Genomic DNA, 127,835 nt, shown 5'->3' with positions numbered 1-127,835 from the left:
CCGACCAGGGAGGGTTAGGGTTAGCCACCACCGGGGGAAGGTTAGGGTTAGGTACCACTCCGGGAGGGTTAGGGCAGTGGTCTCCAACCTGTAGCTTGCGAGCTACCGGTAGCTTGCGGTCTTAATTTTGGTAGCTCACCTAGCTGCAGTACTGCTGAGTCAACTAGGAGGAAGTGACCTCTGACATGTGCTCCCCCATGGCATCGACACCATGGGTGGAGCCACAGGGAAGCACATCAGGTGATTTCCGCAGCCTCTACAGCAATCACCTGACATGCTTCCCCGTGATTCCACCCACGGTGTCTACGCTATGGCGGAGCGAGTGACTCCCGCCCAGCCCTGTCGCACAACAGCCCTGCCTATATCTTTTGCTCCTCTACTGCACATACCTCCTTGGAGCCGGTAATTAACAGTGAAATGTGCATGTGTATAAAATTGTATTTACAAACTACAACAATATCACTGTAATAATTAAATGCATTTTTATTTATTTATTTATTTTTATTAAATTACCTTCAATTGTTCAGTTATTAGCCAGATTTTTTTTCTACAATTTTAGTAGCTCTTCAGGCGGTTTCATTTTTCTAAAGTAGCTCACACCTCAATTAACGTTGGAGACCACTGGTTTAGGATGTGGGAAGTGGGGGTTAGGGTTAGGCACCACCGGGGGAAGGTTAGGGTTAGGAGCCACCTCGGGAGGGTTAGGGGGGGGAGAGGGGGAGGGTTAGTGTACTTACTGGCCCCTCTCGGGATTTTGCACATCGGGATGCCGCTGTCTGTCTTCTGACCGCCGGCATCCCGTCCGCCGGGCATCCATACCGATTCCATGTGACCTCCTTAGCAGCTACTGTCTGGTAATCACTAGATAATAAATAACAGTACACATAAAATACATTTTGACACTGATCTTGTGTAAGAAAAAGTGATCCCTCATTTAATGCGGTAGGATGGTAGGTTGTCTAATTTTTAAAATTATAGGCTTTGAAAGGCTACCATATTCCTCCTATGAAGCTTTTAAATAAGGACAGCGACATTTGGAGATATACAATCATTTTCAATTAAAGTGCAGATTTTTTTTTGTCAAAACCCTCCCAGAGAATACTGCTTTTTACTATTTTGGAGAGGTGGATTATTGTGAAACAAAGTATTTCTTTGTTGTGATTAGAAGACGAGAAAAAAAATCACATTTGCTTTTGGTTGCCTTTCTCAAAATTACATCAAAATACACTTTTTTGGCCACTTGGCTTAAAACATTTTTGAAGTGTTAGAATGAGTAATAAGACATATGGTATTTTCTGAAAATACAAAGTTTTCCGAAAAAAAAGGTATAATTTGTGAGGGGTGCTGCATAATAGTGATATTGATGTTGGATTGCAGGGCTGCAATCAAAAATGTTGGGGCCCGGTACTGACAAAATAGGCAGGGCCCCCCGGGGTATAGGGCAGACTTGATTGGAGTTATGGATAATGTGGGTGGAGATACTTCGGGGGTGGTGCATCAATTGGTGTGTAAATCAGGGATGGCTAGACATGATGGAGGGGGGCACAGGGTTGAGAAGGCTGGTTATTAATGGGGGGCATAGGGCAGGGAAGGCTAAAAACGCAGAGACACTTGGCTGGGAAGAGTGGATTTGGTGTGGCAAAGGGCAGGGAAGGCTGGTTTGGTCTGGGGGGGGGCATAGGGCAAGGAAGGCCGGCTGGACTAGGGGAGAGGCAGGCAGAGAAGGCAGGCTGGCAAGACATAGGGGTTTTATAGGGAAGACTGGCTGGACTAGGACAGGGAAGACAGGCTGGTTGTCTGGACTAGAAGGGGGAGAGAGTGCAGGGAAGGCTGGCTGAACTGGGGGATAGGCAAGGGAGGATGGCTTGCTGGACTGAGGGGGTGGGCAGAGAAGGAATGCTGACTGGACTGGGGTGAGCAGGGAAGGAAGGCTGACTGCACTGGGGGGGGGGGGCAGGGAAGGAAGGCTGCCTGCACTGGGGGGTGGGGTGGGAAGGAAGGCTGGCTGGACTGGGAGGGGGGGTGGTGGGCAGGGAAGGAAGGATGGCTGGGAAGAAGAGGGCTTAGGGAAGGCTGGCTGGACTGGGGCATGGCTGTCTAAACTGGGGGGGGAGGGCAGGCAGTGAAGGCAGGCTGGCTGGCTGGACTGGCGGAGCAGTACGTTTTTGATGTGTGGGAAGAAGCCAGAGCACCTGGAAGATGAGAACATACAAACTCCACATGGATCATCAATTCAACTTATGACCTCAAGGCTATGTGCTCTAATACAATATTACTAACCACTAAGCCAACCATGCTGCCCATTTATTTTACTTTTAAATAGGTATGTAAAAGTTTCTTTAAAAGTTAGGGCCCCCTTTAATATTTAAATTATTACCAGTGCCATATTTCGTTTAGTATCGCAGTGCTACTATTGAACATGCAACTGGAATCCATCATTACTAGCCTCTCCAGCGAGGTCTGGCCAGTTCCAGCAACGATCCCCCTACTGTCTTCAGCTCTGTTGCTGGAAGATTAACGATGGGTTTCTGTGTCATGTGCATGACAATTTCACCTGCCGGGGACCTGGCAGTGCCTGGAATGCTTCGCTGAAGCCAGAAAGGCTGCTGCAGGGTCCCCATTGCAGGCAATGGGGACCGTATTGCTTTCGCCATCTAAAGATAGCGTAAGTGATACAAGGCCTGATTCAGCAGTGTGCGCATGTGCTGAACGGGATCTGCGATCATGCATGAAGTTTGGCAGCAGACTGTCAGTGATTGACCGTCTGCAGCCGTTTCTGGGTGGGGAGGAGGCAGCAACGGCCTCCGTTTCTCAAAATGGAGGCGTGTTGCCGTTGTTTGCGGAGGGAGTGGAGAGGCCAGGATCTCCGTCTGGCCTCTTTTGAGGATCTGCTGCAGCCGGCTTGTGTGACCCCATGGTCACTCAGCCATCCGATGTGATCACAGATGATCCGATGCTGCGTCCATGAACACAGTTCGGATCAGTAATGCATGCAAGAGGCGTGACACCTCCTGCTGCATTACCATATTATAGCTATCACAGCTACTACCATGTTAGCAGCTGTGATAGCTCTTACATCTCTACTAAATCTCCCCCACAGTGACAAACAGCGGTAATCTTAAGGGAATGTATCTTAAATCCTGGCTCTCGGGATGCCAGTGCACAGAATTTCGGCGCCGGAATCCCAACACCAGTCAGAAATCTGGCACCAGCATCCTGACAGTAAGTAGTGGGGGGGTAGGTTTAGACTGCAGGGGGGGAGGGTTAGGTTTAGGATAGTTACCGACAGGTGTCAGTATCATAACCCTGTCAGGATGCTGGCATTTGAATTCTGAACGACTTGTTCCTGGGCGCCGGTGTCCCGTATATACGGGCAGAGGAGTAGCATGTAGCCAGGGTGCCCGGAGCAAATGTGTGCTATGGCACCCCTACCCCCCTCAAGTGTTCCAGGGAGAAGGCGGGTCTATATGGGATTCATGTAACTTCAAAATAAAGATATGGGGCAGCCCCCTGTAGTGGTGCCCATATGCAGTGCCCCCTGTGCCCCAGGAGAGGACTCCTTTATGCAGGCCTCCAGTAGTGCCCCCAGTAGTGATCCTCCTATGCAGTGCCCCTTATACAGTGCCCCCAGTAGTGATCCCCCCTGTGCAGTACCCTCAGTAGTGGTACCCCCGATGCAGTACCCCCAGTGATAGTCCCCTCCCCCCATGCAGTGACCCCAGTAGTAGTCCCCTCCCCATGTAGTGCCCCGAGCAGTAGTCCCCCCCCCTTTTAGTGCCCCTAGTAGTAGTCCCCTCCCCATGTAGTGCCCCGAGCAGTAGTCCCCCCCTTTGTAGTGCCCCTAGTAGTAGTCCCCTCCCCTTGTAGTGCCCCTAGTAGTAGTCCCTTCCCCTTGTAGTGCCCCTAGTAGTAGTCCCCTCTTGTAGTGCCCCCAGTAGTAGACCCCCCTTGTAGTTCCCCCAGTAGTAGTCCCCAGTAGTGGTCCCCCCCTTGTCGTGCCCCTAGTAGTAGTCCCCCACCTTGTAGGGCTCCCAGTAGTGGTTTCCCCCCATGTAGGGCCCCCAGTAGTGGTCTCCCCCTTGTAGTGCCACCAGTAGTGCCCCCCCCCAGTAGACACACGTAATAAAAAATAAAAACCATTTACCTGAATCCCCGCTCCCGCCGCCGTCATCCGCTCCTACTTCTGTCCTCCCGAGTCGGCACCTCTCTGCATTATGGGAAAGACGTCATGACGTCTCTCCCATTACCCACAGCAGGAGTCAGAAGATGGAGCGGCTCCGGCAGTGGGCGCAGCAGCAGTCAATGAGAGTCTGACAGACTCTCATTGGTTTCTAATTAAAACAAAAACACTGCTGCCGACGCCGGCGGCAGTGTGTTTGTCAGTCACTGTGTAGTGCTGACCGAACTCTGTCTGGTCAGCACTACACGCACGGTGCAGCTGTGTCACAGAGACACAGACTGCCCGCAGCCCACATGGCACCCTGCCCCCCTCTGCCCGGCAGGCTGTCAGCTTAGACAGCTGCCAGGTACACAGCGGGCGGCGCCTCCTGGCACCTTCGGCGCCTGGAGCTTGCGCTCCACTGGAACCGCCCTCCCTGCGCCCCTGCATACAGGCATGCAGGGAGCATTTCTGAGTACCCAGAAACCCCCCTGCCCGCCCATCAGTAAGTGTAGTGCACTACACAGTAACAAGCACACCGCCACTGGGTAGTACACTCGTACTACCCAGCGGCGGTGTGTTTGTTTCAGCAGCCAATGAGAGTCAGATAGACTCTCATTGGCTGCTGCACCCAGTGCCTGTTCTGGCCTGGTGCTCACTCATGAGCTCCACCAGTGGGTAATGGGAGAGACAGCATGACATCTCTCCCATAGTGCAGAGCGGGCCGGGAGGACGGAGGAGCAGACAGCGGCAGGCGTGGGGATTCAGGTCATTTTTTTTTCTTTTGTGTCTTTGTCCTATACATGTAAGGGGCACTGTATAAGGGTGGGGGCACTGCATAGGGAGGACTACTACTGAGGGCACTGTATAAGGGGCACTACTGGGGGCACTTTATATAGAGGGCCACTACTGGGGGCACTGTATAAGGGGCACTACTGAGGGCACTGTATAAGAGGACCATTACTGGGGGGCACTGTATAAGATGCACTACTGGGGATACTGCAGAGTTGGTGCACTGCATAGGGGGAGCACCACTGAGGGCACTGCTTAAGGGGCACTACTGGGGAGCACTGCATTGGGGGGGCACTGCATAGGGAAACCACTACTGGAGGCAGGGGGGTCTTTAATAAATTATGCTAGCTGTATTTATTTGCCTGCTGCATTCATATTTTTTAGTGATAGAGGTGTGTCTGTGTCAGTCAGTGTGCGTGTACCCCATCATAGGCTGAGCGGTATATTTTACTGTAGTAGTCCTAAATCCTGTGTAAGCTGCTTCTATCTATCTATGTATTCTCATATATATATATATATATATATATTTTTTTTTTTTTTGTGGCTAGATGTCATAGGTTCGGTGACCAAGCATTTGGAAACCCCCCTTTCAAAATCCTGCGTTTGCCACTGCCGTAGCCAACACCATTAAAGATAGGAATCCAAGACTCATGAGAACTACCCTGCAACAGGGTTTTATGTGGCAGAGTGACAGACTGCACCATGTATGGAAGGGGTTCATCTCCTGGGATTCGGGTAATGACTCCACCCCTCCTTCACACCTGGTTAATTCAATGCCCAGTTAGGGCCTGGTAGCTGAATTGTGTTTGCTCTGTGATGGACGAAGGACCGGTACCAGTGAACCTCTATATGGTATGCTGCATAAAAATTGCTTTGCTATTTCTATGCTGCAATACTGCTAAGCTGATGCAGAAACACTGCCTTGTTACTGCTGAAACAATACTGTGCTGCTGTGACCAGGGCCGCCATCAGGGGGGGACTGACGGGTCTGGAGTCCCGGGCCCGTGCAGAGAGGGGGGCCCGCGCAGGGACGGACCTACCAGTCATGCAGCAGGTGCCCCTTGGGAGTAATGGCTTGCAGGTATCACGGCGCGTAGCAGATCCTTATCACTGAGGATCCGCACTGCAGTGTCGGGCACCTGTCAGTGACAGAGATGAATGATCATAGCTTCCTTTCTTTACTTCCTGGTGGCTGGCCCCTCCCCCAGACCAGCCACCTGACATTGAGCACAGAGCAGCTCAGCATATGCCTGACTGAGCAGTGTGAGTAGCACACACCAGTCTGCCCACTCAGACTGCAGTACTCTCAGACAGTTGACTCCTCCCCCTTGTTACAGACAGCAGTGAGGGCCTCTCTGGGCACTGACAGAGGTAAGTTAATTGGGGAGGGGAGGTGGGGGCACCACTGAGAGACATGGAATATCTGATATAGAGGGGAATGTATGGGGGGGGCACTGATACAGAGGGGAATGTCTGGGGGGGGGCACTGATGCAGAGGGGAATATCTGGGGGCACTGATACAAAGGGGAATGTCTCTGGGGGCACTGATACAGAGGGGATGTCTGGGGTAGAGCACTGACAGAGGGGAATGTCTGGGGGGCACTGATACAGAGGGGAATGTCTGGGGGGGCACTGATACAGAGGGGAATGGCTGGGGGGGCTAATACAGAGGGTAATGTCTGGGGTAGAGCACTGACAGACATAGGGGAATGTCAGTGTGTGTGTGGGGGGGGCACTGACAGAGAGAGGGGAATGTGTGTGGGGGGAAGTCACTGACAGAAGGGAATGTGTGTGTGTGGGGAGGCACTGACAGACAGGGGAATGTGTGTGTGTGTGTGTGGGGGGGGAACTGACAGACAGAGGGGAATGTATGTGTGTGGGTCGCTGAGACAGAGGAATGTAGGGGGGATCGCTGGGAGAGAGGGGAGAATGTTGATGGGATCCTTGAGAGAGAGGGAGAGAGGGGAAAGTAGGGGGGTGTCTTTGAGACAGGGGGGAATGCGGGGGGATCTCTGGCAGAGGGAATGGGGGGATCGCTGAGAGAGAGTGAAATGTGGGGGGATTGCATTTGTCAGGTATAATAAAGTTTGTTTTTTTTTTTTTTTTTTTTTTTTTTTTATTGAGGCAAGGCACGCATGACGCCATTAAATCATGCAAGCTGCACAACTGACAGAGGATCCGGCTGCAGCTCGAAGAGGAACAGCCAGAAGATACAGGAGAAGGTAAATGTCTGTGGGCTGTAGGGGGCAGACTAGGGACAGAGGGTTGATGGCTAGGCAGACACTGCGGGGCTGGAGTTGCAGAAACACGGGGAGGGGGGGGGGCCTGCCTATTTTGTGAGTCCTGGGTCCCACTGCTTCTGGTAGCAGCCCTGGCTGTGACTACTTAATAAAGTGTATTTATTTACAACTGTGTCAAGACTCTGCTAGAAACTCCTTCAATACAGCAAAAGATTTTAAGTTCAATAATGAGCACTATGCAATATACAGAGATATGTTCACCTGACATGTTTCATAATTAATAAGGACTCCATGAACTTTGTGGACATTATACAGCTAGTACTTCAGCTGGATCATTGGCAGGGACGTATCTTCCTATTGGCCTGGACGCCCCAGGCCGGGGGGGGGGGGGGGGGTGCTGTTTCAGCCCAACATCACTAGCACATGATCTTCCTATTGGCCTGGACGCCCCAGGCCGGGGGGGGGGGGGTGCTGTTTCAGCCCAACATCACTAGCACATGATCTCCAGCAGTGTCTCGCAGTCAGCGACAGCAAAGATCCCTGTTCTCCTTCTGTCTCCTCTGCTCTTACCAGTGTTCTCCATTGATTGTTACTATGTATTAGCCTTCTTATATGTCCCTTTATATCAGAAACATTTAAAATTAGGGAGAGTACATTTTTTTAATTTTTATCCCTAATATATTTCTTCCCCCACAATACCCAACACATACCAATCACCACTCACTAATTCCGATATGTCAACTGTGCAGGAAAAGAGTGCAAGCACCACATCAATCACAAGGCTCTATTCGCAAGGCTCTATTATCTTGCCCACAATGCATCTTGTTTGTTATTGATGCCCGCTTTTCCTGTGTTGTTGACATATAGAAATTAATAAACAGTGCTTTGCATGTAGTAAGTGTTATAACTGAAAAAAATAAAATAAATAAATTATATATATATATATATATATATATATATATATTGTCTCCCTATTTCTACAGGCATGTAAATTGAACTACCCCCAGTGTAAGTGTAATAATTTTATGTTTTCCTCATTTTGGGGGTCTGGCTATGATCTTTTTAGGTGGTGGCTAACCCCGTGGTGGGAATAAGACATGCTCCATATGGACTGTCTTCATTCTTATGTGGGAAAATATAGAAGATCTATCATCCCAGTAAATTAAAGGTGGAGTGTAGGTATCAGTTGTTAAAAAGTGTAATGCAGTATAGATAGCCCAATTTGAATATATGTAAATTATCTTACCCATAATGCATTTTGTTTGTTTTTGATTTAATGTTTTTAAGCTTTTCCTGTGTTTTTTTGCATAAATAAATGTATATATAGTGGTTTGCAAAGTTCTACAAAAGATATATATATTACAAAGAAAAATAAAAATTATACTCTCCCTATTTCTTCACATGTGTGAATTAAACAACCCCCAGTGAGTGTTATTTTTTTTTTTGTAGTAGAAGCAGTCATTGGAGGGGGACGCCAGTCCCTTAGTTTGCCAGGGGTGCTCGGACCCCTAGATACACCCCTGATCATTGATATAGCTATTCAGCTGCCAATTAGTGGTAACTATCAAACTTAAATTTATGTGACTTCTTATACTTTTATGTATTGGAGATGATTTTTGCACTAATGATAATAAGATAATATGCTATCCAATTCTAGAGGATATGCTATGAATTTGTATTTTCTTTTTTTTTTCCATTTCCATCCATTAGTGAGTACATAGTCCTTGTCTTATAGCCAAGTGCGCCTGTTCATTCCTTTATAAGATGTGCCTGATTTTTATTTATTTGTTTCAGTCTCTTATATAGTACAGAAAATTCCGTTGTGCTTTACAATTTGAATCAACATTAATATTTTACTGGGCTGTAAAAGACATACATAAAGGTAAGAGGGCCCGGTTCACAAGCTTACAATCTATAGCCTGATCTTAATTTATAAATGATGATTGAAGCACACAGGCTTTCTGCTCTAGAAAGCAGTATAGTTTAAAGTTTTAGCTATCAGACCTGCTCCTGAAGCAGAAGAATGTGGCTCCAGGGTAATCAGGCCTGTCCTTGGATCTACAGCTTGAATGGTGTGTCTCTGAGACCCTCCTGCGAAGGTAAGCCCTTGTAACTTTGGAAAATTAAAAATACTACATATGCCTGTCTAACTTAAGTACACAGAGGAAGAGGAGGAACTCCATTACTGTATATACCAGCCCAGGGGGCACTTTTAAGACTATTTATTTCTTCCAATCTAGAATGGACTCATATCCACTGTACGGGCTGCCATGGAGTATTGATGGAGAAATAGAATTATATTATTGTTTTAACTATGAAAGTAATTATATTTGAATGTTAATAGGAAACTGTTATGGGGGAAAACTATTTGTTTATGATTTGAGCACCATCTATAGTGCATATAGGCACTTGTAATACATAACATGTTTTATATGAATCAGACAGAAAAAAAACCTGTCTGAGCACATCTGTAGTCATGTTGTATTTGGCTAGTCTTCCATTATCCTTGAATATATAAGTTGATAGGACATGAACAATTTTGCCTTTAGCCATTTTGATAATTGAATTGTGTTGATTTCTCCACAACAGAATTCAGTTCTGACTCACTGAAGGTGTTCTTTATAAAGGTACTTTACTAAGTATCCTATATAACACTCAAACTCGTTCTGCAGAAATGAAGCACTATCCGCACATACCTCTAAAGCTGCATACACACACACAAACGATTTTGTAAATTAACGATTTTAGTAAACGATTTTCATTCATTTTTTCAAGGGAAAAAATGAACGAAAATCTTTTACTAAAATCATTTATTAAATGTAATGAACGATTTTTTTTGAACTACAAACGATTTTTGCATATTCCCTTAATGAAAATCATTCAGTTGTTAGACGGACTGAACTACAAATGTGAACACGCATGAACGATGATCGTTCATCGTTTTAACTTAGAAAGTGAACGATTTTTTCAACGATGAACGATATCGTTTATCGATAATCGTTCCAAAAAAAATGCAGCTTAGTGAAAAAAACAAACAAAAATGTCCTGCAAGTAGAAGTCTTCCAGGTTGTAGGGAGACAGAAATCTGAAAGGGCACCAGGGCAAAATGGTGACTCAGTTGCCTATTATAAAACATTTTTGACCAGCTGGATCCCCTTCTGAACACTTTTTTTTTTTAAATTCATTACATTTTTATTTACATTTTTTACATACAATAAGATAAAAATAAATGAATAAAAATAAAAAACAATGAATATTTTGGTATGTATGAAAATACATATTGATACTTGTGTGGTCTCAAAACTTGAATATACAGTCATACAATATAAAAATGGTACATTAAAGGTACAGTAGATCATATGGATCCATATATATTCGTAAACATAGAAAGTGTGGCTTACATCTACAGTATACAATGGAAACTAGTTGGAAAACAATATAGAATGCAAGTGCAAGAAATATCATCCCATTCATCCTATGCCATATTCTATGGACAAATTAGAAATAGTCTCTCCCCTCTTAACGATTATAGGGCGAATGTGGCCATCTTGCCCAAATACCAAAATACTTTTTCTCTGCTTTTCTAGCCATGTATACATATTTCTCATGTGCAATGACTGCATTAAGCAGAGAGAGCCATGTCCCTAAGTTCGGGCCATTTGTTGCCATCCATGCCCTAGCCCATGGCTACACATAACTTAGCAAGCATGCAGATTGATGACATAACATTTGGTATGTTTGTCTATTACTTCTTTATCAATTATAGCTAGAATACTAGAAGGGTGAGTGTGCCTTGAGGTATGCCCGTTGAGACAATAATACGAAATACATCTTTCCAAAAGGAGTTAACTATAGGGCAAGACCACAATAGGTGCCAAAAAGTCCCTTCAGATCAATTGCATTTAGGGACATTTGAGTCGGACCTGCCCTGAATTCTGAGCAACCGTTCCGGCATTATATATACCCTGTGAATTAAAAATAATTGAATCTGTTGATACCTAACAGCTGTAGTGGCTAGGCGTGGACTACCTAAGGCTTCCTTCCATACATCTTCTGTTATTACCCCAATATCAGCTTCCCACTGCTGCTTAGCAGAATAATAAGAGATGCTAAGAGCTTACCTTTGTTATCTCTATTTCTGCGAGGTCCATAGGGTTCCACAGGATATCTTGGGGTATAGGCATGGCTATGTCCATCAGGCACCACACAGTTAAATCTTTCATCCCTGGATGCACCGGGCCCCCCTCTCCTATACCCTGCCCCCAGGCCAAGGCACCTTCAGTTTTAGTAGGAAGCAATAGGCCGGAGGAGAAGAAAAACAGAGAGAAGGAAGTTTGGAACACACAAGATTCACAATCTCACAGAGAAGGAGACCGAAAACCAGTGACCAGAACTAAACCCATCTGAAACACAGGTGCGACAGGGTGGGAGTCCTGTGGAACCCTATGGACCTCGCAGAAATAGAGATAAAGATAAGTTCTTACCATCTCTCTTTTTTTCTGCAGTGGGTTCCATAGGGTATCCACAGGATACCTTGGGGATGTCCCAAAGCAGTACACTCAAGGGCGGGGACGCTCCTGTGCAGAAAGGAGAATCTGTTGTCCAAAGGAAGAATGTATCAAAAGCGTATTACCTGACAAAGGTATGAACAGAGGACCACGTGGCCGCCTTACGAAGCTGAACAGCCAAGGCACCATGGCGAGCTGCCCACGAAGGACCCACAGATCGAGTAGAATGAGCAGCAACAGAGGGCGGTAGTAGAATGCCCTCATGAGTGTAAGCCTCAGAGATCTCCATGCGAATCCACCTCGCCAACGTCGGCTTGTTGGCAGGTCCTCCCTTATGGAAACCGTAGAGGACAAACAAGGAGTCCGACCCACGTAAATATGGAGAGCACATACCACATCCAATGAGGCCTCACCTGCTGAAAGGTCTGGTGAGTTAAAGGCCGGTACTATAATTTCCTCATTAATGTGGAAACTACCACCTTAGGAAGGAAACCAAGGCAGTCCTAAGAACCGCCCTGTTCCTGTGAAAAATCAGAAAAGGAAGGGCGACAAGAGAGAGACCCCCACATCTGACACCCTTCTAGCTGAAGCAATAACTAGAAAAAAATGTGCAGGCTCGGTTCTACTCGGTTCCGTTCGTTTTTTTTTACCGAATCTTATTGGCTATCCAAAACTCGTGACAGCTGAAACCCAATAAGATTCGGGAAAAAAATCCGAACGGAACCGAGTAGAACCGAGCCTGCACATCCCTAGAAAAAATACAGTCTTTGCTGTAAGCCATTTGAAGTCTACTGAGCCCAGGGTTTCAAATGAAGGTCCTTGGAGAGCCCTAAGGACCACAGCCAAATACCAAGGAGCCACTGGAGGGACAAAGGGAGGCTGAATGTGAAGGACACCCTGCATAAAGGTGCGGATATCAGGAAGCAGAGCAATCCCACATTGAAACCACACTGACAGTGCGGAAACATGCACCTTCAAGGAGGCGAGGCAGAGACCCATTCTAAGCCTGCCTGTAGGAAATCCAGAGCCCTGGATATCTGAAATACCTGGGGATCGTACCCCATGGGGCGGCACCATTCAAAGTAGGTATGCCACACCCAGTGGTAAATCCTGTCAGAAGCAGGTTTCCGAGCTCTGAGCATTGTGTTCACCACAGAGCTAGGCAACCCCTTAGTCCTTAGGAGGGATGTCTCAAGAGCCACGCCATCGAAGACAGACGACCCAGGTCTGGGTAAAGGCAAGGACCTTGAGACAACAGGTCTGGGCATTGAGGCAACAGCAATGGAGTGTCGATGGACAGACAATGAAGATCCGAGTACCAATGCCATCTGGGCCACGCAGGAGCCACCAGCAGGATCTTGCCTCCTTCTTGCTTGAACTTTCAAAGTACTCGAGGCAGAAGGGAGAACGGAGAAAACAGGTATGCAAAGTGGTAGGTCCGCCGTATCGACAGAGCGTCTACCAGGAGAGCCTCTGCGTCTCTTGTTCTGGACCCATACACTAGCAGCTTGCAGTTGTGTCTGGAGGCCATGCGGTCTATTTCTCCAAGGCCCCACTTGTCCACTAGGATCTGAAATACCTCATGGTGAAGGGACCATTCCCTTGAATGCACATCGTGCCAGTTGAGAAAGTCCGCTTCCCAGTTGAGTACTTCCTGGGATGAACACAGCCGAGATGGCTGGGAGATTTCCTTCCGCCAAAGTCACAATGCGGGTTATCACCGTGGTGGTGTTGTCTGACTGAATTAGCATGAGCTTTCTGTGCAGAATGAGTTTTGATTGTTGCAGCGCTCTGAACACCACCCGAAGTTCCAATATATTGATCAGGAAAGCAGACTCCACTGACTTCCACCGTCCCTGAAAGACGTGTGGACCTGTCACAGCGCCCCAGCCCCAAAGACAGACATCCGCCGTGAGGAGGACCCAGTCCGGGATCCCAAAAACGGGTGTCCCCTGTTGAGATGAGACGTCTGTAACCACCAAGTTAGAGACAGTCGCACCTCCGGAGAAAGCGCCATCCTCTGTGTCTTTATCCGATGGAGTAATCCATCCCACCTGGAGAGAATCAACCTCTGCAGAGGTTGATTCTCTCCAGGTGGGATGGATTACCGCATCGGATTAAGGCAACCTCTGCAGAGGTCTGGAATGAAACTGGGCATACACCACCATGTCAAACGTCGACACCATGGACCCCAGTAATCGGATCACTGAGTGAATGGATACTCTGTGACCTTGGAGACAAGTGCATATCCTTGTCTGTAACAGACAGATCTCCTCTACCGTCAAAAAGATCCTCTGCTGTTGAGAGTTCAACAGTGCACCCAGACGGATCATCCTCTGGGATGGAGTTAGGGAGAACTTCTTCCAATTTGTCAGCCAGCCGTGGGTCTGCAAGACTGAAAATGTCAGTTGCAGATGGCTGCAAAGTACCTCTGGAGACCCTGCTGACAGCAGAAGGTCGTCCAGGTAGGGTAGCGGGCAAACCCCCTGTAGCCGCAGGTGTGCCACCATGACCGCCATTACCCTGTTAAACACCTGCGGTTCCGTAGAGAGGCCAAACGGCAGAGCTTGAAACGGGCAATAGTGGTCTAGTACAGCAAATATGAGGAAACGTTGATGAGCCCTTGCAATAGGGATATGCAGGTAAACATCCTGAATATCCAGAGACACCATAAAATCCCCAGGTTCCATAGCTAATATAATGGAACGCAGAATCTCCCTCCAGAACCAAGGGACCCTTAGAACTTGTTCAGGGACTTGAGGTTGAGGATAGGGCGGTAGGAACCATTCAGTTTTTTTTTTTTAACCAGTAGGAGGTTGGAGTAATAACCCGTTCCCCTTAGGGGTAACGGGACCGGCACTATGACCCCCATGTGGTGCACCACTTCCTGAATTGCCTGAGCCTTCTCTGCGGAAGGAGAGGGCATACCCCTGAGAGACCACTTCCCTTACCCAACTGTCTGTGGTGGTCTAGCACCAGCACTGTGCATATTGCAGAAGCCGGCCTCCCACCTTGGGGTCTCCCAAGGGGAGGGCCGACCCGTCAGGCTGAGTGTTTGTCGTCCCGCCTAGCAGTCGGACGTCTGGTGCTCCAAGGCTGTTTCTTGGGCTTGGCAGCCCTTTTTGGTCCCTGAGGGTCTTGGAAAGGACTGCACCTTAGGCTTACCTTGTGGACGATAAGGCTGAAAGGACGAGATGGAGCCGGAGCTAAAGGCAGACATGCAGACTTGGCTGCCGCCAGCGTGTTTACTATTTTGTCCAAATCAGGCCAAACAGGACCTGACCATTATAAAGTAAGCAATCCAAACCCCTCTTGGATTCAGCATCTGCCCTCCAAGAGCGTAACCACAAGGAGCGGCGAACGGACACCGCCGCCGCGGAAATCCTAGAAGTCAGAAGGCTCACATTCAAACTGCTTCATTAATGTATGCAGCGGAATCTCTGAGATTGCCCACTAACACTACCTGCTCACTGGTAGCCTCTAAAAAGGGATGCTTCCAAAGCGTCCGCCCATCATTCTATGGCCCGAGCCACCCAGCAAACTGCCATAGCCCGGTCTGGAGGCCCTTCCAGTGAGGGAGTAAATAGACTTGAAGCATACTCCCACCTTACGGTCCATACCATCAGTCAAGGAAGACATGGACAGCATAGGTAATGTCGCACACTTCACTAAGCGCGTCACATGAGAATCCACCTGAGGAGACTCCTATTTGATGAAATAATTCTCAGCAAAAGGGGGTATGTATAGGCTAGATGCTTTTGAGGTTGAAACCGTTTTCCTGGAGACTTCCACACCTTCTCTAAATGATCCACTAGCTGACCAGATAAGGGTGCTGCTGCAGTTTTTCCCCTAACATCCTTAAAGTAAGCATACATAGGCGTAGCCGCGGTAAGGCTTTCGTTTGTAATTTCCATGGCCATACGGACTGCTCGTATGAGGTCCGGAATATATATCTTTAGGTGCACACACACGTAATATTTTCTGTCCAACCATCCAACTAGTTGATTGGTTGGAATGAAAATCTGGTAATGTATGAAAGCAAATGACAATCAGCCAATTGGCTCCCAAATGCCGGAAAATAGACAAAATTTGTTGTTTGTTAAATGTTTGATCTAAACAATTTGTTCAAACTTGTCTGACGACCATTTTCATCTGTTTTCTGGCATTTAGGAGCAAATTGCTGATCATCAGTTACTCCCATACTTTACCAGATTTTCATTCCAACCAATCAACTAGTTGGGTGGTTGGACAGAAAATCTTTACGTGTGTACCCAGCCTTAGAGACTTAGCCTCAACCTCTGTCAGACAAATCCATTAGTTCGCCAGTGTCTGACGACATGTCATCCTCATACTGTGTAGTCGGGGGTGACAATAACGGTCTCTTAGCAGGCCTAAAGCTGGCCACACACTAGGCCAACTTACATCCAACCAGCCAACTTGTTGATTGGTTGGAATGAAAATCTGGTAAGGAATGGGAGTAAATGATGATCAGCAACTTGCTCTTAAATGCCAGAAAACAGATGAAAATGGTTGTTCAGACAAGTTTGTTAAATATTTGATCTAAACTATTTGTTCAAACAACAGTTTTGGTCCATTTTCATGCGTTTGGGAGCAAATTGCTGATTGGTTGGAATTAAAATCTGGTAAGGAATACAATCAACTAGTTGGCTGGTTGGACAGATAATCTTTAGATGTGTGGCCAGCTTTAGCGGCCTTTCTTGCAACCTGTCTGTTAGGTTCTGCACCGTGGCGGACAGAATTCACCCAAACAGGTTCCGCTTGGAAAATAGACTGTTGAGGGGGGCACTGTGCTACCACCATCTGTCCAGGGACCCCTAGTACGGGGGACAGGACTACCGCCTGCTGCGTGAACCCCAACTGAGGGAACACAGGGTGGCAGACAACCGATCCACTAGGACATGCAACGCTTGTGCAAAACAAGCCCAGGGAGGTTCTTGTGAAATGCTGGAGTACGGCAAGATTACCAGGAATGGCCAAGCATGCAATACATAAACCATCCTGAAGTATAGCCCCCTCCCCCACAACTGCTTTACACCTGGAGCAGGAAAACAGGAGAGGTGCACCAAGTGACACAGAATCCTCACTCCCTGACATCTTGGTATGTGACCCACCACACAGTAATAACCACTATAAACTGTAAGGCAAATACTCACCATGACAGCACTTGCACCGTGAGGGCAGAGAAAGAGTGAAAGATATAGGTAAAGTAAAAAATGGCTGACAGTAGAAATACAGAAAGACAGCGCTAGCACAAAGACACACACCAATACAGAGAAGTACCTGCAAAATCGTGCTAGCATCAACTATCCAGACCTACAAACTCATAGGTCGTTGTATGCAGCGCTTTTCCTTTCTCGTCGGAGAGGTATGCAAGGGGGACCCAGGCTCTGCACTCTGACACCAGCGTCTTTGCAGCAAAGATAATGGCTGCCGGAGAGGACAGAGGAGGCGGGCCCAGGAGAAAGATCGCAGCCTCAGCCTGCCAGACCGCAGTGGAAAGGCGCTGAGAGCAGTGGGGGCGAGGCCTCCTGTGTGCTGCAGGGAAGGCGCTCTCCCCTGGCAGGTAATTAAACCTGGTGGTCTAGTGTGAGCGCAGGCTCAGTGCTTGGCTCCACTATACTGCCGTCCCCAGGGAGCCCCCAGCCCTGAGCACAATGGACTGTGTATCAGCGGGCGCCTACCGCAGACGCCCGCTGCTTACCTGAGTTAATCCCCCTGCTTTCCGGCCACAGTCCAGGGCTTCCTGCTAGCTGGAACCCCCAAGCGCCTGCCGAGTTCCCCGGATCAGTACTGGTGGTCGGCGCCGGCGGGGGTGTCGGAGCGGCAGCACAGACATCTGCTGGACTGTCCGTGCTGACCGCTCTTGAAGATCTTCAGGGGCTGTGCAAGGCAGCCCCCCCTGTGCAGTAACCCAACTCCGGCCGGGCACCTACTGAAACTGAAGGTGCCTTGGCCTGGGGGCGGGGTATAGGAGAGGGGGCCCCGGTGCATCCTGGAATGAAAGATTTAACTGTTTGGTGCCCTATGGACGTAGCCATGCCTATACCCCAAGGTATCCTGTGGATACCCTATGGAACCCGCTGCAGAAAGATCACAGATATCAAGTGTCTAGAGCCAGCGGATTGTAGTAAACCTTTAACTGGAGACTTTTGTATCAGTAGGGGACCAGTCTGAATACTCTTGACTTTAACTGTGTTCACAGGGTTACCCACTGGTCTAGAGAGGCATTGGAGGCTACAATTAGGATAATCCATAAAGATGACAAAAATGCTTTTAACTGCTTATTCTTCCTGCTTAACTGTGATGTTAAACCATACACCAAAATCCGGGCCAACAGACTCCATACTGTACTTCCATCTTCGGTTCAATTCCCAGTGGAACTTATCCCATTTAACAAAATTCCAAGTGTAATCCTCTTGGATGTTGAGGCTTTCAATAGGATCTATTGGCAATTTATGTCACAGACTCTAGAACATTTTGGCCTTACCGCAAGGCATCTAGATGTATAATCTCAGCCATCCATTACAATCATAGCCAACGGTACTCCTTTAGATCTTATCCCCTTTGGGTATGGTTATGTGGAAAGGAAGCCCCCCCTCGCACTTTTAGGAGCTAATATAATAGGGTGCGATTTGGTGCAGCTATGGGAACTCCTGCGAATCTCCAGCATGGTTTTGCCTTTAAAATGATTTCCACTTTAAAAATACCAGAAGACTTGCAGGAGTTTCCGCAGCAGCACCAGATTGCACCCTATTACATAAGCCCCATATGTTTTGCTCTAATTATAGAACCCCTTGCTGCAATCATGAGGGCATTGCAAGATATCAGATGTGGAAACAGGGAAGCTGGAGATCAAATGATCTCTATTTCTGGACAATTTCCTTTTAACTCCCAAACAGCCAGTAACCTCTATTGCTATGCTTTTCTGAATCACAAAACCACTATGTTGATTTATAGAATATGTATACCTCATTTGCACCAATACCTTAAAATCCTTATACTCTACTCTACTGTTCTCTTATTTTATGGCTGGGCAGGATTATTGCTGTAATGATAAATATACTAACTAAACTACTATATCACTTCCAAATCATTCTAACGTAAAGTCCCACTCTCTGAGCTTGCATCCATCCAGACATGCTTCACAAAATTCATCTTGGGAAAACAGATCTCCTAGTTAGGTTAGCTCTTCCCAAGAGAGTCCCTAAACAGGTGGGGTAGAAGCTTCCCTGATTTGAAAATCTACTACATGGCAGCCAATTTTAGCCAGTTCATTATTTCCTTTGCTCCCCTGCGTCTCCATCGTAGATTGATAGAGAAAATAGGTATCTTTTTGTAGGATTTGAGGACTTCTAAACAGAGCAGGACAGCTCTACCCAACCCTAAAGGTGCATACACACGGTCAGATATGTCAGATGAACGATTTGCAAACGATTGAACGATTTCAGCCTGTATTAAAATGAATGAAATCGACCAAATCTGACTGCAAACACATCAGATATCGTTATCTGACAAACGGGAACGCGCATCGTTCATCATTCATTGTTGCCCACATGTCAGATTTTTCTTTCAGATATGAACAATTTTTTATAATAGTTATCATTCAGATCTGAAGAAAATCTGACCGTGTGTATGCACCAATATATTTCAAGCCAGAATCTGGGAGACTTGTAGAACCAATTTATCAGTACCACCTAAGTGTCTGTTTATCCTGCCTCTAAGGGATAAGTCTGCTTCCAGGCTATTCACCTTCATGCTCCTGGGGCTGGCTCAGCTCAGTGATATGATTTCCGGTTGATTTATACTCCAAATGCCCTGATCGCAACTTTTTTTTTATTTTTTTGCATATGCACAACTTCAAGTTGATAGGCTCCATCTGGCTCATTGAAACCACTGTGGCCCTAACACTATTTGAAAACCTGTGCCTCCCCATACCTTTGTCTGCAGAGGGTTTGTGATGCATAGTGATGCATTTTCTCAAATTCTTGACTCTATTCTAGGGTCATGAGGTAAATTCAAAAGGAAACAAGTAGCCACATTTTCAATAACCCCACTAATCAAAGCAAGAGAATGCATTTAGGGGGTTATGGAATAGGGCAAGAGTTTTCAGAAGCAGCGTGATTCCTGCAGTCTCATGCGGATTCAAAGCAATAATTTAAAAAGCAAAGCCCTGCTGGTTTAGTCATTTAAATTATTGCTGCTTTAAATCTGAAGCCACAATCACAGGAATCACGCTGCCCCTGTCTTATATAGATGGTATCTCACCAAGGCCGGTTCTACCCATACGCATGGTACGCAGCTGAGGTGGGTGCCACATAGTGGAGGGCACCTCAGCAGTGACCATGCGGGCCATGGGCAAACTGTCTCTGTGACACAGCGTGTAGTGCTGCCAGGACGGAGTTAGGTCAGCACTACACAGTGACAAACACACAGCCGCCGGCAGCTGTGTGTTTGTTTGTCAGTGTGTCAGACTCTCATTAGCTGCTGTGCCCACTGCTGGAGCCGCTCCATCTTCCGGCTCCTGTAGTGGGTAATGGGAGAGACGTCATGACATCTCTCCCATAATGCAGAGCGGCCCAGGAGGACGGACTGAGGAGCGGATGGCGGGAGCAGGGATTCAGGTGTCTTTTTATTACATGTGTGTCTACTCGCTGGGGGGGGGGGGACGGACTACTGCTAGGGGCACTACAAGGGGGTGGCTACTACTGGGGACACTGCATAGGGGGGGGAGGGACTACTACCAGAGGCACTACAAGGTGGTGGCTACTACTGGGGACACTGCATGGGGGGGGAACCTCCACTGTGGGACTACTACTAGGGGCACTACAAGGAGAGGGGGCCACTACAACTAGGGCCACTGTTTAAAGGGCACTGCATTGGGGGGTGGGAGACTACTACTGGGGACACTATATAAAGGGCACTGCATAGGGGGGAGTACTACTGGGGGCACATGGGGGACCACTACTGGGGGCACTGCATAGGGAGTACCACTACTGGGAGCACTATTATATAAGGGGCTTACTACTGGGGGCACAAGTGGCACTGCACAGGGGGAACCACTACTGGGGGCACTGTAAAAGGGGCACCAAAACATATACTCGCTTACCAAAAAATTTGGTCTATGGCCTTCCTCTTAGCTTTCTAGCTTCTACCAGATGCTGTCGAAGCTGGATTATTGGCTGAGACAAGATCAGTTTAAAATTGAATCGCAGCGACACCATCTTGCGACTGGCCGCAAGACACCATTTTGCGAAATGGCCGCCTAAGCGCCATTTTAGATAAACTCACATTTTAGTACGTGGCGATAATACCATTAGCATCATGCGAATGCATCTGTGATCATCATCATAGGTTGCGGCGATTCACTAAAAGCCTATTTCATTACTTTACATATTATAAAGGATATATTCCAGAAATGGCTTTACAGTATTGCATTAAGCAAGTGGCCAGGTGACAACTGGCTTGTGTAGATAAGCTACCTGCATAGTGTTTGCCCACAACGGGTGGTCTGGCTAGAATAAATAAGCAGGCTTCCTGCAATGACATGATTTCGGGGGCTGGAGTGTCACCTTGGGTCTGTCTCTTGTAGTTGGGATATTTTGCATTTTCACACAAGAGACCGACAGAGGTATCTTTCCTTTGAACACAGGAAAGGTGGGAGGGCCTGTTGACAGGACATGTAGAACTATCTAGAAAATGTTAGAGACAAATGCACTCATCTTCATACACACATTAAATATGTCTTTTTATCAAACCCTGAATACCCACACATTTCATATTCACTCATAAGGTTCAATAAGCATCAAAATGTAGGATTTAAGTTGGTTTAGGTAGTTTAAATGCTGAGAAATAAAGGTATTTGATAACTAAGGTATTATACATGATAAGCAAGTTGTGTTTGGTTTCGTTCTGATGCGTACGCTTTTTTACAGCATTCTGGTGTTATCGGTGGAGAGATCACATCATGCAAACTCAAGTTATGGATCGCGGAACTTACAAGCAACAAAATGTTTAAATGTTACAGAGGGCGTTACTAGAAAGATTCCCCTGTTGTTAGAGGCAGGGAGAGTCTATTTGAACCAGCCTGTTAAATGTGCTGTAACATATGCTTCTCCTCTGGGAACCAATGACATCAGCAAGAAACTTCCCCATTGTCCTGTTTTAGTCTGGGGGGATAAATATGTGTGCCCGGATACTGGTTTTTTTTTTAGTCCATGCTGTATGAACTGAGGGTCTCTATTCTGAGGCCTATCTCTGGGTCCGGAGGCACAGTGTATGTATACTGTACTTGGGTCTGTATTATTTCCTTTTACGCCTAAATTGTGTATGTATCAATTGCGTGTAACTGACTGTACTTTTACCTGAATAATACTTGTGCTTTGGAACCACAGATTCCACTCCTGTCTTTATTTGCGGTCAGACTGCATACGCAAATTAGCGTTATTCTTAGAGGGTTATAGGAAGGATTTTAGAAGGTATAGGCAGGGGTATATAGAGGTTCTGATCCAGTTTGGTTAATGCAGACAAGCCATCTGCTAGCCAAGACTTGGAAGCAGACAGACCCATTTACTTTGTACACCAAAAAACAGTGGACAACTCAAAACACAAGAGAGACATTAAAATTATAAATAAAATTCCCCAGTTCTTCAAGTCTGGGATACTTTTCCACAAAGTTGTTGTATTGTTAGCAAAGGCACAATTATAAAACAATGTAACATACAGAATAGTTGTAGGCAGCAAAAAAACCAAAACAAATTATATATATATGTATATATTTTCACTCCCCTCTTCCTTCAAAGTGAATATGTATTTTACAATTTTTTTTTTTTTTTAAGACAAGAGCCATTATCCATTGAAGTTTACTCTTCCTATCCATCACAGTCATATTTGGATGTTACTAAGGAAATCCTCATCATCAGATTCTAAGAAAATTGATATTTTCTTCTGAACATAAGGTTTATGAAGACTTTGGCCCTTCTCAAGGTCACATGATGTCAACTGTCCCCCTTTGTGCATGGTATAGAGGAAATAATGAAAGTCTCTTCCATAGGTGTCACAAGACACAGACCAGTCATACTGAGGTTGCGCATAGTGACGTGTGCGGAAATGTGGTTGTGAGAACGTTATAGAGATGAAGCAACCACTGGGAGTGAGGACACGACTAACCTGTAAAACAAAAGAAAAACAAGTTTAGGAGGTAAACTGGAGTACAAATTATACTTAAGTAAATGGAAAAACTAAGAAACACACCAACATGAAACTAAAACAATGCAATGACAAAAAAAATGACAGCATAACATGCCCAGAATGACGACACATATATACTATGCAGACTTGCGTGATGTGGAACTTATGCCTAGAAGTGTATAGATAGGTGGGACTGTGTGGTTACATTATAGGCCAAGAATAGTAACGGCATATCTGCAATTGTGAGTAGATGCAGACCGAGACAAACAACCACACATATACCCGAGTAGGCAATATTTGCGGGTGGTCAGGCGCAGGTGCAAACACTAGATGAGGATGACAGCCATCAACACTACGTGCATATATGACAGTTTGTAAATGCAGTGTTGAGGCTGAAAGGTGCTTACTTTCTTGCTCAGACCTATATTATGCATATGAGTGCAAATTCTATACATAATAAGTTATGGTAGACTTACCTTTGTTAACTCTTTCTTCGAGATCCACATGGATACCATGGGGAAATGTGGTTGGAGTGATCCAGGCATCAAACAGTTAAGATTTCAGCTCCCAGGATGCCTCGGGTCTTCCTCCAAATATACCCCGCCCCTGGCCACAGGCATTCAGTTTTGTAAACAAGCCCAAGACAGGAGCAGAAAAGAGAGAAGGAAGGACAATAAACACCAACACTGTCAAAGAAGAGGGATAAGTGAACATGAGAAAAACTACCCAATGAAGCCAGGGATGTCAGGGTGGGTGCCCTATGGACACCTATCGAAGAAAAAGAGTTAACAAAGGTAAGTCTACCATAACTCTTATTTTCTTCTTCAGGGTCCATAGGAATCCACAGGATACCATGGGGATGTCCTAAAGCAGTTCCCCTAAGGGTGGGGACGCTCCTGAGCAGATCGGAGAATCCACCGCCCAAAGGAAGCATCCTGAGAGGCAAAGGTGTCAAAAACGTAAAACCTGAGAGAGGTGTGGAAAGAAGACCACGTGGCCGCTTTGCACAATTGTTCAGCATAGGCACCATGTTGAAACGCCCAAGCTGGTCCCACAGACCAAGTAGAATGTGGTATCAACGTGTTTTGAACAGAGAGATCATCTTGCATGTAAGCCTGAGAGATAATCATGCACAACCATCGAGCCAGAGTCTGTGTTAGCTGGCCAGCCTAATTTGTGAAAGCTATACAACACAAAAAGAGCATCTGATTATCTAAAGGAGTTGTACGATCCATATAAATATGGAGAGCACGAACCACATCCAGGGAGGCTTCACCTGCTGAAAGGTCTGGAGACTGGAACCACAATCTCTTCATTCACATGAAAACGGGATACTACCTTTGGAAGGTAACCCACTCCTGTACAGAGGACAGCTCTATCCGAATGAGAAAAAAAAAAAAAAGTGGGTGGGGGCGGCGAGGGCCACAAGAGAGAGTTGCCAAATCAGACTGCGGGCAGAGGAGATAGCGAGGAGAAAGGGTGTCTTTGCTGTCAACCGATTAATGTCTACTGAGTCCAGACGTTCAAATGGAGGCGCCTGTAGAGCTTTGAGAACCAAAGACGAATCCCACAGTGCCACCGGAGGAACAAAAAGGTGGCTGAACTCGGAGAACACCCTGAAAGAAAGTTCTAACATCCGGCAGAGAAGCGATCCTTCACTGGAGCCAAACTGACAGCGCAGAAACCTGTACTCTTATGGTGGCCAGACGGAGACCAAGATATAGCCCAGCCTGGAGAAAAGCAAGTACCCAGGAAACCCTAAAAACCTTAGGGTCATACTTTCTGTGGGAACACCATTGACAAAAAGAGTGCCGAATTCTGTAAATGCGGGCAGAGGAAGGCTTTCGTGCCCTAAGCATCGTATGAATCACAGAGCTGGTGAAACGTTTGGCTCTTAAGTATAAAATTACATATATGTGTCACATATATGTCTGGCGGACTGCACCTCAACCAAGTGATCAAGGATTAATATAGTAATGTGATCCTGCTATATAAACAGGTGGAGAATATGTATGTTTAAAAGGTGGATATTTATTAGGGATACAATGGGATAAGTGAATTTAATAAGCAGTGGGTAACAAGAGGAATCTGTTGGTCAAGGGAGATGGAATGGGGAATATATGAGGAGGGAAAAGAGAGTGTGAGTATCGGATGATGCCGATGTACAGTGTGGCGTGCACTATGTACACCTGTCTCTATGGTAATCAGCCAGGGGGTGGTAGTCCCTCACCCCCTGTGTGAGTGAGCACCGGAGGTCCGGTACTGACAATGGATTGGATGATGGATAAAGTCTACGCACAATAAGTCAGGTAAATGTCCTTGGTGAGGCCTCACATAATCATTTCAGACCGGGTGCTTACCTCCTTCCAACAAAACCTAAATTAATATTTAGGAAAGCACCCGATCAGTCCGCCAGACATATATGTGAACACATATATGTAATTTTATACTTACCGAGTTATTACCTAGATTCTGGGGAATCTAGCAATAGGACTTGCAGCCACCCGCACACCAATTATCCCCATTTATAGGTTAGTGAGCGCCGGATCTATCTATACTTTGGCTCTTAAGATGGAAGACTCTAGAGCCATGCTGTCAAAGACAGACTAGGTAGGTCCGGATGCAAGCATGGACCCTGCGCTAACTGATCCGGCCACAGAGGAAAAGGAAATGGAGTGTCTATGGATAGACTCCCTAAGTTGGTGAACCAATGGCGCCTGGACCAAGCAGGAACTACCAGTAGTACTCTGCTGCCTTCCTGCTTGAATTTCCTGAGGACCCTTGGGAGCAGGAAAATCAGAGGAAAGAGGTATGCGAGCTGGAAGTCCCACCTCACTGCCAGCGTGTTCACGAAGGCGGGTGAGGGGTCTCTGGTCCTGGACCCATATTTGGGGACCTTGTAGTTGTGACGTGCGGCCATGAGGTCTACATCTGTTCACCAGGAGTTGAAAGACTCCCGGATGGAGAGCCCACTCTCAGGCATGTATGACCTGACAACAATTCCGTTTCCCAGTTGAGGACTCCACGGATTAATATTGCTGAGAGAGCCGGAAGATTACATTCTGCCCATACGAGAATGTTTGCCACTTCCCTCATGGCTGCCTGACTTTGCGTGCCTCCCTGATGATTGAGGGTAGGTTACAGTGGTTGCGTTGTTGGACTGGATCTGGACTAGCCTGCCTTGGAGGAGGTCCTGTGCCTTAATGAACGCCTTGTATACTGCACAAGCTCCAGGATGTTTATGGGCAGGTGACTTTCCTGAGTTTACACACACACACACACACACACAGTTTTATATGTTCCCACACGCTCAAGACCAGTTCTCTTGTTGTCGGGGCTGCTCTGGGCAAAAAGAGGTAACCAACCTCAGAATTAAGATATGTTTCAAAATAAAAAGTTCCTGGCGCTCAACCTTAGTTTAGATTTGTAATCAAAAGGATAATGCAGTATATTGTAGGAATAAAGAAAATTTATTAGAGTCACTTAAATCTATAATTGGCGTACTGGAATGAACAGTTACATGTTTTCTCAATCTATTTCAAAGTATATATATATGTATCACTTGACATATACATCAGGTAAAGGTTATAAGTAGACTCCAATTACAATTGTTTGCAAAAAACACTATAATAAATTGCCGGCCTTGTATACAAGAAAAGAAAAAAAATATATATATAGAAACACGTAACTGTTCATTCCAGTACACCAATTATAGATTTAAGTGACTAATACATTATCTTTATTCCTGCAACATACTGCATTATTCTTTGCTTACAAATATAAACTAAGATGAGCGCCGGGTGCTTTTTATCTTGAGACTTTCCTGAGTTGTCAATCTTCCCTGAAAGGTATGATGATCTGCCACTGCGCCCCATCCGCGAAGAATGGCATCCTGGTGGGGAGCACCAAATTTGGGATCCAGAAGGGGTGACTCTTGTCCTGATGAGACGTTTGTAGCCACCATGAGTGAGACAGCCGAACCTTCAGAGTGAGAAGGATTAGATACTGCCCGTTCCAGCGGGAGAGAATAAATTGTTGCAGAGGCCTGGAGTGGAGCTGTGGTTATTCCACCATGTCCACCATGGATACAATGGACCCCCGGATCTGCATAGCTGAGTGGAAGGATAACCTTCGATTGCGGAGTAATTTGCGCACTCGTAATTGTAGGGCCGAAATCTTGTCTTCTGGCAGAAATACCATTTGTGCCTGAGAATCCAGGATTGCCCCCAGCTGTACCATCAGCTGTATTAGAGAAAGGGAAGATTTCTTCTAATTGATTATCCAGCCATGCATTCCTTAGGCAAGCAATGGTCAGTTGGAGATGGTGTTGTAAAACAGCTGGAGACTGTGCCAAATCAGAAGGTCATCCAAGTATGGCAGCATCCTGACACCCCGACGCCAGAGGTGGGCCGTCATAACTGCCATTATTTTGGTAAAGACCCAAGGGGCCATTGACAGACCAAAAGGTAGTGTCTGAAATTGGTAATGTTGCTGAGCCATAGGAACCAGGATCATCACCCCTGAACGCAGCAGGGAGTGAATGGCCTCCTGGATGGCCAAGGCCCTGATAGAGTCTGAGGGGGAGTTGTACAGAAAACTTCTGGGGAGGACGCCTCAGGAAGGTGAGTAGTAGTTTGACACCAGGTGTTAGCAAACTGAAGAGGTCGGCCTCCCACCATGAGATTCCCCAGGAGAAGGCCCCATCAGGCAGAAGGTTTGTCGTCCGGCATGGAAGCTGGACGTCTGACCGACCAAGGTTTCTTAGTTTGTGGCTTGGTGGTCCTACGAGAACTAGACTGTCTGGAGAAAAGCTGTCCTTTTGTTTTTTCCTGAGGGCGAAAGGACTGAAAAGAGGACTGCCTAGGCTTAAAGGTAGCTGTTGATGGCAGACCAGCAGATTTTGAGGCTGCCAGAGTAGCCACTATCTTATCCAGTTCTGCTCCAAATAGTATGTTTCCAGAGCCTTCTTGGTTCCAGCATCTGCTTTCCAGAACCTTAACCAACGGGCTCTATGAGCAATTTAACCGAAGCTGCTGTTGCCTTAGAAGCCAGGATTCCAGCATCTATTGCAGCTTCTCGAAAATAAGAGGCTGCATCCCGTATATGGGAGATACATGTCAGTTGTTCTCTGGCAGCATCTGGTAAAGTATTTTCCAGTGCCCCTATCCATTCCTCAATGGCCTTTGATACCCAGGCCGCAGCCATAGCTGGTTGGGTAACAGCTCCTGACAAAGAAAACACTGATTTAAGACAGGTTTCAAGTTTTCCATCTGTGGGATCCTTAAGGATGCGGACGGTATAGGCAACGTAGAGCTCCTGACTAAACGTGCCCCCTGAGCATCTACAGTGGGAGGGACTTCCCACTTAGTACATTCGCCAGGGGGGAGAGGGTACAAAGATGCCAATCTTTTCGTAACATGGAACAGTTTATCAGGAGTATTCCATGCTTCCCCTAAGAGTTCAGAAAGCTGCCCATACTTCGGAAACTCAGCCTTCTGGTGTTTAAACACCGGAGCCTTAAGTGTGATTTAGTGGCTATCGGTCTATTTTCCAGCAACATTTGCTGAAAGACAGCAGACAACTGAGTCGTACTCTGACTTGAGTGGGTATAAATATCCATCCAGGAAGGATGAATCGGGGGACAAACATACAGTCAGGTGCATAAATATTTTTCATATTTTGGCCTCTATTCACCACCACAATGGCTTTGAAATGAAACAAACAAGATGTGCTTTAACTGAAGACTTTCAGATTTAATTTGAGGGTAATTACATCCAAATCAGGTGAACGGTGTAGGAATTACAACGGTTTCTATATGTGCCTCCCACTTTTTAAGGGGCCAAAAGTAATGGGGCAAACTAAACAATCCTAAATCTAACTTTCACTTTTTAATACTTTGTTTCAAATCCTTTGCAGGCACTTACAGCCTCAAGTTTGGAACGCATAGACATCACCAGATGCTGGGTTTCATCCCTGGTGATGCTCTGCCAGGCCTCTACTGCAAATGTCTTCAGTTCCTGCTTATTCTTGGGGCATTTTCCCTTCAGTTTTGTCTTCATCAAGTGAAATGCATGCTCAATCGGATTCAGGTCAGGGGATTGACTTGGCCATTGCATAACATTCCACTTTTTAGCCTTAAAAAAACTCTTTGGTTGCTTTTGCAGTATGCTTCGGGTCATTGTCCATCTGCACTGTGAAGCACCGTCCAATGAGTTCTGAAGCATTTGACTGAATATGAGCATATAATATTGCCCGAAACACTTCAGAATTCATTCTGCTGCTTTTGTCATCAGTCACATCATCAATAAATACAAGGGAACCAGTTTCATTGGCAGCCATACATGCCCACGCCATGACACTACCACCACCATGCTTCACTGATGAGGTGGTATGTTTTGGATCATGAGCAGTTCCTTTCCTTCTCCATACTCTTCTCTGCCCATCACTCTGGTACAAGTTGATCTTTGTCTCATCTGATCATAGGATGTTGTTCCAGAACTGTAATGGCTTTTTTAGATGTTGTTTGGCAAACTCTAATCTAGTCTTCCTGTTTTTGTGGCTCACCAATGGTTTACATCTTGTGGTGAACCCTCTATATTCACTCTTGTGAAGTCTTCTCTTGATTGTTGATTTTGACACATATACACCTACCTCCTGGAGAGTGTTCTTGATTTGGCCAACTGTTGTGAAGGGGTTTTTCTTCACCAGGGAAATAATTCTTCTGTCATCCACCACAGTTGTTTTCCGTGGCCTTCCGGGTCTTTTGGTGTTGCTGAGCTCTCCGATGCATTATTTCTTTTTAAGAATGTTCCAAACAGTTGATTTGGCCACACCTAATGTTTTTGCTATCTCTCTGATGGGTTTGTTTTGATTTTTCAGCCTAATGATGGCTCGCTTCAATGATAGTGACAGCTCTTTGGATCTCATATTGAGAGTCGACAGCAACTGATTCCAAATGCAAATGTCACACCTAGAATCAACTCCAGACCTTTTACCTGCTTAATTGATAATGAAATAACGAGGGAATAGCCCACACCTGTCCATGAAATAGCTTTTGAGTTGATAGTCCCATTACTTTTGGCCCCTTAAAAAGTGGGAGGCACATATAGAAACTGTTGTAATTCCTACACCGTTCACCTGATTTGGATGTAATTACCCTCAAATTAAATCTGAAAGTCTGCAGTTAAAGCACATCTTGTTTGTTTCATTTCAAAGCCATTGTGGGGGTGAATAGAGGCCAAAATATGAAAATTCTGTCAATGTCCCAATATTTATGCACCTGACTGTAGAAGGCTGTAACTGCTGTGGGTACCCAATAGTGGGAGGCAGCGTGGGAGTAGTCAACCGGTCCACTAGCTGCATCATAACCTGAAAGAAGGACGACACCCAGAGTGGTTCCTGTACAGGGGGCTGGTAGACTGGACTGGAGAGATGGTATTTTATAACAAATGTATGAAATCCTGAGAGAACAAGCCCGGCCAAAAAGGATCTACATGTAACCAGCACAGAGGCATCAGCCTCCTTTTTACCCTTACCTTTTATACCTATTAATTTATGTTTAAAGGTAACAAATGCAAAGGGAAATAAAAATACCCCCACACACCTGTAGCAAAGGGCTGAGGAGAAATGTGATCGTTATACTGCCTTTATTTTCTGTACTGTCAGTTATATCAATACAGCAGAGCTAGCAAAAGTCACAAACAAAATACTTGCAATGGGCTCTGAATCAACTACTCAAAACACAAGGTTTGGTAGGATTTTATAACCTGGCCTCTGGGGAGAAGTATACAGGGAGACTAGACCCAAAACCTCCTGAAACCAGCAGCTTCCGCAGAGCACCGATAGTGGTCGCTGGGTATCTCAGATACAGAGGAGGGCAGTAGAAGCAACCCAGACATGCAAAAACCTCAGCTGGATCGGCGGCTGGGGGAGGGGCTGCCGGGGAAAGCCTGGCTTTATAAACATGGCCGCCGCCGCCAGACTCAGTTGTCCCAGTGGTCTAGTGGGGGAGTGGATGCACCAGTAGCCCTACTACAGCAACCTCCGGCAGGTCTCCAACCGCCGGAGGTACGGACTGCCACGTGGTTCCCCGCGAGCGGGGAATCACCTTACCTGCGCCCCCGTGCTTTTGGCTGCAGACCCGGGTCCCAGCATCGCTGCTAGCCAAGCTCCGCTGGTGCCCGGCGAAATCACCAGTCCAGTTACTGGTGTTGCGGCGCCAGCGGGGGTAGATTGAGCAGCAGCACAGGCATCCTTTAAGACGCCTGGAGTTGCTTGCTCTGAAGTCAAAATTTTTCGTCTCACTGGAACCCCTCTCCTGGTAATTTGGCGATCTGTAGCCCATAGGTTACAGCAACACACTGCCCTGTTTAGATGAAGTTAGCTGCGTGGGCTGTCCCTGCATGCGACATTTGATACATACTTACAATGTATTCAAATACTACATTCCGAATATGGGCAAATTTACCAAATCTCATTTGCATCTGAGATGCGGATTGTGATAAAGGTGCCCCTAAAAATGGTATAACACAAAAATAAAGCATACAAAATATGGAAAGTCTCACTATTTCTCCAACACATTTAGCAGAATCCATCCGATTCCTCAATCTGTTAACTTTTTCATAATATATATAACCTGAATTATAATTATAAAAGGAAAACCATATCTCAAATATCTAAGTAATATTAGTGAAGAGACTTGCCGATAGGCTATGAAAAGCCATAAAAAATAGAGGGAGTTAGGAAACAAAGTGGCAGGCCCTAAGTACCGCAGCAAGTGTGGCTGTTTTGAGTGTAAAAACTATGCCTACTTTGCAATGAACACTATACCAGGCCTAGTATCATTGTTGCAGATTTCGCAGGACCGGTTTATTTAAATCAGATAAAGGGCTAGAGTGGGCACATTTACAGGGGTATTCCTTGCTTTATGGGAGGATGCACAGCCTTTCTTTCATAACTACAAAGGTCAACGAGATAAAGTTTGGTCGCTATACAATGGGACAAATTTTGACCCTTCTAACGGGATGTAGTTGAAGTCCCGGCTGTCAGGATGCCGGGGCTGGATACCCAACACCAGTCAGAATGCCGGCGCCAGCATACCGACCGTAAATAGTGGAGTTAGGAGAGGGTTAGGCACTAGTGGGAGAGGGTTAGGTTTAGGGTGCAGGGAAGGAGAGTTACCGTACTTACCGAAAAGTGTCTATCCTAACCCTTTCGGGCTGCGCCGGGGTCCTGTACCCAACCCCTAACTGCACTTCTATGGGAAAGCAACTCTTCCACCAATGTAATAAAGTTTTAAATACAAAAGATGAAACTTAATAAAGACAGTCCTGATGTCCTCTAAAATTTATGATTCATTTAAAACATAAGTAGGACATATTGTTAAAATAGGGTGGTTTTTTTAGAGCACCTGCCAATACACAATTTCAGTTGCAGATTGATTTGACACAGCTGTTCCCAAAGGCTGTGATAAGGGCAAGCAAATTAAAAAACACACTTGGCTAACATGAAGTCTTTATGCTTTTGCATTCCAGAGGGTACCTTTTTGCCTTTGTGTGTCACTACTCTTAACACTATAAAAACATGCATTTACATGTCCTACAATTAAATGTAGGACATGAATGCTAAAGAATGAGCTGTATATTTTCAATCATTTTACATGTAGAGAACTATATTATGTAGCCTTTACAGAAACCATGCAATTTAATATACAAAAAAAGGTACAGTAGCACAAAAGAGAGCTGTACAGTAACACTGGTAGAAAAAAGTGGCAGTGGATAAGCTATCTTCCGCTTACCTGTCAAACAGCAACATCTAGTGCACAGCACAAAGGATTACAGCACAATATATGCAAGCAAAAATAAAGGGTTTCAAAATACTTTCTGTGAAAACAATTTTTAAACAAAAGCAAATACAGTCAAAACATGGCTCCCAATGGAATTTGTATCTGACTGCCACCAATATTTATCAATTGTGAATGTAATTGAAAAGTCTTAGAGGCGTATCCAAGTAGCAGTGAGATTTTTGTGCAAAAATTACTCCATTTTTTTTCTTTTTTTAAAAATTCTAAGAATATTGGGACACAGTATAAATGTTTATTGCAAACCCAAAGAAAAATATTTTGCGCTTTTAAAATGCTGCAAATGGCTGATTTGTGCATTTTTTTAAAAATAATAATTAAAAAAAAATAATAATTAAACAAATTAAAACTCATTTTTCATTCAAATGCAAATTAAATGAAAAAGTTCCCAAAAAAGTAAAAGGACGAAAAAAAAAGTGATTTTTTTTTTTTGGGGGGGTAAATTGAGGCCAAATTAAATTTTTTCAATTTTAATACAACTAGAAAAAACAATCATATTACGCTTAAATAAATAATAAAATTTGGGGTGTATAAAAAAATTTAAGTTGATTTTGGGTAATATGAGATCATTTTTTTCCCACCCCAATAATGACATGTAATTATTAGACTAATTAGTCATTGAGAAGGAAGGGTGGTGGCGTCCAACAGGGCCTGAAATTTTGAACTTAACATAGAAATTTTCCCTTACTTTGCACTTGCTCTGGGGCTGCAAGAATAACACTGTTAATTCCTATTGAAATTACAGCGGCTGAAATTCTCTCACAATTGAATAGCAAAAACCTCACGCCTGCGGGAAAAACCCAGCTGCGTGAGAATTTTGAAAAATGTGCGGCCAATTGAATATGCCCCTAAATCTACTTGTTTAATATCACCAACGGATATATCTCACCTCACTCAGCACTTCATCTACGAGGCTGACAGTTCCATGGGTAACTGTCCATGGATCTTTCTCTTCCACCATCATAGCATCCAGAGTGCCTTTTTCAATAACCAGGTCAAATGTCCCATCAGGAAACTTAAGCTGCCGCGCATCCATAACCATCCAGTTCATGTCTGGCACATCAGCATGTCTCTGTGCCATCTCCATTATGCATACTGGAGAGTAGTCAATGCTGAAAAGTGGACTCACTCCTTCCTTGTGCAGCTCAAAACTCAACGAGCTGGTACCACATCCTGTAAAATAGGAAAAAAATTTTTTAAATAATTTGCCACTATCTGTAGCAATATATAACAAGTAAGCCATTACTCAGAACCTGGACTGAAACGAAGAGGTTAGTTACATAAGAAGGGCACAGCAATTAGCGAAGACAAACTATTAAAAAAAAAAATTGATATTGATAGAAGAAATACATTTTACTCTAACCCATACAGACATTTTCAATTATGATCTTTTCAGACTTTGGCAAATTGGGATAGATTGCAGTTACACATGAGAATAATGGAAGCTGCAGTATACAGCTTTCTTTTGCCTAACCATGAGAGATCACTGATATCAGGTGTGGTACGTTAGGTCAACATATCAACATTCTTAGCAGTCGACATATCAACCATGTCCACATGTCATCACAGATGTCATGTTGACATGATAATGTCAACCTAATAATGTACATGATGGTCCAGCAGTCACTTACTCCACGTCTATTTCCGGGTCCCATCGGTCATGTGAGCAGCAATTCTGGCACCGACTGATATTAGCTGCGTTCCAGTGTGTTTTTTCCCCCCTAAGCCCTACTCCTTGCCCTAGTGCCTAAACCTAACTCACAGCATTCCGATTTTGTTCACATGGTGACATTTCAGATGTCGACATTATGGTTACTGTCAACCATCTGACCGGATACCCTAATATCTCCTGTGTTAAGCATTTTTTTTAAATTACAGACATACTTAAACCATATGGAAAAAATCTATAATCACTGGTTCCCATACCGGGTGCCTCAGGGCATTTGCAGCCGTGCCTCGGGTTGGTGGTCCAGTGCCAAATAAAATAATTTTTAGTCAGTGTGATTGGCAGCCATTAGCACTAGTTTTGCCTATCAAAAAAAAAGTCTGAAAGGTGCGTTTTTTTTTTATAATTTTTTTTTTACACGATTTGGCCGTTTTCGATCATTTGAAGAGACCAATCGTGTAAAAAGTGGCGTAGATTACGATGCACGTTCCCGGCGTCGTGTATCAGCATCGCAGATCAACTGAACCTGCAGTAAGATTTCGACCTATCGTGTACACACATCTTACAGAGTTTGTGCACATCATGCACGTAGCACGGACCAGGGAGATCCGTGCTACATGCTTCTGAGTCTTGACACAAAAGCACGGACGGGTCAGTGAGACCAGTCTGTGCTGCTGTGTATTTCAATGACACAGATGCATGCACAGACCAGGAGATCCGTGCTACATGCATCTGTCATTGAAATAGAGCACGGACGGGATCAATAAAACCTGGGGACCCCCCCAATAAAGGGGCTCCAGGGCACCCCAGACCTAGGCTGATAGCCCGGGGCTATCCCCGGCACCCATGGGGCGGTGGGTGCAAGGGTTGATTACTGTAGTGCATTTCAAATAGTTAAAAACAACAAGAGATATGGTAAGAACTTACGTTTGTTATATCTGGTTCTACGAAGTCCTTAGGGTCCACAGGGATACCTTGGGGTATAGGCATGGGCTTGTCCATGGGCACCACACACACACAGTTAAAGCTGTCATCCTAGGATGCACCGGGCCCCCTCCTATCCCCACCCCCAGGCCACGGCACCTCAGTTTTTGTAGCAAGCCATAGGCACAGATGGTGTAATGGTTAGCATTACTGCCTCACAGCACTGAGGTCATCGGTTTGAGTCCCACCACGGCCCTACCTGTGCGGAGTTTGTATATTCTCCCTGTGCTTGCATGGGTTTCCTCCGGGTACTCCGGTTTCCTCCCACACTCCAAAAATATACTGGTAGGTTAATTGGCTCCCAACACAAAAAGTAACCCTAGTGTGTATGTGTGTCTGCGGATGTGGTAGGGAATACAGATTGTAAGCTCCACTGGGGCAGGGACTGATGTGAATGGACAAATAGTCTCTGTAAAGCGCTGCAGAATGTGTGTGCGCTACATAAATAACTGGTAATAAATAAATAGATAGGCCGGAGGTGGAGAACAAAAGGAAGAAGAAAGTCTGGAATACACAAGGATCACATTCTCGTAGAAAAGGAGACAAACTGGTGACCATAACAACACCCTACAGAAGCACAGGGCGGGCGCACTGTGGACCCTAAGGACTTCATAGAAACAGATAACAAAAAAGTAAGTTCTTACCATATCTCTTGTTTTCTACTCCAGGGCCCTTAAGGATCCACAGGGATACCTTGGGGATGTCCCAAAGCAGTAGCCTTCAAGGGTGGGGACGCTCCTGTGCAGAAAGGAGAACCCGACGCCCGAAGGAAGCATCCTGAGAAGCAAATGTGTCAAAGGCGTAATGCCTGACAAAAGTAAGGACAGTGGACCATGTAGCCACCTTGCAAAGCTGAACAGCCAAGGCACCACGGCGAGCTGACCACGAAGGACCCACAGACCTTGTAGAATGTGCCTTCAGAGAGGGTGGCACTGGAAGACCCTCATGAGCGTCAGCCTCAGAGATTACCAGGCAAATCCACCGCGCCAAAGTCTGCTTATTTTAAGGCCAACCCCTCTTTTGAAAGCCATACAGGACAAACAAGGAGTCCGAATTTCGTAAAGAAGTGGTACGGTCCACATAAATTCGCAGTGCCCGTACCTCACCAGCCTACAGATCCGAGGAATTAAAGGCCGGGACCACAATTTCCTCATTAATATGGAAACTAGACACCACCTTAGGAAGGAAATCAGGGCGGGTCCGAAGAACCGCCCGGTCTGAATGAAAAATCAGAAAGGGAGAGAGACAGGAGAGAGCCCCCAAATCCGACACTCTTCTGGTCGAAGCGATAACCAGAAGGAACACTGTCTTCGTCGTAAGCCATTTCAAATCCACGGAACCCAAAGGCTTGAATGGAGGACCTTGGAGCGCCCTTAGAACCCCAGCCAAGTCCCAAGGAACCACTGGAGGAACAAAGGGAGGCTGGATGCGAAGGACACCCTGCATAAAGGTGCGGATATCAAGCAGCGTAGCAATCCTATGCTGAAACCAAACCAACAGGGCAGAGACATGCACCTTCAGTGAGGCGAGGCGCAGACAGAGATCCAAGCCCGCCTGTAGGAAAGCCAGCACTATGGATATCCGAAACTCCTGAGGATCGTACTCTCTAGGGTTACACCACTCAAAATAAGTATGCCACACCCTGTGGTAAATGCTAGCCGAAGCAGGTTTCCGAGCTCGGAGCATGGTATTCACCACCGATCTGGAGAAACCCTTAGACCTTAAGAGGGAAGTCTCAAGAGCCACGCCATCAAAGACAGATGACTCGGGTCCGGGTAGAGGCAAGGACCTTGAGACAACAGGTCCGGGCGTTGAGGCAACAGCAATGGAGTGTCGATGGACAGACACTGAAGATCCAAGTACTATTGGCGTCTGGGCCACGCAGGAGCCACCAGCAGGATCTTGCCTCTTTCTTGCTTGAACTTTTGAAGTACTCGAGGCAGAAGGGAGGAAACAGGTACGCGAACTGGAAGGTCCACCGTACCGACAGAGCATCCACTAGGAGAGCCTCTGCGTCTCTTGTTCGGGATCCGTACGCCCACAGCTTGTGGTTGTGTCTGGAAGCCATGAGGTCTATTTCGGGAAGGCCCCACTTGTCCACTAGGAGTTGAAATACCTCCTGGTGAAGAGACTATTCCATCGTGACGGCTGAGAAAGTCCGCTTCCCAGTTGAGTACACGGAATGAACACTGCCGAGATGGGTGGGAGATTGCCTTCCGCCCAAGACTGAATGCGGGATACCTCCTTTAGAGCTGCCTGACTTCGAGTTCCTCCTTGACTGTTTATGTAAGCCACCGTGGTTGCGTTGTCTGACTGAATTTGCACGGGTTCTCCCTGCAGAAAAAAAAGTCTTGCTTGTTGCAGCGCTCTGAACACTGGCTGAAGTTCCAATATATTGATCGACAGGACAGATTCCTCTGACGTCCACCGTCCCTGGAAGACGTGTGGGCCTGTCACAGCGCCCCGGCCCCGCAGGCAGGCATCAGTTGTTAGAAGGACCCAATCCGAAATCCAAAACCGACATCCCCTGTTGAGATGCGACTTCTGTAACCACCAAGTCAGAGACAGGCGTACCTTCGGAGAGAGCACGACCATCTGTGTCTTTATCCGATGAGGAATTCCGTCCCATCTGGAGAGGAACAACATCTGCAGAGGTCTGGAATGGAACTGGGCATATTCCACCATGTCAAACGTCGACACCATGGCACCCATAACCTCATTGCCGAGTGAAGCGACACTCGGCGACTCTGTAGACAATTGCATATCCTGGACTGCAACAGGGCTATCTTTTCTTCCGTCAAGAAGATCCTCTGCTGCTGATAGTCCAACAATGCTCCAAGATGGACCATCCTCTGAGAAGGAATTAGAGAGGATTTCTTCCAGTTCACTAGCCAGCCGTGAGCCTGCAACACTGATATTGTGAGTGCAGATGGTTGCAAAGGACCTGCGGCGACACCGCCAACAACAGAAGGTCGTCCAAATAAGGCAACAGGCGAACCCCCTGGAACCGCAGGTGTGCTGCCATGACACCCATTACCTTTGTGAACACCCTAGGGGCAGTAGAAAGGCCAAATGGTAGAGCCTGAAACTGGTACTGGTGATCCGACACCGCAAATCTGAGGTAACGCTGATGAGCCCTGGCAATGGGGATATGCAGGTAGGCATCCTGACTATCCAGGCACACCATAAAATCCCCAGGTTGCATAGCTAAAACAATAGAACGTAGAGTCTCCATTCGGAACCGAGGGACCCTTAAAAACTTGTTCAGGGACTTGAGGTTGAGGATAGGTCGGTATGATCCATTTGGTTCCTGAACCACAAAGAGGTTGGAGTAATATCCCGTCCCCCTTAGGGGTAACGGAATAGGCACTAAGACTTCCACATGGAGCATAGAGCACACCACCTCCTGGATCGCTAGAGCCTTCGTTGGATCCAAAGGAAGGCCTGCTGCAAAGAACTGATGAGGAGGCAGTCTGCGTAAGGAGAGGGCATATCCCTGAGATACCACTTCCCTTACCCAAGTGTCTGTGGTGGTCTGATACCAGCACTGGGCATATTGCAGAAGTCGGCCTCCCACCTTGGCATCCCCAAAGGGGAGGCCCAGCCCGTCAGGCTGAGGGTTTGTCGTCCGGCTTGGCGGCCGGACGTCTTGTACTCCAAGCCTGTTTGTTGTGCTTGGCGGTCTTTTTTGGGACCTGAAGGTCTCGGAAAGGACTGCACCTTAGATTTGCCCTGTGGGCGATAGGGTCGAAAGGACATGCAGATTTAGCTGCAGCCAGCGTGTCCACAATTTTGTCCAAAACGGGCCCGAACAGGACCTGTCCATTATAAGGTAAGCATTCCAAACCCTTTTTGGATTCAGCATCCACCCTCCAAACACGTAACCACAAGGAGTGGCGAGCAGACACAGCCGCCATGGAAATCCTAGAAGTCAGAAGACTAAGGTCCAAGGCCGCTTCGTTAATGTACGTAGCGGATTCCCGGAGATTACCCACTAACACAACCTGTTCACTGGTAACCTCCGAAGCAAACGATGCTTCCAATGCATCTGCCCATCTTTCCATAGCCTGGGCCACCCATAGCTGGCCTGGATGCTCCCCCAGCAAGGGAATAGATAGATTTAAGGCACACTTCCACCTGACGGCATAGGTAGAGTCGCACTCTTTACTAAGCACGTCACATGAAATTCCACCTGAGGGGGAGATTCCCATTTAGTGAAATAATCCTCCGCAAAGGGGTATGCACGTGCCAGACGTTTTTGAGGCTGAAACCTCTTAACCATACAATGAATGAGAAAAAGTAGGGAGGAGGGTAAACTCCTACCCAGCTCTCGGCGCTGATGGTATTAATATAGCACTGTCAGTTAGGATCAGCTGCAACTGCTTGGAGTTTAGTGTGAACTCCCACTACAAATACTAATAAAACAACATGGGCAATGCGCTATGATCGCATCTGACTGCAATGGAATGTGTTTCTGCACAATGTAACACACACTGAATGAATAAAAAAAGGGATATTTTACTTCTAAAAATGGAATAGATACATCACACACAATACATTACACACAATACATATAAAAAAAAATTGTATCCAAATATTTGCTTGTGTCAGACAGTAAATCTTCTATTGAGCAAAGAATAAGTGATACAGTTAAATGTAACAGATCAGATCAATTGTGTCATTTCCATGGAATGAATTAGTACTGTCTCAGTTCTTTATGCACTGTTTGAAATTATTGCGTTCTCACACCTGGAATGAGTATAGATTATCTGTATTGATTGACTTAGGTTTGAGGATATCGTGCTGGCGTCCCAGCATATAATAGTGATATTGATGATAATCAATTGGAGTTATAAAACTTCTATTCTGGAATGAATATTCCTATAAAAGGATATGTCCATCAACACAATGGAGATATAGCGGCAGATAAATACATGTCTTTCTCTCCGTATGTTGGAAAGGAGAAAGTGTGTCTTACCGCTACCGGGAGGGATGCAGCAGCGCTCTCCCAGATGGATAGTCACTATGGGGAGCTGATGTCGGCGTGCCGTGGGATCAGTGGCTCCGCTGTGTGCGGCTTATGAAGTCAGCTCCGGAATCCCGCTGGCACAATGCGTGTGGCAGTGTTCTCCCCCGATAGGATGTGATCACTGCGGGGAGCTGGAAGGTAATGCTCCGTGTGCGGCTGTTCGGTCAGCTCCGAAATCCCGCTGGCATGATACGTGTGGCGGTGCTCTCCCAACTGGATGTGGTTACTGTGGGGAGCTGGAGGGTATTGCTCCGTGAGACTGGTGTCTCCGCTGCCTGGAGCTGTGTGATCAGCTCGAGAATTCTCCAGAGGTACAGGTGCAGGTGTGTAGAACGCAGTGGAAGGACTGGACGGCAATGACGTCAACGCGTTTCGTCTCTTTGAACTAGAGAGGTCTCTAGTTCAAAGAGACGAAACGCGTTGACATCATTGCCGTCCAGTAATTCCACTGCGTTCTACACACCTGCACCTGTACCTCTGGAGAATTCTCGAGCTGATCACACAGCTCCAGGCAGCGGAGACACCAGTCTCACGGAGCAATACCCTCCAGCTCCCCACAGTGACCACATCCAGTTGGGAGAGCACCGCCACACGTATCGTGCCAGCGGGATTTCGGAGCTGACTTCATAGCCGCACAGCGGAGCCACAGATCCCACGGCACGCCGACATCAGCTCCCCATAGTGACTGTATCCATCTGGGAGGGCGCTGCTGCATCCGTCCGGGTAGCGGTAAAACACACTTTCTCCTTCCCAACATACGGAGAGAAAGACATCTATTTATCTGCCGCTATATCTCCATTGTGTTGATGGACATATCCTTTTATAGGAATATTCATTCCAGAATAGAAGTTTTATAACTCCAATTGATTATCATCAATATCACTATTATATGCTGGGAAGCCAGCACGATATCCTCAAACCTAAGTCAATCAATACAGATAATCTATACTCATTCCAGGTGTGAGAACGCAATAATTTCAAACAGTGCATAAAGAACTGAGACAGTACTAATTCATTCCATGGAAATGACACAATTGATCTGATCTGTTACATTTAACTATCACTTATTCTTTGCTCAACAGAAGATTTACTGTCTGACAAGCAAATATTAGGATACAATTTTTTTTATATGTATTGGGTGTAATGTATTGTGTGTGATGTATCTATTCCATTTTTAGAAGTAAAATATCCCTTTTTTTATTCATTCAGTGTGTGTTACATTGTGCAGAAACACATTCCATTGCAGTCAGATGCGATCATAGCGCATTGCCCATGTTGTTTTATTGAAACCTCTTAACCGGAGCTTCCCACGTCTTCTCCAAGTGATCCACTAGCTGACCAGATAGGGGAAAAACTGCTGCAGCACCTCTAACATCCTTAAAATAAGCATGGTAGGTTATCAGTAATCACCATGGCCGTACGGACTGCCCGTATTAGACCTGGAATATATATTTTGGACTTAACCTCCGCCCCTATTAAGAGCGCATATAAACATTTTGTTTGTATACTGATATTGGGGTGATCCGTCATAATCATCATTGTTTCAGTGCTGCCCTATTTAATGTGGATCGCGTTTGTTTAAACTATCTTTTGTTAACCTCCGCCCCTAATTGAGGAGTGTCAGTGTCAAACAAATTAAGTGTCTCTCCATCATCAGACGACCAGTCAAACTGGTGTGGATGGAAATGACAGTAGCGGTCTTTTACCAGGTATTGGATCCTGCTCTGTAATATTCTGCGCCGTAGCGGACACAAAATGCGCCCAAGCAGGTTCCACCTAATATGGGGTAAGGGACAACCGCCTGCTGTGTGAACCCTAATTGGGGAAATGCAGGGGGGGCTGTTAACCTATTCACAAGGATACTCAAGGCTTGTGCAAAGTTAGCCCGTGGGGGTTCCTGTGAAATGCTGGGTACAGCAGAGGTACCAGGAAGGGTCAAACATGTAGTACATATACCATCCTGAAGTACTGCCCCTCCCCACCTGCCTTACACCTAGAGCAGGAAAACAGGTGATGTGCTCCCATAGACACAGAGTCCACACTGGACATATTTGGTATGTGACCTTCCCACAGTAATAAACACTTGAAACTGAGGTAACTTCCCACCCTGACAGTACTGGCACCGAGAGGGCTGAACAGGAAAAAATAGGGATAGTAAAATGGCTGACAGAGAGATATCAGACACACAGCGCTAGCATAATAGTCACATACAATGCAGAAATTGCCTGCACTAATTGCACTATCACTTACACAGACCAACAGCTTGGCAGTGATAGCGCTACATACGCTGACCTGAAATTATGGAGAGGTATGTAAGGGGACCCAGGCTCCGCACACGGACACCAGCGTCTAGCTCATACAAGATGGCCGCCGGAGGAATCAAAGGAGGCGGGCCTGGGGGAGGTTTGCTGCCTCAGTCCGCCAAGGCTCAGTGCCTAGCTCCACTATACTGCCGCCCCCAGCCCTGGGGACACTGAACTGTGTGACAGCGGGGGCCTACCGCAGACGCCCGCTGCTTACCTTGCTGTCCCCCGTAGATCCGGGCACAGTCCCAGACCCCCGGGGGTTCCGCTAGCTGGAACCCCCAAGAGCCCGCCGAGTTCCCCGGATCGGTACCGGTGGTCGGTGTGGGAGCAGTAGCGCGAACGTTCTCTGGACTGTCTGTGCTGCCAGTCTAATAGTGCAAGCTCTTATAGTGTAAGCTGGGTCACCGCACCCCTGTGCGGTGACCCAGCTCCGCCCGGGTACCTACTGAAACTGATGTGCCGTGGCCTGGGGGAGGGTATAGGAGGGGGTCCGGTGCATCTTGGGATGACAGCTTTAACTGTGTGGTGCCCATGGCAGTGTTCTCCACAGAAATTTTTTCCAGCCGGGTGGCATCAAGAAGTAGCCGGGTGGTTTCCTTCGCAATTATGCGCGCCGGGAAAAGGGGTATCTCTCTTACCATTCCAGCCCGACAGGTCTCAGGCTGCTCTCCCACCTACGCTCACTCAAAAGTGCCCATTATGCAGTGCCCCCTGTAGTTATCCCCATATGCAGTGCCCCCTGTAGTTTTGCCCTTATGCAGTGCCCCCAGACTGGTCCCTAATAAGTAAATTGTAAATATGTTCTCCATCTGTGAAACATTTTAGCATCCCATTCCGGTCTATACATTTGTGCAGATGCTTTTACTTCAGCATAAAAACCACTGCTTTTATTTAGATACCTGGCAACAAGATGCAGATTCGGGGAACAGCAAATACACAGGAGACTATTTTATTTGTTTTTTTAGGTTAAGCTCATACTTTTCTCTTTATGCACAGTATTTTTGCTAGTCTAGGAACTTGCAGAGAATTGGGGTCCCTTGACAACAGGCTGCAAGCTTAAATGTTTTTCTCAAAATAGGAACAAAATCTCCATGTATTAATATGCTAGATACGCACAGATTTGGAGTATATTATTGTTAGCAACTATAGCAAAAGTCTCTGTTTTGTATACATCTATGGCATTAATATTGCCACAGAGCTGGGACCATGTACAATACGGGAAAACCCGAGCATGGCATAATTATTTTCTTTCAAAATTTTGCCTTGTGCTATCATTGCTGCTTCCAAACAAAACTATACAAGGCCTAGTTTGGTGTGGCTCACTAACCAGCCCTTGTCTAGCGGTTACCCTCTGTAGCTGATAGGGGAGTACATTTCACTGCAATTTAATGGTGTGTTGGGCATATATGCTAGTGTAGGAACTTGCAGAGAATTGGAATCCCTTGACGATGCGCTGCAGGCTTAAATGTTTTGATCAAGATGGAAACAAAAGCCCTATCTTGTTATTTGCTAGATAAATACAGATTAGCAGTATATCATGGTTAGCACTGATAGCAAAAGTCTGTTTTGTACAGACATACACACTAGGGTTATTTTTTTGTTGGGAGTCAATTACCTGTATATTTTTGGAATGCAAGAGGAAACTGGAGTACCCAGGGAAAATGCACACAAGGGGAGAATATACAAACTCCACAGTTAGGGCCATGGTGAGAATTGAACCCAAAACCTCAGTTCTGTGAGGCAGTAATGCTAACCATTACACCATCCATGTCGCAATATTTTATGATTGGCAGCAACCAACATTGATTTTGACTTTCACATTACCCCCACATCAAATTTTATGGTCAATGGACTGTTAACCTGTATCACCCCTGCAACTGCTCTGCAGTACCCACCTGCCTACTATATTCTATGGGCTACTGTCAGGGGCATCTTAAGAGAGGAGGGGGCCCGTGTACACTCCCCATGCGGGGCCCCCTCCTCTCTCCCCGGTGGGGGCCCGTGTACACTCCCCATGCGGGGCCCCCTCCTCTCTCCCCGGTGGGGGCCCGTGTACACTCCCCATGCGGGGCCCCCTCCTCTCTCCCCGGTAACCGGCAGCCGACTAAACAGCCACCGAAGCATTAGTAGACTCCAGGCACTAGAGTGCTCCCGGAATCTACAGCGCATGAGCAAAACGCCGGAAAAATGGCTGCGGCGGCCATTTTTCTGGTGTTCTGATCAGCGCCGATACCCGACGCGGGATCACAGACAGGTAAGTTTAAAATAATATAGGTTCAGGGTGTGCAGTGCGGGGCCCCGCACACACTGCACGCATTATAGATACGCTCCTGGCTACTCTATTGCAATAGTATTCGGAGATTGCAATAGTATTCGGAGACGGTTCCTTCCAAACACTACCCTTCAGCCCATGGCCAAAAGGTAAGACCCGGGATAGGTTGGGGTAAGGTATAAGCACTGAAGGAGCAGTTGGGAGTAGAGGAAGCAGGAGGGAAGGCCATTGTAGTGAAGGTGTGCAGAAGGGCGATTTTAGTCAGCGTCTGCTCAGCATAAAATAAAAAACCCTGATTATGGTATAATATAGTATAGTACAGTACAGTATAATGCCACCTGTTATAAGCTAGCAATCTCTACAGCCCTCATAAGCTGCACTGCGCGGACCAGAGTCGTAACTACACTTTTGGGTGCCCTGTGCCAGAGAGAGCACTGGCCACCCACCCACCCATTTTGAAGGGCCAGGGAAGAGATAGGGGAGGCCAGGAGATGCTGGGGATAAAAGAAGAGGAAGCTACAAGTGAAATTTATAATAAACAGGAAAATTGACAGGTCCAAACATGCCCCCTGCCCTGCGGTGCCCTGTGCCATGGCACCGGTTACACTACCGTAGTTACGGCCCTGGTGCGGACTATAAACACGCTGACAACAGTAACAGAGCCGGGGGCGGCAGTGGTGAGCGGACAGCATAGTAATAAAGTAACATAATAGCACAGGCAGGTACCCAGCACCAGTCCTCGCATCCCGGGCCGCAGCTGTCTTCTCACCAGGGGGGAGAAATCACGATAAGCCCCAAACCACTCATGTCCCCCGGAGAAGTGCCGCTCCTCCTCATACCGGGCGTCCCAGTACACAGACTCCTTGTACATGCTGCTCTCTGTAATAACACTAGTAGTAGTAGTGCCAGTGTCATGCAGCCAGCGGGGCTCACACAGACACGTGCAGCTTCCGGGGGATGGCTGCAGCCAGAACGGTGACGTGAGTGGGGAGTTACTGCTGGGGCTGCCATGTAAATAGGGAGTATAATAATTATTACACGTGTACCATGTGCACTGCACAAGCCGGCGATAATCCTGTATAGCCGCTCACTCATCGCCCGCACCCGGCCGGGGGACTTGCATGTGCCGCGGGCCGCGAGTACAGCTTCCTGTTTCCGCCCGGGCACGGGGATTTGTGGCACCCTAGCAGATGTCTCCGGCTGCCGGTGTCCGGAGGAGAGGGGGCCCTGCTGGGGGGACTCCCGGGGCCAGTCACACACTGTCGGAAACCCTACGCCGGGGATGGGGGTACCTGCTGCAGCTTCTTACCGACCCTCGGTACACGGCACTGCTGGGAGTGAGCCTGTGCCTGGCCGAGCTGGGGGTCACACACTGGGTCATCCAGAAGGTCCCTTGTGAGTGTGCCACAGTAACATATATGTGTGTGTGTATATATGTGCATTTGTGCCTATGGAGTCACACGCTTCCTCTTGCCTCCATAGATACAGAGATAGACTGGAGAGCCTACATGGATGAGGTGGAGGGAGTACTCAATGGGACCTACGATTATACTAAACTCCAAGGGGAGACTGGACCCCTGGTGTGAGTATGTGCTGGAGAGCATGCTGCACATCTATGATAGGGAGGGTGTAAATATAAGCATTTACATGTGTATAATACAATGGGCCATGCCTTTAATTTATACAGGATAGTAAAAACTAAAGAAAATACAAAAAATAGTTTAGTATGAGAGGTACAGGGTCCCTTTGTCAGTAATTGCCTTTATTGTATGACTTCATGATCTTAAGGGCATTTTTGTAAATCTGTGGCAGCCATAAATATCAGCTGAGAATCTGTATGAATCTGTGGTGGGGGCAATTTTAATTAAGGACAAATACAGCCATGCAAACAATCTTAAGCTGGGTAACACTAAAAAATGTGTGTACCCAAAGATTAGATGGGCGACCCCCCTGCCAACAGGCCGACATCGGACAGCTGGTACCAGGGGTGTATCTAGGGATCCAAGCGCCCCTGGCAATGTAATGGACTGATGCCCCCCTACTCCCCCTATGCATTGCCCCCAGTAGTAGTCCTCCCTATACAGTGACCCCAGTAGTAGTCCTCCCTATACAGTGACCCCAGTAGTAGTCCCCCTTATACAGTGCCCCCAGTAGTAGTCCCCCCTATGCTGCATTGACCCCAGTAGTAGTGCCCCCAGTAGTGGCCAACCCCCCCTAAATTGTCCCTAGTAGAGGCCACCCCTGTACAGTGCCCCCAGTAGCGGCCACCAACTATTTCATTGCGCCCCCCCCCCCCGTAGTGCCAGGCTTACACACATACACAGAAAAAAAATACAACTTACCCGTTCCCCGCTCCTGACGCGACCGCCGCTGTACGCTCTGAGTCCTGGCCCGCTCTTCTCCTGCATGGGAGAAACGTCATGACGTCTCTCCCATCACATGCTGTGGGGGGAGCCGGAAGAAGGAGCTCATTAGTGAGCTCCAGCCGGCTCCCTCCTCGGACGACGCGACAGCAAATGCGAGTCTGTCTGACTCTCATTGGCTGGCTGCTGTTACAAACACACAGCCGCCGCTGGCGGCTGTCTGTTTGTAAACTGTGTAGGCAGACCGCTCTCACTGCGGTCTGCCCTACACTTGTGGGCCCGGGGGACTTGTCCACCCCTTGGCTGCTGGTGGCACTGTCGGACGGCGCCCCCCCTTAGGTCGGCGCCCCTGGCGAGTGCCATCCTGGCCAATGAGAAGATACGCCCCTGGCCGGTACACATTAGATGATCCAGTGCCTGACTGTCTGATATGTCTGCCCCAGTCGTATCCCGCTGCATGGGGTCGTCAGCCGCATCTTCAGGTTGAGCTGTATGTTGGGCTGACCTGACAATGCAGCTGACGACCCCACGGAAGTGCACACCACCCAACATAGCCTTTACTTTAACAGGTACTTGCTGGATTATCTTCAATTTGAGGAATGTGTACAGTAGAAGGCATCTAGTTGATTTAATATATTTTATAGTTATTGGCATAGTGGTAAGGGACAGGTCTTGCAGTTCAGTGCAGAACATATTATGCTGTATTGTGCTTGTGTTAATGGTGTGTTTTGTTTTTTTTAAACCAGGTATCCTGCTGGATTTGTGTACATTTTCAGTGCTTTCTACTATCTAACCGAGCATGGAAGCAACATTAGACTGGCTCAGTACATCTTTGCTGTGCTGTACCTGCTAACACTGTTCCTTGTGTTTCGCATCTACATAATTACCAAGAAGGTGGGGAAGCAAAATACAGAAGGTGTTGCATCATTGTATATCTGTATTATGGAACATAATCTAGATTACTTTTTAAAAGTACTGCATTTTTACACCTTTATTGTCTTTTATTATTAGGTACCACCCTATGTTTTCTTCTTCATGTGCTGTGCGTCATATCGTGTGCACTCCATCTTCCTCCTTCGGCTTTTCAATGATCCTGTGGCTATGGTCATCCTATTCTTTTCCATTAACCTGATCCTGCAGGACCACTGGAGCTGGGGCTGCTTTTTTTACAGGTAACTTATTTTCTAAGGTAATTAACATCTATCAACATATGTGGTGCTTCACATCGGTACCGTAACAGGGCTGCAGAGCGACCTGTGCCAGCCTCGACCCCGCAGCTCATGGCGTCATGACGAGGGGGTGTGGCCATAAGTCCCATGAAGTGCAGCACTGCCTGGAGTGTCTTGAGGACGCTTCGAGTGGCTGCACAGACTGTAGGGTGCCTATATGAAGGTGGCCCTGCCATAGCGATCCTGGTTGCAGTGTGCCATTCCAGGCACCCTGCTAGCCAGACGCAAGGACCGTTGGTCACCTACTGTGCCGCTCGCAGGGCCCTGCATTCTGTACTGTGGCTACGCTCGCGCACCCCTCATTATGGACCTGCTGCGCACATCATGTGGCATATTAATAGTTTCCTATGCACTTTTTTTTTGTATTTTTGCGACTGTTTTCAAATACAGGCACTACATAGGGTACGGTTTGGTTGAGTATTCTCGACTAGCACCCTTGCATCAGTAGAGTTCTGGTATTGTGCAAAAGGTTTTTATATGGGGGATAAAAAGAGAAAATGTTCTACAATTTTGTGAAGGGAAAGGTATAACTGCAAAATTTATCTGCCCTAATTTTGCTATGCCTCAGCCTTTATAAATGTCCCTTGAGGTGTCATGACACAAGTGGTCATAGGATTTTTAAAAAGTATATTTGTTATTTTCCTATAGAAATCTCAAGATGTATTTTGACATGCCCAAACATGTTATTGGATAGTAGAGATGGTCTACACCAGTGTTTCCCAACCTCTGTCCTCAAGGCACACTAACAGTCCAGATTTTAGTGATATCCCTGCTTGAGCACAAATGGCTAAATCAAAATAACTGAGGTACTAATTAAGACACCTGTGCTCAAGTATGGCTGTCCTTAAAACCTGGACTGTTAAGTCGCATACACACTGGCCGATATTGTTAACGATATCGTTCACAATATAGTCCAATGTGTATGCAAGATAACGTTAATGATGCACACTCCCGCGGATCGTTAACGATATCTGTCATCGCCTGAACATGCAGGCCAACCTGACGATAGTCAGGTTGTGCATGTTTAGGGATGCTGCCTGTGATGTCACTGAACAATATTGTTCAGTGTATAGGCTCAGTGTCGTTAACGACATTGAGCACGGCAAACACTTAACGATATCGTTCATGGAGCTAATCGTTAAATGTGTATGCGAAATTAGTGCGCCTTGCGGACCGTGGTTGGGAACCCCTGGTCTATACAGTCAGATGATGAGTACAGCTATTCAGTCTGATTGCTTGAATGACCTGTATTTGCTGTTATTGTGAAGTGGGTATGTATAGGGGCAACAGCAGCTTAGCCATGAAGCAGTAGTCCACACATGCTCACAGAACAGGACCGCTTATTCCTGAAGTGTTAAGTGAGTAAAATGGGAGTAGGGGGGGTAAGGTGCGCTCTTCCTGCTAGTAGTGGTGATGGTGATGACTTGTGTGTGTTTGTGAGTGGTGTTAATTAGAATGTTTCTTCTGGTGGTGGTGGTGTTTTGGGAGTGAGGAGGGTGTGATTGGGTATGGAGTGTAGTTTGGAGTAATGTGAAAAGGGGAATGGAATAGGATCAAAATGAGGCCAGCGAGACACAGTAATTTGGGGCAAAATCTTTTATTGAGTAGTCACAATGCTGCTCTGTTAAGATCCCGTGCAGGTGGGTGGGGTTCAGTGATGGCTGGTGATGAGACTGGGGAGGTCGGTGGACCCTTTTAGGGGGCTCCTTCCCGTGCATTTCAGTGACCTTGCACGTCACCCCTGCTGGACCTATGGTCGACCGTCTAGGAAGTCTCAGGGGGTGGGGGGATATGCAGAGTGGGTTGGAACACCTGCTGTGTGGCGTCCCGCGTGTTGGTGTGAGTCTTGGCAGTACTTACCTACCGGTAGGTTTTTTGTTATGGTGATGTAGGTCGACGTTGCGGCCGTTGCAGATAGGTTGGAAGCTGCAGGTTTGTTGGTGAGCTGGATCAGCGTGTTGCTGGTGTGCTGCAGGTGCACAGCTGTTCTGATTGGTCTGCGGAGGTCAGCGACCGGAGTATGCAGCTGACATCGCCAGTGACAAGCTCCGTCCCGGTCACACTTTCCACATCCCCCCTCCTCCCTGGCTTATTTTTGAATCAGTATCCCGGGCAGACCACCCCCCAGGGGTGGTCCCAGCACACACCCTGCAACCCAGCCTCCCAGCGGCTCACCCATCCACACCTCTGGCTCCGCACCACCAGCGGCACGACCAAGAGCCAACTTCAGCTGCATACTCCGGTCGCTGACCTCCGCAGACCAATCAGAACAGCCGTGCACCTGAATAATCCTTGTGATTCCTTATTCGATCAGCCACACTCAGGCCTCTAAGCACCATGTGCAATGTCAAATAGCTGCTGTTCTGTTGAAAAGCATATTGGACTCATATTGGAGCAGTGAAAACAGGTTTTTTGGAGTGACCAATGACACCTCACCATCTGGCAGTCTGAGAGACATGTAAGTTTGGAAGATGCCAGGAAAATGTGCCCAAATACACACTAATGCTGGGCATACACCTACACGACCAGCATAAGATCCGATTCATCATAATATTATTATCCTTTATTTATATGGGGCCACAAGTTTTCCGCAGCGCCTAACATAGTACATAGAATTAATAAGTGAACAAGAAACAAGTAACTTACAGTGCAGGACAAGGACACGATTTATATACATTGCTGCAATAGCGATTAAAGCACTCACAATAAGCAGCCGGGAGTTGGCAGTCACGTGTTACGTGCCCTTATGGGGAGTAGAAGAAAATGTAAAGAGAAGCACATGAGGGGAGAGGTCCCTGCTCGTGAGAGCTTACATTCTAAAGGTTAGGGGCCGATGGACAGGCGTGACACAGAAGGGAAAGATAGGGAGGAAAGAGCATGAGGTGGGTTAGCATGAGTGCTGGAAGGCCTTGATGAAGTAGTGGGTCTTGAGAGCCCGTTTGAAGATTTGTGGAGAGTCTGATAGGGAGAGGGAGAGCATTCCAAAGGTAGGGAGCAGCACGGGCAAAATCTTGGATGCGGGAGTAGGAGGAAGTAATCAGTTGGCAAGAGAGGCGGCATGCATTTGTTGAGCGAAGTGGACGGGCGGGAGTGTGAAGGGAGAGAAGGTCAGAAATGTATGCGGGTGAGGGCTTTGTAGGCGAGTGTAAGAACCTTGACTTGGCATCTGAAGGGGAAGGGGAGCCAGTGTAGGGCTTGTAGGAGGAGGGGAAGCAGATGTAGAACGTCTGGAGAGGAAGATGAGCCGAGCAGCAGCATTGAGAACTGATTGTAGTGGAGAGAGGTGAAAGACTGGGAGGCCAGCTAGGAGAAGGTCACAGTAGTCCAATCTGAAGATGACCTGTGAGTGGATGAGGGTTTTAGTGGCATCGTGGGTGAGGAAGGGTCTAATCCTGGAGATATTTTTTAGGTGGAAATGGCAGGACTGCGAGAGGTGCTGAATGTGTGGTTTCAAGGAGAGGGAGGAGTCTAGGATAACTCCAAGACAGCGCACTTTGGGGCTAGAGGAGATAGTTGTGCCATCAATAGATAATGAAATTGTGGGAAGTGATGTAGTGGAAGAGGGTGGGAAGATGATCAGCTCAGTCTTAGACATGTTAAGTTTAAGAAAGCGCTGGGACATCCATGAAGAGACAGCAGAGAGACAGTTGGAGATACGGGTAAGGAGCTCAGGGGTGGAAAGGCAAATTTGACTATTATCAGCATAGAGATGATATTGGAGGTCAAAAGAGTTTGAGTTCACCTAAAGAGGACGTATATAGGGAGAAAAGGAGAGGTCCAAGAACAAAACCTTGGGGAACTCCTACTGTTAGTGGAAGTGATTTCCCTCGACTCCCCGGAGCTCCCTGGCAGTCCCGGCAGCATGTTTGTTGTTTTTCTTAGCACAGGATCTGTCGTAAGATCGATCCTGTGTCTCACAGGCTCATAAGGGAAACAGTCATTGAAATGACTTAAATTGCTGCACGATGGATCGCATGAAAAAAAATAAACAGCACGATCTGCACACGATACGATGAAACATATATGCTGCACATCTGATCATAAGTTCCGATTATAGGAGCTGCGGGAGTGCGCATCGGATCGTATCTTCCTAAAATAATACACGATTTTCACAAGATCCATCTTATGACTCATCGAAAATCGGGCAATTGGCCCGAAATCGTGCAGGTGTATGGCCAGCAATTACTGTATAGTTTGTTGAAGAGGAATAATGGTCTGAGGCTTTAGAGGTTGTGGGGCTTATTCAGAGTTAGCAGCAAATGGAAAAAAAAAGGAGAACATTTGCACCTTGGTAAAACCAAGTTGCACTGTACGTGGAGCAGAGTTAAATGTGCAGAGAATAATATTTCCGAAGGGCTTTGTCTCAACTTTATTCTAAATTTCAGTATAAATATTAAGCTGTACAGTATTTTCCCTGCATGCAAAAAAAATGCATTGTTTCATTACCAAGAGCCAGTGGGGGAGCAGTGAGAGACCTGTCGGGCTGGATTGGTAAGGGAGATACCCCTTTTCCCGGCGTGTGCATAATTGCGAAGGCCCCCACCCGGCTACTGTTGGATGCCACCCGGCTGGAAAAAATTTCTGCGGAGAACACTGACAAAGGCACTTTCATAAAGCAAAGTCCATCAAACGTGGATTGCCGATTGAACTTGACTGGCCTGCACAGATCCCTGATCTCAAACCCTTAGAAAGTATAATATGCAAATAACCAAGCGCAACCAAAAGTTGCCTGCTGCTGAAATACAAACGGTGACCTTAAACCCCAAGAGAATTGGTGAATTATATAAACAAGCCCTTAGCCTGATCTGAAACACATTGAACAGGGCCATAACTTGGAGTGTGCAAGTGGTGCCATTGCACAGGGTCCTGGGGGTGGCACCACCCCAGCCAGTTTAGCTGCTGCAGTGTCACCTGGACTGGAGCACCTTCATATTTCCCGGTGCTGGAGACTCCCCTCCGCATTATGTCATGCGCTTAGGGGTGAGGCCAGCATAGGACGTAATGCCTCCCTGTTAACGCGCTACCATCTAACACCTTTGGAATGTTTTGCTGTAGCAATGAACAGACAGGATGTAATGCATTGTACTGTCATATATATAAATATATATGTTTTTTTTCTTGTGTGTTGTATTTCCTTATTGTGATGCCTTGGACACGATGTGTGTGCTGGGACGTATTGTTCGTATCTCAGAACATTGTTACCGGACTTTATTTGCATTAACTTTAGATGAAATAGACAATCGGGAACATTTATCTGTTAACAATAGCCATAATTATAACACACCAAATCAGATTCATATACCTAGAAATACGTAGCAGACATACCAACGCACACATTATTCTTTACATTATTCAAAGTTTGCTTAGAGATTGAGATTCAGAGGGTATGGACGGTGCCAAAAGGTACCCTCTAATTTAGGGTTGGGCAATAAGCGGCCCTCCAGCTGCTGTGGATGTGCACATCCCAGCATGCAGTGCCACATCCTGTGTTACACCACAATATTTTGCCCTCAACCTCTGGTACATGCTAGGGATGTGCTAGGTGGTCTCCTACATATATGGTGGGAGTGCCCAATAATTTACCCTTTTTGGGAAGACGTTATACAAATTTCTCAATCCATAGTGAATTATGTTTTCCCTGAGGACCCAGAGTTCTGTCTCCAAAATACTTATAACCTATAAAAAAAACTGTATTAAACCATCTTTGCAAAGCAGCTAGGGTGATCATCCCATCACACTCAGGATTGCTTTTCCCAACTTCCCACTCCCAACTGTTATAACCCAATTTCCCCATTTTGTATGTTGCAATATGTTCGTTGGAAATATCCTCATGTCTTTTAGGCTCCTACTCTTCATTATAGGCTCTCCCTGTCTATGGAAGTGCACTTTTTTATTATGAATGTTATTCTGATATGCCTTATTTTCTTCCTATATGTTGGTGGTTCTTAAACTCTGTCCTCAAGACCCCACACAGGTCACCCAGCAGGAGCACAGTTGTAATCATTACTCATTGACTCATTTTTAAAAGAGCCACAGCTGTAGCTAATTATCTCACTTGTGATCCTGACAGTAGACATGGAAAACATGCACTGTTTGGGGTCCTGAGGACAGAGGGCCTGATTCAGAGCCGCTCGTAAGCGGCCGTTCGTTCGCTCCAAGCGATGTTCGCACAACTGCGTATGGGTTGTAATGCGCATGCGCCAACCAGTCAGTGCGATCGGAAATCGAGCGCTCGCCAAATAGCGAGTGCCTGCTAATTTGAGTGACAGGATGAGGCGTTTGTGGGTGGCAACAGAGGAAGGTGCTTGAAAATGGGGAGTGGTGATCCGAACACAGGCGTGCCAAAAGGTCAAAACGGGCGTTTTAAGGGTGTGCATAATTAACAAAGCAGCGTCATCGACCACGTCACTTGGTTGTCTCTTAGCCTGAACTGTTCGCATGATTGCGGTAGGATAAACCTACCACAAACACTGCGAGCAGTTCAGATGCCTTTCATTGTACTCGTTTAATCAAATAAATAGCGGAGATGACGTATGATGCAAACGGCCAGGGCATCGTTTCAAAATAGCGAGCGCATGTTTCGTTCGCTCGCTCAGACATAGAGGCGTCAACAGACCGCAAAGAGCGAGCGCTCAATTTAAATAGCCGGCCCCTTTTTCTGACCGAGCGAGCGCAAATAGCGTCTGGCTCTGAATCAGGCCCAGAGTTTGAGAACCTGTGCTATATGTCATATGACAGCATGGTATTTGCTTGTATACTTCACTGTATATGTTGTGTAAAGCTGTACTCTTTCAATAAAAACTATTAATACAAAACAAATCAGCAGGTCACTCTTTGTCCTATTGATAGACTGTCTTTAGCCATTGCTATGTTATCGTTAGTCTGTTCATCCTCTTGCAGTATAGTAAATTGCACACTTTCCCTGCAGTTTGGCGGTGTCGGTCAAAATGAATATCCTGCTTCTAGCGCCAGGCCTCCTGTATCTCCTCCTTTGTCGCTTTGGACTACTGCGCACACTTCCAAAACTTTGTATCTGTGCTGTACTCCAGGTGGGTTCCCTCTACTCTAGACCCATTGCATCTTAGGGGGCTACAGCATCTTGTCATTTTAAGTAAGCTGTCTACTGCTCAACATTACAGAGTACCATTTATATGAGTATTCTTTAATTAAAAAATTGGACAAAATTAAATGGTCTCTAGATTAAACATAACAGAATTGTCGGGCAAGTCTGAAGTGAGGTACAAGCATGCAAAAATATTGGTAATTATTGCCAGATGTGAGAGAGTTCTATCAGGTACTTGAAGCATGACTTCTACAGCAGCTTCACACTGCCATCAGCAGCAGAACAATTGTTTTCTGTCTGCAATGTTTCTGTGTATAAAGGTCTTGGATATGTTCTTACACGCCTGTGATGTCAGAATTTCAGCCCATTTTCCAAGGGGTGGATCAGGGATTAAAAAAAACATGTAGGACAGTTGATTAATATCATGCAAAAGAAAATCAAACACTTTTGCTTTAAACACTTTATACCTGTACCTATATATGCTCGGATGTACTGGAACAATTGTAATACTATCTCTTTAAGACTCCTTCTACTGTGTGATGCCACAGGTGATCCTGGCCCTACCCTTTCTGCTGGAGAATCCAGCTGGATACCTTCTCCGTTCTTTTGATTTCGGTAGACAGTTCCTATTCCAGTGGACAGTAAATTGGCGGTTCCTCCCAGAATATGTGTTCCAGCATCGGGCTTTCCATATGGCATTGCTCACAGCTCACTTTGCTGGACTGCTGCTCTTTTGTTTTTACCGCTGGCACAGGTATATACTTAAAAACAGTCCTGATGGCAAGTCTTATTTTCTTGCATTAATTAAACCTTTTTCTATACCTATAGGTCTGGACAAAGTTTCTTGATACTCTTGAAGGATCCAGCACTAAGGAAACATCAGTTACATCGACTTTCAGCAAACAGTATCCTTACAGGAAAAATACAAAAATCTGACCCCAGATTATTAAGAATATAAAACAGGATCCAGAGATCTTTACTATTTTTTTTATTGTTTCCTACATGGATTTAATTATTCTTCATCATGATGGTCAAATCTGTCACAGTGAAGTCCAGAAGTCTGAAATGCTGCTTCAACTTCACGCTCTATTCAAAGTGGTTTTATTAACTGAAAATGCTGTTGCACTGTAGAAACCTGGCATAGCTTCACTGACATTACAGTAATCCTTCTCCATTGTTTCACTACCTGTATATTAGCAGGAGAGTCTCACTTACCACCCACAGGGGAGAAATAAGTAGACTGGGAAATGTCAAAAGCAGTGAAAACATTTCCTGTGGTTGGCAGGAGTATCATTTAGTGGGTACAGCCTATGTGAATTTGGTGTTCATGGTCTGTCTTTAAGCACAAGCTATAAGTGGGAATTATAATGGACAAAGGCTGTGTCCTGTGGGCATGAGTGTTTTGTTGAATAAAGACTTGAGCATATTCATGAAGCAGTTAGGCTGAGCACAGCCTGTCTTTAGGTGGGCATTAAGCATGTTTTGGATGGGCAGAGCCTGTAAATTATGGAAATATGGCAGTTGCAGGGCAGTGTGTATATGGTGGGCTTAATAAGTTGGAGTGAGGTTTTACATAGAGGGCATGAGGCTGCATGCTAGGCACGATGTGCATATAGTGGAAAAGGTACTGTAGACATCATGAACCAGTTATGTTGGGCATTGTCGGTTTGAGATGTGCTGGGAAGAGGTATTTGGGATTATGTCAGTTATGTTGTGTAGTCTGTAAATATTGTGCATGGAACTGTATGAATGTTAAAATGGACACAGGATGCATATGCTGGGCCTTTTTGTAATATTGTGCTCCTTGTAATTACCAACCCTCAACTAGGTAGGTCCAAAATATATCACCCTCCTTCTCTCAGAAGTTAAGATCATGATGACCCACCCCCACCTACCTTGAAAATGCTTGACCAATAGGTTTAACCTATGTTTCAAATATTCAGTGAAACATAGAACTGACACTGACATAACCTATACAAACCTTGACTCTCTCAGAGATTATCTTTGTCTTGTTCTCCAGTAACTTCCTGGGTGTAATCTTCAGTCGCTCATTACACTATCAGTTTTATGTCTGGTATTTCCACACACTGCCGTATCTGCTGTGGTGCACGGACAACAGCGCCCTGCCAGGACTTGCTAAGTATGACTCTTCGACATTTGGGCTGTTTCTGTACTTTTATGACTCATTTATATTTTGAACACTTTTCTAATTTTCTTTTTAGGATCCTTATCCTGGGCCTTATTGAGCTGTCATGGAACACGTTCCCCTCCACTGCTATAAGCTCCTGTGCTCTCCATTTGTGTCATGGGGCCATTCTGCTGCATTTGTGGTTTGGTGTACCACCACATGAGACTTGTCCCCCAGACTCTGCACCCAACATAAGGGCTCCTCAGCGAAAGAAGGACTAATCTTATGTACACCACACAGTAGGACACTGCCTTGGTAGTATGCAAAGTCTTTTATCTCAGACTGCAAGGGGAAGAAGGAAAGTACAATCTTTATATATATCTTTTTTTTTTTTTTAAACTAATAAATATGGAACCACTTGCATCTGATAATTGAAAGACTAAAAATAGGTTTGAAAATAATATACACAAACAAACACAAAAGTGGTTACTCCCAGCGTACTCATTCAAAATGTCCATATGCAATTCTGATGTGCCAGTAGCCAGTTTTGGTTAAATGCCTTTATTTTCTGACACCAACATTAGCTCAAACGTCACCTGGCTTGTAGCACAGCATATTTAAATTAAGATTTTCATCCCAGTGACGGAGAATCAGGAAAAGTTGACGTGCAGCCCCTTTCAAAGAAGGCAACTGTAGGCCATCAGGAAGAATCTGGGCCCGTAACCACCCTTCTGCCTTTGCTGCTAGTAGCTCCCATTCTGTGAAGTAGCCAGCACAACAATGCTCAAGCCATGCAAGTGCCACTACTGTGGCCCAGGAACAACCCTCAAGATCTGTGTCTAATTCCGTGCCTGTCTCTGAAGGACATGGAGAAATTTCACATGGGTCAGTCTCTGACCCACGCCCACTATCTGCTTGATGACAAAGAGCTTCAGGACAGGATGTTGCATAGACTGGGAGAAAAGATTTATCCTGGGTGACTGGAACCTGTGGCTGGGATCCTGCTTTGCAAGTTTGTGCTCCCCCTCTGAGGAGGTCCCCATGTTCTGATGGGCAGGGTTCAGACACAGGACTGAGGCTCCCACGGTGACAAGCAAATGGGGAGGCACGTAGCAGCTGCTGAAGAGGAATCTGCACCACACTGGAAAAGCAGCTGTTCAGGTTGAAAAAACCATCTGAGGACTGTAAAATAATCTAAAGGGAAAAACAAAACCAAGAATGAGGGTTGGGCAGGGCAAATGATGGGTATAGCAGCATCCTCATTCTTAATAAAGGTCTTACCAAGGGTATATAGTCCTGTGCTAAATGGTCAGTTTTGGGCTCTTTATCTCCAGTTAAGCAAGGCCTTAGCGGGGACAGTTTTCCAGACATACTACAGATTTTCCTCTTGCCCACACTAATCCTGCATGTCATGAGAACAGATCACATATAAGTTGAGCTTCATCACAAACACCAACAGAAAGAGTAAAATGGAATAGATTACCTTGAGCTTAGTGAGAGATCTGAAGATTTCTGTGAGCCAAAAGGGCTAACAATACGACCTGAAATATAGAGTGCATGTAAGGAAGTGCCTGCATTTATTCTGCCATTTATGCCTTACACGTGACCATGAAATATGCAGTAAGCAGGATGTTTTCCTAACTGATCTGAAATTGATTATTACAAAGTTCTATACAGGTAATATTGCACATGGAATTCAATTATTGTTCTTCCAAAATAAATTTCCACCAAATATTTTCCTGTTTAATAATTAATAAGTCCTTTGCAGGTTCCCTTTGGGTGTTTTTTGCTTGATCAGGAGATACAGTGAGCCTGGGGTAAGAAACCTGCTGTATATGCCATTGTAAATGGGGAGGTTATTCTTGGTCTATAAAGTATGGTGTGTTATTTAAGAGATAAGGTTTGTGTGTTGCATGCTAAGCTTCAAATGTTAAATAATGATTTTTGTTTTCAAAAAGGCATAGAGATAGAGTAGGCCACAATAACGATTGCTGGTTACATGCTTACACAAGGGATCGATCCCTGCAGCCAGTGTACGGCAGTTGGCGGGTCACCCGTACACACACGCAGTTGCACCAATATATATTTCAGATATATCGGCATCGGCTGTGCTGTTGGCCCGACCTGATATGTCTGAACTACGTCATTCACAGGCATATCGGGTGTACACGCCTGCCAATGCACATATTGTATATACGTGATATATATTGTTTGTTGATCGGAGAAATGATATAAATTGATAAGAGTGTAAAAGTTATAGAATGGTCTATTTAAAGACATTGCATATAGGTTCAAACTTTCAACTAGCTCAATGTATACAAATGCTTACTTTCATTGATTAACTTCAAATAGACAGTTAGAAGATGCTTGGATTTTGTACAGATTTATCAACGAGTGATAGTCTTGTAACCAAACACTTGACAGTTAGGTGCTGATTGGTTGGAGCACCATTTAAGATTAGTAACAAGAATATCACTCGTTGATAAATCTGGGCCTTAGTATGTTAGTAAACAGGAACTACAGTTTACGTGAACGCATCGTAGATTTACTTATCACGGGAAACCCACCTTCCTGGTTTTCCATCTTTAAGGCATTTTCAGAAGATACACTGAGTGGGGAGGATGGAGGAATTGTAGAACTGACTGTGAGAAGGAATGGGAGAGGACTGAGCAGCTGAGTTCTCAAGTGAATACTTACAAATCTATAACCCATTAGAACGGTATTTTAAAATGTATCATCTACATAACAAATGGGCCAACTAAAAATGTCACCTCTCAAATATAGTATCACTTGTGCAAACTAGAAGCTATTTGGCCAGCACTGCAAAGACACAATGTCATTTAATAGACTGATTGCTGTACTACAGACTAATAACATTGGGTGCAAAGATTTATGAAATAGATGTTTTTTTTATTCTGTTACTTTAACAGAACACCTTTATAATTAATTTTGGGAAACATTGTATTCGATCATTAGCAACATGTTTCAAATTTACACTGTTGCAGTGTTACCATGCAGCATAATAATGGGGATGGGTTAGAGCTACTGGATGCTAGGCTATATTTTTTTGATTCAATATGGCAGCCTTTGCAATGGTCTAGCTCCATTCTAGAAATATTGAAACCATTTGTTTAAAAAAAAAAAAAACCTTGGAAGATATATAATGGAGCTCCTTCTCTTCCCCTTTTATTTTCCTGTCTCTGGCCAGCTACACAGGCAGAGTTAGAAAAACATTTCTGCTTATATGCAGGGGCTTAAAGTTTTCCTTCAGGCCAGAGGATACACCATTTGGATGGGCTGCCTGCCCAGGTCCACTATTCTGCTCCTTTACTGAGCAGTTCTGGTAGCAAACAAATTAAAATGAAGCTTTTATGCTGGGTACACACACTAGACGATATGTCATCCATTCCGCCAGATTGGACAACATATCGTCCAGTGTGTACAGACTAGGTCGCGGAAAGATGCACACTCCCACATATTGTTAGTGACATCGTCCGTCGGACCTGCATGCAGCATGGCCCGCGATGTCGCTTCCAACATCGGCAAGTGTATATGCACTTGCCAGGTCCCGTCATACGACAGATCGGCTGGGTACACATCATTAAATGTGTACCCAGCCTTAGATTAAAAAAAGGTATGTGCATGCACACATGCAGTGCCATTCCATGCACCCAGGATAATCCTGTCAGGCTTAAGGGGAACAGGAATGGTTCCCAGAGTTATGACCTTTTGAGAGACCATGTTTGCACCATTTGAGCATTTTCTACTTCAGGGTCCATAGGGGGTCCACAGGGTTGACCTTGGGGTATAGGTTGGGAACCAAATCCGGGCACCACGCAGTTAAAGCTTTTAGCTCCCAGGATGCACTGGGTCCACTCTCCCTATAACCCCACCCCCAAGCCAGAGGCACCTCAGTTTAAGTTGGTGCCCGGCCGGAGTCGGGTCACCGTTAGCGCAGGGGGAGCTGATTAGCAGCCCCTAAGCTTATTTTATTTTTTTAGGGACAAAGTTTTTTCATGGACTTTGGACTCTTCAGAGCGGCAGCGTCGGACTGTCCATAGGACGTCTAAGCTGCCGCTCCGTCACCCCGCTGGCGCTGAGACGCCAGTACAGATCTGGGGATCTCAGCGGGACCCCAGAGTCTGTACTAGCCGGACTCTGCGGGCGCCCAGGACTGCTGCCGGATCCACGGGGAGCAGGTAAGGTCGCGGATCACCGCTTGCGGTGATCCGCGCATTTCAAATGCAGTCCTGTGCCTCCGGTCTCAGGGGACAGACCGGAGGCGCCGGCAGTGGCGGCGGGCCCCCCATACCCCGTGTGTCCACTAGACCACCAGGGACTTAACGATCGGTGCAGGGAGCCGGCGTCCCGGGGGTTAATAGCCGGCCAGGGGAGGCAGCCTTCCCTGTTACAGCGGCTCCTCCCCTCAGCTCAGCGCGCCTTTCAGTATCCATAGTCTGGCGTCGCTGAGCTGCTTCCTCCGCGGGCCACGCTTCCTCTGAGGTCTCCAGCGGCCATTTTATCTCTGTGGTGCAGCAGAAATCTCTCAGGATGGCAGTGAGTCCAGTCCCCCTGCGTACCTCACCATCAGGTCAGTGTACACAGCGCTGTAGCCTTCCCAGACACTGAATCTGGGCAGTTGAATGCAGTGTAATAGTGCAGTATATTATATGACATGTTTATGTATATATGTATATATCTGCATTGTATGTGACTTATGCTAGTGCTGACTGTACTTTATTCTCTCACCTGTCAGTGTATATCTATCCCTTTTCTTTATCTGCCCTAATACAGCTGTACTTAGGGTGGTTCTGAGACCTCACATTTATATACTTGTTAATATTTGTGTGGTTTGTCACATACTGTTGCGTGCTGCACGTTGCCATATTTTAGATGGAACTGTGTGTTGCATACGCTGAAAATGGGTCCCTGCAGCTAATTTTTGGCATCAGTCAGGACCAGTATAGTGCTGCTTAATATTTCCGCCAAGATTGGTCAGATATGTCTGACCAGGAGATAGAGCGTTATACTGCACCCATTTTTACTATCCTGCAAGTCATGTGCTGCAGGTGTTAGTGCGGAGGATTTGACTCATAAAGGGTTCTGTATGTGGCGTCATCTGGTGCCGGCCTCTTTCACGACCCCCTTGGGCGGTTTGTTTTCTCGGGATCCTCTCAATTGCGGATCGCCGGGCGGGCCCCATTGTTGTACCTCACTTGGGGTTACTTCACCATACTGCCCTTTTCATCTCAGGGTATCTCGCAGCTTCTTGCACTCTTCCCCTGTGACACAGACTACCGCTCCCTGCAGGGGTTTTTCGCAGTATATGAATTCCCCCTGGTGCCACAATAGTCTGTCATTCCCCTTGCAGGGATTACCACAACAGCCACCCTGGGTGGATGTCGTTTTCTACGAAACGCTAATTGGCGTGGTTGACGCCCTGTGGTTACTTCCCAGTTGGCTCTGCCGTGAACTGGGTACTGTTCGGGGCTCTTTCCCTCTTACACGGGGGGAAGCCTATTTCAGGTATTATTATCCCTGCTTTAGGGCTGGTAGCAGGTCCATTCTGGTTAGAGTGAATGTTGACCTGCACCTGTATCATACACCCTCAGTATTGCGTGCCTTCGGGTTACCTGTTGCTGACTAGCGGGTGGATCGCATAGCGGGACTCTGGCTGTTGCCAGATAGGAGGTGTTACAACAGTGTTTGGCCTCCTGTCCCAAATTCCCTGAGGGTCATCACGAGCCCCTCCTGGGGGGGATGGGCGTGTTACTCGTCTGATTACAGACGTTACTACGCCTCCCATTCCTGCGTGGTCGGATTCTTCGGATCCGTAGGTGGTAACTCTGCCTGAAATCAGTATACTTGCTTTCAGGAGTTGTTACCCATCCTACCATGGCTATAGCATGGTTGGTTAAAACTATTGCATATTGGGTTGATGCATTTGTAACGTTTTTTCCCCTCCAACACGTCGGGGGTTCAAATGTATTTGGTCGCTCACGTAATATATGCTGTTGTCATAGGTGGAAATGCCTATATTGGATACCAGTCTCCTAACTTTCAGAGTTCCGGCTGCGACTGTATCCTCCGTAATACCCTATGGCTGCGCTCTGGGAATGCAGAGGTGCAGATACCATCTTTAGGGTTGATATTGTTTGGTCCTGACCTTGACAAGATTGTAGTAACATTGGCAGTATTACTAACGACAAGTTTACCGCTTTCAGCTATGCCCACTACAAGGCCTCAGACTAAGTCTGTTAAGTCTTTTTTGTCCTCTGGGTCAGCCTAAAGGTCTGTTTCTTCGTAGACTGTCGGCATCTACAAGGGCCGACATATCCAGTACCGAGCAGGCCTGGACTGCCAGCCGATCCTGCTTCTGAACCTACGGATATCTCTTCAGTCTGACGGGACAGGCCTACAACTGGGAGATACCGATTTTCTCAGTTCGCCCGGTATTAGTGTCAAGTTGCCGCGGCTACGTGGGTAGGAGGGTACGCCCTCTTTACAAGGGCCTTACAGATCCAGAAAGCTATGCAGTTGTTGCGGTAAGCGGAGCTAATTGGGCCATCCCCACTATCTCAGTGAGGGACTGGTTGTTCTGTTTTCTTTCTGGTGCGGTGGCTGAATGGTCCTCTTTGGCCTGTTCTCTGTCTCAATTCCCTGAACCAGTTCCTAAAGCTACCTCTGCTCAGGAGGAAATCCCTATGCTCCATCATACGATGTTTGGAACCTGGGGACTTTAGGGTATCACTGGATATACAGGACGCGTGCCTACGGGTACTTACAGAGACCTTTCCTCAGCATGGGCTGAGGTTTGCTGTATCACAGCAACACTTACAATTTTTCGGGCTCTGCCTGTTGGGACTGTCCTCAGCCCCACAGGGGTTTACCAGCGTTTTGGATTTTCTGACAGTTCTTCTGTTCAGTATATCCCAATGCTCCTGTACCTGGACGGCCTCCTGCTCTTAGCGGGATCACCGGGGTACTTTACGGCCAGGTCAGGATGACTGTGGCTTCTTCAGGGTGCAGACGTTTAATCAACGGGGAAAAAGTCCTCCCTGCATCCCTCTCTGGGTATTCTTCATCTAGGATCCCTGCTGGATTCTCAGAATCTGAGAATTCTTCTGGCGTAAGACGGAATCTCCTCTCTTCCATTAGGAGTACATGGTTGTCTGCGCAGTCGACAGATGTCTTTACACTCTGGGATGCATGGTGGAATGGGCTCAGTTCCATTCCAGGCCTTTCCATAATTGGCTCATCTCCAGATGGAATGAGTTTTTTCTGTCGGATAACTGTTCAAACGATGATGCTCTCTCCGGAGGCAAGTCGGTCCCTGTCCGGGTGGCTATGGCCATCTCGTCCAGGGTTTTCTTTGCTAGGGACAGTGTCTGGATCGAATCCTTTTCAGTGCAGTTGGACGTCTGTCGATTCCACCCTGTCAATTAACTTACTCTGGCATAACTCTTGTTTCCCGGTGAACCTGAAAAGGTTCAGTCCGACAGGGTCAGGACAGTGGCTTCCTTTTTAGCAACACTGTTCGTTTGGTGGCAATGACAGGTATGTCACATATTCGGACATAGTCCGAGGGTCTCCAACCCGACCATCTCGGCAGCGTTCATTTCAGGAGCTCTCCATTGGGAAGCGGGAGTCCTCAGCCGTCACGACGTGCATCCCGGGGACTAGTCTCTTCCCCAAGAGAGGTTTCATCTCCTGGTGAGCAGGGGGGGCCCCCCTGAGGTGACCCTCATGGCCTTCTGACTTTATCACACTATGGTGTTACAGTTCAGCTCTGGGGATTCTGAAGCAAACTTCAGCGACTCTTTGTCGGTGAAGTGGTCCTTCCACTTTGTGTACCTGTGTTCTCTGGTCTCCCTTCTTCCTCGAGGTCTTTGGAAGTGTTTTCAATCGAGACGGAGATGCTTTCCTGCTGGTGGCTCCTGATTGCCCCAGATGTCAGGGGTACTTGGATCTTCGGAGTCTCTACATCGATACTCCATCCCTGATGCTTCACTGCCCGGACCTGTTGTCTCAGGGTCCTTGGTTTTGCCTTGGACCTGGGTCGTTTGTCTTTGACTGTGTCCTTACAGTGGTCTTACGGCTTCCCTGGCTTTGTCATCGTTGGAATGATTAGAGCACATGGATCAGCTTTTGCTGGGACCTACCACAAACTGTGGCAGCCATAAATCTTATGGTATTGTACCTGTCGATACAATCCTCCGGTGTCCAGGATTTCCAGATATTCTGGCATTCCTTCCGGCTGGCTTGGGTTTCACACTTGGCCTGGTCTTCCTGACAGTGCGGATCTCTACACTGTCAGTATGGTTAAGATATGGAATTGCTTCACTCTGGTATCCAGTTCATCCTTTGGAGTGTTTTCTTGATTATGCCTCCATTTGTCCTCCCTAGGGACTCCTTGGGAGTAAGTAGTGGTTCTTCGTTACCTCCGGGGACAGTCAATGGAACCGCTGGTTGTGATAGCCATTACATGGTCTATTGCTTAGGCTCTCTCTTTCTCTCAGGGTGTTTATATCAACCAGGAGAGTGTCTGAATTGGGAGCGTTCTCATGTGGCTCCTTCTTCTGGAGGGCATCATGTCAGGGTGGGAGTTGCTCTCGCCCTGTGTTTCTTCTTAGTGGTTTTCAGGTTCCATATTATTCTGGAACTTATGGTACGGCCATTCTGTCCCCAGTCCTCTCGGCTGGTGTGGCCTCATTGACTGTGGTCTGGCCTCTTTGGATTTATGTGATCCGTTCAGGTTCCTTACGGAAATCGGACTCCTTATTGGTGGTCTGAGATTTCTAGTTTTCACAGGAAAGGATGGCCGGCCTATAACCAAATGTTGGCTTGGATGGCCTCGTAGGTCTTCCTCAGGGGCCTACCCATGGGTAGGCCTTCCTGTTGTTGATGCTTTTTTCTCGGGCATGTGACCCTCGTGTGCGGCTCGCTGTGGCGCCTCGGCTGTTTTGCCTTACTAGGTGGCCACGTGGTCTTCTGTCCACACCTTTTTAAGGTTCTAGGCATTGGTTTCCTTTGCCTCTCAGGATGCTTCCTTTTTGGCGACGGATTCTCCTCTCAGCACAGGAGCGTCCCCACCCTTGGTTGAACTGCTTTGGGACATCCCCAAGGTCAACCCTGTGGACCCCCTATGGACCCTGAAGTAGAAAACAAGAGATATGGTAAGAACTTACCTTTGTTATCTCTGTTTCTACGAAGTCCATAGGGTCCACAGGGCGCCCGCCCTGACGCACCTGGCTTCATATGGGCTGTGTGGCTGGTCACCGGTTTTCCGTCTCCCATTTCGGTGAGTATGGTTATTGAGTGTTCCAGTTTTCTCTCTCTTTTTCTCTCCTCCTCCGGCCTTTGGCTACTTACAAACTGAGGTGCCTCTGGCTTGGGGGTGGGGTTATAGGGAGAGTGGACCCAGTGCATCCTGGGAGCTAAAAGCTTTAACTGCGTGGTGCCCGGATTTGGTTCCCAACCTATACCCCAAGGTCAACCCTGTGGACCCTATGGACTTCGTAGAAACAGAGATAACAAAGGTAAGTTCTTACCATATCTCTTGTTATCCCAAACAGCCAAAAGACAGTCGCTTGAAGGCCTTAAGTTAGTGGTGTATTTATATTATCCTACATTTCATCAACCAGATACGGGAGTTTGAAGTCCCATCTCACTGACAGTGCGTCCACAAATGCGGCTGAGGGCTCTTTGGTCTTGGACTCGTAGCTGGGGACCTTGTGAATGTGAAGTCTACGTCTGATAGGCCCAATTTGTTCACCAGGAGTTGAAAAACCCCCCCGATGGAGAAACCACTCTCCGGCGTGTATGTCCTAACGACTTAGGAAGTCCATTTCCCAGTTGAGGACTCCCGTGATGAATATTGCCGAGATAGCCAGAAGATAACGTTCTGCCCAGATCAGAAAGTTTATCATTTCCCTTGTGGACAAACAAAAACCCACAATTCTGACAAACTCCAAGCATTGATTAGGCAAGAACTGGCGGCCATCAGTCAGTATGTGGCCCAGAAGTTGATTGACAGCATGCCAGGGCGAATTGCAGAGATCTTGAAAAAGAAGGGTCAACACTGCAAATATTGACTCTGCATAAACTTAATGTAATTGTCAATAAAAGCATTTGACACTCATGAAATGCTTGTAATTTTACTTCAGTATACCATAGTAACATCTGACAAAAAGGTCTAAAAACACTGAAGCAGTAAACTTTGTAAAAAACAATATTTTGTGTCATTCTCAAAACTTTTGGCCATGGCTGTATGTCAGCTGTTCTCTGGTAGCATTTGGTATTATTATTATTACATTTTATTTATAGGGCGCCACAAGTGGTCCGCAGCGCCGTACATACAGTAAAGGGTACACAGAACATTACAATACAGTAACCAAAATATAAAACAGAACACAAGTAACAGTTAGCAACACAATTCTCCATACACAATACAGCTCTGAAGGTGAAGGCTGTGAGACAGTGGGGAGGAGGATCTGACAGTTGGTAGAGTATCTTCCAAAGCCCCTGTCCATTCTTCAACAGCCTTGGATACCCAAGCCCCGGCCATAGCTGGTCGAGTAACAGCTCCAGACAATGAAAATACTACTTTTAGACATGTTTACATTTTTCTATCTGTAGAATCCTTAAGAGAAGATGCTGAGGGAATAGGCAACTTAGCACTCCTGACTAAATGTGTCACATGAGCATCCACACTAGGAGAGATTTCCCACTTAGTACATTCAGTAGCTGGGAAAGGATACAAAGATGCTATTCTTTTCGTAGCATGGGACCGTTTATCCAGGTTACTCCATGCCTCTTCCATAAGTTCAATGAGCTGCTTTTACCACCTTCTGGTGTCTAGGAACAGGGTCATCATCCTGTATATTTAGGATTGATTTGACATTCCTCACCAAAGAAGGGGACATCCACTGTAGAAGGATGGTCCTCCTCTCCAGACCTAGACCCTGGAGAAGAACCTGACGCATCATTGGATTCTTCTGATGATGCGTCTGAATCTACATACTTAGCAGACTGATAAAAAGATAAAGTTCGCTTATGCGCCTTAGTGACTACCGGATCGCAACAGCCGACTGAGCCATACTCTGACTTGAGTGGGCATAAATATCCATCGAGGAAGTCTCTATAGAAGGGGCAAACATAGCATGCTGAAACTTCTGTGGGTATCCTATTAAAGGACGCAGCTTGGGAGTAGCCAAACTATTAACTAGCTGCGTCATCGCCTGAGACAAGGATACGCAAGATGGCTCCTGTACAGGGGCTGGCAAACTGGACTGGTGAGGTGGTTCTTTATAACGGCACACAAACCATCCTATATAAAGTCCTGAGGGGACAAGCCTACCAAACAGCTTTTACATAAAACCAGCAAAGGGGCCTCAACCTCCTGTTTCCCTTTAGCTTTTGACATATCAATTATAAAGGTAACAATGCAATGTATTATGACAGCCTTCACAAATAACTAGTAAATGTGAAGTGCAAAGATTAAAAAAAAAAAAAGTGAGTTATGACTGACAGTCAGAAATAAAAGGCAGTATCAACACAACAGCTAGCAAAAAGTCACATACAATGCATATGCAAGTTAGTTGCAATGGACCCTGAATCAACTGCTCAAATTTTGGTAGGATATAAAGCACTATATACCTGACCCAGGGGAGAGGTATACAGGGAGACCAAACTGCTGCAGCAGAGCACCTATAGTGGGCTGTTAGCGTCTCATATGCATGAGGGGGTTAGGAAGAGCGACACAGATGCGGGAAAACCTTTGATGGGTCGGGGAAGGGCTTACCTCCCCTAAGCTGCGTCAACCGGCCGGGTACGCTGGCCTCATGGCAGCAGAAGCATCTGCTGCCTATCTCCGGCGTCAGACGATAAGGTCCCGGTGGTCTAGTGAGGGAGTGGACGGCCCCCGAGCCCTCACTGCAGCGGCTTCCGGTGCGTCGGAAGCAAGAACTGCCGTGGTCGTGTCCCCGTAAGCGAGGAATCGCCTTACCTGACATCTCCGTGCGTCCGGTTGCAGGCCGGGCCTCGGCGCTGCCGCTAACCAGCTCTGCCATGATCTGCCGAAATCTCCAGAGAAGTTACTGGTGTTGCGGCCCGGCGGAGGGAGGTGGAGTCGCAGTGCAGGAGTTTTATTACTGCTAACGCTAGAACAGAAATAAAATAAAAACATAAAATTAAAGCTTGGGACTGCCTGAGCAGTCCCCATGTTGAAAAGGTGCATCTAAATACTGCCGCACAAAACTCAAAACAGGATCACTCCAACCACTGGATCACTCCTTCCTGTGGATCCCTATGGACCCTGAAGAAGAAATGTGTGTTCTAAATGTAATTCCCAACTGATAGAAATAATTCAGCCTCCTGAACAGTATTGCTTGGACATTCCTGGATTATATAGTTTGGTAGGATTCAGCAAGGCTAAAATTGCGTTCAAACCCCTGAAAATGCCATTTTCAAGGGTTTGACTGTATTTTCTACATGCACCAAGCGCTTTCTGGAGCTTGGCCCCAATAGGCAACCTAATAGAAGCTTCTTATCAGGACAGTTCCCAGAGAGTGATTCAATAGGATCCCCTCCCAGGGACCTCTGTGGCTCGTGCATGCGCTATCCAACGGCCGAACATGTGCAGAGGGACTCCCAGGTCATAAACCCGGTACCGCAAAGGACAGCTCTTATTGGAAGAGCTGGCCTTTACTTAAAGGATTATACATATGGCGTTACTAAATGCCACTATGCATGCGATCATGCATCCCGTCCTATAGGGCAGCACAGACGGTGTAGTGGTTAGCATTACTGCCTCCACAGCACTGAGGTCATGGGTTTGATTCCCACCACGGCCCTACCTGTGTGGAGTTTGTATATTCTCCCTGTGCTTGCGTGGGTTTCCTCCGGGTACTCCGGTTTCCTCCCACACTCCAAAAATATACTGGTATGTTAATTGGATCCCAACACAAATTTACCCGAGTGTGTATGTGTGTGCATGTGATATATAGATTATAAGATCCACTGGGGCAGGGACTGATGTGAATGGCCAAATCAAATGGTAAAGCGCTATGGAATATGTGTGCACTATACAAATAACTGGTAATAAATAAATATATGTGAGCAAGGTATTTGTCCTTTGATACAGCCATGGCAAAAAGTTTTGAGAATGGCACAAAATATTGGTTTACACAAAGTTTGCTGCTTCAGTGTTTTTAGACCTTTTTGTCAGATGTTACTATGGTATACTGAAGTAAAATCACAAGCATTCCATAATTGTCAAAGGCTTTTAATGACAATTACAATAAGTTTATGCAAAGTGTCAATATTTGCAGTGTTGACCCTTCTTTTTCAAGACCTCTGCTATTCGCCCTGGCATGCTGTCAATCAACTTCTGGGCCACATACTGACTGATGGCCGCCCATTCTTGCCTAATCAATGCTTGGAGTTTGTCAGAATTTGTGGGTTTTTGTTTGTCCACCCGCCTCTTGAGCATTGACCACATGTTCTCAATGGGATTAAGAGGTCTGGGGAGTTTTCTGGCCATGAACCCAAAATTTCGATGTTTTGTTCCCCGAGCCACTTTATCACTTTTGCCTTATGGTAAGGTGCTCCATCATGCTGGAAAAGGCATTGTTCCTCACCAAACTGTTCTTGGATGGTTGGGAGAAGTTGCTTTTGGCAGAGGTCTTGGTACCATTCTTTATTCATGGCTGTGTTCTTAGGCAAAATTGTGAGTGATCCCACTCCCTTGACTGAGAAGCAACCTCACACATGCCTGGTCTCAGGATGCTTTACTGTTGGCATGACATCTTCAATATATACTGTACCATCCAGGGAGGTTGTTATTCAACTATAATTCTCAAATGGAGTTACCCCATTATAATGGCTGCCATGGAGCATTTATCAGTAAATAGAAACCATTATTATCTGTCATAGTAATGCCTTGCTAGAGTAGTACAAGGGATTTGTTAAATCAGTGTTTGAATTATTGAAATAAATCACATGCTACCGCACTTCAAATAATCTCCCTTATGACTATACTACACTAGCAATACAGAATTATACCAGATGGCTTTTTCGAGGACAAATATAACATTTACAGGACATATGTGCAAAAAGTACAGATTATTTTACCTGCATTTTCAAATGTGTCACCTGTATTGTCAGAGTGTTTGTCTCCCACATACCAACTTCCTGAGTTTCTGCTGCTGTGCTTTCTATTGCGCCCACCTAGAGATAGATATTTTTATGTATTTGAGGTCGTTACCTGTGGATTTCTCACAGGTAACAACCTCACTGCATTGCATGTCCCACTCCTTACATCTACGCACAATCTTGTGCCCTGGAAGTGCATCCTGCGTAGTGGGGTCTACCGGGACAGGGCAAGTAAAAGTGGAGGCTTGAGAGAATGACTTGCTGGTCTGTATAGCTTTCAGACGAAATCGACGAGAGTAGCCTGAAATAGAGCAATTTGTATATTGTGTAATGGTGACCTCCGAAAATGAAATGTAACCACTGGTTATTTGAATTTCTACATCAAAGTGTAACAAGGTGTTATTACCATGCTCAATGTCACACTCTCTCCAGGCCATATCCTCATTGTCCCGAATCACAGAGCATGCAGCCAGCTGATGCAGGTCATAGCACCCTTCATTCTCAATATAGTTTCCCACATCATCTCCAGAAGAACTACTCAGAAGGTGCTCCAGGTTTACTGCTGTTTCCCAGGAATGATTCTTGCTCCCAACACAGCCATGGATGACAACCCGGCACTGCCAACCAGATTCACTGCTAACACCAGATGCCGAATTTGCCCCTTCTGGAGCGGGAGATGCAGAGAACAGGTATTGTGCATCAACCAACATGTCCCAGTCCAACTGTGCAGGAGAAAGCAGCTGGCCTAGAAATGGAACACAGAATAGAAAGAGGATGCAAAAACAATGGTCAACTCCAAATACAACAATGTTATGTAACGAGAAATAAAATCTATAGTCTTATTCACACCTGCAAATGTAAATTGTTGCTAGGCAACAGATAAAAATCGTAAAAATCTGCAGACTATCAAAAAAAGTCATACTATCTATATATACTAATATAATAAGAACATTGTGTGTCTGTTTGTTCCAAGGTGACAAAATCTACTGAACCAATTTTCAAAAAAACTGCAACGTTTTGTAAAGGAAACTCCTAGAAATATCCTGCACTTTGTTTCATCTCAGTCTGTCAAGTTAAAGCTGAGCAATAACAAAAACAAAATTTATTGACATCATCAATGCAAGAGATAGGTGTGGTACCATGGGCTTGGCTGGTAAAAAGTGGGGGGAGAGGTGCTTTGGGCTCATGTTCACTTAAATAGTATAGACTACATAGAAGTCTGGGGCTGATTCAGACCCGCTCGCGAGCGCAGGACGCTCGCAAGCGGGTCGATGGTGCCGAAGTGCGCATGCGCACGACGGAGGGAGCTCCGGCGAGCGACAAGGAATCCGTCGCTCGGGGTCTCGCACCAAAGGGGGTGCGCTGTCGATGGTGAGTGACAGCACGCCCCCTTTGGTGGGCGTGCCGGGGGCGTGGCTGCCAGACGGAGGCGTTCCCATGGGAATGCCTACCGTCTGAGTCCGGACCCACTGACATCAGTAGTGATGTCAGTGGGAGTGATTTTGGCTCTGATAGAGCCAAAATCACTCCAGGGCTTGCGGCAGCGAGACCCTACTGCAGGGTCTCGTCGCAAGCCCGATGGTCACGATGGTCTTGACTGTCGCGACCATCATCATGGACGCTCGCTATAGCTGTGGGTGGTAACCCACAGCTATGCGAGCGTCCATGAGGCCGCTCCATTTTTAGGTAGGAGGGCCCTGATTCAGAGCGAGCGCTGGCGGCTTGTTAGCCGCTGCTGCTGCTCTGTTTCCGGGGAGCTGGCGGCTCTCCTATCCCTTCCATCACGGCGCTGGCTGCTGGTGACATCGGAGCTACAGAAGCTGCGGCTCCTGTCAGCTGCGGCTGCTGTTCTGTCCCCGGGGAGGTGGCAGCTCACTCACCTCGCCCGCCTGTAACAAAATGACAGAACCAGCCGCATCGTCAGCGACTACTACTGCACTCTGTGCTCGACCCGCGGCAGCAGCCCACTCACTCCTCCCTTGGCCAGTTACCTAGTTCCCTGTCCCCGGCCCCTCCTGCTGGCTGCAACTCCGCCCCTGTCCCGATCACTGCTGGACACAGGGATCGGGGTTTGTAAATACATTAAAAAAAAATTATCACTAATTATATATATACACACACACATATACTGTGTGTGTGTGTGTGTGTGTGTGTATATATATATATATATATAATTGTGTGTGCAGCCCCCAACCGATGTTAAGGAAACATCAGCAGATGGGCTCAATCGATTGGTTCTATCGATGGTTGAACCAATCGGCCAGCCATGGTACAGCTGTCAATGGCCATCACTTCAGTATACCATAAAAATGTTTATTTTTATGGTATATGGTGTTTAAAAAAAAAAAATTGCGTTGGAATAGTTTTAAAAAGATGTTCTTGACCTAATTCAATCATAAAAAAAACGACAAGTTTGGTGCGGTTTTTGGAAAACAAATTTGTCAGTTAAGTGGTTAAGGCGGTTATTGCAACATTAAAAAAAAAAAAAAAAATCTTTTTGGGCATCCATAAGTTAGCCAGTGCTCTTTGCATGTGTAGAGGCTCGCAGAGTTAGAGACAGGTCAGACTAGCTGCAATTGGTTGATTGTGGTCGAAGTGCACGCTCACAGAAGAAAAGGCAGCAGTGGGCGTCTCTATGCATGGATAAGGTTGTGGCTGCATCTGCATATACTAAGCTCCCCTGGCATTGCGTTTGTTATTAACTTTTTTTTTAAACATTTTTCTATCTTGCACACGTCTACTATGTTTGCTTACAGGAATCATTATGTTTTGCACGAATATCCTCCTCTGGCTCTCTGCTCTGTGACACTTTGTCGAAGACACTCCGTAAACGAATCATATCCAGTTCTCCATGAGGGGATGAGAAACTGCGGCCAGACATGGTGGCCTGAATCAAAGCTTTCCTCCGTACCAGCTCCTCCGAGCTCTGTGTTACTGAGTCCTGGGGGGGAGGTAAGAGTAACACAGACAAATAGGAGCTGTGCTGCTAACAGAAAATTAAGTCAGAAATGCAAAGGCGTACTTTGGTAGAACTAACAAGATGACTGGATAACAAAAGGCACTTTATTATTTAGCCAAAGTGAAATAGTTGACTTCTTACCTTACAGGATGAAGTTGTGTTTTTCTGGAGAACACATATTCCTTCATTCTGCGAAACACTGTTCTTTTCCTGCTGTGTCACTGTCCTAGAGCAGGGGGTTATGCAACCTCCATAAACAGCATCCCTAGAACCTACTGACTCACTGCTGGTAGAGCCATGGCTAGTGACATGAGTGGGGTCACAGCTTATGGAAGATTGTGTCTGTGCTGGAGTTGCCTCTGTGCTGACAGAGCAATGAGTGAGTACATACTGGTCCTGTACATAAGAGGAACGTACAATGCGCTTTCTTATGTCACTTACTTGAGCCCCATCACCACCTGAGGAATAGATATGGATTTGTCACAGATGTTAATATCAAATCAGCATAATTGTATCAGTCACATCCTTCACTCATCAGTTTTAGTTGCAATGGGTTAAGCTCTTGATATGCAATACACTAGTATACATATATACCCTAGGTCAAAGTTGGTTCTCAAATACTCTCAACAGGTCCTGTGTTCAGGATATCCTTAATCATACACAAAATAATTATAACCCCTGTTCCTAAATCCCAAAATATACACATAGACAAACCATTAGACAGATGGAGCAGCCTATGTTGAAGCATTTGACTCGCCTATTAGATTGTCAAAACATGTTACAAACTACAGTCATTTTATTTCAATCTAGGACAAGGGAGCTGAGTGAAGCACACAATGTGTATGTATTTGAAGCTATAGATAGTTAAAGGGGGTATTGATGGTATCGTTACTGTTGCATCAGAAAATGCTCATTCATAGTGACAAATGAACAAAATCCTAATACCAGTGAAAACTGTAATTTAGTGTTTTGAAGCAGTAAATCATGTTAATGGCTTGAAGCAGTAAATCATGTATCATATGCATTTAACTGAAGCATGTGTGGATTTCTATGTCAGTGTCTCATTATGGCTTATCCATAGTGGCATCATGCTCACATGACCAGGAATGCTGTGACAAGGACTGCACCAGAGTCATTGGCAATAAAAGCACTAGATAAATGGCAAAGGAAGGATTTACACTTACCAGTACTTTCACTTCTCTCCGGTTCTTCACTCCATGCTGAGAATTCCATGGAAATTTCATGTGAGATCTCCTGTAAAGCACGCTCCACATCCTCCATTCCAGCAGATGGGTTAAGGCAACTAGTGTTTGAGGTCCCTGTTGTTTGGGACTCCTCCTGAGACTGGAAAACTGAGCCAAGAGAACCTCCTCTAGCCCCAATCACCTAATCACACAGATAATAACAAGAGTTCTCCAAAATAAAATTGAAATGACATATGAATTATAAAGACATTTGCACAGTGCCATTCCCCCCTCCCCTGCCTTTATCCTCACCATTCCCTTCTTGCTGCGGAACTTGGCTGTGTTATACAATGTACAATAGCTAATCAGAGAATCACCAGGATAGAGTGGAGCAATCTCATTGGGTGTGAGCAGAGCCTCCATGGTCTCTGGCATGTACCAGTCTATAGTAATGTCACTCAATGCTGGCTCCAGTGCCTTCTTCATGGACTTAATCAGCTAGATGAGAGAAAAACAACAAGCAGCAATGAGCATGTATTAAATGGCTGCCTATACCATAACGTGCAGATACGGTTTGTTATGGAAGCTCACCTTAGGTTGCAGTCTTTCTTCCTCACTGAGCAACTCCACAGTTCCCCTGGTTAATCTGGCTGCTCTCTCCAGAATTGTGTGGCATGTGCTTGCACCAAGGCCAAAAGCAAACACCCTGCAGAAAAAGGAAAGTAACTAAGTTATTGTCCAATCTATACACATTACAAAAACAAGTCCTGTAGGACATCGGACACTTTATTCCATATCATCGTCCAAAGGAAAATATTTTGGTTTCGTTTTTACCTTGAGCTACACCTTTACACGTTGCATGCAGTGTAACAGAAATTTTAGAAATAGGATGATAAAATATTTTCAACAAGTGGTGTCTTAAATGTTTTGTGGTGGTCCATATTTTTCTATGTGAAAAATGTGAGCTCCGTAACTACACGCAATATTCCACTGCAAGCGCTGTACTGAAAAATACAGCTGAATTCACTTCTTACAGTATATACAGTTTTTACACAGCAATCAAATGACTACAATATCTTTCTGTGTGCAATATCTTGGCATTCATTTTTCCAAAGATTCTTACCGTGTTGTCCTTTTATGACGTCTTAAAAGATCAAGGACTCTTCCAGGTTTAGTAAATTCAGTGTCTGTGAAGATGAATAGTTGCCGCGGGTAACCACGATGCACTGGAAGGGCTAGAATCTGACCCAACACAGAGAACAAGTTGCTGGATATCCCACACAGCCTGTTGCTTTGGATAAAGTCGCATGCCAGCTCCAACGAGTCCTATCAACCAGGAAGAATTAAGGCCCCCAAATTCTCATGATAGCATTGTACTACAGCCAGGTGTGGACCTAACCAGTGGGCTGCCTGAGGCAGCAACCGAAACTTCAGTCCCGCGACTGCTTACATCTAGCTATGGTATGAATAGCATATGCACTATAAAATGACAATATTGTTACTTTATTACACAAATTACTCATACAATTACTAAAGCAATAATATTTGAATTTTTTTTTAAATGATTTCCCCTTCAATGTGGTCCAATGTACATTTGCTGCCTCAGTTCTGATTATATGACCACACCTAACTAATAGCAAAACTGAATTATGATAAAACTAAATGAAATATGGAATTATCTGGTTTCTACATAAGACAAAAAAACAGGAAGAAAAAAATGGACAGAAGTAGAACAGAGCATGAATGAGTAATAAGTAGGGGAAGAAAAAGCAGGAAATTAGCAAAGAGCTGACAAGTGTGATTGACACTGCAAATTCTCACCAAACGCTCAGTATCCTTTGCAGTCAGTAGTACTGAGTACCCAGAATCCCTTGCAGCCCCCCTCACTCACGTTGCTGCACTGTCTGCTGGTTGAAAACAGGGCCCTGCTGTCACATGTGCCACCTGCCACATTCAGCAAAGTGGGTGCAGGTAAACTTCTCACTGCCAGTAGAAGAGCATCCTGCAAGAAAGGGGACAGGATGACAGTGCAAATGGGGAAAATCTGGGTATCATGTAGCGGGCATTTACAGAAAGGGAACTAGAATACTGTATGCTGTATGGGCTGTGTAAAGATGGAACTATAGAGCAGGAGAAATATAAAGGACGGTGACTACTTTCTATGGTGAAATATGCTAAGTTGATTTGAGGGAAGCCAAATGCTATGTCAGAGGCCATTCCAGAGCTTATGGTAGGCTGTAGATAACCAGAGATTGCTACCCAAAGAGAATGTGGTCAGTGCATTACCAAAGTATGGAAAGGAAAGTGTTCCCCTGCCACAGATACTGTCATCACATGCTGGCTACCTACTTGGTTCTATCAGGCCGTGTTTTCTACTGGTCAGAAATGACAAACTGGACAGACAAACTTGGCAGTTAAAAATAAATATTGGGGTAGATATACTAAGCCCTGGAGAGATAAAGTGGATGGAGAGAAAGTACCAACCAATCAGCTCCTGTCATTCTACAGTTAGGAGCTGATTGGTTGGTCTCTCTCCAAGGCTTAGTACATAGACCATGTTGTGTTTAGTGCAAGACATCCATCTGCAATCCTCCTGGCACCCAAAGCAGTTGCTGCTCTTGCTTAGCACGTGTACCAGCTAGGTCTTAGAAAGGTTAAGGTTCTGCCAGTATATTTGTTTGTACGTTTGGAGGCTTGCCACCTAGCAACAGCAGGTGGATATAGACAGCAAGCCTATACGTGCGGTCACGTGTACGCTTAGCTGTTCTGTAGATCAGACCTATTCAGTGCAGTAAATGGAGGATGCTGCGTCAGTTAAGGCCCCCATACACGGTGCGATATAGCAGCCGATCCAACGGATTGTTATGATATCGCTGCTATATCATAACGTGTGTGGGCATGGTATCGGCGAGTGCGCGCTCCCGTGGGATCATACATCGCACCTCCAGATCTTACTGCACGTTCACTTGATCTGGCAATGTGATGTACGATCCCATGCAGCACTACGCGGGTGCCAGCATATCGGGCAGTCGGCCACCTTATCGCTCCGTGTGTGGGGACCGCCCGATATGACGGCCGTTGGATCGCAAAGGTGCATATTGCACCATGTATGGGGGCCTTTACTGTGTCTCTCTCCTGTTAAGGTTACAATAGACTCTAAAACCCCCTTAAAAATGAGAGTGGAATTATATTCTTCCTCATGAAGGAGTTAATTATTAGGAAAACAACCTCTAAAATTTCTGCAGCTCAAAGGCAGATTTTTACCTCAGATTATGAGGTGGAACACAACTCAGATCATTTTGATTCAGTGTCTGAGGAAGGATGAGGTAAAGTTTTGGGATTTCTTCTTGTGAAATTAAATCCAAAACTAGTAAATCCCTTCACAGTCCTGCTGTCTCTCACAGGGAAGCCTGCTCAGACAGACCACCAAATTTCCCTGGTTTGCCCAAAGTAGTGAGACTTTTAAGGTTTGTAGCAGACCACTCTCTCCTGGCAATAACAAGCAGAATTCTCAGGGCCGTAGCTGACATTTTTCGGAGGCCTCCAAGCATGTCTTACAGGGTTCATCCTAGGGATGGCCATCGACCATTCATAATCATCGATGGTTTGGATGATGTTGAATGTTTTTTCCCATTGATGGGGGAGAACCAGATGGTTTCCCTCCATCGATGGAAGAGCATAACCAAACTTTTTTTTTTTTTACAAGGTGCCATGCCACCCGGTTTTGATTGGCCCTCGGGACATTCAGTCCTAGAACAGGGATGACCATCGGTTGATACCATCGATGGTCATCCATTGGATAGTTGGTTACCATCGATGGCCACTTATTTTGCCATCGATGTTAACCATGCCCATGGCCATCTCTAGTCCATCCCATATGACAGGGGAGGACAATAAGCGGCCCTCCAGTTGCTGTTAATCTACAGATCCCAGCATGCCCTGCAACAGTTTTATAAAGGCCAAATAGCAAAACTGTGGCAGGGAATGCTAGGATGTGTAGTTTTACAGCAGCCTGAAGTTCACTTATTGCCCACCCAGCTAACTTCTCTTGACAGATATCCGCAGGTAGTGGGCCTGATTCAGACCCTATCGCATGGCTGCGTTCACACGCAGACTGTCGATGTTTGCATTCTGCGCATGCATATGCATCACACTGCATGTACCGGCTGCAGCGATCGGGAAGCGACCGCAGCGAGCACACACAGGCTTCATACAGTGATTGACAGGACCTGACCGTTTGTGAGTGGTGACGGGAGGGTGGTCAGAGAAACACAGGCATGCCTGGGCGTCTAGACGCCGTTTCAAGGGCATGCATAATTAGGCCCCAGCGACGGCATACGCATCCTAACATCTAGCTACACACACAAACATTAACAATGTCTGCAGTAGAGTCAGGTCAACCACAACTTGTGAGTGTGAGTCCAATGGTTCCCGATGTTACCAATGTTTTCGCTGTCTTGTAAAGGGAAGTAGGCGGCATTATGTAGTGTTGGGTGTCTACTTATTGTGCTGCGGTTACATGGTGTATGCGGTCATAAGCATATTATTGCATCGACAGGCTGTGTGCAGACGTCTCTGGTCCTTTATTGTATATGTCCTTGGCAAGGCTGAAAGAGGAGACAAGTCCATCTCATCCGTTGAGTCCCTATTAGCTTCTAAATGTACTTTACTGAAGGCAGTCAGTACAGCAACCCTAGTTATAGTGCAGACCTTTAACTACATTACTAATTTATGTAAGTCCTTTGCCAAGCTCCAAACCTAAAATTCATGATAGGAAGAATCCCTTTCTCCAGGTGGGTACAGCAGCTAAAGCCGGGGGTCTGACCAAAACTTCAGTGGCAACAGCAGATCTGAGAAAGGAGGTTTCACATACAAGTTGGCAGAACATGGAACAAATCCCTCCATCTATTGGTCCATGAACGACCAGCGAGTACTCCTCCTCCACATATAATTCTGCAACACTGCTTGAACAACTAGGCCCAGGGGCAGTAGCGTAACTTCATCCCAGGTGCCCGGAGGCAAGATAAATGTTGGTGTCTCCCCCCAAAATAATAATTTACCCCCCCCCAGCACCTATGCCAGCCCCAGCTGTCGCCGCCCCCCTATGCAGTTCCTCTTATACAGTGCCCCCAGTAGTGGTCCCCTATGCAGTGCCCCTAGGTGAGCAACCAGTAGTGCCTCTTATACAGTGCCCCCTGTAGTGGTCCCCCTATGCAGTGACCCCAGTAGTGCCCTAATGCAGTGTCCGCCTATGTAGTGCCCCCAGTAGTGCCCTCAGAAGTGGCCCTTCCTATGTAAAAACGAATCAGTATGTCTTAAATCTGCCTTTAATCTCTTTTCGTCATCAGAAACCCTGCACTGATGCCACATTGCAGACATTTGCTTCAAGGCAAAATACAGATGTGTCCTCATTCATCTAGCCTCAATACACCACACAGCGCGACTTGCCTAGTGTGAGTGAGCCGCCAGGTCCCGTGCAACTCTACAAGCGTTGGGCATCTTTTTTTAGTCGTAAATGCATCCAAGTCGCAATGTGATGTGACTAGGACGCACCAGGAGACTCTGCTGATTAATTTGATATGTGACAATTGTATATCTGTGTGCACCTGAGTCTGTATATGAAGCACAATGGAACTTGGAATGTTATAGAATGTTATTGATTCAGAGACTCAGTCGCGCACTTGTCACATATCACCACAGTCCGCTGTTGTATCACATTGTGACAGACTGATTTTCAGCAAAAAAGAAGCCCGGTGCTAGCAGTCTCTTGTAGGACCTGGACGCAGAGAGGGACTTTTTGGCGCGACTGCAACAAAGATGTGTAAAGACACATCTGTAGAACTTGCAGACCCTGCCAGAAAGCGCAAGATAGGCCATATCTTCCCGATCTTAAAACAGAAGGCGCCGTTTGCCCAGTGCTAAATGTAAATTACTGAAACACAAAATGTTCCATTTGGAAGGGTTGCAGGATCTTCCATTTCTTCTTACCACAGATTGTTACTGCATAAAGATAGATCTCAATAATGCTTTTCAATCTATTCCTATCATCCAAACCACATTCCCCTGTTACGGTTGAAGTGGAGAGACCAGCTGTACCAGTGAATAGTGATGTTGTTTGGCTTAGCAAATGCCCCATATTCTTCCTCCAGTGTAATGAAGGTGGCCATATCGCACCTTTATCAGCAGGCATACATTGCATTGTCTATTTAGACTATGGCCCTCATTCAGATGCGGTCGCAAGAAGCGAGCGGTCGTTCTGAATGAGGGCGGCCGCTTGTGTGTTTAAGTGCCGCCTCCTGGTCGCTAGCTAACCGCTAGCGACCGACCAGGTTTGATGGTCGCGATGGTCAAGACCATCGCAACCATCAGGGCTTGCGACGAGACCCTAAGGTTAGGTCTCAGCAACCGCAAGCCCCAGGGAGCTTCCTGCTCTGATCGAGCAGGAAGCTCCCCACTGACATCACTGCTGATGTCAGTGCGGCCACCCACAAAACGGCAACGGAACGCCTCCGGTTGTGTAGCCACTTGACCCGCCTACAAAACGGGGCGAGCTGTCGATCAACATCGACAGCCGCCCCTTTTGTAGTGAGCTCCGGAGCTAGAGAATTTCTCTCTCGCTCCAGGGCTTGCGCACGCGCAGTGCAGCCGTGGCGCGTGTGCAGGGCCTTAAAATCGACCCGGTTGCGAGCGCTCAGCACTTGCGACCGGGTCTGAATGAGGGCCTATATCCTTTTAGTCATCTACAACATAGATACTCTGAGAGCGCCCCGGAAATTAACTTTTATCTTCTGGTAGAATTAGGGTTTACTCAAAACTATCAAAAGTTAATTCTTCCTCTGTACACTCAGATTCTCCTAGATACCCATTCCTTTCCACTCAGCACTCCTCTGGACAAATGCATAGGGGTTCTGGCTGCAGTTCTAGGAAAGATAGTGGCCCTTTCCACAGAATATTTTCATGTGCCTCTATTTTTTAGAGGACCTCAGAGATTCCTCATAGCACTAATTCACAATCATTGCATCTGGTCAGACATTTGTCACCTGCCTTATCAAGCAGCTCAAGACATACAGAGCTGGACAACTTCACCTATTCCTGCTCCACAGGCGCACATTCTCCCTCCTTCAGTCCTCTTCATTACATTAGACGCTTCCGTTTGGGGAACTGTTTCTCAGGATACAGCAATCATGGGACAATGGTCTCCAGAATTCCTCCTGCACATCAATGTCCTAAAACTGAAGGCAGCAATACTGGCTCTTGAGACTTTGGTTCTCTATCAATTCACAATGCTCTAGTTCTGCTTTGTCTGGACAATACCATGTGTCCAATATCAACAGGATGGGTGGTACCCACTCCTTGTCACTGCACAAGGAGGTGTTCGAAAAGTGGCATTGGGCTATGCTGAGGAACATTATTATTTCAGCCATCCATGTTCCTGAAGGGACAAAAAATTGGCAGATTCACTTTCCATATGGAGTCTATCTATGGACAGATTGTCTCTTATATCCTTTTCAGACATACGCCCCGGGAAATTTTCTCCTCAGTCTCGGGGATTTCTCCTGTGCAAAATCCCGGGTATTTGGTCGAGAACCCCCTTTCACACTACAGCTTCTACCTGGGAAATTCTCGGGTAGACCCCTTTCAGACATAAGCAGGGTTTTTCAATTTTATATACACTGGATGTCTGATAATACCTAGTGTTGTCGGTGCTTATAGAAAGTGAGATGGCTGAGACTGCAGTGTGACAGACATTTGTCCCCTGCTGCTGTTGTAGCTTCCCCTCCTCTCACTTCCTCTCTGAAAGGTCAGCGCCACAGCCTAATCCGGATATGTCCCCCAAGACGTGCTAGGGGGGAGCGGGGGACTAGCCAGGCTAGGGCTGCTACCGCCATTCTGTAAGGAGTCCCCAGGCTGCAGTGATGGGAGAGGCCCACTCTTGGAGCCGGGATGACGGCGCTGCGCTAGAGCCGAGCTCGGTGACCCTGGGAACCTCCCACCCCAGTGACCCGGAGCCGCCTCTTCTAGCATCCCCAGCTCTGTCCCTCACCATGTCCAAAATGCCGGCGAAGAAGTGCTGCTGACACACAAGTACTGGCTGGACTTCAATGCTGGTGAGGCTGCATCTCTGTCAGTCATGACAGGAGTGACCGTCAGCCAGCCAAAAAGTAGCGGTTTGGTGCAACCTGCGAGCAAATTCCCGGGTAGCACCATTCAGACATGAGCAGGGTAATTTTCCGGGACTTAGGTCGCGGGAAATTCCCTGGTCAATTCCAGGGTCAGATACCCGGTAGGTACGAGATCTCAGGAATTTGGCCAAGGCAGGCCAAAATCCCGGGAATCTCAGTATGTCTGAAAGGGGCATAAAAAACAATGTCATTCAGAAAATTGTCTTAGCTATCGGTGCCCCAGTATAAGATCTATTTGCTTCTCCTTTGATGCCCAGACTCCTCTATTTGTTTCCAGGGTCTGGATGAAAGGTGTTTGGAAGATGGATGTGCTGTATTTCCCATGGATGAACATTCTTTCCTTACGCTTTTCCCCCAACCAGCTCTTCTGTTAAGAGTATTGCACAAAATCAGAATAGATCAGGTTCCTCAAATCATTCTGGTTTATCCAGTTTGACCATATAAAACTTCGGCTTCCCCCCATTGCACACCTCAGGATAGGTTCAAAATTCCACTGGGGTATCCCACAAATTGCTTCCTAGGCACCCTAGACATTCTGCAGAATCTCACTCCATGTGAATGGCAACATTCCTAAACTGTTGACAGATTTACCCCTAGCTAAATCCAACACCGCTCTCATTAACGCTTCCTTAAGACCCAGGATGAGAGCTAGATACTCTGTAGTGATTAAGGAGTTTATTTCTTGGTGTTCTCAGTTATCTGGTTCTCATAGGGCCTCTATCCTCCAACTAAGCCTAGATTTTTGGGCCCACAAATTTGAATTGCAGATGGATTCAGCCACCATCAGATCATACAGCTCAGCACTACCTCTGATTCCAAGCTTCGCATATAATAGAATTCACCTACGATTGCTAAGGGGTATTCTTCTATCTAGGCCAATTTGTTCTAGATATTAGAAACTTGGGATATTGATCCGTTCTTGTTATACCTAGCTTCCTTAGATGCTTTAGTGAGCTTGCTTTCCAGCTTTTAGAAACCTGTCTCCTTATTGGTTGCAGCTTTCGCAGATCAGGTAAAACTCACTTTAATTGATAAAGCTGACCCATGGCTTATAACTAGGGTTTCAGATAATTCTTAATGGCCGCACAAACATCTATAGTAGATAATTACAACGTGGAATTCAACGTCAGAGATCAAGGGTGTATCTAGGGATCCAAGCACTCCTGGCAATGTAATGGACTGGCGCCCCCATCCCCCCCATGCAGTGCCCCCAGTAGTAGTCCCCCCTATACAGTGCCCCCAGTAGTAATCCCCTCTATGCTGCATTGCCCCAAGTAGTAGTCCCCCCTATACAGTGCCCCAAGTAGTAGTGCCCCCTGTGCTGCATTGCTCCCAGTAGTAGCCCCCCCTATACAGTGCCCCCAGTAGTAGCCCCCCCTATACAGTGTCCCCAGTAGTAGTCCCCCCTATACAGTGCCCCCAGTAGCAGCCACCCCCCCTAAAGTGCCCCCAGTAGTCACCCCCCTATACAATGCCCCCAGTTGCGGCCACCCCCCCATAAAGTGCCCCCAGTAGCAGCCACCCCCTACACAGTGCTCCCCCTGCTGTGCCAGGCTTACACCCACACAGAAAAAAAAAATATATATAAATACAATCCTCGCTCTTGATGCGACCGCCGCTGTCCGCTCCGAGTCCCGGCTCTTCTCTTGCACTATGGGAGAGACGTTATGATGTCTCTCCCATCACCTGCTGCAGGGGGAGCCGGAAGATGGAGCTCATGAGCATAAGAGGCACTACTGGGGGCACTGCATAAGGGGCACTGCATAATGGGTACTGCTACGGGGGCATTAAGGTGCATATGGAATGGGAAGCAATGTTCCCAGAGTGACGAAAAATTATGGCATATCATGTTGACACGCCCCCATTTTTCAGGGGCCACGCCCCTTGTGGCATGTGGCCATGATTACTTTTTTGGCACGTGCACCTTCAGCACGCACACACACACACAGTGGGGGGGGGCAATTTTTCATCTTTCCCTGGGTGCCACTGCTCCACAGATTATTATGCTCGCAGCCCATTGGTCTACCAGAACCTTTGCCAAATTCTATTGGAGACCTTCTGAATTAGATAAAATGAAGTTCCTCCGCGCAGCCACCAGGTATGCGATAATCTGCCCGCCTGCTGTTGCTAGGTGGCAAGCATCATGACAAACAGTAGTTTGCAGGAATCTATGACCTGCAAACTATTTGTTCTAGAGAATAGGATTGCCATATAGAAACAGCTCCCATCCCTATCCACCCTGCTTGTTTTTGCTATGGAGCTTTGGTTGTAGTACCTCTTTGTTATGGTCTTTCCTTTAGACCACAGGTTCTCAAACTCGGTCCTCAGGACCTCAAACAGTGCATGTTTGCATGTCTCCACACTGCATCAAGTGAACTAATTAGCTGCACCTGTGGACCTTTTAAAATGTTGATAGAAAAACGAAAGAAAAGAAAACTCTCTTTTTGGGGGCACTCTGTTGTAATTATGCTAATTGGATAAAGATAAATACTTCACTTTTATTAAATATGCCTTAAAAAGTTTTGGATCAAGTTAGCCATACAGTTTGTGTACGGTTTAGCACCCGACACAATATTATCACATGTATCAATATAAACAAACAACATCAAGACACACAAACATTCATAATTGTTAATAAAATTAGGAAAGCAGAACAAAATATTCCCGATAATAAACAGAGAACTATATGAGGTCATCACCCTCAAATTATATTCAGTATTTAGTGGTGCAATGACCAGTCAATATCAAATGTTCTCTGTATTTATAGTTATCAAAATGCCTTAATCTTCCTTGGCATTTGTCATGGTGCCATGGCCAATCAATATGTCAGCAGACACAATAATTACTGTAAAAACATTGTGAGGCTTTTTCCTAGATTAATAATGGGTTTCACAATTAAACAGTTATAGAATACTCATTATGGTCGTACTGTAAAAACCTGCATGTTTAATACAAACGCATAACAGCTGATCTCATATGGGAAGAGCATGCCAATATGAATTCCCAAAATTGGTCAGAGAATGACCTGAGGTACCATACGAGAATATATAGTACGATATAGAACGTCTGACGGAAGAAGCTGAAGCGAAACGCACGTCTCAGATCCAAGGTTTCCCGTTATGCACAAGCGGGACACGTGTCAGCAGCACACAAGTGGGCTCTGCATGCAGCAATCCACATTCAATCCATACCATCTTTATACTTAATCAGGTACCTTCATTTTCACTTTCTCCAAGCACACTATATGACCATTGTACTTGGTGTGAACAGGCAGCTCTGCAATGCCTAATGGCAGACAGAGCGCTGCTCACCCAGTAGTGTCCGAGTGTAGCTGGAACTTACTTCCTTCTAACCGTTGTATACGGAACTGGGCTTCTCACCATTCACCACAGCCCTAGAGGCATGTGAGTGGCAGCAGTACCAGCCCCGATCACATACTATGGTATTTATACCTGTAATTAAACCACAATATAATTTTTTTCACTATGGGTACTCTCATTAAAGTCCAGTCAGAGTAGGTTCCTGCTCTATTTCATACCAGGTTCCCTTTCTTTCTGACTGGTCTTAACAGTAGATGCCCAATACACTTATTCCTACCCCTGTGTTATTTAAAGGTACGCTCACACGTCATCCGCTATTTTTATATATGATGACGTGCAGCAGCTGCTTCTATTATAACTATTAGAAGGGTGTAGTCTATTCTATGTCTTTACTATATCACTCTATATTCTCGTATGGTACCTCAGGTCATTCTCTGACCAATTTTGGGAATTCATATTGGCATGCTCTTCCCATATGAGATCAGCTGTTATGCGTTTGTATTAAACATGCAGGTTTTTACGGTACGACCATAATGAGTATTATATAACTGTTTAATTGTGAAACCCATTATTAATCTAGGAAAAAGCCTCACAATGTTTTTACAGTAATTATTGTGTCTGCTGACATATTGATTGGCCATGGCACCATGACAAATGCCAAGGAAGATTAAGGCATTTTGATAACTATAAATACAGAGAACATTTGATATTGACTGGTCATTGCACCACTAAATACTGAATATAATTTGAGGGTGATGACCTCATATAGTTCTCTGTTATTATCGGGAATATTTCGTTCTGCTTTCCTAATTTTATTAACAATTATGAATGTTTGTGTGTCTTGATGTTGTTTGTTTATATTGACACATGTGATAATGTTGTGTCGGGTGCTAAACCTTACACAAACTGTATGGCTAACTTGATCCAAAACTTTTTAATGCATATTTAATAAAAGTTAAGTATTTATCTTTATCCAATTAGCATAATTACAACAGAGTGCCCCCAAAAAGAGAGTTTTCTCTTCTTTCGTTTTTCTATCAGCATACATACTCTCAAGGGGAGCACCTCCACACTTAAAATTAACAGCACCTATAAAGAGGTATAATAACAATTTATGTGGACTACCTTGATAATAATGACAATTATCTAAACATTTTTCCAATCCTGTGCTCAGATTAATTCCCCGATTCGCCCTCCCTTGGTTGATGCGACCTTTTAAAATGTGTCAGTGAGTAATGACTACACCTGTGTACCTGATGGGTGACCTGCAAAACGTGAACTGTGTGGGGTCCTGAGGACCGAGTTTGAGAACCACTGCTTTAGACCATCCAAAAGACCAGAGAAAGGGGCAGAAACCAGTCCAGAAGGGCAATAAGAGTTGATTATCCATCCTTTAAAGTCCTGCTATGATCAGAATGGATTTCAGTTACAAATTTCTACTGTTGCTCTTCTCAGTTCCTCTACATCCCAGACTCTGGGTTACACCTTCTATGTTTTACAGCATCTTCCCAGTTTATTTTATTAGCATAATCTATTTAATGCATTATTGGCAAATGTGTCCTCTTAGTCAATACATTTTAATTTCTGAAACCTTTGGATACCTCTTATTTGCCTTAATCCAGTCTGGTTATAGTAATTATTGGGCATTGTATCTCTTTATTTATTAAGGAATCACAATTGCCACCAGCAATCTTCTGAAAATCTGGTCAGCAGAGTAGCTGAACGTTAAGCGTGCACGTGACGGTCGCACATGCGCAGCTCTGCCGTTTGGTCGTCAGGGAAGGGATTCAAAAGTTTCCCTTTTCCTGCCAGCAGTGGATAATCGGGATGCTTGCTGCCTACACCCACCTGTTGCTAGGTGGCAATCCTATTTCCTAGAACAAATATCGTTTGTAGATCATAGATTCCTGCAAACTACACTTTAATGCTCCTTAATTTTTTTTTTTTTTGTTTAAATAAAAGGAGGTCACAGTTACTATAAAAATAGCAGCTTATGGTGAGTGGGTGTCCTCCATAACCTTAACAGTAGTGGTCTTTTATCATGACACAAATAGGCTTTGGCAGGCAATTTCAACACTGGCCACACAAATATCTATTCTAGAACAATATCAAAACTTAAAACTTCCATTGGTGATATTCAGTTACCTTTATCTTACTCCCAATAACTTATTTTATTAAGTCAGTATGTAATGGTTTCTGAGGTTTTTTTTTTAAAGCAATCACTACTCCAAGTTATTAAAGGAATATCATTTAGCATAAAAAGTGTAAACCAAAAATTTTTCAGCCAATAAATTGGCCACAGTAGACATTGCTAACTGAAGTATTGTTCATGATAAGCTGCAATAAGAAACATTAGCACTTCCTTCGTGGCTGGTGTTAATAGGACAAAGTGTGCTTGCTCTCACCCGGACATCGCAGGATGGCTCTCCCATCAGATGGACAAGAAATATGACTTCACGGGTAACAGTGGGGAGATCAGAGCTGAGAGTGCTAAGGGCAGTAATGTCAGGACAAAAGTTTAGCATCAGCACCGGATTGAGCAGAAGATCTTTGTGAAAACGTCTCCGTACAAAGTTAACCTAGTGTGAAGAAGACAGGACTGTCAATTCTCAGGTTGTGTATGTGCAACCAGGTCAAAATGTCCTACCCAGCCATACTAGTCGATTATTAACAAATCAATAGGAACATCCATCATCCATTTCTGTTTTCCTGCAGTCATCCATCTCACTCATGTCATTTGACCACCTTGGATTTTATAATCCCACACGGTTATTTTCCTGAACCCACCTGTCTTTCTGGATCACTAGATTTCTTCATTCCTCTAATGAAATCTTTTCTCTCTCTTATATGCATCTCGTATTGTAAGAAATTCTTGACTCCTTTTTCAACAGACAGGTGGGGGACATGTGGTTCTGCAAATGTAGGGTAATGAAGGGTAATCATTTCACTTTCACAGCAATACTTGTATCACTATCTTTTTTGTGATAGAAAACTACACTGTAGAATGTACGAGAACACAATTATGCACTGTTGAAAGGAACACACCTAATATGTAGAGAAAGTCCCTTCAAAATCAGCCTTCGCAGCTCATTACAGACACGAGTCCCGGCCGTCGCTAGGCAGCCGGTACTCCACATCTCCCTGGCCGTTATGACAGATGGTCCCGCTGCTTGCTTGGAAACCAGGGGATGCTGGGAGGCTTCAGGTGATCTATACTCCTGTGTAAAGGTGCATACACATGGTCAGATTTGTGGTCAGATATGAACAATAATGATTTTAAAAATCGTTCATATCTGAAAGAAAATTTGACATGTGGGCCTGCAACGATGAACAATGTACATTCCCTCATGTCAGATAACGATATATCTTACAGTCTGTGATTGCAGTCAGATTTTGACTATTTCATTAATTTTAATACTGTCTGAAATCGTTCAAATCGTTGGTAAAATCGTTCATCTGGCAGATCTGACCGTGTCTATGCACCATAAGACTCTGGTCTGATCCAGATTCCTGTATCCTGGTGTTTTCCTGCGTGAGCCTTGCCTGGTCTGTGTACCTGGAGACCCCAGTCTGATTAAAGCCCATTCCCTGTCTCTACATCCGTGAGCCATTGTAAATTTAGCCTCTGCATTCCTGTGTTGTAATGTATTACCAACTGCAAGCTTTATTACCTGCTCCTAAGGGTTATCTACACTGCTGTTGTAGATCATTGCAAGTTAACGCTACTATTCAATGATTAGCCACCTCTGCTGTTTTACCATCTGTTCACAATATATATATTCCCAGCACTGCTCTGGGGTTACCTCGTAGGTGCTTTCAGCATCTGTGTCCTATGTATATTGCCTTGTTTATACTATTCCAGCCAATTATCCTGTAATCAACAGAGTATTATATAAGTTCCTACTGTCCTGAGTTTCAAGATCTGACGGCATCCTAAATATCGGTGAGTGTACTTTACGCTAAGGGAACAACGGGCGGCTGTTATAGGCAGGAGACCTCTGTAGCATGGCTCTAGGGATCTTAAACAGGATTTCAGTTGTGTATATTCAGTCTCTTTATCTCTTTTTTGAAGGTGCGAGTTTGCGCCGGGACTCGCAAATGTAATAGCCTACGAATTTTGAGCTCGAGGCTATTACACTATGCGAATCTGTGCGAGTATACTCGCACCTTTTAATGCGACTAGCATTGAAAGGTGCGAATTATACAGAAGCCTTCACAGATCAGTAAGATCCGTGGAGGCTTCTGTCTGTGTGTTAAACAAAACAAAAAAAAAAGCAGTGCACCCACTCTTCAGAAGCATAACCAGCCCCAGGCTCTGTACAGCCTGTGATGATTTTTAGGGTCATACTTCCTACGGGAACACCACTGACCAAAGGAATTCCAAACTCTGTAATAGATGCGAGCAGAGGAAGGCTTTCGTGCCCTAAGCATCGTTTGAATCACAGAGCTGGAAAAACCCTTGGCTCTTAAGATGGAAGATTCAAGAGCCACGCTGTCAAAGCCAGACGAGGTAACTCTGGATGTTGGCAGGGACCCTGCATTAGCAGATCCTGCCGCAGAGGTGGAGGATACGGACTGTCTATGGACAGATTCTGTATGTTGGTGAACTAATGACGCCTGGGCAAACCGGAGCCACCAGTATTACTGTTCCGCCTTCCTGCTTGAATTACCTGAGAACTCTTGGGAGGAGGGAAATCGGGTGAAAGAGATACACCAGCATGAAGTCCCATCTTACTGCCAGTGCGTCCACGAATGATGCTGATGGGTTTCTGGACCTGGACCCGTATCTGGGGACCTTGTGGTTGTGACGTGACGCCATGATCTCTACTTCTGATAGACCCCATTTGTTTACCGGGAGCTGAAACACTCCCAGATGGAAAGCCCACTCTCCGGCGTGTATGTCCTGAGGACTTAGTAAGTCCGCTTCCCAATTGAGAACTCCCGGTATAAATATTGCAGAGATAGCCGGAAGATGACGTTCTACCCAAATCAGAATTCTTGTCACTTCCTTCTTTGCTGCAAGACTTTGTGTGTCTCCTTAATGATTGAGATAGGCTACTGTAGTCACGTTGTTGGACTGGATCTGGACCAGCCTTTCCTGGAGCAGGTCCTGTGCCATGATCAGTGCTCTGCATACTGCTCGCAGTTCCAGAATGTTTATTGGCAGATGACTCTCCTGATTTGTCCATCTTCCCTGAATGGTGTGATGACCTGTCACTGCCCCCCATCCGCGAGGCTGGCATCTGTGGTGAGAAGCATCCAATTTGGAATCCAGAATAGACACCCTTTTTCCAGATGGTCTTTTTTCAGCCACCACAGGAGGGAGAGGCGAACCTCCGAAGTGAGAAGAATCCTCTGGGACCTTATTAGATGATACTGTCCATTCCACCTGGAGAGTATCAATCTTTGCATAGGCCTGAAATGGAACTGAGCATACCTCACCATGTCGAAGGTGGATACCACTGATCTCAGGACCTGCATTGCTGATAGAATGGATACTCTTCACTTGCGTAACAGTTGTGTATCCGCAATGATAGGGCTGTAATCTTGTCCTCTGGCAGAAATACCCTTTGTGCCTGAGAATACAGAAATGTTCCCAGATATACCATTTGCTGTGTTGGAAGAAGAGATGATTTTTTTCCAATTGATGATAGAGCTGTGCCTTTGTAGACAGGCTATAGTCAATTGAAGATGGTGTTGCAAAACAACTGGAGTCTGTGCCAATATCAGAAGGTCATCCAGATATGGAAGTATTCTGATACCCTGATGCTTTAGGTAACCAGTCATGACTGCCATAATTTTGGTAATGACCCGAGGGGCCGTCAACAGACTAAAAGGCAGTGCCTGAAATTGGTAATGTTGCTTCAGGACAGCAAACCATAGAAATTTTTGGTGGGATGATGTAATTGGAACATGTAGATACGCATCCTGAATGTCCAGGGAGACCATGAAATCCCCAGGCTCCATTGCCAAAATTAACCGGAGAGTTTCCATACAAAACTTGGGTACGTAGATAAACTTGTTGACGGTTTTTTAGATTTAATATAGGGAGAAAAGCCCCATTTGGTTTCTGAACCAAAAACAGAATAATAACCCCTTGTTGTGACATGGGGCCTGGGATTATTACCCCTGAATGCAGTAGCGATTGAATAGCCTCCTGAAAGTGAGGGCATACCCCTGAGACACCACTTCTCGGACCCAGGCATCTGTTATTGTTTGACGCCAATTGAAGAAGTTGGCCTCCCACCCTGGGTTGCCCCCAGAGGAGGCCTGCCCCGTCAGTCCGAAGGTTTGTCGCCCTGTTTAGAAACTGGACGTTTTGTCGGCCCCGACCTCCTAGTTTATCGCCTTGTAGTTTTGCGAAAACTAGCTGGTTTGGAGAAAGAGTATTCCTTTGCTCTTCCCTGAGGTCGTAAAAAGGACGAAAGAAAAACTGCTTAGGTTTTACTGTAGGCGTAGATGGCAATCCTGCTGATTTTGAAGCTGCCAGAGCAGAAATGATCTTGTCTAGCTCCAAAAAGTATCTTTCCTTGGAAATGTAAAGTTTCCAGAGCCTTCTTTGATCCTGTATTAGCCTTCCAGGATTTTAACCAAATGGCCGTGCGTGCGACTACTGAAGCTGCTAATGCTTTGGAAGCTAAAATTCCAGCATCCACTGCAGCTCTTCCCAAATAGGAAGCTGCTTCTCATATATGGGAGATAAACATCATCTGTTCTCTGGTAGAGAATCTTCCAATGCCCCTGTCCATTCTTCAACAGCTCTAGCTACCCAAGCTCCAGCCATAGCTGGACGGTTAACTGCTCCAGAAACTGAAAATATTGTCTTAACACATGCTTCAATCTTTCTGTCTGTAGCGTCCTTCAGAGAGGATGCCAATGAAATGGGCAATGTAGCATTTTTAACTAAGTGCAATACATGAGCCTCCACAGTAGGAGGAACTTCCCACTTAGTACATGCAGAAGCTGGGAAAGGATAAAACGATATTAATCTTTTATTGACATAAAACTGTTTAGGCATCCCTGGGTGGAGGTTAGGGTTAGACACTAAGGGGGAGATTAGGGTTAGGCACAACTAAAGGAGGGTTAGGGTTAGGAGGGGGAAGAGGGGAGGGTTAGGCAACTTACCTTTCCCTGTCGTGATTTCGACCTACCAGGCTGCAGCTGTCTGTATTTAAACAGCCGCCAGCATTACATACCGATTCCCGGGCAAGCAAGCAGGGAAATGAACAGGCAAACGTGTGAATACAGAAATACGACAAAATACACCATCGGACCAACTCGCAAGTACTTTCAATAGGAAACAATAGAATTCACAAATTTACTAAGAAACGCGTTTTCAAACTCCCACGTAAAATTTGCAAACTCGCACTAAAACACACTTTTCAATAGACTACCTCCTGAGCTGCGTGTTTGCAGAAGCACTGCACAGATCAGCGAGAACCATGCAGTGCTTCTGTGTGTGTCATTGGAAAAAAAAGTGTTAAAAAAAAAAATGGCATAGGGTCACCCCCAAAATATAAGCAGCACCAGGTTTTTTGAGCTGGTGCTGGAATTATAGCGTAAAACGGCATGGGGTGTCCCCCGTATTTCCTTCAACCAGCACCAGTCTTTTGAACCAGTGCTGAAAATATGGGGGGAAAAACAACAGCACTGGGCTCTTTCTAGCGGGGGGTGTAATGCCGCAGCCAGGGGACATGATTCACAGAGTCCCCACAGCCAAAGCATTCTCATCCTGCACTAGTCAGCCCAGGCCAGGGATCCCTGGGGAGATGGGAACCACCCCAATAAAGGTCCCTCCTCTCCTGGGTAGCTGTTTGGCAACTGGCCCTACAGGTGCAGGAAACCTCGTGGGTCCTGTCACTTGCGGGGAAGAGCTGTATGTATATACACATGCGACTCTTCAGTGTCCATATGGATTAAAATATGGCGTTTTTTTGTTTTTAATGGCCGTGATGCTACTGGTGAGTATTTTAATTTTTTTATCCAAACAGTAGGATTCTACTGGAGAAGAGGACCGAACACCGGGGACAAGGTGAATACAGTGTGAGTGTATGAATTAAACTTTTACTTTCGACAGAATGTGTGTGCACTGAGTTTATTTTAATATTTCTTTTATAGGGGGACTAGCGGTACCAGCGGGCCCTTAATGCCCCACATTAATGGAGATTACCACTTTTTAAGACTTGTTGTCACTACACTTCCGTAATTCCCATCACTTACCACTAGGGTGCAGAATGATTTCCAGTGCTCGGTCACACATATGCTCTTCAGCCAAACTGATCCAGATGGAGGAGGCTGAGAGAGCAAAGGGACTTGCATCAGCACGAAGAGCATGAGATGGACTCTCTATACCTGCAGAAAGACATGATATTATCTTTACATTTCTCTCTTAATTGCTTTTCCCTATGTCAATGACTCCTTTCTCTTATGAATGTATTTGTAGCATAAACAAAACATTATGCACCTATAGGACGTACCTGCCAAAAGACAAGGTCCCTGAACCTGTAGACGGAAACTAAACCGATAGCGTTGTGGATTGGTAGCCAAGCCAGTGAGAGCCGCAGAGAGGTATCTAGGATGCATGGAGGGCAGTATTTGGGGAGGGGAATCTGCAAGCAGTACCCAAGGACTTCCCCCTGCCCCACTCACACCCCCAAAACAACTGGCAGGACTGTAAGGCAGAGAATAATATAATGGTTATACTCCAAAATGCACACCCCGCTGATATGGTCATGTATATATACCAAGGGGTAAGATCAAAAGGGTCACCAGCAAAACAAACACAATGTGCTACATAACTCAAAGAAAGATTGCACACACTAATATGTATATAAACATTTCAACAACTGGACAGAAGGGGAAATAGCTACGTTTAAGATGCTGTTTCATCCTGAAGGTCTGAATTTAAAGTTCTCAGTTATGGCTATAATTTTCTATCTTGTTTTCTCGACAATTTTGTCTCACTCCCGGCAGTGTGGTAAACCCAGGTGAATCAGTGCTGCTGCTTGTGGCAGGCGCTGTGCTGTTTTGAGGAAACAGCCTTTTTGCTGAGAAACGAGTCAAGCGGCACAACATTTTTTTGAGACGTCAGCACAGCGCCTGCCACGAGGAGCAGCACTGATTCACCCGGGTTTACCACATTGCCGGGAGTGAGACACGCCGACCGGCTGCAACATCAGCTCCAGTGGTCACCCCGCCTTTGGCTCCACTTGCTGTGGAAAGCCTCCGGTTGCCAACCCCGGGACACGGCTGACCTAACTGCACATTGGGACTTCATCTACGTACCCGCTCCCGTGTTCATTTCTAGACAGATGCCATTCTCGGCGCCAAACACAGATTTGACTATCTCCATGCCTCAGGTTCCACTTGTGGTGTTTGCCTGTACTCAGTCGGGGAAAGTGAGGAGACGAAAGCCATTAGAAACCCGGCGACCAGGTCCGAGAACCCCCCCGGTTGTAAGGTACCTTACCCATCATATTACATGACGAATTATACATGTGAATTTACATATTCCTCATTAAGACTATTATAATGAGATGAACCCGGTCTGCTCACTAAAGGATTTGGGAGCTGTTATACTGTCAGTGCATCAGTGCTGAATGCTACACATTACCAATTTGTCACAAACAGTGTCTTGGACTACAATTTGATTCATTGTAACATCCAGTGGTTACATATTTCAAGTTCCATCTGTCAGACTGCAAGCTACATTGTATCTACTATTGCTTATACTGCATTTCCACAGTCCTCACAGTAATATTGCTACTTCCAATACAATCGTTTGTGTAGGATTCTCACCCTTGGTTATTAGAGCTGTTTATATTTATTTATATATCTGTATTTTTCCTGATTTGTTTCCATTTATTATCAATATCTATTTTTTATTAATTATTATTTCATGTTTTATGATTGCTGATTGGTTTCTGAACCTGACTCCGAATGATCACCAATTTTATTATTCATTATTAAATACCTTTTACCTTATTAGTCCTGTCAGTTGCACTGCGCTTCTCTTCCTTTCCTTTCTCTATTAGATATATTGTGTGAGGCCCAGCACCTCTTTAGAAGCAGCAGTCCTGGAGGATAACTATAAATACACTACTTAGCCATTGAACATTTATACCCACACTTTTTGGCGCACTCCATTAGTTTCTCTTGGCACCCTGCTAGCAGAAAAAAAGCTCAAAAGGGCCAGACCAAATGATTCTGGGGGCCTTATACGGCCCCTGGGCCTGAGGTTCCCCATCCCTGATTTAGATAAACCCTGAACTTGGGTTGTGTGTGTTTATTGGTATCTTTTTGGAATGAAATAGAGGCTAGCTATTTTTTTCTGAAGGTTTAGTACCTTACAATGGGCATTACTATAGGTTAAGGTTAAAATTTAAAGGAAATATAGGATCAACACAGCTAAGGATTTTTTGTGAAACAGGAGACTTTGTAGTTCTGACCATTATAGGAAACCTATTTGTGTGTTCATTGTCCTAATAGGCTCATTAAAAATTCTCCATTTCCCCGATGTTAAAACAGCTCACTATACTCTAGCTTCAGTGAGAAGTATAGCTATAGGCAGTGCTAGCAAAATATATGGAGGGTGCCCTAGACAAGGCCTGACTTGGAAGAGGCGCAACACCCCACTTGATTGTAGCACTCACATTCCTGCTGCTTCTTAACTTAGCAAGCAAGAGAGGTATCCTCTGCTCTCAGACTGGCAGTAAGCTGTGATATCATTATCAAGGGCAACACTCCCATCATATCAATGTCATTGTGTAGCAGCAGACAACACGTCACCGGTAGCCTTCACCTCCACAGCAGATTTTCACATGCATGAGCAGATGATGCTCACATGTATTTAGCTCCACTATAAGGTATATTTGATAAATTCAAACCCTATTGACAACTTTAGCTCTTCATTAGTCATCAACAAGTTTATGTATTTTACAACTTGCACTTTCATGAGGCAACAGCATTTATATACACAATTTTCCCTTCAGTTCATTGTTGCAGTACAGACTGTCACAAAGCTTCACACTATAAAACAGGCTATGTACAGTGAAAAATCGACATTGATACTACAGATGAAACCAAAGCCCCAGTACACAGAACGCACAATCACCATAAGCACAACCTGTCGTCACACAGACTATCCCCAAGCTCGTTGTCATCCCCAGAATGTGGGGCCAAGGGTGCAAGTGTTGAGTTGAGGGTCATGCGCACTGCTCCTCCTGGAAGGGTCTTCAGCTCTCTGCTGCTTTGCAGAGTCACACTCACTATTGCAGAAGGGTGTACAGCTCCCACACTGAGCACAAACACATTATGGGCTGTGTCTGGGTCTAGGACAAGGTGTCCTGAAAGCATTGAAAAGAGAAAGAGAGCAGTTGGATAAAGACAATTAACTGGAGCAAAAACAATGCATCAGCATTTATAGTAAGGTATATACATATAATTGTCCTATGTGAATAAAAAAAGAAAGATACATGTCCCTTCTGGCAACAGGTGAACTTCGTATATATTTTATTGCATGTGATTTTACTATTCCATACGCCCTATGCTTGACAACAATGCAATATTCAGCATGGGAAATAAGAATATATATATATATATTTATTTCTAAAACTGACGGCACTCTGTCGTTAGATGCTGACTAATTACAGTGTCGGCAGTTTTGGAAATAAATAAATTATATATTTTTTTTTAAATTATTTTTCTTATTTCCCATGCTGAATATTGCATTGTTCTCAAACATAGGGCGCACCACTCATTTCTGGATTTCAGATAAGCTTAAAAGATATTCTTTTTGGTGTGCACATTTATTTTTATGAGCACCGGTTACTTTACATAAAATATTACACTATCAGGCGCATGTCTTCTTAAAATCTATATATCTATCTATCCATCTATCTATGTGAATAATCAGGTCTGGTGAGTGCATCCACTTATGAACATACATCTCCGATGTTTCTGGGTCTGTGTCTGCGCAGGACCCGTTCGCTCGCAGATCCCCCAAGCCGCAGCATGATTGACAGTGGAGCGGGGGCGTGGCTGGTCACCGTTCCCGGAAATGGAGGCGCGTTGCTTCCATTTTCCAGGAGGGACGTGGCCAGGGTCTATGTAGACGGAAACAGATTCCTGGCCTCTTACGCGACTAGCACCCGGTCAGGCTTCAGCTCCCGCAGCCTGACCAAAGGAGCAACCATTGTGACCATCGGTCTCGAAGGTGATCCCAGCCTGCAATTTCAGTTGCAGTCCTGTGATTGCAAATGCAGCAAGGAGGGGTCTGACATCTCCTTCTGCATTTGCATCGGAGATGGGCGGATTTGCACAGTCGCTTGTGTGCAGCTCTGCAAATCAGTCCATCCTCAAATCAGGCCATAATTTATGAAAAACTCTTCCCGGGACAGCAGCTCCATACTCCCTACTGTGCATGCACAGTCACAGGACCACACATCCGCACAATCTAGGTTGCATGGGAGGAATTCAAACATCCTTCTCAGGTGAAACTGTAACTTATAGGCAGCTAACACCATCTAAAGATATCTTTAGCTATTGGAGCTAATCTGGTCTGCGCTTGATAAAGTGGACTAGACCATAATTTACAATGAGAATATAGGGACTTCTGTGTTTAGCGTTAGTTTGCCTAATTCTGGGTACAGTACACACCTAACAGATATATCTGCAGATGATGCTTGTTTATACACACTGAACAACCATCATCTGTCATCTGGCCGTGGGTCCCGCTGGCCGAGAGCCGTGGCGCACCCCCCTCCCGATGGCCTCTGTTGCAAGTATACGGGCAGTCGGCTGACTTCCTGTACACATAGCACGATGCCCCAATATATCTGCAGATATATTGGGGCATCATTCACAGACATATCGTCATTCACAGACATATCGCTGGTACACACTGGCCGACGCACACAAGATATATTGGCCAATCAATTGATTGCCCATTAAGCTCTGCTAGTGTAACCAGCATAACCCAGAGGATATCTCGGAAATCTCCTGCATTAGGTATTTCTTAAATAGTCACAATACCTAAACCACACAGGAACGTTTTAGGCTTCATAAATAGACCTCTTTTTAAGCTGCATACACACACAACGATTTTTTTAATGAACGATTTGAGTAAACAATTTTTTCCCTTGAAAAAATTTACTAAAATCATTTACTAAAGTTGTTCATTTACTAAATGTCATGAATGATTTTTATGAACTACAAACGATTTTTGCATATTCCCTTAATGAAAATCGTTGAGTTGACAAGTCTGACTGAACGACAAACTACAAACGACAAACGACAAACGTGAACGCGCATGAACGATAATCGTTCATCTTTTGACTCAGAAAGTGAACGATTTTTGCCATCAATTATCGTTAAACGATATAGTTTAACGATAATCATTAAAAAAATCGTTGTTTGTGTATGCAGCTTTAGTATTCAACCAGGAGCGCAAAAGGAGCAATTCAATTTGGCATGAACATCTTTACTATAAATGTCCTTGTTCTCAGGAGGACAAATATGAACAATTTAAGTTAACACATAAATATCTTAATTATCATTAATTTCGAAGATAAGAATATATAATCAAAATACAGACAATCAAAAGCAATTCTTATTAATAAGGAATGTTTATGCAAGTGATTAAACCGGCACAAGCACAGGCTGCTGTGTATCGGATGCGTGCTCCTTTTACCACCTTTTGGAGTATATATTGTCAACACAGTAACAGGCATGAAGTTTGCACTCACCCTTGGGGCAATAGCATGGTAAGGATTCCCACCGACAACTACAGCAGCATTCTTCCATTCGGATCTGACTCTGGACCTTAGCTTGAACCCTCCTGTTTCCAATCACTGCCTCAAAACTTGTCACCACCTCCCCCTCTTCCAGAAGGTATATAAACATGGCTACAAAACATAAAACATTAGCATAGCCAGTGACTTCCAGCATCACTGCATTCTGCTACATGCGGTAAAGTATATAGGCACTGTACATATACAGTAGCAGTATGATGATCCATCAGCTACCACAGACACAAGCATTCCCTCATTGCCATTGTTCTTTGGAACAGCAATATAGGTAGAGCACGTAGAACAAAATTGTTCTCATAAATTGCCATAAAGGAAGAACAACCTATCAACGGCATTACATTTTTCAAATATAAAAATTATGTTTTATTTATTACATTTGTTATTGAAACAGTGTCAATTAATGTAACTTTTCTGGTACTTAAGCTTTCTTTGAAATATTGAATATTACATTATTACTGGACATTATAGTAGGTACTTTTCTACCCAGTAAGAACTTTGCTACATAAATATTATTCTAAGTGATGGTGATGACCTTGGGTCAACAAGGACCAAGTGCACAATTATTAATCATGTTTAACTGCCCACGGGTGGGGTTATTATGTACAGTACATGCAGAGCTTGTATACTACTTTATAAGAAGTGGACTCAATGGTGGGAATTCAATTGTTTTTTCATGACCGCAGCTCTCATCTAAAGTGTTGGGAGCAGGGCCGAAACTAGGATTTTTGTCACCAGGGGCAAGACAGTAATTTGGCGCCCCCCATGTAATTCCCCCTGCAGTAGTGCCCATATTGTAATGCCCCCATAGTAATGCCCATATGTTAATACCCCCATAGTAATGTAGTAATGCCCCTGTAGTGCCCACCAAACAGTAATGCCCCTGTAGTGCCCATGCTCCCATATTAATGCCCCTGTAGTGCCCATGCTTTCATAGTAATGCCCCTGTAGTGCCCATGCTCTCATAGTAATGCCCCTGTATTGCCCATGCCCCCATAGTAATATCCCTGTAGTGCCCTTACAGTAATGCCCCTGTAGTGCTCATGCCCCCACAGTAATGCCCCTGTGGTAATGCCCCTGTAGTGCCCATGCCCCAATAGTAATGCCCCTGTAGTGCTCATGCCCCATTATTAATGCCCCTTATTGCCTATGCCCCCATAGTAATGCCCCTGTGGTAATGCCCCTCCCCCCATAATAATGCCCCTGTAGTGCAGCTTATTAAAAAAAAAAAATACTTACCTTGAACCCCGCTCCTGCATCCAGCGTCGCGTCCGGTCCGCCGGCTGCTCCTTGGAACTATGGGGGAGATGTCATGACGTCTCCCCCATAGTGCCCGTGGGGAGAGCCGGAAGCTGGAGTTCGGGAGAGAACTCCAGCCTCCGGCTCCGGCTACACCGCGTCGCTGCAGAGAAGGAGCCGGGCGCCCGCTGGTAATAAATATTACCAGCGGACGTCCGGCTTGGAGCCTCTCTGCAGCGCCGGGCTGGAGGTCACTGGCACCAGGTACAGCGGCTCACCCGGTGCACGTGCACCTCCAGCCCCCCCCTAGTTGCGGCCCTGGTTGGGAGCTACTGTATCAATTGTTTGTGCCACTGGGTGCGAGTGCAGCAGACAACCATTACTTATCGCGGATGTCATACCCAAATGCACCGGGATTACCCACATAAATAATCTAAACTCCTGTAAAATACTGGGCACGCCACCCAAACAGCAGTTTAAGTTGCCAAAAATACAGAAGTTGGCCAGATTTCTGCACACTACCTCAGTAGGGTTCGAGCAAAAATAATGGGCGCCCAGCGACACATACAATTGAATAGCTCACGGTCACTTTAGACAGGAGCTACAGCAGCGCAAATCAATTAAATTCCCTCCAATGACTAGGTGTGGAGAACTCCATTACAGTGACAAAAGATAGATATAAACCCACCTTGCACTGTGTCACTACCAGCGTTCATGTAAGTGAGATGTGCATTGAGCCCCAGACTAAATCCATTTGCACAGGCACTTACACATGAAGCCTCTAGAGGGAGCTGCACCCAGGAGGAGGTATCGTAGAGGCCAGGCATCCTGTTACTGGTAAGAAGAAACTAATACTATTATATTGTTGCATATACACATAAAACTGGCATTAGTCAAAAGTTTTAAACATATTAAACAAGGTACATGATGACAACCCATAGTACAAACTGGGTCATATTAGATTACAGATCATCTGCACTAGGGATACTGAGTAAAAAATAGCACACCCCTCCAAGGTATACCTCCTCCTCCATTATTTTCAGTATAGTCTTTATTCTAGCACCATGCACTTGTCACAGTCTGTGCAGTTCCTCTTTCCTGCCTGGGGTGTAGCTTTCCGCTCTGGTGCTTCTAGCACACAAACTGCTGTTTCAGAAGTTTGTTGCATCAGCTGAGCGTGCTAGAAGCATCAGAGCAGAGAGCAACACCCCAGGCAGGACAGAAGAACTGCACAGGTTTTAACAGGCGCAGGGTGCTAGAGTCGACACTACAGCAGGTAAATAGATGGTTTTTAATGACCAAGTGGAAATAATAGAAAATAAAACAAGTAAATATATTTTATAGAAACGAATTGTTATACTGTGTTCTACAGAGAACAGACAGTGACAGATGCCTAGTTGGCATATATAGTACATAGAGCCCTGACAGCATTACACAGAAGCTTCATCTTGTACATTAGTGTCAATCACTGTTGGTCACATCTACCGCACATTTTCCAATGTGTAGCACCAATCTCTGCCTCTCTGATTTCATAACTGCTCTGTGATGTAACAAGGTTTCCAGGAGAAGTGCTCTGGAGTTGGCTATGTTTGCCGCCAGATTAATAATTTATCTGAGCACCTGCAACTACACGAATATACAGATACCGCATAGGCCGCCTTGGATAATGCAGGCAATCATATCAATAATAGCAAAGGGGAAACCAAATGCTGCATACACACACACACAACGATTTTTGTAAATGAACGATTTTAGTAAACGATTTTCGTTAATTTTTTCAAGGGAAAAATGCACGAAAATCGTTTACTAAAATCAGTCATTTACTAAATGTAATGAATGATTTTTTTGAACTACAAACGATTTTTGTATATTCCCTTACTGAAAATCGTTGAGTTGGTCTGAACTACAAACATGAAAGCGCATGAACGATAATCGTTCATCGTTTTAACTAAGAAAGTGAACGATTTTTTCAGCGATGAATGATAATCGATATAGTTTAACGATAATCGTTCAAAAAATCGTTGTGTGTGTGTGCACCTTAAGTCATGCAATTGTTCAAACGTTTCTACGCAAGTTTGTAAACATTATATTTTACTAGAAATATAGCCCAGAAGTGAAATAATACAACAATAGCCTACCCTCCAACACGACCCGTTCCATTAGGTACAAAACACTCTGCTCCTGGACTTCCCACCTAATGTATGATTGCAGTCATCTGTGTTGAACTAGTTAATAGATGAGACAGGTGTTTCAGCACAGGTGTCTGCAATCATCAATTAAGAGGGAAGTCCAGGAGCAGAGCATTTTGTACATAATGGAATGGGTCATGTTGGAGGGTCTGCAATAGCAACAGTGATATATTTGGTCTTTAGAACATTGAAACATATTATTAATGCTTTGCTAAGCTATTATAAAGTATTTAAGACCAAAAATGAATAAGCAGACCCACAAAAGATTTATGAAATTCCTCCAAGCCAGTTATCTGAAGGATTGCAGCTACACATGAGAATACTCAATACACCACTATAGGGCCGTTTTTTAATTTGAGGCGAAAAGTCAGTTTTCGTAATACTCTTTCGCCGATGACATCATTTTCGCCTGTTTTGAGTTTCCTCCGTATTCAATTTGGAAGACATTTCGCCTAGGCGGAAAGTCAATGCAATGTAATAGGCGAAAAAGTTTCGCCTATGAATAGCAGGCAGAAAAAAGTGCAGAATTGCGGTTTTGGGGTACAACATTGCGGGAACCCCTGTGCAACCTTAAGACAGTCCCCTAAAGGTAAACTGTGGCAAAAAAGTTTAAAAATAATCGGGACACCCCCCAAAAAAATTTTCATTTCGGGGTTATAAAAAAGGGGAACAAAGTGCCAAACTATCTAAATTAATTCAGGTCGGGTCCCCATGTATGCGGCAGCTGCAATTTTGCAGATTTTTAAAAATAACTTTAGGGACTTGAAAAAATGCTTTCCCCCATTTTGATGTACCCCAAATTTGATAGGAATAGTTCTTTCCCCCCCCCAAAAAAATCTAACTGCTATTCTTTACCACTTCTTCAGAGCCGCAAAATTGCACCTTGTGCAGCTATTACAAACCTCGACTTCCTTCAGCAGGCAAAAATGGGGGTACCCATAGTGATCCCCCATGTCTGCACATCTTTAGGGGAGGTCCCAGGCATATTTCCCGAAAATTCCCGTTTTTTTTCGTAAATGGGGCGAAAGGTCATTTAAAAAAAACTGATAATTTTTCAATTACCTATAGCAGGTGAAAACAAGTGCAGATTTGGGGTTTAGGGGTGCAGGCTTAAAAAAAATAGCCTGCACCCTTGGGAATGCCCCCTTAAAACGAAATGTGGCAAAAAAAATTTTTTTTATAAAAAATAAAAAATGGGACACCCCAAAAATATTATTTGACATTTTGGGGTGAAAAAGAAAAAAAAGTGAAAACAAAATGCCAAACTAACGAAATTAATTCTGGTGGGGTCCCCAAGTATGTGGCAGGTGTTTTTTTCATTGCACAGAGTAGCGGCAGGTGTATTTTTGAAGAATTAAAAAAATTACCTTTAGGGACTTAAAAATATGCTTACCCCCATTTTCATGTACCCCAAATTTGATGGAACCACGAAAAAATAAAACTAAGTGCTCTTCTGCAATACTTCTTCAATGTCGGGAAAAATAACCACCTGCCACATCTATTTAAAAAGCCGACTTTCTTCTGCAGGCAAAAACGGGGGTACCCATAGTGATCCCCGAGGTCTGGACATCTTTAGGGGGGGTCCTACAATTATTTCCTGAAAAGTCCCGTATTTTTTCGCTGATCTAAGTTTCGCCTGTTCCCGATTTCGCCTACTTTTGAATTGAATACGGGGGAATAGCGGGCATGCGCGCGATACTTTTCCGCCTGGAAAACAGGCGAAGGAGGCGAAAAGTCCAGCAGGCGAAAAGTCTGGACTTTTGCCTCAAATTGAATACGGGCCTAAGTGTCCTATCAGATTAAGTATTTACAATTCTACACATATTATTCCTAAAAATACTGCTCTTTCCTCATTCAGATCCTAAAAAAATAATTTGGTTTAGGTCATATTAGATTGATTTCAGTAGGATCATTTCATGGTTAATAAAAGTGTTCCTTTAAATAAATTGCATCTGGCTGTTGGAAAAGTCATCCCACTGAAAATACAATTAGCACAGATTACTGGTTGCTCAAACACTGTGTAACATCAGGTCGTTGTGCAAGAAGAAAGAGAATCCCAAACCACACTCTAAACCAAGATTGATTTTTTTTAAATCACCAACATCCATACCCTCTAGCTATTAAAATAAATAAATAAGTATTGTTTTTGGTAAGTAGGTGCAATAGAAAGCATATTACGGTGCCTGGTCTGCATTTAGCAGTGAGCGCTCTTATCCAACAGCTACGCCTATCACAACAAGCTATATTTTGTCTCTGGCTGTCATTCAGTTATCCAGGACTGCAGTTATTCAGTTATTGCAGCACCATCTGAGCACTGTGTGAGATTTGGTGCTGCAGTAGCTGGAGCGCAGAATGTTAGCCAGTCCAGGTGTATGTGTTTTCTCATGCTTTTATTTGGACCAGATACAGTTAAATTGGGATGTTTTTTGGATTGGTCACATCTAGTAAGGTATAAGAGTAGAGGAATGTCCAAAACATGTGTCATCCTTGTTATTGTTATACAAAGAAAAAACAGATGTTTTAACTAATCCAGTGTGCATAAAGCAATGTGTGTAATCCGGTGTGCATGATGCCATGTGCCGGTGTGCATGATGCTATGTGTGTAATCCGGTGTCCATGATGCCAGGTGTGTAATCTGGTGTGCATAAAGCAATGTGTGTAATCCGTTGTGCTTAATGCCATGTGCCAGTGTGCACGATGCCATGTGTGTAATCTGGTGTGCATAATGCCAGGTGTGTAATCCGGTGTGCATGATGCCATGTGTGTAATCCGGTGTGCACGATGCCATGTGTGTAATCCGGTGTGCATGATGCCATGTGCCAGTGTGCATGATGCCATGTGTGTAATCCGGTGTGCATGATGCCAGGTGTGTAATCCGGTGTGCATAAAGCAATGTGTGTAATCCGGTGTGGATGATGCAAGGTGTGTAATCCGGCGTGCATAAAGCAATGTGTGTAATGCGGCGTGCATAATGCCATTTGCATTGTGCCAGGTGTGTAATCCTGCGTGCATGATGCAAGGTGTGTAATCCGGCGTCCATAAAGCAATGTGTGTAATCCGGCGTCCATAAAGCAATGTGTGTAATCCGGCGTGCATGATGCCAGGTGTGCAATCCGGCGTGCATGATGCCAGGTGTGCAATCCGGCGTGCATGATGCCAGGTGTGCAATCCGGCGTGCATGATGCCAGGTGTGCAATCCGGCGTGCATGATGCCAGGTGTGCAATCCGGCGTGCATGATGCCAGGTGTGCAATCCGGCGTGCATGATGCCAGGTGTGCAATCCGGCGTGCATGATGCCAGGTGTGCAATCCGGCGTGCATGATGCCAGGTGTGCAATCCGGAGTGCATGATTCCAGGTGTGCAATCCGGAGTGCATGATGCCAGGTGTGCAATACGGAGTGCATGATGCCAGGTGTGTAATACGGGGTGCATGATGCCAGGTGTGTAATACGGGGTGCATGATGCCAGGTGCATGATGCCAGGTGTGTAATCCGGTGTGTATGATGCCATGTGTGTAATCTGGCGTGCATGATGCAGTGTGTGTAATCCGGTGTGCATGAAGCAGTGTGTGTAATCCGGTGTGCATAATGCAATGTGTGTAATCTGGTGTGCATAATGCAATGTGTGTAATCTGGTGTGCATGATGCCAGGTGTGTAATCCGGCGTGCATGATGCCATGTGTGTAATCCGGGGTGCATGATGCCAGGTGCATGATGCCATGTGTGTAATCCGGCGTGCATGATGCCATGTGTGTAATCCGGCGTGCATGATGCCATATGTGTAATCCGGGTGCATAATGCCGTGTGTGTAATCCGGCGTGCATGAAGCAGTGTGTGTAATCCGGCGTGCATAATGCAATGTGTGTAATCCGGTGTGCATAATGCCATATGTGTAATCCAGTGTGCATGATGCCATGTGCCGGTGTGTAATCCACTGTGCATGAAGCAGGGCCGGATTAAGGTTTGCGAGGGCCCCAGGGCAATTAAATTGTGGGTCTCCTACTAATAAAATTGCCAATTAGATATGCTAGTAATGTCATTAAAAAGTATAATGTGTAAATGCTCCCAGCACCACAAATGTATTAACACACTGTAGTGCCCCCAGCTCACATTCTGCCACACAGAAACCCCCAGTTTGCATTTGCCAGTGCCTCCACATTAGTGATGTAGCTATATGTGGGGGCCCCCACACACTGGGTGATTGCCCCCAGTTGCCCGGTTATTATATTGGCTCTGGCATGAAGCCATGTGTGTAATCCGATGTGCATGATGCCATGTAAGTAAAGCTAAAGGCCCCCATACATCCGCAATGGATTTGCACAATTCCCCAATTTGCAGATGATTGGGGCAAAAAAAAAAAAAAAAAAAATCGGCAATGTATGCGGTACACCAATCGCTGATTCTGACGAAAAAGTGATCAGAATTGGTAAATTAGGTTGTCCAACATGTTGGATTTCACTGACCAATCAGGGCTAGTTATTGCTAGTGTGTGGTGAATCGTTCTCTTGTGATTGCTGATGTATGGGCCTCTTACCCAACACATTTAATTCTGCAATATGAAGACATTTACAAGGCAAATGTTCAGAGATAAATATCAAGGGCCAGTCTTCTACTAAAACTATATTACATCCCGGCACACCTATTAGCTTCTTGAAATTTCCCTTTCGAGTATGAGGCGCTGGTTTCTAGAATCCAAAGTAGGGTTCTGTGTGAATGTGAAGATATTGGGGCTAATTCTGCCCCAGACACAGTCCAGATTTGGTTGAAACTGACCAATGTTATCAGGACTGCGTGTGCGTCGGAGCAACAGTGCAGGTCTCGCGATGATGCTGTGACAGTGCCCTGTAAGCCGCAACCTGATTGACAGGCTGCAGGTGTGTCCGGGAGGCAATCGGGAGCATTACAGAAAACGGGGACGTGATATGCCGGCCCAGTTTTCTGGGCATGCAATTGCCAGTGTCTTTGAGTGCAGATTCACTGGCCCTGGCAGCGTAGTACTGCCAGGCATCCTGAGGGTTACTCAAAGGTCCGATGCTGCGACCGATGATCATGATGTTGATCCGTCGCTGCGTCTTCGGACGCCAGCAGCGGATCAAAGAAGCCAGCAGTGGGCGTCTTTTTATATGCGGTATTAGCATATTTTTGCACAGATGCTGCGTACAAAGACGCAGCTGTGCCGACATTTGCGTTCCACCTCTGAATCAGACCCAGGGTCACGGTAACTCCTTGTAGTTGAAAGATTCTATGAAGAGAATGCCTGCTATATATTTAACAAGGTACAGGTTAAAACAGGCACTCCTATAAAGTAAGGGGAATCACCACACACTCAATACAAACAAGACAACACAGGCCAGATGGAATAGGAACCAAATGTGGAAATGTACAGCGGAAAAGATATCAAGAGCTGGTGCATGTTGAACATAACTGCAAAGGAGAAAAAATCTACGAAACATTAAAAATGCATTAGATCTGTTGTGCACACATTGACACTTTATCCTGTAAACTGTAGCATCTGCTGGCTAAGCAGAGAAAGTTGAATTTACTATAAATGACAAATCATAAGTTACATTTTATCAAACGCCCTGAGCCATAGAGCTTTGCATCAGAATCCTTCCAAAATAAAAATATTGCACCCAAAAACAGAACACACCTTAATGCAGTCAGCTGCAGCCAAAGCAGGACTGGCACCCAGAGGCAGACCCTCCCTCACATTTCTATTCAACTACTGGGCATAGTACCAAAGCATAAAGCGTTATTCTAGCATAGTCGGCACTCAAAGACATATGCAGACTGTCACACCCAAGACTTAAATCTACCGTTATGGCAGATGATATCTAAAAACAGGAGCCATGAGAGACAGCAGGACCATGGTGCCTCAACTACTGCCAGCACAATGGTGCATGCTGTCTCTCCAGGACAATTAGTAAAACAGCAGACACTCCTATGTGACATGGGTCACAACAAACCACCTGCAGAGGATCCCACCCAAACATAGGAGCCAATAATATATTACTTTTGAGAGTAATTAGAAACAACAATTAGACTCCATATAGAGTATGAATACTACAAAACGAATGCATTAATATGGTTTTCATAATTGAAACACTATGCAGAATGAGAGCACTAGAGGTTTGCTCAGTGGGGATGTAAAATATTGGTTATAAATTAGCCTCAATAGCATGGAGTAAGGTGCTGTCCTGGTCATAGCAATTAGTCTGTAACCTCTGACCCCTGATGGAAAGCAAATTGGGGTCCCAACCTAACACGCACCTCCTGGTCCTCCTCACTGTGATGTCTCTGGGACTGTGCCAGCACTGCAGACAATCTCGTTATGGAGGGTGCGTCCTGTCTCTTCTCCCAGCTCCTTCCTTGGTTTGCAGGTCGGTCTCCTCTCTACTGCCTCTGTGTGAATCTCCCTGCCTTCGGGGTGCTGTGGGTGCCGGTGCCTCCTTCTCCGTGACCCCTCCCTCTCTGACTCCGGACTGCACTCTGGAAAAGCACAGGGAGGGAATGAGTGGAGCTTGTCTCTGGCTGTAATGATCTTACCGCACCTGAACTCCCCATAGAGCCCCGAGAAGCCTGGCTGCTGCTGCACACACACAGCTGTACAAGTCATACCAGGAACCTCGCTCTAATAACCACACAAATACACTTGTATTTCTGTTTGAAAATCCAATAACAAATAAAAACATCCCCAAACTCGGGTATTGGGTAAAAAAAAACTGGTTAGCCCGGAACGCCGAACCGGACCGGCTACCTGCAGCGCCCCCTTCTTCAGAGGAGCTTGTAGTGCGCTTCCCGGTCCTGGGGGTGAGTCTGTGACAGCTGAGCCGGTCACCAGTTAGAAGGGAGGGAGTGATGACAGTCTCCCATATGAAGATGCTCAGAGCCCTAACTAGACTTTTTGGTGCCCTGTGCCATAAAGAGCATTGGTGCCCCCCTCATTTTTCAAAGGGACATACTGCACCCAAAAAAGGGCCATGGCTTCATGGGGAAGGGCCAGGGAAGACATAGGGGAGGCCAGGAGATGCTGGGGATGAAATAAGAGGAAGTTACAAGCAAGAATGATAATAAACAGAAATTTTACAGGCCCAAACAGCGCCCCCTGACCTGTGGTGCCCTGTGCGATGGCACCGGCCGCACTACCCTAGCTACAGCCCTGAAGATGCTGCTTCCGGGCTCAGCCCTGCACGGTGTGCTCTCAGAGGGAAACTGTTGGGGGCTTTGTGTTGGATACATGGACCAATGTTATTAATTCTTCCAAACTTATTTATTGCAAACCAGGAGAAGAGCCTAAACAAGACAAGAAAGCTTACACCGATGCAGTTATAAACAAACATCTCTTGGTAAATGTAGCCTGCTGGAAATATAAATAAAAGCAGTGTGGTGTTACAGATAAGATAATGGTGATGTTGTCTCCGTGCTCCAGGTAAGACCCCCCCTTCCTAGCCCCGCTCCATCTGCTCTAATTACCCTCAGCTTCCTGTTAGTAAGTCAGGCACCTGCTGCCTAGTGACAGACTTTGGTTACAGGATGGAAGAAATGACTTTGTTATTTACCAGCACTGTCTTTCCTGGTCCTCACTCCCTGGCATGGCCCCGCACAGCAGCAGGGGAACTCAGTGTCCTGGTACAGGTAATCGTGTGAATCCTGCTTAATCCGTGGGTGTCATTACTGACCCTGGAAAGCAGCAGCTCTCCAAACACAAGGAACCATGACAATAAAATCATTATCCACTGATTGGAAAATACATGAGTGATTCTAGAAGATGATGTGACATTGCTTGTCTAAAAGCATATGTACCTGTAAATAAACTGATACTAGCTGGCCCCTACTAGTTTAGAGTCCTCAATATCTGCAAATCATTTCACTAACCTACATCTACAGCTGTGCAAAATAAGGACAATATTTAAAGTTAATTCTACTCCAAGTTTTTTGAAGGTCGAATACATGCGAAACAAGTTAGTGCACACCCCACATATGTATCCCCAAATACATTATTTTTACTGGCAAAAACAAGTGAATAGTATAAAATTAAGTAAAAAATTATATATATATATAATCATACAAACTCGGCACTCTCATGCTTTCAAACTGCAACTCCTTTGAACATAGGGAATGTTGGTTCCAAAATATTGCAATAATTTGTTAAGCTGACCACCGCTACACGGTCATTCCTATCTGGCCAGTCCCTACACTGATTCTCAGATAAATGAACTTGATCTGCCACCTTTGGCTCAAGCTGCATACATTTTAAACATTAAACTGGGTCCTGCCTTAAGGCCCCCATACATCGGAGATGGATTGCAGCAATCGTGCAATTTGCAATCGATTGTGTATAAAAATCTGCAATGTATGGGCTTCACAGATCGCAGATTGCAACCAAAAAGTGATTGGAATTGTTTAATCAGATTGTCCAACATGTTGGATTTCACAGATGGATTGGGGCTGTAGATTTCTAGTGTATGGACATGATCAGCAGATTTGCAGACCGTTTCTAGCATAATGATGGGCCTTTCAAGATTGCCAGATCTGTGTTTGCTGCAATCGATCTGGAAATCACTGAAAAAGATCTGTAGTGTATGGGCACAGATTGCTCGATTGGGAAATCCTAAGATCGGGCAATAAATCTTCAAATTGTTCAATTGTGGTTTTCAGATTGCTGATGTATGGGGGCCTTAAAAGAGACAGGACCACACCCAGGGCTATCAGTTAATAAGCACCTGGAAAAAGAAAAAAAGTTTGTCTTAAGGCCCCCATACATCAGCAATCTGAAAACCACAATTGAACAATTTGAAGATTTATTGCCCGATCTTAGGATTTCCCAATCGAGCAATCTGCGCCCATACACTACAGATCTTTTTCAGTGATTTGCAGATCGATTGCAGCAAACACAGATCTGGCAATCTTCAAAGGCCCATCATTTTGCTAGAAATGGTCTGCAAATCTGCTGATCATGTCCATACACTAGAAATCTACAGCCCCAATCCATCTGTGAAATCCAACATGTTGGACAATCTGATTAAACAATTCCAATCACTTTTTGGTTGCAATCTGCGATCTGTGAAACCCATACATTGCAGATTTTTATACACAATCGATTGCAAATTGCACGATTGCTGCAATCCATCTCTGATGTATGGGGGCCTTAACATTTGAAAAACAGGGTGCCCTAGCAAGTGTGACCACAAAATTTAAATAAACGACAGGCTTAATCCAGGGCACTCAACCATCTGGGGTGCCCTTAGCATGTGATCACAAATAACAAATTATTGCAATATTTTGGAACCAACATTCCCTATGTTCAAAGGACTTGCAGTTTGAAAGCATGTGAGTGCCGAGTTTGTATGATATTTTTTATGTAGATGGTGTGGTCACATGCCAAGGGCACCCCAGATATATATATATATTGTGATTTGAAAACAACACAAAACAAAATTAACCTAAAATCCATTTCTCTGCTGTCTTATGGACGCCTATTGTAATCTGTTAATTGTTAGGGTACAGTAAATATCGCTCAGCATAATTAGTTTTTTTTTCAACTACTTCTTCAAATCTATTGACATTGATCAGCCTTTTCCTTATGATTTAATCTAATAAATGACCTCCAAAACAGAGATTTAATTTGCTCAAACTGTTTTTATATTGTGTAAATGGCTTTATTATTAAACATAACCAGAATCTCCTCTTCTATCCATTATATATATGTCTAGTTTTGGTAATTTACTTAAAAAATATTTATGTGTGGTACCCCAAGTAATTCTAGATGTTGATAGAGATGATTACTACAGGCGTGATATGACCTAGTTAGCCACTTAACTGACAACTTTTTTTTTTACCAAAAACCACTTAAAATGTTTTTTGCACCCACCTGTGTCCATAGGCCACCGTTATAAAATCACCTCTCACCCCCCCATCAGAAATAGCCCCTCAAGTATAAAACAATCCCCAGCATTATCACCACCTAGTGGTAATAGATTCTCGTGGCAGAACCCCAACACTTGCCCCCCATGACAATGGACCCCCACTGTCCGCCCACTACCTCCCTGTGTGCAACTGCACATTCATTTAAAAAAAATATATATATATCCCCCCACCCACCCTCCTACCTCCATCAGTGCCAAAGATTACCCCGTTACCCCCTCCCCAGTGGCACAGCTCTGCCCCTTACATTGTTGCAGAGTGCATTGGTGCCTGGGCCAGGTTGGACTGATCATCAGACCCCCTGCTGCAGCTGATCTCTGCACACACATAAATCAGTATATTTGTGTTTGGAGGGGAACTATGGGGGTCATTCAGACCCGCTCGCGAGCGCAGGACGCTCGCAAGCGGGTCAATGTTCCCCCACTGTGCATGCGCACGACGGAGGGAGCTCCGTCGTGCGCATGCGCGAGACCCGGCGAGCGACGGGGTCTCCATCGCTCCGGGTCTCGCACCAAAGGGGGCATGCTGTCGATGTTGATTGGTGACACTAACTATAGATCCATGAGTACTTGTACATTGGAATAAGGGATATCCCTGGTTTAGCAGACTGCTGAAAATTCTTTCATATCTTCTCTGGAAATTATATTTACATATTAATATTTTAGATTGTATGTTATAAATTTGGTATAATTTATGATTTTCTTTTTTCATTAAATTACATTTTATATTTATAAGACACCCTTGTTTAATGCTAATTTCCAGTGCGCAGGTCTTATAAATTTTCTTGTTGTCTCTCCTCCAAGGTTGCCATAAGATTTATTTTTTCAGTTCGTCTTCCCCCGATAAGCCACGCCCACTTTTCACCTCCTCTATCCCTGATAAGCTATGCTCCTTTTCCCATTCTCCAGCCTCTTGGGTTTTTGGATAGGGAAACATGGCTCCCCATTGGTCGACAGTGGCCATCTTTTTGTAGCCTACTGTGGGGACAGCAATTTTCTTTTATCCCCTGCTACTCGAGTTGGATCTCTCTATAGCTGGGCAGCAGTCAGGGCCCTGGAGCATCCTCTTCCTGCCTGCCGCAGTCTGACAGCCCTGAAATATTAGAATTGTTCCAGCCCACCCGCTCTTGCCGGAGTGCCATTGGCTCGGCGTTCTGGGACACGATTTTGGGAGTAATGCAGACCCTCCAACATGACCCGTTCCTCCAGGTACAAAATCTTATGCTCCTGGACTTCCCACCTAATTTATGACTGCCGTCACCTGTGTTGAAACACCTTTCTCGTCAATTACCTAGTTCAACACAGGCAGGGCCAGCAACAGAAATTTTGGGGCCCGTTACACAGATATTCACAGGGGCTCTGCACTCACCATAATAACTAACAATAATAATACACATAATAAACAGTGGTGTTTTGATTCATGAATTGATCAATGCATTTAAGCTTGCAGCCCCTGTCACGGGACCCCACTTTACTTCAAGTCCCTACTTTATTGCTCAGAATTGTAATATGGAACTAGCCATCACATTAGTGTTAAACTCAGGGTATGCTATCAAGGTTTAAAGCTCACAGCAACTTTGCTTTTAAACGTGAGACAGTCACCAAGCACACCTGTTGCAAAGTCTCTCTCTATATATTATATATATAGATATAAAGATCTATATCTATATATAGATATAAAGATATATATATATATATATATATATATATACACACATTATATAGATGGATCTATATATACCTATATGTATAATTAAAAAGGGGGGCACACTACACTGTCAATCTAAATAAAATGAACACTGTCACTTACCCTATCATCCCCTGAGACAGACAGTGCACTGTGGAGGACGGTGCAGGCCAGAGTTACAGCCGGTGATTAATTCCCGGTTGCTGGCTCCTGCTGGACTCCCTGCTGAGCCCGCTCCTCAGTGGGTAGTGGATGTAGAAGGAAGCCAGGGAGATGGGCCGGCGCAGCCGGGCGGCGTCATGACATCATACCTCCAACGTCCGCCAGCCACACTTGGTACAAGCGAGTGAGACTGGGTCGGGCAATGGAGTTACACTTTGGAGGGGGAGTAAAATTACAGATTTACACAAGCAGAGAGATGCTTTGTACCCCTGAGCCCTCGGGGCCCGGCAGGGGTATGCCCCTAGTCCCCCCCCCTGTCGCCGGGCCTGTACACAGATGACTGAAATCATAAATTAAGTGGGAAGTCCAGGAACAGAGCATTTTGTACCTGGTGGAAGGGGTCATGTTGGAGGGTAGGGTAATGTCCGCGGTCACAGACCACAACATCACTCCCAGGGGGACTGAGCAGGAGGAGGAAATCCATTCTGCAAATGTTCAGAATAGATTTCCACCATTACACAAGGGCATACTTGCAACTCTCACTGATTGTCAGGGAGACTCCCTGAAATAGTAGCAATATCACTGACTCTCTGAAGAGTCTAGTAATCTCCCTGATTGCACCTTACCTCCATTATGAAGATGTTATATAAAACATAAAAAAAACAGAGATATGTACATTTAAATGGGATCATTAGTATCATTCCCCAGCATTGGTTATAAGGCACAAAAATCCCTATGGCTACATGCAATTTCTGAAATGTATCAGTGTGTTTTCATCAACACGTAGATCTTAATAACTGCTTTGGGGCTCATTTACATTTGGATGTAAATCAATGTTATGTCAGATTTATCAGTACACGTCCACATCATCACCGCACTCATAGGTTTTGCTTTCACAATCTCCCTGAAATTCTGTTTCAAAAGTAGGCAAGTATGCACAAGGGGGATCTGGAGAAGCTGCACTAGCGCATGAGATGTGACTTAGCTGCGCTCGCATCTCATGTATTAGTAAGGCTCCCCTACCCTCCTGATCTGGCCGGGAGCCTACCGAATATCGGATGCCACTCCCAGCCCCCCGGAAAGGCAGACAAGCCTCCTGGCGGCAGCCGCCCCTCCCGAGTCTAGAGTAAACTAGAAACCTCTGCAGCGGGAGGGGGGGGGCAATGACGCGATTTGTGCTGAATCGCGTCATCGTGGCCCCGTCTCCTGCTTCACAGTACCGTTATTTTCAGCATTGTGAAGAGGGGGCAGGGCCACGATGACGTGATCGTACGGTCACGCCCCTGGCCCTGCCCCCAATGCTTCACCATTGCCCGGCCACGCCCCCGCTGTAATGTGATCATCAGGCAAACCACCTGCACTAGAGAAAATCATTGAGTCCAGGGATGGGGAAAGATCTTCCCAAACCTGGCATTCATAATATCAGGGGCACCTGTTTTAGAAAAAGGAGGTCCCCTCTTTCAAATGATAGGTCCCTTAGTGCTTATTGTCTGGTAAGCTCCTGAGATCACCAGACAATGTTGCCCTGTGCAACGGAAAATGGATGTTTTCTGTATATGGGGGGAGGGCACTGTGTGCCTTCTCACCCCCATAATGATACTGAAAACTTTGTTGGTCTCAAGAGAGGAGAGGTACTAATTAGCTAGGCCCGTACTTGTTGGATGGGCCCAGGGATGTGGGGGTGTGACCACACCGCCGTGGGATTTGGCCAGGCCCCCCCTCTCAGTACCTGGGTCTGTAACAGCTGATTGGTGCCCCTGGTTGGCACCCTTATTTGAAAGAGAGAAGTCCACTCTTTCAAATGATAAGGCCCACTAGTAGCTTTTGTCTGATGTTCATTTGTAATCACCAGACAATATTACCCTGCGCTACAGAAAATAGACATTTTCTGTATATAAGTGGGAGGGCACTATGTGCCCTATCACGCCCATAATTACACCTGCATATTATCAGTGCAGTGGCTCCACAAAAAGACGCAGCTGCGGCACTGATAATATGCAAGTGGTAGTTTCAGCCTTACCCTTTTGTACTAGCATGCACCGGAAAGTGCAAGCCTTGAGCCACCCATGCACGCTGCAACACCGTCAGTGGTTCTAGACAACCAACCATCGGAGCACTATTACGTGCACCATTGATACTCGCAGCAGCCAGGGACGATTCCAGGGTGAAATGTCTCTTTGGCGCCTCACTTAAAATGAATATATATATATATATATATAATTAGGGATGAGCGGGTTCGGATTTCTGAAATCCGAACCCCCCCGAGCCCCCACGATCCAAGGCAGATCCGAGTCAGGCTCGACTTTTCCCGCCTGACTCGGATCTGAAATCGAGGCAAAACGTCATCATCCCGCCTTCCGGGTCTCGCGGGTTTTGGATCACATATAAGGTACCCGCGTCGGCGCCATTTTTTCACTCTGCTGTGGACAGTGAAGAGGGAGGGTGGGAGTTAGGGCTGGCTGGGCTGTGTAGTGTAGTGTAGTGCAGAATAGTGTTGTGCTGTGCTGTGCTGCGCTGTGCTGCTGTTGTCCATAGGGGCTGTGTCCACTACTTCAAAGTCCATAAGGCATACTTGCCTGCTTTTGAAAAAGCATTTCAGGGAGATTGTGAAGGCAGCACCTATGAGCGCGGCTGTAAAGTGGGCGTGTACTGCTACATCTGAGAGGCGTGTCATAAAATTGATTTAAATCCACATGTAACTGAGCCCCAAAGCAGTTAGTAAGATCTACTTGTTGATGAAAACACACTGATACTTCTAAGAAAATACATGTAACCATAGGGATCATTGGCCCTCATTCAGAGCCGTACGCTCTGAGCAGAGCGCACGCTCTGCATGAGGGCCGGGCTCCATTTTCATGGAGCGTCCTCCTGGACGCTCGTATAGCTGTGGGTCACCACCCACAGGCTATACGAGCGTGCATTTTGATGGCCGCGATGGTCGTGACCATCGCGACCATCGAAATTGCGAACCGGAGCCTGCGGTTGAGGTTTTCAACCGCAAGCTCCGGAGTGATTTTGGCTCTATCAGAGCCAAAATCACTCCCACTGACATCACTAGTGATGTCAGTGGGCCGGCTTCTGACGGGAGGCGTTCCCGTGGGAACACCCCCGTCAGGGAGGCACGCCCCCGGCACGCCCACCAAAGGGGGCGTGCTGTCAATCAACATTGACAGCAAGCCCCCTTTGATCGGACACAACGAGCGAAGGAAAGTCCTTCGCTCGTCGTGTCTGGCGCATGCGCACGACGGAGCTCCCTCCGTCGTGCGCATGCTCAGTGCAGACCATCGACCCACTTGCGAGCGGACAGCCGCTCGCGAGTGGGTCTGAATCAGGCCCATTGTGCCTTATAACTAGGGGTGTGCACCGGCCACTTTTCGTGTTTTGGTTTTGGATCTGGATCTTTCTTCGTGTTTTGGATCTGGATTGGTTTTGCCAAAACCACCCTTCCGTGTTTTGGGTTCTGGGTTTTGTGTTTTGGATCTGTATTTTTTTGAAAAAAAGCATAAAAACAGCTAAAATCACAGAATTTGTAGGTTTTTCTGCTCCTATGCTATTATTAACCTCAATAACCTTAATTTCCACTCATTTCCAGTCTATTCTGAACACCTCACACCTCACAATAGTGTTTTTATGTCCAAAAGGTTGCACCGAGGTAGCTGGATGACTATGCTAAGCGACACGAGTGGGCGGCACAAACACGTGACCCATCTAGGCGTGAAACTGCAGTGGCAGACAGGATGGCAGTTTGAAAAACTAGGCCCCAAACTGTACATAATGCAAAGAAAAAAAAGAGGTGCAAGATGGACTTGTCCTTGGGCCCTCCCACCCACCCTTATGTATAAACAGGACATGCACACTTTAACAAACCAATCATTTCAGCGCCAGGTTCTGCCACACAACTGTGGCTGAAATGATTGGTTTGTTTGGGCCCCCACAAAACAAGCTGGCAATTAATCTGTCCCTGCACAAACTGGCTCTACGGAGGCAAGATGTCATCCTCATCCTCCTCATCCACCGATTCCTCACCCTCTTCAGTGTGTACATCCTCATCCTCACAGAGTATTAATTCGTCCCCGCTGGAACCACAGGTCCCTCTGTACGTTCTGGAGGCTGGTCTCCCTGGAAGAGTTGATAATTCATTTTATGAACATCATCTTCTCCACATTTTGTGGAAGCAACCTCCTACGCCTTTCGCTGACAAGGTTCCCGGCTGCACTAAACACTCTTTCGGAGTACACACTGGAGGGGGGGCAACTCAGGTAAAATAGAGCCAGTTTGTACAGGGACCTCCAAATTGCTTCTTTTTCCTGCCAGTACAGGTACAGACTGTCTGACATGCCTACTTGGATGCTGTCACCGATGTAATCCTTTAACAGACAGCCGCACGCTTGTCACTGCTGCATTGAGAATGCAAGTGCGGCTACAGCCCACACAATTCACAAAGACAGAAAAAAAAAAAAGAATATTTTTATTGTTTGTGGAGCGCACTTTGAGGGTTACACCACCCTTTAACAGACAGACGCACGCTTGTCGCTGCTGCTTTGAGGATGCAAGTGCGGCTACAGCCCACACATTTCACAAAGACCGAAAAAAAAAGAACAATATTTTAATTGTTTGTGTAGCACACTTTGAGGGTGTCACCACCCTTTAACAGACAGACGCACGCTTGTCGCTGCTGCTTTAAGGATGCAGGTGCGGCTACAGCCCACACATTTCACAAAGACCGAAAAAAAAAGAACAATATTTTTATTGTTTGTGTAGCACACTTTGAGGGTGTCACCACCCTTTAACAGACAGACGCACGCTTGTCGCTGCTGCTTTGAGGATGCAGGTGGAATCTAGACGGGATTTGGAACCGGGGACACACTACCTCCATCAATTGTCTAAATCCCACTGCACTAATGGCGGATACTGGACGCACGTCTAACACCAACATAGCAGTCAAGGCCTCAGTTATACATTTTGCTTCAGGATGACTGCTGTCGTACTTCATCCTCATCGCTAGGGACTGTTGGAGGGTCAATTGTTTAGTAAAAGCAGTGATGTTCCTACTTCCTCTCTGGGATGATGAACAACTCCCAGCAGCAGCAATAGCACTAGGAGGAAGTGGTTCTTGATCTTTCCCTATTTTATTTTTATCGGAGAAAGTTTGGTCCTCCATTTATGTTATATTGATATATACGTGCGGCTAAAGCGCACACAAACACAGAAAATATTTTTTTATTTTTGCTGGAGAGTAGTGCACTTTGTGGGTTACACCACCCTTTAAGAAATGAGCCAGCCGGCTCTTTACTTATGGGACACAGGCGCACGCTTGGCGCTGCTCCTTTGTTGATGCACATGCAGCCACAGTGCACACAAGTCACAAACACAGAAAATATATATTTTTTTGGTTTGGACTGGAGTGTACTTTGGGGGTTACAGCACCCTTTAACGGTCAAGCCAGCCGGCCCTTTACTTATGACACAGGCGCACGCTTGGCACTACTTTGTTGATGCACGTGCGGCTACTGCGCACACAATTCACAAACACAGAAAATAATTTATTTTTTGGTTTGGACTGGAGTGTACTTTGGGGGTTACAGCACCCTTTAATGGTCAAGCCAGCCGGCCCTTTACTTATTATTATTATTATTATTATTATTATTACCAGTTATTTATATAGCGCACACATATTCCGCAGCGCTTTTACAGAGAATATTCGGCCATTCACATCAGTCCCTGCCCCAGTGGAGCTTACAATCTATATTCCCTACCACATACACACAATAGGGGTAATTTTGTTAGGAGCCAATTAACCTACCAGTATATTTTTGGAGTGTGGGAGGAAACCGGAAAACCCGGAGGAAACCCACGCAAGCACAGGGAGAATATACAAACTCCACACAGTTAGGGCCGTAGTGGGTATCGAACCAACGACCTCAGTGCTGTGAGGCAGTAATGCTACCATTACACCATCTGTGCTGCCCGTACTTATGACACAGGCGCACGCTTGGCACTACTTTGTTGATGCACGTGCGGCTACTGCGCACACAATTCACAAACACAGAAAATAATATTTTGTTTGGTTTGGACTGGAGTGTACTTTGGGGGTTACAGCACCCTTTAACGGTCAAGCCAGCCGGCCCTTTACTTATGACACAGGCGCACGCTTGGCACTACTTTGTTGATGCACATGCGGCTACTGCGCACACAATTCACAAACACAGAAAATATATTATTTTTTTAGCACTTGGGGGGAGCACCCCTGATGGACAGAGCACCCCCTGGACAACACTACAGCACCCCTTTAGGACTGGGACACTGCACTGGACTTTGGAGTGGACACAGCCCCTATGGAGAACTGACTGCACAACACAGTCCAGCCAGCCCCTATGGACTTTGAAGTAGTGGACACAGCCCCTATTAACAACAGCAGCACAGCACAACACAGCCAGCCCCTATGGACTTTGAAGTAGTGGACAACAGCAGCACTACACTACACTACACTACACAGCCCAGCCGGCCCTAACTCCCACCCTCCCTCTTCACTGTCCACAGCCGAGTGAGAAAATGGCGCAGACGCGGGTACCTTATATAGGATCCAAAACACGCGAGACTCGGAAGGCGGGATGATGACGTTTTGCCTCGATTTCAGATCTGAGTCAGGCGGGAAAAGTCGAGCCTGACTCGGATCGGACTCGGATCGGGGGGGCTCGGGGGGGTTCGGATTTCAGAAATCCGAACCCGCTCACCCCTACTTATAACCAATGCAGGGAAATTATACTAATAATCCCATTTGAATGTATATATCTCTGTTTTTTCTTTTATATAACAGCTTCATAATGGGGGTAAGGTGAAATGAGGGAGATTGGTAGACTCTTCAGGGAGACAGGGAGATTGCTGCTATTTCAGGGAGTCTCCCTGACAATGAGGGAGAGTTGGCAAACATGCCATAGGGGCTGGCTGTGTTGTGCTGTGCTGCTGTTGTTAATAGGGGCTGTGTCCACTACTTCAAAGTCCATAGGGGCTGGCTGGACTGTGTTGTGCAGTCAGTTCTCCATAGGGGCTGTGTCCACTCCAAAGTCCTGTGCAGTGTCCCAGTCCTAAAGGGGTGCTGTAGTGTTGTCCAGGGGGTGCTCTGTCCGTCAGGGGTGCTCCCCCCAAGTGCTAAAAAAAATATATTTTTCTGTGTTTGTGAATTGTGTGCGCAGTAGCCGCACGTGCTTCAACAAAGGAGCAGCGCCAAGCGTGCGCCTGTGTCATAAGTAAAGGGCTGGCTGGCTTGACCGTTAAAGGGTGCTGTAACCCCCAAAGTACACTCCAAACCAAATAAAAAAATATTTTCTGTGTTTGTGAATTGTGTGCGCAGTAGCCGCACGTGCATCAACAAAGGAGCAGCGCCAAGCGTGCGCCTGTGTCATAAGTAAAGGGCCGGCTGGCTTGACCATTAAAGGGTGCTGTATCCCCCAAAGTACACTCCAAACCAAATAAAAAAATATTTTCTGTGTTTGTGTGCGCCTTAGCTGCACGTATATATCAAATCGATATAACATAAATGGAGGACCAAACTTTCTCCGATAAAAATAAAATAGAGAAAGATCAAGAACCACTTCCTCCTAGTGCTGAAGCTGCTGCCACTAGTCATGACATAGACGATAACATGCCATCAACGTCGTCTGCCAAGGCCGATGCCCAATGTCATAGTAGAAGCCACATACAATCCCAAATGACAAAGTTCAGGAAAATGACCTTAAAAAAAACATTTAAATCATCTGAAGAGAAACGTAAACTTGCCAATATGCCATTTATGACATGGAGTGGCAAGGAACGGCTAAGGTCTTTCCCTATGACTAGTGTGTGTCATACTAGTATGACTAGTATGTTCATGACTAGTGGTTCAGCTTCACATGACGATGGAAGCCCTCCTCCCGCTAAAAAAATCAAACGAGATAAGCTGGCAAAAGCACAGCAAAGAACTGTGCGTTCTAAGAAGATATCACAAATCCCCAAGGAGAGTCCAAGTGTGGTGGCGGTTGCGATGCCTGACCTTCCCAGCACTGGACAGGAAGAGGTGGCTCTTTCCACCATTTGCACGCCCCCTGCAAGTGCTGAAAGGAGCACCCACAGTCCACTTGCTGATATGCAAATTGAAGATGTCACTGTTGAAGTACAACAGGATGAGGATACTGGTGTAGCTGGCGCTGAGGAGGAAGTTGGCGAGGAGGATTCTGATGGTGATGTGGTTTGTTTAAATCAGGCTCCGGGGGAGACAGTTGTTGTCCGTGGGATGAAAAAGCCCATCACGGTCATGCCTGGGCAGAAGACCAAACATTCCACCTCTTTGGTCTGGCAATATTTCTATCCAAATCCGGACAACAACTGTCTTGCCATATGTACCATATGTAAAGGTGGAATAAGTAGAGGTAGGGACGTTAACCACCTAGGAACATCCTCCCTTATACGGCACCTGCAGCGCGTTCATAATAAGTTACTGTCAAGTTCAGAAACTTTGGCTAAGACCGTAAGCAGTCCAGGGACACCTAAATCCCGTTGTCCTGTTGAATCCAAGCGCCTGCAAACCACACCGTCAACTCCCTCCTCGTCAATTTCCTCCTTAGGATCGGAAGTAGTCCTGCAGGCCATATCACTGGCATGACTGACTCTCCTATCCGGGATTCCTCCGGAGGATCCTGCCTTGCTACGCCTCCTGCTGCCGCTGCTGCTGTTGCTGCTGCTGGGAGTCGTTCATCATCCCAGAGAGGAAGTAGGAACACCACTACTTTTACTAAACAATTGACCCTCCAACAGTCCTTAGCGAGGAGGATGAAGTACGACAGCAGTCATCCTGAAGCAAAACGTATAACTGAGGCCTTGACTGCTATGTTGGTGTTAGACGTGCGTCCGGTATCCGCCATTAGTGCAGTGGGATTTAGACAATTGACGGAGGTAGTGTGTCCCCTGTTCCAAATCCCATCTAGATTCCGCTTCACTAGGCAGGCGATACCGAGACTGTACAGAAACGTCAGAAAAAGTGTCCTCAGTGTCCTGAAAAATGCTGTTGTACCCAATGTCCACTTAACCACGGACATGTGGACAAGTGGAACAGGGCAGACTAAGGACTATATGAGTGTAACAGCCCACTGGGTAGATGTATCACCTTACGCAGCAACAGCAGCAGCGTCACCAGTAGCAGCATCTCAGAAACGCCAGCTCGTTCCAAGGCAGGCTACGCTGTGTATCACCGGTTTCAGTAAGAGGCACACCGCCGACAACCTCTTAGAGAAACTGAGGGAAATCATCGCCCAGTGGCTTACCCCACTTAGACTCTCCTGGGGATTTGTGATATCTGACAACGCCACCAATATTGTGCGGGCATTACATCTGGGCAAATTCCAGCACGTCCCATGCTTTGCTCACACAATAAACTTGGTGGTGCAGAATTTTCTGAAAAGCGACAGGGGCGTGCAGGAGTCGCTTTGGGTGGCCCGAAAAATTTCTGGCCAATTTCGCCATTCAGCGACTGCATGCCGAAGACTAGAGCGCCAGCAAACACTCTTGAACCTGCCCCGCCATCACCTGAAGCTAGAGGTTGTGACGTAGTGGAACTCAACCCTCTATATGCTTCAGAGGATGGAGGAGCAGCAAAAGGCCATTCAAGCCTATACATCCACCTATGACATAGGCAAAGGAGGGGGTATGCACCTGACTCAAGCGCAGTGGAGAATGATTTCCGTGTTGTGCAAGGTTCTCCAGCCCTTCGAACTTGCCACACGTGAAGTCAGTTCAGACACTGCCAGCTTGAGTCAGGTCATTCCCCTCATCAGGCTTTTGCAGAAGCAGCTGGAGAAAGTGAAGGAGGAGCTAAGACAGAGCGATTCCGCTCAGCATGTGGGACTTGTGGATGAAGCCCTTCATTCGCTTTGCCAGGATTCCAGGGTGGTCAATCTGTTGAAATCAGACCACTACATTTTGGCCACCGTGCTTGATCCTAGGTTTAAAGCCTATGTGGTGTCTCTCTTTCCGGCCGACACAAGCCTGCAGAGGTGCAAAGACCTGCTGGTGAACACACTGTCAGCTGAAGTGGAACGTGACACGTCAACAGCTCCTTCTTCATTTTCTCCCGCAATTGGGGCTGCCAGGAAAAAACTTAGCTATCCTAAGCAACCCGCTGGCGGTGATGCAGGGCAGGCAGGACCAAGTTTGGACATCTGGTCCAGACTGAAGGACCTGGCAACAATTTCTGACATGTCTACTGTCACTACATATGATACTGTCACCATTGACAGAATGGTGGAGGATTACATCGGTGACAGCATCCAAGTAGGCATGTCACACAGTCCATACCTGTACTGGCAGGAAAAAGAGGCAATTTGGAGGCCCCTGTACAAACTGGCTCTATTTTACCTGAGTTGCCCCCCCCCTCCAGTGTGTACTCCGAAAGAGTGTTTAGTGCAGCCGGGAACCTTGTTAGCGAAAGGCGTAGGAGGTTGCTTCCACAAAATGTGGAGAAGATGATGTTCATCAAAATGAATTATCAACTCTTCCAGGGAGACCAGCCTCCAGAACGTACAGGGACCTGTGGTGGTGGATTCCAGTGGGGACGAGTTAATACTCTGTGAGGATGAGGATGTACACAACACTGAAGAGGGTGAGGAATCGGTGGATGAGGAGGATGAGGACGACATCTTGCCACCGTAGAGCCAGTTTGTGCAGGGACAGATTAATTGCTAGCTTGTTTTGTGGGGGCCCAAACGAACCAATAATTTCAGCCACAGTTGTGTGGCAGACCCTGGCACTGAAATGATTGCTTTGTTTAAGTGTGCATGTCCTGTTTATACAACATAAGGGTGGGTGGGAGGGCCCAAGGACAATTCCATCTTGCACCTCTTTTTTTTCTTTGCATTATGTACAGTTTGGGGCCTAGTTTTTCAAACTGCCATCCTGTCTGCCACTGCAGTTTCACTCCTAGATGGGTCACGTGTTTGTGCCGCCCACTCGTGTCGCTTAGCATAGTCATCCAGCTACCTCGGTGCAACCTTTTGGACATAAAAACACTATTGTGAGGTGTGAGGTGTTCAGAATAGACTGGAAATGAGTGGAAATTAAGGTTATTGAGGTTAATAATAGCATAGGAGCAGAAAAACCTACAAATTCTGTGATTTTAGCTGTTTTTATGCTTTTTTTCAAAAAAATACAGATCCAAAACACAAAACCCAGAACCCAAAACACGGAAGGGTGGTTTTG

The 127,835-nt window shown here is 45.8% G+C and overlaps 3 protein-coding genes across 4 annotated transcripts; 1 reads left to right on the top strand and 2 right to left on the bottom strand.

The window, feature by feature from the left end:
- Positions 1-22,378: 22,378 nt before the first annotated feature.
- EEF1AKMT4 (EEF1A lysine methyltransferase 4) lies at positions 22,379-46,029 on the bottom strand. Its single transcript, XM_088479704.1, has 3 exons — positions 45,750-46,029; positions 33,656-33,939; positions 22,379-22,886 (listed from the first exon to the last, which is right to left on the bottom strand). The coding sequence occupies exons 1-3, from the start codon at positions 45,892-45,894 to the stop codon at positions 22,602-22,604; spliced, it is 714 nt and encodes a 237-aa protein (XP_088335830.1). The 5' UTR covers positions 45,895-46,029; the 3' UTR covers positions 22,379-22,601.
- On the top strand, positions 45,962-59,540 carry ALG3 (ALG3 alpha-1,3- mannosyltransferase). Its single transcript, XM_088479703.1, has 9 exons — positions 45,962-46,418; positions 46,506-46,605; positions 48,133-48,280; positions 48,398-48,558; positions 55,544-55,664; positions 56,227-56,432; positions 56,507-56,583; positions 57,674-57,818; positions 57,901-59,540. The coding sequence occupies exons 1-9, from the start codon at positions 46,214-46,216 to the stop codon at positions 58,085-58,087; spliced, it is 1,350 nt and encodes a 449-aa protein (XP_088335829.1). The 5' UTR covers positions 45,962-46,213; the 3' UTR covers positions 58,088-59,540.
- VWA5B2 (von Willebrand factor A domain containing 5B2) lies at positions 58,312-111,427 on the bottom strand. 2 transcript variants are annotated; one of them, XM_088479702.1, is made up of 21 exons: positions 103,339-103,480; positions 101,352-101,510; positions 98,720-98,951; positions 96,084-96,277; positions 95,827-95,958; positions 90,394-90,518; positions 90,012-90,185; positions 77,995-78,105; positions 77,227-77,429; positions 76,695-76,809; positions 76,416-76,601; positions 76,104-76,305; positions 75,061-75,377; positions 74,715-74,901; positions 72,367-72,705; positions 72,127-72,261; positions 71,940-72,035; positions 60,374-60,448; positions 59,290-59,347; positions 59,088-59,208; positions 58,312-59,000 (listed from the first exon to the last, which is right to left on the bottom strand). In XM_088479702.1, exons 1-21 carry the CDS (start codon positions 103,475-103,477, stop codon positions 58,392-58,394), a joined length of 3,909 nt encoding a protein of 1,302 aa, XP_088335828.1. In that variant the 5' UTR covers positions 103,478-103,480; the 3' UTR covers positions 58,312-58,391. The 2 variants fall into 2 exon arrangements, with proteins under 2 accessions (XP_088335828.1, XP_088335827.1); XM_088479701.1 differs by lacking the exon at positions 58,312-59,000 and adding an exon at positions 111,109-111,427 and having other exon boundaries at positions 59,116-60,448; positions 103,339-103,484.
- Positions 111,428-127,835: the final 16,408 nt, after the last annotated feature.

The sequence above is a fragment of the Taudactylus pleione genome, unplaced genomic scaffold (genome assembly GCF_031769625.1).
Source record: "Taudactylus pleione unplaced genomic scaffold, aTauple2 ptg000244l, whole genome shotgun sequence".
NCBI classification, from domain to species: Eukaryota; Metazoa; Chordata; class Amphibia; order Anura; family Myobatrachidae; genus Taudactylus; species Taudactylus pleione.
This window is presented reverse-complemented; position numbering and strand designations above follow the sequence as displayed.

Excerpts from the sequence above, each read along its gene's own strand:
- VWA5B2 (XM_088479702.1), bottom strand. The coding sequence starts at position 103,477 with ATGCCTGGCCTCTACGATACCTCCTCCTGGGTGCAGCTCCCTCTAGAG. Across the intron at positions 90,186-90,393 it reads CTAGTGATCCAGAAAGACAG|GTTAACTTTGTACGGAGACG; the intron begins GTGGGTTCAGGA and ends TCTTCACACTAG. Across the intron at positions 72,262-72,366 it reads AGAGTGTGACATTGAGCATG|GCTACTCTCGTCGATTTCGT; the intron begins GTAATAACACCT and ends GCTCTATTTCAG.
- EEF1AKMT4 (XM_088479704.1), bottom strand. The coding sequence starts at position 45,894 with ATGTACAAGGAGTCTGTGTACTGGGACGCCCGGTATGAGGAGGAGCGG. Across the intron at positions 33,940-45,749 it reads GATGCGAGGACTGGTGCTGG|GATGTGGTACCAGCTCGTTG; the intron begins GTACCTGCCTGT and ends CCTATTTTACAG. Across the intron at positions 22,887-33,655 it reads TAGATGAAGTGCTGAGTGAG|GTTAGTCGTGTCCTCACTCC; the intron begins GTGAGATATATC and ends TTTGTTTTACAG.
- ALG3 (XM_088479703.1), top strand. The coding sequence starts at position 46,214 with ATGTCTCCGGCTGCCGGTGTCCGGAGGAGAGGGGGCCCTGCTGGGGGG. Across the intron at positions 46,606-48,132 it reads GGGGAGACTGGACCCCTGGT|GTATCCTGCTGGATTTGTGT; the intron begins GTGAGTATGTGC and ends TTTTTAAACCAG. Across the intron at positions 48,559-55,543 it reads TGGGGCTGCTTTTTTTACAG|TTTGGCGGTGTCGGTCAAAA; the intron begins GTAACTTATTTT and ends CTTTCCCTGCAG.